At 31.4% G+C, this 121,108-nt stretch overlaps 1 protein-coding gene across 1 annotated transcript; it reads left to right on the top strand.

Annotated features, from left to right (window-relative positions):
* The first annotated feature begins 1,243 nt into the window (after nucleotides 1–1,243).
* On the top strand, nucleotides 1,244–45,673 carry LOC126734331 (aminopeptidase Ey-like). Its single transcript, XM_050437905.1, has 16 exons — nucleotides 1,244–1,458; nucleotides 28,783–29,541; nucleotides 29,984–30,142; nucleotides 30,683–30,832; nucleotides 30,919–31,062; nucleotides 31,119–31,302; nucleotides 31,353–31,509; nucleotides 31,568–31,649; nucleotides 31,712–31,945; nucleotides 32,149–32,292; nucleotides 37,545–37,812; nucleotides 37,866–38,065; nucleotides 41,315–41,482; nucleotides 41,559–41,702; nucleotides 42,236–42,317; nucleotides 45,120–45,673. The coding sequence occupies exons 2-16, from the start codon at nucleotides 28,802–28,804 to the stop codon at nucleotides 45,267–45,269; spliced, it is 3,006 nt and encodes a 1,001-aa protein (XP_050293862.1). The 5' UTR covers nucleotides 1,244–1,458; nucleotides 28,783–28,801; the 3' UTR covers nucleotides 45,270–45,673.
* The last annotated feature ends 75,435 nt before the right edge of the window (nucleotides 45,674–121,108 follow it).

The following is a 121,108-nucleotide window of genomic DNA, read 5'->3' on the forward strand; positions in this document are numbered from 1 at the left end:
TGTAATGCCTTTTTAAATTTTTTAGAAGCGGTTTTAGAAATCATAATATTAATATTTTTTTGCTTAGAATAACATATATCTATTTCTAATTTTTATTTTTAATCCAAAATCTTACATCAATAATTTAAATTAACATTATTATATGTGTTGATATATGGATGAAAATTTCCTCTTTTAAAAATGAATGTAACCTTGACAACAGAGAATCAATGAACACATTTGTAAACAAAACACCCCCTTGCGTATCATAAAAGATTTTCTGGAAATTTAAACGATTTTGTGCAACACTAAACGAGATTTACATTAAAGAGCAGAATAAATGGACAACAGTGTAGCGTCATAGCTAAGCTTATCCCATCCGTATCAACGACTTCAAGTATATTCATCTCCGAAGATATTTTTTAAGGAGCTTTAATGACTTTACCAATAAAATATTTAGGAAAAAACTGCGTAAAAAGTTATGGCTTTTGTTGGGTTGCCGTTTGAAAATACTTAATTAAACGACAAAAATATATGTTTGTCTCTTTTATACTAATACAGAGTACATAAAACACACATAAAATGACCAAAGTTATTTTTCCATAAATAATTGAAGCAAATTTAAAATTTTGGAATTAAGATTTTTTAATAATTTTTTAACATTTTTTTGACGTTATATGTCAAAAGTGGCAAGTGGGTAATCATTGTTTTTAGAATATTTATAGAGATTTTAGAGTTTCATACTAATTTTTTTTTATTAAGCCGGAAGTAACACAAAAAAACAATTGAATAAATCCAATAATATATCTTTTTTTTTTGACTCTAGACGCAAAGAAATTATAGTGTTTTCCTTAGGTAATTAAAAAAAAACGTAGAATTTTACAGCTTCTTTAAGATTTATCAAATTTATTTCTTTTTTATGGTTAATAATTAATAGTATAGTAGTTCACATAGACCAATATATTTTAAAGCTGCGTTTGATTTTAAATTTTAAATATACTATATTTCTTTTCTTAAGAAATTATTTTCTCTGTTACAAGATTTTTAAAATTTAACAAAAGAAACGTCTAAGAACTAGTAAATCATATTTTGTTATAAAATTTGATAATGAGTCTATCTTGCCATCTTATCACACCAGTCACCGATATTAATAAATCCTATCTCTATAAAGATATCAATTAAAGCTCTTCGTACAGGCTAAAGTTTCCCATCCCATCCAAAAACTCTCCTTTTGAGCGACTCGAGGCACACAGAAAGCTGACAAAAATTCAGTTGAAATTTAACCGTTCGTCGTGTTGTTGGCGCGAAGTAGGTAGCGTATCAAGCGCCCGATAGTTGGGCGCCAATTTGCAATTTATCGAAAAATAAAAATGTTTTGATAAAGAGAAACTTCAACAAAAATAAGTTTTCGTAAATTATAAGTTTCTTTAACATTGGGTGTTAAGTAGATGTTACTAGCAATGTTAAATATAAGTTAAGGTAAGTCATTTTAGCAAAAGTTTTTATATATTTATAATTAGAACTTAAATATCTATTTTTTTACAAAATATTGCTTTTTCAACACAATTTTTTTACTTTAATAAATATTTATTTTTATATGAGCTTATAAATAAAACATTATTATTATAGTCTGTGTATTACTAAAAATTTTAAAAAAATAAAAGCTTTACGACGTAATAGGATAAACTACGTCAGAAAAACGCAATAATACTAGAAGTATTGAAGAACTGAGAGGGATCAGTAATAGTAAATTATAAACCAAGAACCGGCTAAAAACCTAAAAATTAGTTTTCTCCTAAAAGGAATATATCTGGGACTCAGTTTCAATATATCGCAAAGAATATAAAATGATTGTTTTTGGACGTAATTCGATAATCTACGTCAGAAAAACACAATTTAAAAATAATCCTGGAAATATTAAAGCATAATACTGAGATAATAAGGGACTGATGATATCATTTAAATATATACCTGAATTATCAAAAATGTATTTACATTATGTAATATTCTAAATTGATAAGATAATAAAAAAATTCCAAATACAATTTTTATTGTTAAAAAAATAAAAATATTTATATGGTTTTTAGGTTTTTTCAACCCCGTTATAATTATAATCTAATTATGACTCATATACTATTTTTAGTATTCCTAAAGAATAAGAAAAATATTGATGATTTATTTTATAAAAAATATTAATATTTATAGTACAATGCATTACTTTTTCATGAGCTTATAAAAAATAGCTTAAAGGACTTATTTTAATACAAGCAGCAATTAAAACAAAAGAAAACAAATAAATCTAATATAAGTTAAACACAAAAATAATAAAAGCAAGTACCTATAAATCAAATTGCAAAAATAAACAGGAAATGTAAACTATTCAATATAAAGTAAAAATCGGAGTTAAAGTTTAATTTAAGTGCCGCAGTATAATTTGATTTTCGCTTGTATATTTTTAGAGAATTTTACAATTGGTAGGTAGACGTTTATTTTGCTGGATAGGCATCAGTTCTTCTTCTATATCTTTTATAAGACTACAACTCGATTTTCAGAAGTTTCTTGATTTATCAAACTACTTAAGTCAAACAAGTTAAGAATGAAATGGATATGATATAGTAATTATATTCTCGGCAGCAGCAACAAGAAGTAGATAGAATTTACCTGCAAAGCAATATGTATAAAACTTAAGAAACAGTAGTTATTATCATAGAAAATTCATAGTTTTGTTTTGAAATAACTTCGGTTTGAAAAAACATCATGAATAGGATCTCACTTTTATTAATTATATTGTAAGTATTTTTGGATGGACATATTTAGTTAACCAAAAGAGTAGTTATGATAAATTTAACCACGAATTTGATAGATAGCTAATTAAATCATCTATGTTAACTTTTTTATCATTTGTCAATATTCATTCTCTAGAAATAATCATAATAAAATATGTAAAATATACAGATATATTAAGATTATAGGCGTTTAAGTTTATAAATTTATATATATATATTTTTTTTTTTGATTTGCTGAAAAGCACACAAGTATAAATTAATAGCGTACAGAAAATATAAAATCTAGTGGTTTATTAACCTCAATTAATTTCTTTTTATATTAGTTAATTTAATATAGTGTTTCTTATGAAGTCTTAAAGAAATTTTTATTTGTTTGATACTAGGTCTGTTCTAAATACTAGTATGTTTATTTATATTTCAGAATAAAATGAGGACTTACCTCATAATAAGCTATAACGTGAATATTCTTAAATATCTTGTAAATATAATATGTTTAGATGATATTACTAGCATTAAACTACTAGAAATATTATGTTGCTATTTTGAGAATTCATTTTCTGCTTATGTTTGTAATCTAAATTTTCTTAATTATACGTTATGAATAATCCTTTTTTTAAACTTTATCTCTTGAGATTTAATGGAGAAAAGTTTAGGACAAATGTAAAATCTATATACAAATCAGTTTTATAGGCTTTTTATTACAATATGATATCTCACTTTATAATTCGGTTATTTGCATTTTATCCTACGATTTGCTTAAAAAGCTTTGACAAATAACTTGCAGCCACTTGATAAATAAAAAATATTATAGCATATAACTGGTTTTTATTTTAATCATTCAATGAATACAAAATGAACGTTAAGATTCCGACATCTTTAACAGAATGCATTTAATATTCAGTCTGATTTAAAAAAAATTGGCAATGTTTGAAACTTGTGGTTCTACGACTATAAACTAATTAAAATTTGACGAATCATGAACTAAGTAACTACACAGTTCTTCAAAAAAAATTTCCTCTTTCCAATTAAGATTTTAGGAATAACTCTTATTCTGGCTAGAGAGTATACTTTACAATAGGAACAAGAATATGGAAATATTATATAAATCTTTAATATTTTACACACCATGATAATTCCTTATATTAAATAAAATTTTTATATTAGGCTACGAAAAGTAAAATGTCATATAATAACTACTATTCATTCAATATTTTTTTTATTGTTTAGTTGACCACCCATTGGCCTTAATTACTGCTTCCCATTGAGTCTATTAACAAGTCACAAAATTCGACTTTAATTCTACGCCATTCTTTCTGCAAAACTAGCCATAGATCTTCTGTGCCTTTTATATTTTTTTTCTTATTTCTATGTGTTGCCTAAGAATATCTTAGGGGTTAAAATCGGGTAATTCGAATGGCCAATCCAATATTAAATTACTTAAAACTTAATTCTTAGATAGTCGAAAGGTTTGTTTAGTCTCATTCTCACATACATTGAAGTTCCTTTCATCGCGAAAAGTACTAAATCATTTTGTGTTCAGTCTTTGTGATCTCTAGTAAACTTTAATCTGGCCACTCTATGCCATTTCGTCAACAATGGCTTTTTAATGGATTTTATTAAAATTGCAAGTTTTTCGCCGTATTCCACGTGCAGGTTCGATAGTTATTCTTTATAAATAACGCCTTATAGTTTTATTTACAGTATCTCCCTTATGTCAAGACATTTAGAAATGTCAATTTGCTTCACACCTTTTTCGTGTAATGCAACTGCCTTAATGTTGTTATACTTTGGCAGACTACACTTTGGCATTGTACTTGGTAATACTTTAATAAAGCAAGTTATTAAGGCCGAGCAATAACTAAAATACATTTTTAGAACAGTACTGTCTATTTATAAGATGTTTCCATACTTTTGTGAGGAAAAAAAATACCAAAACACTATTATAATCTGCAAAAACAAGCTGAACATTTTTTATGTCTTATAATTAAAATTCCTGAGATTTAACAAACGTATACCTAATACATTTTTGGCCATAGATAAAGTACAGATAATAAAGACTAGTAAAAAAAATGTTTCCGTAGTTGCGTTTGAGACTGTAAGTTGAGTATACAAATAAATTTTTATTTTATAATATTTTGTATTTAAAAATAGTACAAGGGAATATAAATCATCTACGTATATAACATATCTCAACTCATTTATACAACTTATGTAAGAGAAAATATTAAAAATAGTAATCATCTATAATAGAAATTATATAATATATAGTAAACAAAAATACCTTATAACTTAATTTTATTCTAAATCCATTAGAATTTTAAAACCGACTGAACGCATCACATACTTTATAAATCCCTGCATTAAGTGACAAAACATTTTAAATAAAAATCTTGTATAAATTAAGATTCTAGATCTTTATTACATATTTTTTCCGGAAATATTACGTAATGTTTATCAGATTTACAATAGTGATATTAATTAAATTGTAAAAAAACTTCACGGTTATCCGCAGATTTACCGACATACAAGGAATTTCCGCAAATGTAGGTTAATTTTATGTAAATATTATTAAATTAGACTCTATTTGGTAGTAGCTGTTTTAAAATATTTTGAATTAAATATGAAGAAATTCATTTTAATTATTTTATATTTATAAATATTAATCATTTTATTACTAAAATTTTATTACGTATTTTTAATAAACAAACTTCTGTAATTTTTACATTAAATTATTATATTATATTACAAAACGTACTAAATACATATTTTGTAATAAAATGGAACGTAATTCTAGTATTTTTAAATAGCAAATTGTATTAAATTTTGTTTTATAAACTGGTAGCGGTACATAGAAATCGATCAAGGTTAATTTTTTGAACTCCTTATTAATGATTTTTTGACTAGTTTTTTTATAAAAAAATTTTTACAATATTTTTTACAACCACACGTGCAGAGAGTAGTGAGTGCCCAAAAATTCGTTTTTCCTTTTTTCGACAAAAATTGCCATTGTTTTATTTTACATTTTTTATTTATAGACATATTATAGATTTTGAAAGTATAACAAAGGGCATAACTATACGACCATGTTCTTCGAGTGCATTTTCTACAGCACAACATATAATTCAAAAAAGATCAAAACTTCAACAGTATGTCGAATACAAAATAGAATAAAATAGTAAAAAATATTTACTCCAAAAAACTATTTCATCAAATAGGCTCAAAAAATAAAGAAAAAAAAATGTTCAATAATCTTATGACTACAAGATCTACCCTCTACTAAATATCAAAAATATTTTTTTATGTTCTGAAATTTTATCCAAGAATTAAGACAGAAATATTTTTTTGTCAACAGACTCTTCCGTTTATAACTTTTGTAACAAAACAGCACTCGCTCAATTTTAAATACCAATTTAAAATTACTTACAATGGAAATTAGAAATTCGAGGCAAAATATTTCAAAAATAGTGCGTGTTAAGATAATTTTGATGCTAAATCAAGTTCAAGTTTACCTTGAACTATTTTTTTCTAACTTGTCTCAAAAAATATTTTCTGATGAAATGATAGCGACGAAGTTCCACACGTATATATACGTCCACAAGTCCATATACGGCCTTTGCTATTTCTTATTTATACCTCAGATATTTGAAAATCATTAAAATATTCCACGGTTTAAGCTCACATGGATAATACTCAGATCACATATAATTTTTATATTAAAAATAAACCTTTGACTGTATATTTATTTATCCAAAATACTCACTAAACAAGTCAGACTTTCAAGTTAAATTAATTTAAATCCAATTTAAAGTTATTTTGAAATAAAATTAACAATTTTGTTATAATTATATTGACAATTATTCAAAAAATTATATAGGATTTATATTTTCCAAGCTAGTTTAAAATGTGAGTAATCGTGGGGATATTTTGGACAGCGACCTGCAATTCTGAAATTATTTATCTTTCAAATCAAATCTAAGAGACATTAAATAAAAAATAAAAGTCGTAGCTTTTCTAACTTTAATTGAATCGTGAATTTTGAAAAGGGCTTATCTCGCAAAAACGTAATTTTCCAGGAAAAGCTAAAAACTGAATTGCTTCTGACAGATTTGAACTACGAAAATATGAATTTTCTTAATATTCACAACCTTTGTTTGACATCTTAACCTTGCCAATTTTTTTTCTTTTCAAATAAGTATACATGGACAAAATAGACTTTAGAATTTTCCGAGATGAGCCGTTTTCAAAATTTAAGCACCACTTGAGAGGTTATATAATCACAAGAACATTAATAAAAAAACTGCAACTTTATTTTTTAAAGAAAGATACAAAAAACGAAAAAAAATCCTTAAAGATCAAAAATTTTTTTTGTTAATTTATTTGGGAAATAATAACAAATAAAAAGTAAATCTGCCAGAAGTCTTGTTCGATGTCAGCTCCTGCTTCTCTGTCAGTAGTCGGCCAGCTTAAAATACTATCGTAAACGTCTTCATATTCTGCAGTTATATACTGCCTCAACTTTTTCAAGTCAGTCATTTTTAAGTTATTTATTGGCAGTTTTGAGGAGTAGCATGGAAAGTCTTCAACAGTAGAAAGATTACCACAAATACTTTTAGTTTTTGAAAGGCTAAAAGTTTCAGTATTAATTTCGCTGTCAATGAAGGGGCAGCATAAAACTTCTCCAGGCTTTTCTGGATTAAAGTCAAATTCATAAAAAGTTGAAACTTAAGACCTACTTTGTTTTCTTTAGAAACTTTTTTTCCATAGCATCTTTCTGCTAATGGTTTTGCTTTAAAGTGTACTTTGCACCATGCCTTGAAATCAATGATATCGGTATAAGTTATCGTTTTTACACAAAATTTGTCTGTTTTAGTGCTACTGAGTATTAAATTCGTATACTGCTCATGAGTAAATAAACGATCTTCTCTTCTAATCTTACGCTTTATGGTTGCAAAATCTCTATCACAGTCATTAAAGGAATGACCTCTTTGGGGAAAATAAAGAAAAACTTTCAAATTTCGAGTAAGTGACAAAGCGATAAGATATTTTATTATGGAATTATTTTTATTTTGCCCAGGCCATCCGTCGCAGAATAAATGTAATTCTGTAATATTTTCAGAAACATTTTTACATATAAAGTCATTTAAAAACGAAGCTACTTCGTTTGGTCCCTTCAACGCTTGGCCCTCGTGATAGGAAGTTGCCTTCCCCGTTTTCATATTATGTACGCAGAATTCGTAAACCCAAAGTTGGAGGTAATAGAACACTTTTTAGACTGGAAGTACTGGCAGTGGTAGATTCTGCATATAATCGAAAGACAATCCGAAAATGGTACTGCCGTTCTCGTTATATTTTTCTGTAATAGCTTTGGCTTTATTAAAAAACTTCGATGCCCGACGCTTATGTATGATTAGCTCCGCACTGGCGACCCTCTTGGCATTATCGTTTAAATGGGGATTCTTCAGCTTAACGCTAATTTCTTCAAATTTTGAGCACACATCAATTTGTGGCCTACCAAATGCTAAGTCAAAATTTACATTGAAATAATTTCAAAAAAACTGATAATTTACTTTGCTTTCTGGATATTTTGCCAAAAATCTCTCATGCAATATTATCGCATTCAAAACAGATGATAAGTATTTTTTTACAATGTTACTAGAATAGTGAATTTCTTTAACAGGGATTGACTCGATAAAGTTGTTGCGAGCATTACATTGCTTCTAGGCAGATTTTCTTCGCATATCGTGGGGGCTTTTATTTGCAATTTTTAGTAGTAGAATTCTCTTTATTCTCTTGTCGGTAACACCATGCAAGTTTAGGAGGGCTACTTTACATACTTCTTTTCTATTTCCATCTGCTTCGATAAAATACTTGTAACTCTTTGGCTTACTAATTTTATCTTCTTGACGTTTAGCAGTATCCTTCACAGGGAACGCCTCCATCAATCCTTGAATATACAGGGTGTTACTTAAAGGTATGTCATAATTTAAAAGGGACATTCCTGGACCAATTTTAAGTCAAAAAGTTCATATAAACGTGGGTCCTAAAATGGTTAGTTTTTAAGATACAGGGTGTTAAAGTTTTATTTTTTTTTTCGTTTTTAATAAATTTTTCAAATACGGTTTAAAATATTGAACTGAATTTTGGCACAGGATATTATGGCATAAAAACACATTTTTTAGATGTTCACCTATTTTTTTTTAGCAACCAGTAGCGTAGCTATGATGAATTTTTAATACAATTTAACAAAAAAAATACTACGCCATTGACTTACGAAAAAAATTTATGATTTTATCTTAAAATTCCTCTATGACTTTTGCCGTAAATCTTACCGTTTGGGTGTACTCGTTAATTAAAAAAACGTCTTTTATGCATAAAATGCATCTTTAAAAATTATGGAAATAAATCAAGTTAACTTTGCTCGTTGCCAGCAACTGTTTTTTTGTTGTTATAAACATTATGACACTGATATTAATGGTTATTTTTGATTGTGTTAAGTTTGATTTTATTTTCAGTTTTTATTAGGTACATTTTTCAAATATTTGTTTGCAAGCTATTTTTTACAAACTGGTGAATAAAAAGCAACAACAATTAAATACAATGCATACATACATAATTTACAAGAAATGTTGGAAATGACCACCTCTTGCCTCTATGCAGGCTTCTGCTCTTCTTCTCATAGAATTACGAACTCTTTCGAAAATTCCAGGCGTGTTTCGTATAGTTTCACATCCGTCAATAATTCTATTTCTTAGTTCTTCTAATGTCACAATTGGTGTCTGATAAACCAATGTATTTAGGTATCCCCACAAAAAAAAAATCTAGGCTATTTAAGTCAGGTGATCTAGGTGGCCAAAACTGTGGTCCTTCACGGCCTATCCATTTATTTCGGTAGACTCTATTTAAATGCTCACGAGCCAATATGCTAAAGTGGGCTGGAGCACCATCATGCATAAACCAAAGTTGTTGCCGTAACTGAAGAGGAACATCTTCGAGATACAAAGGCAAATCATTTTGGAGAAAATTACAATAATTCTGTCCGTTAAGGTGTCCTGGTAAAAAAGATGGTCCAATTAAATGATCGGATACGATACCGATCCAAAGGTTTATTGAAAATTGTTCCTGAAAATGTCTCTGTAATCGCATAAGGGTTTTCTTGAGCCCAGTAATGATTGTTATGGAAATTGATTATTGCATTTCTGGAGAAATTAGCTGCGTCTGTGAACAAGATGTTCGCACCAAATTGAGGATTTTGTGTTACTTTTTGGAGATACCATCTACAAAATTGCGTACGCGGTTTTAATCTCTAAGAAGCAATGCCTGAACCCTTTGTATGTGAAAAGGATATAAAAAAGAATCCCTTAAAATTTCCCATACCGTCTTGTAGCAGATATTCAATACCATACCAATTTTTCGTGTACTTGTGGTCGGATCCTCTTCGACTGCATGTAGGACAGCCTCTTTAACTGCCGGTGTCCTAACTGTACGGGGCCTTCCCTTGACAGAATTAGCCTTAAAACTCCCAAATTCAGCCAGACGATGATGAATATTTATAAATATTCTTCTATCTGGGACAGCGCGATTAGGATACCTTTCTTGATACAAACACCGCGCCTCCATAGCATTACCATTGGCAAGTCCATAAAGGAAATGCATTTGCGTCATTTCCAAATTAGAATAATCTACCATTTTTTAACTAGTACAATTCACGTTTTAAGATCCAAAGGGTACTAAAAACAAACTATCAAGAATAATCACTAACGCAAGTGTCATAATGTTTAAAACAACAAAAAACAATTTCTGGCATTTTAGCATTAGATGCATTTTATACATAAAAGCCTTTTTTTTTAATAACGATTAAACCCAAACGGTACGATTTACGGCAAAAGTCATGGAGGAATTTTTTGTTTATAATTAATTGATAATTAAGATAAAATCATAATTTTTTTCGTAAGTCAATGGCGTAGTATTTTTTTTGTAAAATTGTATTAAAAATTTATCATAGCTACGCCACTGGTTGCTAAAAAAAAGTAGGTGAACATCTAAACAATGTGTTTTTATGCCATAATATCCTGTGCCAAAATTCAGTTCAATATTTTAAACCGTATTTGAAAAATTTATTAAAAACGAAAAAATAAATAAAATTTTAACACCCTGTATCTTAAAAACTAAGCATTTTAGGACCCATATTTATATGAACTTTTCGATTTAAAATCAGTCCAGGAATGTCCCTTTTAAATTATGACATACCTTTAAGTAACACCCTGTATATGTCCTGTTCATCTTTGGTATTAAAACCATTTATGCGATTCAATATTGCTTTTTTGGCATCATCGGAAAGATCGAAACATTTTTGAATGCACCTACAAAGATAAAACTATTTTTTCACAAAACCATTTTTGTATATATTATATATTGAATATAATATCTACCTACTAAATAAATAACATTATTTATCTACCTCTATCCACATCTCCTATTATTTTTAAATTATGTAATAGAACATAGGTATACACTTACCTACAACTAGGCCCAGATTTTCTACAAGGAATATTTTTACCCACGTGGTTTGTGTGTGCAAGTCCTTTAACTTTGGCTTTTTTGATAATTACATTTTTATACATTTCACTATTTCTTACTCCTCGCTTCTTTTTCTCTACTCCTGTATTTGTCTCGTCCGAACTACTAGACTCACTCATTGTTTAGAAAAAAACTAGTAACGTTGAACAAAACAGTACCCAAAATATGTGATTGTTTACTAATTCAAATGACAAACTTGACGTACACCAAGCAACTGTCGTAAAGCGACTGAAACAAGCAAACTTTTCGATGCCTATACTCCAATAAAATTCACGTTTTATAAAAATAAGAAATCCTCTTTTTGGTTCGCTTCATTTACTAAACGCATCGCAAGGATCCATCTCAGCGAGATGAGTCCTTTTCGAAATTTTGTTTTAAAACCACGAATTCGTATTTGTAAGAACAAAATCAGATATGAGCCCTTTTCCTTCATAAAATGTTGGCCTACTATTGAACCTGAAAAGTTTGCGGAAAAGTCAAATTTGATCAAAATCCGAGTTGAGTCCTTTTCGAAATTCACGATTTAATTATATCAATGTATTTTTTTAGTATAAGCCTAATCGCATCTTAGAATATGAAGTAATATGTACGATTTAATCATTCATGAGGAAACAATTTTTCTTGATATAAGTTTTAACTCGTAGTCGTAACTAAATGATAACTCAATCATTCTGTCAGCTTTTTTAGAGCACAGTCTAAAATGATCTGTTAATATTAGATTTGGAAATATGTTAATAATTCCTCACTATCACTCAGCTCTCTATTTACAATTAGCGCTAATCGATTCTAAAGATCATTGCCAAATAGATTTCTTACAAGCAAGTTTTTTTATATTCGAAATAGCGAAACAGGAGCCCAGTAAGTTAGACTAATTAGAAAGATATTCTACCATATCTACTTGACGTATTTGCTGCACCATAGCCCTTTCCACACTATTAGTGGTATTCACTTTCAGTATCTTTTACAACTTCAGGTTTTAGTTACGAGGTAATTATTTGATTCCTTTATAGGTAGCTGAAGTCGTTAATACTGTGGCTTCAATAAAAATTATGATTGTCACTTGCGTATTTCACATTCTTTGGATGTTAATTTAAATGAAGTTAAATAAAGAAATACTTTTTCCTGTGTGACTTTATAATATCAGGTAACTGGTACATCAATACGGAGGTATGTTTTATCATCTTTATTTATAACGGTGGTTGATTTTTCGGTTTATTCGAACTTGTTTCTACCAAATAAACCTAAAGTCGATAGTTTCTACCACAGGATCTGTACGTCTCCATTGTTATTCTCGATTTGTTGTATTATTGTTTATAGACATTCCAAAAGAACATAGAATCAACTTTGTTTTTGCGTTTTAACGTGGCCTCTTTTATTAGGATAGCACAAGTTTCTAAACCATGCGGTATGTGAGTCATCAAAGTTTGCGGTTCCTGGAAAGCTATTATAAGAGTCACCGTTTCCAGAATTCAGGTTTGTAGTAAGTTATTTTAACATTGGTTCTTTATTCAGTTTTTTCTTGTATCTCCTTGGTCATATATTAATGCACTGCTGCTTTGCCCATCCAGTCCTTGTTCTTTTATATTTATCTCTATTTATGCCATTTACATTATTGTATAAGAAAAACTATGTCACGTCAAAAAATAAAAATTATCTTAGGCTATTTCCTCTAATTATAGAATCCTAATCTAGTATATAATTTTGTAAATATTATTATTCTATATATTTTTTACTTATAAACAATTTCTAAGCCGTACTGTTCTTGGAGAAGATCCAATTCAAAAACATTTTCATGCATCGCTTTCAACTTAAGAAATTAATTTTGTATCTCATGAAAAATCTACGTCTTATTTCACGTTGACTATATTAATGGTAACCGTAAATCTCTTGAGATATTTTTGCAATAACATTCCGTATGGTTTCATTAAATAGTTTATTTTTAAATTTCTTTACTAATCTCGTAAAAATACCAAAGTTGCTAGAAACAATACAATAGATACATAAATTCTCGTTCTCATAACAAACTAGTTTATGGAACATCTTTACGCATACTTGCACCAATTAAACTCCTTAAAACCATATGGGCGATAATCGTTTATAATTAGATGTTTAAATAACCGTTTATTAACGTTTCTCACAAAACAACTTAATGGATATCAGGTCAAGCGGGAATTTTAAGTTCAATCACTTTGCACTTCTATAACCCGAAACAAATCTAGTGAAAACAAGTAATATGAAACAGGTTATATAGATTAAAACTTAAAAATAAAAAAAATGTTAGATTACAAGGCATTCGCCTTTTCCTTAATTTAATACCCTTTGAATCATAAGGACCAATTTGCGGTGAACGCTTTGTTTGCGTGGGTTTTATTATCTGTTATTTGCCAATTCGTTTGCTTCTCCTTAGCGATTACCACTCGGTCGTTTATATTAATTGGTTTAATAAAGAAGCTGAAAAGACAGCATATTTTTAGAAGGCATTACTGTAAATGACTAATAAAACCTTTAAAATTAAATAAGTATTTTTGAGAAAAACCAGAATATAAAAACACATTAATTAAATAGTCAACATTTTCATAGTATACTTATTGGTATGAAATCTTAATAGTAATCAGGAATTTACAATTTCTATAGTTTAAAATATGGATATACATTATTTGTATATATTTATTCTATATTCATATATATTATACATTTGTTCTGGTTGATGAAGATTTTATAATTTTGGGTTAAAAAAATTCTAAACGCCAAATTAAATAAGAGTAGAACAATGACTGTTTTAGTTTTTTTAGGTCGTCAACATATATGTAATATTTGATGTAATAATTGCAAGGAAATGTCCTCTATACATACAATATTTGGAACAAATTGATTTTTGAGTTGTATTTCTCTATTATCAAATATCAAGTCCAATACTCTGTTCTGGCTTTCCTACCTAGTTTTATCTAGAAAGTCTAAAATGCTCTTTAGTCCATTTTGCTGATTCTATTCTCGTTTCTAGACAGAAAATTGCAATATTTTTAAGACCTTTAACTTAACCTTTATTAGGAAAAAAATATGATTTTATTGCTTTTACGTTCATGGACGAAAATCAATAATTTTCATTTTCAATGTTTAACCATTGTGAAATTCATCTGTGCTACCTTTTTCTAGTTTGCTAACTTTAATTTTTTAAGTGCAAGAAAAAAATTATTAATACATGCCTGCATATTTTTTCCAATAATTTAAAAAAGAAAAACTAGTTTTGATCTTGTAGAACAAGTATTATAATAATAGGAGACTTTGATGCCAAAGTGGGTAGGAGCAGAGTAGGAACTGTGATTGAAGATGTAGCCCAGGAGGCAGAAACGAAAGAGGAGAAGGTTTAATCTCGTAATGTGAGTAACACAATTTGTTTATGAATAATTCATGGTATAAATTACCTCACCGTCGCCTCTATACTGGGAAGTCACCTCAAGAAAAAGACCAACGCATTGTACGCAACCAAATAAATTATTATATCATGATTAATCATAGATTCAAGAATCTGATAACCAGTGTTGCTACAATAACAGATGCTGATACCAAATTAGATTACAACGTAGTTAGGGCTTACATCTCGCTACGTCTGTCTAAAGCTAAATCGAAAAATAAGAAGAAAAGATTCAACAAAAACTTCTTAAAAATACGGACATTGTACACATAATACTTAAATAATTAAGAATCGAAAATAAGATTAGAGGAGCAAAGGAGAAACCTGAACATCTCAGTCAGAATATGCAATTAAGCTTTTCAGTGATAACGGACTAAACAACTCAACGATTCAATTAGGAAAGCTGATAAAACTAAGTATATTAGTGGAGAAATTAGGCAAGCGCTGAACCTTATGAAGAATAACAATACCCTAGGTCCTAATATTATGTTTTCTCACACGTTTCAATTTATCCATATATATTTTTTTTTAATAGAATGTAAAGATAATTTCCAAACTCTTTAACAGATAGACAGAAGAATGGCTTCGATATACTTTACTAAAATCACGTAAAGCAAAAAAATGCAAAGATTACCGCGCTATAAGTCTATGAGCCATTTCCGAAAGCTCTTTCTGCGAATTTTGCATACAAGGCTCTGTAAAAAATTCGAAGAAGCAGTAGCCAGTTTGGGTTTAAAAATGGTTTCGGAACAAGAGAAGCAATATCTAGGATAGAAAACTTAGTACAAAATTGTCAGAACCAAAGAAAGGATGTTCTTATGTTTTTCATCGATTACAAAAAGGCCTTCAACAAAAATATGAATATCCTCGAATATCGAAACTCCGAATATCGCACCTTGAAGACCTAGGTCCAAATGATAGCGACATTCGACATTCATAAGTCGGTTTTAGATATCCCTATATGTATTAATGTCAACGGGATACATATAAACAATATCAAATATGTAGATGATTTTGTAATAATCGCGGATTATGCCAATGATCTTCAGGAATTATTAAATCCTGTAAATGAAACAAGCACATAATTAGGCCTAAAAATTAATATAAAAAATAAGGAAGCTTTGAGTCGTGACAAAGAATGAAATTCCACAAATCAAACTTTAGGTAAATTACTAGAATATAGAACAAGTGACGCAATTTAAGTATCTGGTTTGTATGTTGAACCAAAATTGGGACCCAGAACGAGAGATAAGATGTAGAATATGCGACATCGTAAGTACATAAACATGCCTGGAAGAATCGAGAACTACCATCCCGGCCATTCTTCCATATCTGAGAAAGAGGCAAAGCAGTTAAAATAGCAAAGAAAATTCTTTTCGTTTCTTCATCATAATTTGTATGAGAGGTGGCCCTTTAAGAAAAAAAAGCAAAAAGTAAGTTAGAAGAAGTACAAAAATAATAGGAATAATAAATAGGAAAAACGAGACAGCTCACAAACTTTAAGCAAAAGATTAATAAAAGTGAAAAAAAGGCTCGTCAAATGACAATTCTGCTAATTTTGTGTTTTCATCTTATAGTGAACATATTTTAAATTATCACCCTTGCATACAAAAACATTTTAAGCTAAATATATGTCCTATAAAAAAACTATAATATTTGGAATATTAAAAACAATTTTTTTTTTATTTTAGTGGTAAGATGAAGTAATGAATATTTTCGACGGCGTGCGACATCTCTTATTATGTTTCTAGTCCCACCTTCCTTAAACTCAAAAAAATCCTCACTAATGAAAATCTAAATTTTAAACATTTTCACCATAATAATTTTTGACAAACAGGACGCGTTGTTCCACCATATAATGCTCCATGTTTACTTACTCCCGCAAAACATAAATATAGAGAAATGCGGATTGCCTTGTTAACGGAAAGAAATGCTCTGGCCCTCTACTGAAGGTGCAATAATTCGAACTAATTTTGACATTTATACGCCTAAACGCTATTGGCAACTCGATTAACCAATCAGATTTAAAAGAAAGCGTGATCGAATCCGGCGCCACATGTGAATTCAGTTAAGCGCGGAAAATTCGAATTCTAAGACGAGCCCAACTTGAGAAAACTACTAAATGTCACAGCCTACGAGTACTCCACTCGATTAAAACAGATAGTCATCAATACTTGTTCTTTCCAACACATTTCGTTTTTATATTTTTTAGTTATAAAACAATTTGACACAAGACAATTGTACACCAAAAAAAGAATTTTCTTTATACAAATCTATTTTAACCAACCAGAGCATTGACTCCAAAAGCTTACCCCAGCCCTAGTTTCCTAAATTATTAAAATATTAAATTGATAAATATATAGTTAAATATTAAAAAAGTGTGAAAATAGTAAACTTGTTAGAAAAATAGAGTAATAAAAACCCAAAATTATATTTAAATTTGCAAATATAACATCCTACATATTAATATTATAATAATTGCAATTTGAAAGGTAATAGTATCATATTTAAATTTTTTCTTCTTAAGTTGAACATAGAAAAAATATTAAGTAAAATATAGTTTAATATTCTAAAATAACCCTTAAATATGTAAAATTATGTAAAAGTAACAAAAAATATTATTATTACACTAATGCACAAAAACAAAATATAAACGCTAAAAATGAAACAAAAAACATACTTCAATATCTCTACAATCACTTTCAATACAAATATATATAAAAACTATAGTATTTATATAACTGACATAAAGTCTGCATAAAAAAAATATATACTCGAAAAATCAACAACAAATAATATGAAAATATAATTTTCTATAGAGGACATGGTCTGCATTGGTAAAATCTGACAAGTTGTACATGGAATAATAAAAGATGGAACAGTAAAAGACATTTTACATAAAAATACGTAACGTTCAACTAGATTAAATAGATTGCCGATTAACAAAAAAGTGATATGGAATTGGCGTGTTGTCACTGTACTCAAAAGTTAACTGTTTTATAGCGGCTATATTAGTAGGTACTACCTGGATAAAAAATAGTTGCACAGACCTTCATCCCAATTGACTGATAGTCTTTAATGCAGTTATTTATTAGGATTTTTAAAACCTCTATCTTATGGTGTATTTAAAAATAGAACACTAGCATTTTATATGATTTTCTAAGGCCTTGAATTATGAATACAAGACCATGATTTGCTTGGTTGGAGCATTTACCCGGAAAATATCAAATTCACCCTGAAGTTTTTTGGCTGCATTTTTCATATAAATGTCTAGAACTATCATTTTAGAACTAGAGATATTTCATCAAACATCAAGGCACAACAATGATCTAGTTCACTCATAGACTCTGCTTGTAATTTAAGGTGTTGCAAGCTTAGGATTTTTCAGTAACTAAAAAGTTTATTGGGGAATATATGGTAACTGCAAAAAGTGCCTTAAATACTCATAAAGCCGTGGACTGCGAAGTATTGGGAGGGCTTTGTCTTGCACCAAGCACCTGCGATCAGAAGGTACTATAAGCTGAAACCTTTCATCATTATAAAGAAACTTGAAAGAATCAATATGTGCTCTCTCATTTTTCAGAAATAACCCGAATTTAGATAATTCCAGCTTATGGTGGAATTATGGAATTTCTTGCTCACGAGTTAAGCTATCTTTTGCAAAACCAGCGTTAGCAAAAATGCCTTTTCTACTCTCTAAGAGAAAAGATTAACAATAAAATTTGTGAAAGTACAAGAGCTCAATCAAGATCAACAATATTTATCTCCCTTAGGCTATTGGTGGACAATTTGACTGGACATTACCTGATGAGATAGTTGAAGTGGACATACCACTAGTGTCTACAGTCGAACTTGCAACTTAAATTTCATTACCAATAAATTGGTAATTTGAAATTAATTTTCTTGGTTTTGGGAAAAATGACGACCGGTTAACGTGCAAGTAAATAATAATTTATAAATACCTACATATTCTTACCAACTTATGTTCTTTCATACAGTTAGCCCATGTTATCTCCACCAAGAAACCCTATATGTAGAAAACTTACCCTATTCCAAATTGTATAGCTTTTTTATACTCTAATTTCACAAAAAAAATAACTTGACACTAAAAATTACGGTAAATTAAAAGCTATTAATTTCAGCAATTTTTTCTTGACCCACGAGGGGAAGCCGTTCAAACACCAAAAATAAAAAGGAGAAAATAAAAGGAGGTGTCACTAATATCACTACTATGAAATTTTCCTAATATCAAGACATTCTAATTCGACCGCCCTCCGAAATTCCGCTTTGGTGAATCAAGTTTCATGGGGCTGCTAACTCCCATCTGTCAACTTTCGATCTGTCACGTCATAATCATGTGACATTATGACTGCAGTTTAAATCTAACGTTCTTATTGAGACACCCTTTATTATATTTTGAGCACTCGAGGAATATTAGTTTTACCCTTGAAAGATATTTTAACCCAAAATTTCATTGAGAAATTTGGATTCGTCAGTAATTTCACGTTTCTTTATTGTTCTCTGGTTCAACTAATATTTTCTTTTACGAGCAAGTATATGGCTCTACGATATGCAGATATTAAAGAGGTTATGTTGACGACATTGTCATATTTAATTTACATTGTAAAAGCTGATTACAAATTTAAGTAATTACTTTTCGACTCAGAGCTTTTACCAAGATATATTATCTAATCTACGCCTTAAAAAAATAATTATTAATATTTCTGCATGATCTTTTTTGGATCAGGAAGTGACTACCCTAGGATTTTAAATCGCTACGCCTCTGCGGCTTTAAGTATATTAAAATTAATTAATTTTTTCCTATTTTCATATCCAAATATACTGTTTTTTTATGTTTTATTTATTAAGTGCTTCATGATATATTTTTTGAAGACATACAACATCAACTGGAACAAAATAAGATAATTTAAATATCAGTGAGGTGCCCCTTTTTGTTTGCCTTAGTGCATGAAAAATAGCGATAATATAAATATTAGCTAAAACTAAAAAAGAGACAAAAAAAATAAATAAATCTTCATATAAACTTAAATTTGTCAGATGTATTTATCGTTGACCCAATAATAAAATCCTATTGCAAAAACTTTATTGAATATATTTGACCTAATAACATAATACCCAAACCTATTTTTAGTATGCCTGATTATCTGAATTTTTAATGATACACAGATATTTTATGATGCCGTTTCTTAAGTTAAGTCATTTTATTTTTATATTTTTATAGCGGCACGAAAGAAAACTTTATTAAAAACATTTCGTTTTACGAAGAGTAGTGTTTTAAATGTAGAAATTATCCTAATGGGCATTAAAACTGGTTATTTATGTAGGTCAAAGTTACTATTTCGCATCCAACCAATATCATTTTCATAATAAATCAGTCTACCCAACCTTGCTGCCGAACAAGTTTTTCCTTAAACGAGCTTAACTTTTTACGTTTTTGGCAAAATAATAAAACATAATATAAAACTTGTGTAACAATATTTATTATCAAGGCAAAGCCCCTATGAGGAAGTTTTAACATCTTGTAAGCCTTAACACGGATGATATTGATTATACCTCACTTGTACTTGTATATGCACTTGGAAACCTTATAGCATGATGATGGCGTTTCCTTCCTTATACTGATTTTATTTCATATTAGATTTCAAAGTGTAAATTACAACGAGCTGTACAAATTTATACGGGTTTTTAACTTTTTTATGTAGTAAACAAGCAAAAAAATAAGATTATAAATTAAAGAAAATATTTAAGGTTATTAATATTATTTTCCGTGATTTAAATTGGAATATTTGGATTTTTTGTTAAAAAAAGCATTAGGGCTAAAATTCACATTAGTCTGTATCATGGAAAATTAATTTCTATTTCGCAGCGACTCTAAAAATATATTATTTCGTTAAGTGTAAATTTAACACTTTTGAATCTTAAATATTTTAGTTCTAATATAATGAAATAAATGATTCAGTGTTGCCACCCAATCTATACTCTATAATATATTGCTATAGCAAACAATTTTTTATTAATATTTTCGCGTTACAAAGGTAAAATCGGTTGAAAATGTTTTGAAATTTAATAAATTTTCATTTCAAACATAACATGTGCAAAGTATTCAAAAGTAAATCAAAATATTTGTTGTGTTTATTTTGTAAATTTTATGAGAAAAATAACATAATAGCTTAACATAAGATAAGAAATAAATAAATAAGAAAATTTGAGTTATTATGTGTTTGGAACTCTACATTTGTAAACGTGCGACAAAATTTTGCTCATTTGCAAAATTCCTACCAAAATTATCATTAAGAATGGCAACAAACAAGAGAGGATTTAGTCGAGATACCAACATTTTTTGATTAATTTGATGGCATTTTGGCGGACAAATATAAAATTATTCCACCATTTATTATTGACTCAGAACAAATTGGAAAAAGACCTAAAAAAGGATATGGAAAAAAAGGTCACACAAGCTGGTAGTAGCCTATTGAACCAAAATACGGGAAGGAAATATAGTTTTGAAAATATTAAAGCCTCAATATGACCATCAAAAAGTTGAGTGGCTGATATGCGTCAATAAAATTTAATACATCATTGAAGTTATAAGGGATAAAAACAAATAACTCAATACCGAGAAAATAGCGCAGTAATAGAAGCTCACGATAAAAAAGAACGGGTTGTAATTATTAATGATTAAGTTTTTTTTTGAAGAAAGGATATGTACGTACCAAAGAATTTACATTAGTTTACTTTATGACTTTGTTGTATACTTGTATTCCCACCGTAGATACCTACCGAAATACCTATAAGTTACTCCCTTTCTAATTATAATTTAGTTCTAATAAAGTTAATAATGTTGAATATTTTTCCTATTTAATCGTAATCTGTAATTTCAAAAGTTATAATAACTCATAAACGATTCTACCCTTTTTATTAATGATAAAAATATTTTTATTGGGGTCATAATACTCTTCATCTACATATACATACATCTCCATTGCATTTTTTGTCATTCACGTAGCAAAAATTATGCAAGACACAATAAACCATAATTATTTTGACTTCCTTTTTCACCGAGTCTCTATTATAAAATAATTCAATAACCTATATCTACATTTTAATATTGCAAATGAATGTCCAATGACAGTTCTTATTTTGCTCAATAAAAAAAAGGATTTTCTTTCCCAGTCTTTTAAAATATTTTGGTAAATATGAAAAATGTTTATATTATTTTATACCTAAATCTGGTTAAAGTGAACTCCAGCAATGATGTTGATGCAGAATCTGCTACTAAATGTTGTTATGTTGTGAGAAATAATTTTACTCTTTGTATATTATTTACCAAATTATGGAAAATTTATAGATTTGGAAAAGTCTAAAATAATCAGCTTTTATTCAAAAAATATTTATGCCACATAAAGAGACTAGGATAGTTTCATCTACATAAGGGTTATAATATAAATGTTTGTACTACTAATTGTTAAATTATAGGGGGTTAAAAAAGGTTTTAAAACACACCTCTGTACAATGATGCATAATGAGTCTTATATTATTAGAATTGAACTTTGCGCCTGTCTTATATTAAACATCAGCTTAGGAATTCCTAAACAATTATTAAGAGCCTCATCATTCATTTCTAATATTCTCTTACATTGTGCAAACAGCATTGAAAGACTCTAACACTTTCCTCACCTCACTACCATGGACACAGCCCGGCCAACCCATTAATATATTTGTAAACATTTTATTAGCTGTACATATAGCTTGCATATACATATAGTTTTACTGTCTATCGATATAGCTGTGGTGTTTTTAAGCAGGCGGCTTAAATTTATTCTTGAAAACATCAATTGTACCAACTATCGTTTTATCTTCATCAGCCTGTATTAATTTATTTTTGGACATAGGCCTCTTTCATTTCCTTCCATCTTGACCTCTTTTATGCTGGGAGTATCTAAACCTTTTCCACTCTTCTCTATTTGTTATATCGCAATCTAAGCATGGCTTTATCTCTGCTTTTCTTAGTCATCATTTCGCGCAATATGTCTTACCCAAAGCTCCTTGATTTTTGCAGTTTATTCTATGACGTTACTCATTTGGTTCTTGTCCTAATATTCTTGTTTGCTTGTCTACTTCTGAAGGTAATTTCCGTCGTTGCAGCATTGTAATTTTCCTTCTTACGTCGGCTATCTAGTCGTTTTTGCCAAGCCTGATGCTGTTTCTCAGATGTACATATTTTTCCACTAGTTAAAGCGTCTGGTTATCAATAATTACAATGTTGTTTGTGCTCATGATCTTCGTCATATTTTGAACGCTCCTAAAAAACATTCATATTTATTTGACAATTTTTTACAATTGTTTTTAGTTACAACGAGCTACCTGGCATATAAGCCCTGACAAAAAACCAGTAACTATACAGCTGTAATTATTTAGTGAGAATTCGCTGAAGAGTGCCTGTTAAAATGCCCAATTCTTGTGCCCGATGGCGAGTTGACGTCTCTGCCCTTTCTGTCACACTATCGAGAACTGCTGTTTTATTATGTTCTGAACGACCTCTACGAGCTCGTATTATGTGTTTCATATCACTAGCTAAACCAGTATTGAATGCACAGTAGATGAATTAATAATGTTATTTCGACCGAATATTGGACGCACTTTACGAATAGTAGCATTTAAATTTTCACCATTTTAACAATAATTTTTGACAATCAGGTTGCATTATTCTACCGTATAAAAGGAGCATTACACTAACTCCCTTACTGCTTACTAACTCCCATCTGTCAACTTTTGATCTATCACGTCTTAATCCTGTGACATTATGACTGTGAAATATGGTGCGCTATTCAAATCTTGCACTTTTATTAAAACACACTTTAAAACAATTATTTATTAATTTTACGTCATCTATAGCTCCACAGTCACAGAAGGGATTATCTTTTACTTCAATTCTGTAGATATCAAAGTTAGTTAGACAATGACCAGTTAGACAATATTCTCTTAATGTTTGTGATGTACCTTCTACGTTTATAATTCAAATTAGAAAACCATTTCTTGTTAGGAAAGCTTATTTGTATTTTAGCGTAGCTATGCTTTTTCTGAGTGACTAGCAACCTCCAAGCTTCTTTAGTCTAGTTGAAGTCTAGCTAGAGGATTATCTACACGTATGCCTGTAAACATAATTAACTTTGGTTTCTGTTGTGAATCTTTCTTTTCTCATTATATCTCCTTTCTTCTAGATTAATTTTTACGGCTTTAGGAGAATCTATTAAAGAGAAATCTATTAATAATTAAAGAGAGATCTATTAAAGAGAAATTCATAGTACGGGAGTAAGGCTCTATAGCACGACTCAATATGATGGCGAAATATTTATATATATTATAACCCCGGTAAAGTAAAAATGTAAAAAAAAATAACTAAACCAAACATACATAGTCATTATTCTTCTTCTTCTTCTTCTTCTTCTCTAGCCTCTATCTATCCACTCCTGAATGTGCTTTCCATGTTTGTCTATCTAGGGCAGTTTGGAGCCAGTTTCTCCCTGCTATTCGTTGGATGTCGTCCCGCCACCGCGTTGGTGGTCTTCCCGCATTTCTTTTTGTGGCTCTTGGGCTCCATTGCATGATTTTGTTAGTCCATCTAGATGGGTCTTGCTTTGCAGCGTGACCTGCCCATCTCCATTTTAGTTCTGCTACTCTTCTCATAACATCCGTTACCTTTGTCCTTCTTCGGATCTCATCATTTCTAATGTGGTCTCTTAAGCTAGTTCCCAGCATGGCGCGCTCCATGGCTCTCTGGGTTGTTCTGAGTCTTTCTGCGCTCCTCTTTGTCAGTGTCATCGTCTCGAGTCCATACGTTGTAACGGGTAATATGCAGGCCTCGTAGACTTTCCGCTTAAGATTAATTGGAATGCTTTGGGATTTTAAAATGTATCCTAGTCTTCCGAATGCTGCACAGCTAAGTCTTGTTCTCCGGGATATTTCGGCTATTTGGTTTTGTTTTCCCAGTCTGACAGTGTGGCCCAGGTATATGTATTCCTTGACGGTTTTCGAGAGCGTGGCCTTCTATAGTTATTACTGTTTGGTCAATGGTCATTATTTTGGTTTTGTTTAGATTCATCTTGAGTCCGATTTGTTTTGATGTTTCTTGCAGTTCTTCCAACATATCTTTTAGCTCGTTGATGTCATCACTAATGTCATCAATATCAACAATATCATCAGCAAATCGAAGGTGACTTAGTCGAGCTCTATCTACGTTGATACCTTTATTTTCCCATGGCAGCTTTTTAAACGAACTTTCCAGTGCCATCGTGAAGAGCTTATGGGATATGGTATCTCCTTGGAGGACCCCCTTTTCTATCTTGATCTTATTTGTTGATGCTTCTTCGTTGATGGTCAATTGGAGTGTTGCGTTGTCGTAGATGTATTTTATAAGTTTGGAGTATCTTGTGTCAATTCTTGCCTCGTCCATTGCGTTCAGGACAGCCCAGGTCTCGACAGAATCGAACGCCTTCTCGTAATCGACGAACGCCATGTGCAGAGTTATGTTATACTCGGAGCATTTCTCTATTAGAGTACGGACGGTTTGTAGATAGTCATTTGTACTAAATTCCTTCCTGAATCCTGCTTGCTCGACTGGTTGATAGAAGTCAAGTTTATTTGTCAGCCGGTTGGTCAAAACTTTTGTAAGAAGCTTGTACAAGTGTGAAAGAATGATCGGTCGATCGTTTGCAATATTGGTGTTGTCCCCTTTTTTGAAGATTAAAGCAACCTCGGCATTTTGCCATGATTTCGGTATTTTCTCTTCGCTAATACATTCGTTTAAAAGGAGACAAAGGGCATGCTCAAGCGCTGCTCCTCCCATTTTTAGCATCTCAGCGGTAACGCGGTCTTCTCCCGGTGCCTTCCTATTTTTCATTTGTTTCAGGGCCTTTTTTAGTTCGCTTCTATTTACTTCTGGTATATCTTCGGATCCAACGTTCCGAATTTCTTGCCAGGAGATGTTTGGTTTAGGCAGTGTTGATGTATACAAGTCCTTGTAGAAGTCTTGAATGACATTTATTACACTCTGTTTATCTGTAACCGTTCTCCCCATTTTTATTTTTTATTTTAAAAAGTGTTTTCCTTCCTCCAGACATATTTGACCTGAGTACTTTCATGTTTGAGTTTTTTTCAATAGCTCTTTCTATTAGCTGATTATTATGAGATCTTAGGTCTTTTCGACATTCTTTGTTTATTGTTTTACATATCTTCCTGTATTCATTTGAGTCTCTGGCAGTTCTTTTCCTTTGGTCTATTAGCTTCAGTGTGTTTGGGCTTAGTTTGGATGGTTTTTTTACTTTGTACTTACAGCAAATTTTCTTTGTTGCTACCTGGATACTGCTCGTTATGTTTGTTGATAGCTCGTCCAGTTCCATTTTCTTCAGGTAATTTAAGTTGTGCAGTTTGGCTTCTAGAATAGTTTGGTATTTGTCTACCTTTGACATCAATGTTTCAGTGGTTGGATAGTTTCCCTTTTGAACCATCTTTTTCCTTTCAGCTTTAGTGTTGATTAGCAATCTTGTTCGGACCAATCGGTGGTCGCTGCCTGTATCGAAAGAGTTTAAGACAGACACATCTTGGCATATGTCTCGTCTGTTGGAAATTATATAGTCTATTTCGTTTTTTATTTGTCCGTCCGGGCTTCTCCAAGTCCACTTTCTTTGGGGGGGTTTTTTTGTAAAACGTGTTCAAACAGTATAGATTTTGATGTTGGAGGTATTCTAGTAGGATTTCTCCTCTGTCGTTTCGGTTTCCTATACTATATGATCCTATATTTGGTGGATCATTTTCGTTTTTCCGGCCGATTTTCGCGTTAAAATCTCCCATAATGATTTGAAACTTGGCGTTTTCCGACCTTTGAGCTATTTCGATGTCTTCACAAAATTGTTCGACTTTTGGTCTGGAGAGGAGCTTGTAGGGGCGTATACTTGGATTACTTGCATGGAGCATCTTTTATTGATCTTTAATATAATGTATATTACTCTGTTTGAAGCAGCCTCCGTTTTAGTGACTAGGTGTTTTAGTTTTTTGCTTATCATGATCGCCACTCCACCAATATGTGAGTTTGTGTCAGCGTTCTTCTGATATAATAGGTGTCCAGACGTAAGGGTGGTCACACTCTCTCCTTGGCGTCTAGTTTCACTTAGGCCAATTATATCCCATTTGATATGCTCTAGTTCGTTTTCCAGGATCTCAAGGTGTTCCCTTGATCTCATAGTGCGGGTGTTATACGTAGCAATTTTGATTTCGATATTTGAAGCGGGGTTGATGTTTGGGTTTATTGAGTTTTTGCCTCCCCCAGAATCCATGAGGCGGCCTGACTTATCAGTGCGAGATTCTGAGTTTTTCACTCTACTCGCCTGGGGTATATCTGTTTTAGAACTCAACATTGGAAGGGTTTTGGCATTAAAAGGCCACGCTTGCCTAGCGGGTTGGCCAGTTTTGGTTTCAGCTGCCCACTTTGGGTCAGACGCTGTTTTGGGTCGCTCCTCTGGAGTCAGACACCCACACCTGTTTGGTCCGTGGGAGGTATTTGATTTCCCTCCTACCACCCATATCTGGAAGGCATTCCCCTATCCGCCACCTGGGGACGCGCCCTCTAGGGGTTACAGGTTTCCCCGAGGGGATAATTATTACATATGCCAATTGTGTCTATTCGGACACCTTTTAAATAACTTCTCTATTTAAGAAACTCTTAGTGAGAGCTACATTTACCATTTTTCTACTTATAGATATAATGCTTTAAATAACATTCAGTCGGTTAATAAATTAAACTTGTAGAACATAGTAAAATCTGAGAAAGCCACCACATGCATAGCCAGGCTAGTATGAAACGGTAGCCAGTATGGAGCAACTTGCTATACACAAAAGCTAGTAGGTAACTAAACTCCACAATTAGAATATCAGGATATATTGGACCTTAGGGGTATAAAGTGATGAGCCTATTAAAATAAAGTGTCAAGAATAACCTTATAAGCCCTGCATCAGCTTTAGTCCAAAATAAATGAAAACGATATCAGGATAGATTACTAAATTAGAATTTCCTGGATACTTTTTTTATGGCATCATCTGCATTAGCCTGACATACAATGCCGAGCTAGAACTGGCTTTGAAACTACTTCAAAAACTAAACGTTAACTTCCATGCAAAAACATTGAATTTCTCCAAATTAGCTCAGTAAATTCTGGAATCTTCGTTTAGCGATAAATTGATTAAAAAGGGAAAAATAAATAGACTATTAAGATACAACAGAAGACTTTATGATCAAAGCACTTTCTGCTAAGTGATTGACTTGTCCCTCAATTAGCAGGAGAATTAAAAATGATTGCTTTAATCAACTCATTGAGCTCCTAAAGGCTCTTTTATTGATGAACATACTAGAGGAATAGTATATTTCCAGAAAAAATCGAAAATTAAGAATGTCGTATCTGCCAAGGGAATTTTAAATAAAATGTTGTTATAATTAACCTATATAAATATAATTTTCTTTTAAATCTATCTTTGCCTTAGTTAACTTCTTGATAAACGTAGAATATAAAAAAACTTGACTAAAATTATCTCATATTATTATTGCAACTAAATTTTCTGAAACTCATCTGATACTGGTAGTGATCATCAAAATTATATTTTTATAAAAGCAGGATGGTTAATTTTAAATATTTAAACATAGATCAATTATACGCCATAATTATAAGAAGAAACAGTATGCGGGTGGCCGAAGATATTTAAACCAGTTAACAAAAACCCATTAATCTGGACCCCTATTATTAATCTGGGCAAACCTTGTCAAGGAATAATATTTTATTATTTAGTGTGACACAACACAACTTCATAATATCAAATTACGTATTGTTGATGCACAATCAGGGCAATTTTATATTGAAATTATGAAAGATGAATAGAAGTCAATGATTAGTGATGAATTATTTTTAATAGATCGTTATTATTAATATATTTTAATCTAATATAAAACTATTTTTTTAGATAGTATCGAGCAACCAAGATGACACACAATCACGAAAACATCACCATGATGGATCCAACTACCACAAAATACGGCAAAACTACATTTGTAACAGTGACAAAGACGTTAGCGATAATATTAGTGGTCATATTCTTTATATGTCTCATCGCCACTGGATTATTAGTTTATAGTTTTACAGCTTGTTCTCATAATGAGACATTTTTCGCCAATAATAGTAATTTAAGTAGCATAGGGGAGCCTACTGCTCAAAGCAGAGTACAGGTTATTTGTGATAAAAATAGCATTAGTACAAATGATTTAAGTAATAAAGTAATAATTGAAGTGGCGTCAAGTACTGCAGCTACCACTTTAAAGACTGCAAGACCAGCAAATGTAAATACTGCTAAAGATATAAGACTAACAACTGATATAGTTCCAGATACATACTGGATAAGTCTTATTCCATTTATACAGGAGGGAAATTTTACATTTATTGGTGAAGAAACCATCTTAATTAATGTTACTACAGATAGTACTAGTATAACGATGCATGCAGACACTTTAACTATAGATGCTACTCGAGTATCTAATTTAAACAATGAAAGTATATCTGTAAGAGATGTTAGATTTAATACGGAAAAAGAATTTCTGATTATTGATCTTGATGGCATACTTCAAGCCGGACAACAGTATTATGTTTATCTTAAGTTTAAAGGTATTTTAAATAACATGCTTAAGGGATTTTACAGGAGCAGTTATGTGGAAAATAATGTGACACGGTAAGTTTGTAAGTTTCATATTTCACAATTGCTATTAATATAGAGATGCTCTGATTAGTCTTAGTGTTTTGACCAGCTACCAATTAACGGAATAATATGATAAAATTTGAAATACGACTAGAGCATCTACACTGATTCAGTTGGGTTAAATTTGTATCATACAGGTGTTTATGATTTCTCGGTGATGCCTAATTTTTTTGCCAAAGCCGAAAGTACTAGAGTCGAATACGTAAAAATCGCTTATCTGTTTATATTCTTCTTGCACTAAAGAAACAAATGAGTAAAATATATTGAAAGCGTCAAAATTTCGATTATATTTTACTTTTTTAAATCACAAAAAAAAACTAAGCTAAATTACTCTATATCGTTAAATCCGTTCTGCGACAATGCATTTGCATCTAAATCGAATTTCGTACACGTCGGAAGTAATTTTTGTTTTCAGATGGATTGCTGCGACGCAATTTCAGGCCACGGATGCAAGAAAAGCGTTTCCGTGTTTCGACGAGCCTTCGTTCAAGGCAAAGTTCCAAATCAACTTAGCCCGAATGAGAAATATGACTGCCATATCCAATATGCCTAAGGTGAATACCTCGGAAAATGTGTAAGTGTCTATGAGATTATGCAAATAATCAGGAATACATTTTTAAAGTACCAAATAAATGCTCTAAGAAATAGGAATACTTAATTCAACAAGTTACTAAGAAACGTCGAAAATTTTCATCCATTTCGTTATTTTATTAGTTCAATCATGCTTGCTTAGATATATATTTCTATAATTTTGGTCTTGCAAGGCCCATGAGCCCATCAAAGCAGTCGACAATCTTGAAATTTTCTGCCATAACTTGCAGTCACCAGTCAATATTCGATGAGTAGCTCAACATATTATCTATCCTGGAAGCTATGTTGCTTTAAATCATTGTTCTGCTCCACTCTGCATAAAAACCCATATCACTAGTTTCTGCTTTTCTTGAGATGGTTATTCTACAATAAATAATGTACAACTTACTTTATACTCACCATGATTACTCTATAAATCGAGAGCACCAACCACCTTTGGCTTCATTTCATTCTTAAAATTACATATATCTGCAAAAAACATTAACATGATATATACTTACTTAAATAAATTACTTTTTTCTAGAGAAGGCCTGCCAGAATATGTTTTTGATCACTTTGAAGAGAGTTTGCCAATGTCCACGTATCTGGTGGCATTTGTCGTGTCAGATTTTAAAAACATAAGTAGAGACAGAGTCAGCGTTTGGGCCAGACCAAGTGCCCTATCACAGGCAAGGTAATAAGTACTTTATGGTTATTCTAAGAATAATTTTTTCACCTTAAGGCCAACAATATCCTTATAATTTTATTTTCACTTTTAAGGTTTGCTTTGGAAGTTGCCCCGTTAATCCTAAAACATTACGAAGAATTCTTTCAAATCCCGTATCCGCTTCCAAAAATTGATATGGTAGCAATACCGGACTTTTCTGCTGGAGCTATGGAAAACTGGGGTCTTATAACATACAGGTACTAAGTCAGCTTAAAAAAAACAAATTTATTATACTAGTGATGTATTTATATAGTGAATCTGTTCTCCTATACCAAAAAGGAGTATCAAGCACAGTAAGCAAGCAAAGAATAGCTCACGTTATTGCTCATGAATTAGCGCATCAGTGGTTTGGCAATTTAGTAACTCCAGTATGGTGGGAAGATCTTTGGCTTAATGAAGGATTTGCTACTTATGTTGAATTTTTGGGATCGAATTCGGTAAGTCATAGCATTAAGTCAATCAATATGTTTTATATAAAATAATACAGGTCAATCCAAAATGGAAAGATTTGGAGCTTTTTGTGGTAAACGAGCTTCAAGTATCTTTGGACTTGGATGCTCTAAAAACGTCCCACCCTATTTCTGTTAAAGTTGGACATCCTAATGAAATAAATGATATATTTGATAGCATTTCTTACTCTAAAGGTACAAAAGGCTATATTCATATATCAGAATGAGTTTTAAGTAATAAATATTTTTGCAGGAGCAGCAATTATAAGAATGATGCAAGATTATCTTGGTGAAAGTGTATTTAGTTCTGGTCTCAAGCAGTATCTCCACAAACGGTCAGTTATACTCTAATATTTTATTATTAGGTTTGTTTAAAATTTTTAAAATTTACATTTAGGATGTATAAAAATGCTGAACAAGATGACCTCTGGCAAAGCATGACGGAACAAAGTCAAAATAAAAGTGTTTTGCCTGAAAATGTGACAGTTAAAGAAATTATGGATACCTGGACCCTTCAGACTGGTTATCCAGTGATAATTGCTGAAAGACAAGCGAATAAGGTTGATTTGAACTTGAGGCAAGAACGATATTTTCTTAATAATGAAAATTCGCAAAATGATGAAACTTTGTGGTAAGTTAGTTCATTCAAAAGCATAATGTGTAGAATGTTACAACTTCCTATAGTGAGTCTGTCAATCATAAAAACTTTGTATAATAAAGTAACTTTTAATTTGATAAAATCTGGATAAATTTAATGTCAGACTATATTAAAAAATTTTATTAAATAAATTTAGGCAACATGCCTCCAAATAATATAATTTTTTCTTTATATAGGTGGGTACCTATTACAATCATGGATTCCATGAAAAATAAAAATCGACTTTGGTTAAAAAAGGAAAGATCAATTATAGTTCAAGATGCAGTTAGAGAAGATTTACCTTGGTATTTGGTGAATTTTCGTCAAAGTGGATATTACAGGTAAAATTTATTCAAAAAAATCTAAAACTATAAAAAATCTTTTTTTGATGCAATTTTTATGAAAACACTTTGGAAAAAATCGTGGAATGTATTTTTGCATTTTTGTCTTTCGTCATTAACGGAATTTTTACATATCAGTTTGCAGTCATAACATATGTTCAGATTTCTTTAACATTATTGTAAAAGGATACCATCCGATAACCTTGAAGGTAAATCTTGATTTTAGGCTAACAATTTGGGTGATCTTAGATCTTATTGTTCATTATTATAAGTTTAACCGAAATAGCTTTGTCAGTAATTTGCCAAATTTAATAAATATCTGTTGATCCCAGAGCTTCAAAATGAACAGGCAACAGTGGCAAAACATGTGACATTTGGCATTTAGTGAAAGTTCCAATAATAATTAAATTGAGTATTATATATTACAGAAATAATTAATTGCTAACACAGATCATTTCGTATAAATAGTCTAGGAATGGTTACATATATTTAAGAATGTTTAAATAGCTATTTAAATATTCTTATAGTTTATTAAATATTCTATAGTTTGAGACATTTACTATTCCTAGTGCTTGGAAATTTTTAATAATTAATCTACAATTAATTCAATAACGATTATCCAATCTAATACTAATATATACTAATTCAATTGCCATTGTTTGGAAATTTGAAAAAATGATAAGCTTAAATACCTACTCGGGCACAGAATAAGTATAACTTTATAAGTTATATTTAATCTGTGACTCAGGTATTAATATTCAATACCTGAAATTGGACTGTATTACTTAATGATTACTCTATTTAATATTAATAACTATTGTGGCAAGATCAGGGCTTTAAATTCTTAAATATATGACGATAATAATATTGTCTGGTTTTGTTCAATTGATGGCTCTGCTACGAGGCAATTTGCCAGTGCGATTTGAGATTCGGAAAAAACCGTCGGGTATGTACCCTGTTCCCCAAATCGACATTTTCACTATATGAAATTATCAACACCCACAATCGAAACTTTTCAATTCACGATGTCGCCTCCCCCACGATGCAACCTTCTGCAACGGGTAGGGTCTGGGAAAGGGATTTAAAGGATAGGAAGGACGAAATACTACGTATTGATGAGATGAAGGATAACGTGGAAGTAGGATAGAAACTTTCACAAAATTTAATTCTGAAATGCACATTGTATTAACGGCAAGGGGTAGGAAGGGGTGAAGGAAAGGAATCCGTAGGATAGGAAAGGACGAGCACAACCACGTGTTGACTAGGTGAAGGATGACGCGGAAGTGTAATATTGTCTTGTTGACTAATAACCATAAAACACAAAACTATAGAGAAGTAATAATTGCATACAAACTGACAGGAATTCATCTGACAAATCTGCTAGCGCCCTCACTTCACAACGTTAATCGTTGTAACTAACTTGACGGTTAAACATGTCAAGTGGACCAATCAAAATGGTAGAAAGGCGTGGCGAAATAAAGCAAGAAAATTAAATTTCTTTGAATAACAAATCTCAAAATTATTAATCGCAATATCTAAAACAAACATGTAATTAGAAAATTAACGAAAACGATATATTTTTGTTTCTAATTAGAAAGACTACTGATAGAAAATAGGGCCTTTTTGATTACGTGCATCACATGTTAATTAGAATAAAATAAAACTCATCAACTTTATTTTACATCTAAATGAGTTAATGTGCTGCAACAATCAGTTAAAAATATTGTACTTCTTATCATCATTTTTATAATGGAAATAAACCAATATTTTTTCTAATACATTTATTATTCAAATTTTCTAAAAAATAATTACTTAAAATTATATACATTAGATACAATTATTTATTATAACATACATTATAAAAATTAGAACGAATCTAAAAATTTTATGATAGAGTTTTATCTAAAAGAACAATATATCAATCTGCATTACAAAATAAAAAACTTAAAAATAAAAATAAAATCAACTTATTATAGTATAACAAATATCACATACATAGTATATTTTTGTTGGTCTCTCATGATACTAACAACATAACTTAGAACTAGAAAATTAAAAAAAACTTAAATGAAAGACAAATTTATACATAAATTAAAAATAAATATATATAAAATAAAACTCTTAAAAAATAAAGTTATCACAAAATCATTTATTCTGATCAATTTTGGGAGTTCAGCTCTCTTAGTCTCTATACCTCTGTCTTGATTCAGTGAATACAAGAAGCATATAATAAAAAAATAAGCAGTGCAAACCTTATAAATAAATTCGCAAAATGATTCATGTAACAAATAATGACAAAACAAATGTTTAAATAGTAGTGTAAAGTCAGCAGTATCAGTGGCATTAGCATTTTAAAACGTTGTTGGAGAGAAGTGATCAGAACAAATTTTATAGCTCTAAGTCTTAAGAAAATTTGCCAAATGTCAAATGCTATGACAAATGATGTTCCATCAGTCAATGTCAACAGCGTCATTCCCATCAGCTTCCTGTTAATTTTGCCAAGCAAAATGACCGACGTACCAACATTTAAGTAATACTGTTTTAAAAATTATACTTAAATCGAAATTAAAACTATTATACCTTTTTATACCTCACGTACTAGCCAAACATTTAAATATGTAATTTCTTATTTCCCACTTTTAATCAACAAGATTAAATAATAATTACTATATGCCTAACTTATAGATTTGAATTTTTTTCTGCTATTTTTTAAGGGAGTTCACTAACACAAAAGGGAAAACTTTATGGTATTCAAGTATCATGGGTAGCGCCAGTACTACAAAGGGGTTTGTGAATATTTTTCATAAAGTTCTGCAAGATGTAATATTCAGGAAAAACGATCTTTGGGAGGTGATTCTACAGACTTGCACTTCTCCATAAAAAGAAGTCCGGATATAGCGACGTTCAAGACGTCTGCAAATGCACTTGATATTTATGAGGCGCATCTAATAATAATAATAATAATCTGCTTTTCTGTGAAATTATTATTATTACCATTATTAGATGACGCTTAATAAGCTTAATAACTTATAGTCTTAACTGCATTCCCAAATGATGTAAATGTCGGCATTAATAGTTGTTACCTGGTGACGTTTATGTCACTGAGGGTCGGCTAAAGTCATCTGGTTGGGTGAATTAAACGAAGGCACCAATGTACAGATATCTGCAAAGTTGTTAAATGTATTAGAAGTCTAGTCGAGAAAGTCTCTGATATATAATAGGAAGAGGGTAGGGGAGGTCACCAGACCTGTTTTCGAAAATAATACCGACGGTCGCTAATGATGTTGATGGATTTACGGTATTTCAAAATTTGCTGGTTAAAAAGATTCTCAATTGCCTTAGCAATTGCCGGAACTAACGCAATCAAACGGTAATTGATGGGTCACCGTCATTTAATTTTTTGGGTATCGTTTGAATCCGCGCAAGCATCCAACCTCTAGAAAAGAGACTTCTTCTGTATGAAATAGAAAACAGTTTGCACAACGGTGGTTAGCACGACCGCGCACTTTTTTATTACTATTGGCGGTATTCCTTCAGGCCTAGTGACCCTGGTAATACTCAAGTCTTTGAAAGCTTTTCAAGATCTTTGTGATAGAAGACTATCTCTAGCATTGAAAAAGCCTTTCTTGGCAAAGTCGGTGGTGTTTTGCCTTGTGGGTCGACGGAGTTTGATCCGAACTTCTGATTTCAGCAAGTCTGCCTTTTTCATTGCGATCATTGTAATGGAACCATCTTTGCTAATTAATGGTGAAATTATTGACCTATAAAAATCTTGACCAACTGCTTTTTCTGCAGACCAGAACGATCTTGATCCATTTGGGTAATTGAGAAGTTTGTTCTTTACTCTCTCATTTTATTTTTCTTTGCAGGTATCGATCGTGTTTTTGCACGCATTTTTTAAGGCAACACAGTTGGTACGACTAACAGGGCTTAGGTCTTAGCGTTATTCGCGATAAGCATTTTTGTCGTTGGCTGCCTTGTTGCAACTTTTTTTTTCGAACCACGATTTGCTGTCTGAAGAGCTTTTTCAAGTATTCGGATTATAGGCCTTCACACCTTGCCTTGACCGGTATGATAATATTGTATGAGTCAGGATCTGTCACGAGAAACAGATTCAAGAGTATCTCCCTGTCTATCAAGGATTCTGGTTGGCTCCCGTATAAGCTGCACTATTTTTAAATAGTGTTCGAAATTATATGCCATATTATTTTTTTTTCGGATTTTTAAATAATGTTGATGGTACTTTTCTTGTCTTTTTTATAATTATCAAATAGTCCTAGCATAAAAAATTGATTTTGCACTTAACTAACCTTACCTAATCCTCCCATAAAACATCGCCATATTCTAAATATTTTTTTAAAATTAATTTTACTTCATATTAATTCAATTCAGCAACTAACTTTTTTTACATATTTTCCATACTTCACTAAAGGCATTTTAGAGTAGAGAGTAATTTTAATTAAGTCAAAAGTAAAAAAAAAGCAATTTCAATTTGTAGCACAAAAGTGGATTACTGGCATTAGAATGTAAGATAGTCAAATGTACTCAGAAATGTTTGCTTTTTATTAAGTTGCGTAATAATAAGAATTATCAATGACATTAATTTTGTATTAAACATATTCAATATTCTTGGATATTACAAGAAGGCTGAATTATCGCTGTATAATATTTCTGAGAACATTAAAAAGTTATAAAATGTAATTTTCAATATTAAATTATTGCCTTTAAAAATGCAATTCTCAATATTACCTAAATATTTTTTTTAATTTTATTATGCTACAAAAAATATAAATTTAAAAAACAAAAAAAAATTATAAGAAGTCATTTAAGAAAACGTATGCGAGTTCCGATTAGGTTTGCTTATTTATTAATTTATACATATTTCTACAAAACAAATAATTTCTAATATAAACCCAAAGGTTTGTATCTTCTATTACCTTCCGTTAGAATCTGGTTAAAAAAATAGAATTTTAATTCTGCGTTCTACTAAATTTTAATATATTTTTTAAGAAAGCAAATATTTCTAAAAATATTATTTCCTATTCTTAACATTTTGTAATATATTATATTATAATGCATATAAATATGACTGTAAATCACTTATTTTTAACAACCCATTATATTTTCATACAGTAGAGTATTTTATTATATAAGTTCACAGAAATTCATATAATTCGCATTCTTACTAATTATTTAAATAAAAAAATATTAGTACTATGTAAGAAGTTCAAGGTCTTTGTATTAATTTACAGAGTAAACTACGACGATCGAAACTGGAACGCCTTGATCAGCCAGCTTCTCGGAAACGGCCACATCCTAATCGAACCGAGAAACAGAGCGCAGATGATAGATGATGCTCTAAACCTCGCTTATGTAGGATACTTGGATTACGGAATCGCTTTAAATGTTACTTTGTATTTAGTAAACGAGAGGGAGTTTGTTCCCTGGAAAGCTGCTATTCAGAATTTCAAGTTTTTGCATAGTATGTTTAGTAGAAGTGCTAGTTTTGATAAGTACAAGGTGTGGCAAAAATATTTTATTTGAAAACTTTTATTTATGGCATCCTTTTTTAGAGGTATCTCCTGTCTCTTTTAAAAGATCACTACCTAGAACTGACTTTTAAAGAAAAACCTGATGATGAACCAACTAGGGTCTTGAGCCGAATGGAGATTGTTGAGTATGCATGCGAACTGGGTCTCAAGGAATGCGTTTTGCAAGCAATTCAACTTTTCCAGAATTGGAGGAATAGTGCAAATCCTGATAAAGAAAATGTGTACGTATGACATAAAATATTTTAGTAGAGTTGAACGTTTTATATTTTTTTTTATTCTTATAAATCATGTTACAAATTAATTATATTAGTATTTTTTTTCCTGAGGTGAAATATGCAAAGTGATATTCTGATTTTGAGCACAGAAAAGATGCGTTACCACCTTTCCATATAATATATGCTCAATAGCATATCATTTTAATGTATGAAAAAATTTAAAATTATTTCGATTAAGTCTAAAAAATATAAAAGAAAATATATTTTTAAGAACATATAAATATAATATTATCAAAACTTACTGGTACGCATTATCTAAGAAGGCTAAACATACTGTAACTAGAGCTAAGCAATAGGATCATTTTCTAGATACCGCAGGTCATGGATTATAAGGCTAATGAGAAAACTAATAAACTTAATAAGCAAATACCAGAATCAAATGCCTTATTAGAAAGGGAGGTTAGAGTATGATACCGACAAAGTTGCGGCCTCATACGAAAAATTGTAGATCGAAAATAATTGACGACTTAGGAAAATTTACAGGGTTAAAATTTGGGCCTGTGATTTTATGAATATGAATCAACGATAGACCGACTTTCTTTTAGATATTTCTACTGGACATTATAGTGTTACACATGTTTAATGCAAAGCTATATTAGTCTGTGCAGGTATGAGAGGAGGGCGTGATCTTAAATCTCGAATTTGTCAAGCAAACAGACGTGTAAAACTTATTAAAGAACATTATAGTATGTTTGACTTTTGCATCCTGTTCACTAATCTTTTCCTTTATTGATAAAAGATCAATAAATAAATATTACCAATACTAAGAATACATGCACCTAAATCAATAAACAAAAAAAAACTCAGCTAGCTATATTTTTATATTTTTTTCATTAGCAATCTGTAAGCAACCCTTTGTGTTTCAATGGTATTTCAATTGAAGTTTTCTCTAACACCTAAGTAGATATTGCCTTTTTTTTGTATCAGATTCTCATTATTGTATATTTTGCTTATCCCTGACAAACCAAATTCTTCAGTTTATTGAATTCTTTAAAAAAATATAATTTTCGTTCACGAGTTTTAAGTTTCGCCAAATGTAAAAAATGTTCTCTTTCACCAAATCAGTATGTTTAACAAATAACTTTGTCATCAATCATTATATTTGATACATATTTTGTATGTATCAAGGACATCTAATTGAATATTCAAGTCTTAGGTTATCTGGTACATATAGTGACTGCAGCTGCGTTTTCTTATTTGGGAAAACTATTTATTATAAAGTTTCTGTCCTTACATCTTTATTCCATATCATATGACTCTGATTGATCTTTGTTCATTTAATTTTTTTCATAACATGCATTTTAAGTGATTTTTCACTAAGCTGTTTTGTATCGAAAACCAACTTATTGAGTATATATTTTTGTTCAACGAAAGAGATATATTGGACTGACCTTTTTTATTCACTGAACTTTCTTTCTTATGTTCTTTTCAAATGGAGTAAAGCACATTTTAAGTAAGTTGGCAAGCATCATCTTTTTATATCCATTTTAAAAAATTTTCCTTAATATAACCTTACAAAATTTCATTTTATGAAAAAGCGCATCTATCATAAAGTTGTTGCTTTAGGATTGGAGGCAATTTATTTAACAACTTTTATTAATTTATGCTTAGCATAATTGCAGAAATTTTTAACTTGACTTCTAATTATAAAAGGTAATCCATAATAAAAAAGCTAATGATCGGACTTTTCCGAGTGGATCTTTATCCACCAAATCCTAAGTTTAATTATTTTATGCATAATTTAAAAGCATATTTTAACCACGTTTTTTAAAAATTATAAAATAGTGAGTATTATCGATGTTTTATTATTTATTAAAATAATCAGGAATTAGACATAATGTTTTAAACTGGTTAAGGTCATATTTGTATAGAAGATTTCAACGTATCTCTAATAAATCTATATAAAAATTGCTTGTCCGAGTTTGTTAGAATAAAATACGGCGTACCATAAGGAACGGTTGTTTTTTCCGATTTCTATGAAATATATGGTAAGAGTGACATAAAACTGTAAAATTATCCTCTTTGCTCTTTATATCATAGGTAAAGACATACAACAAAGGCCAAAATATTTAAATGATGTCTTTTTTTTAATTAATCTTTAAATAATCTATTTAATTGGTTGTGTGTTAACAAACTATGTTTCAATGCAAATAATCCAAACTTTGCATATTTAATAAGTGCACATTACTGTAAATGCGAAAATATTGTTTATGATATAGATATTAAGTACTTGGGCATAATATAACTTTAAAGTATTATCCATCGTCTACCTTAATAATTTGGTTCGGCTTTATTGTAGAATTTACTATAATATAAAATAAATCAAATAGAGAAAATACAGAATAGAGCCATGGGGCAGATTTTAATATATGTATGTATAACTGGTATACGCCTATTAAATGTACGTTAAGTGTTTTAAATATGTTGTCTTTGAATCAAAGGGTGATGATGAATGTGTATCTAATCATTTTAAAACATAAATATAATGTGTTATCTATTTATGTAATGAATATTATGTATAAGAACTTGTACCCTCCTACAGATTTTATTTTGTTAGATCAGTGCAATTCAACTCAAATTCTTAACTCGGTTTTGTACAAATAATTATCTGATATTGACAAGCTATATGTAATAATGAAGGACAACTAAGAAAATGTGTTCTAAATAAGTATAATAGTTATTTTTTTATCTTTTTATAGTAAAACATTTTCACTTTTATTGTAAAACGGCAAAAATTACTTATAGGTATCTCTGACGATAAATAAATGTTTCATTATAAATATTCTATTATATCTAAATGGCATATCGCTTTCATACGTTATAATGATGGAAACAAAATAAAATAGCCTTATTTCTAAAGTTTCAAAAATATATTACACGTTTTATTAAGGACATGTTAACCATATTGTACCACATGATATAGATTTGGGATAAAATAATAAATATATCTCATAGTAATATAAGTATCTTATTTTTTTCGGTAAGATTGGCCTTACATATTGGATTTTGCCTCTAATTTAAATATGCCTAGAAGGTTTACTGGAATATATATACCTTTTTAGTGCCTTTTTCTCTATTTTTAGCTATGCCTTAACTGAAGTTTAGCCGTTTAAACTTCAATTTAAATTCCTTGCGTAAAACAACGGTATTATAACATTATATATTTAACTTTAAATTATATTTTTTCTTCTGTAGAATTAATCCAGATCTGAGAGAAGTTGTCTACTGTACAGCAATTAGAGATGGCGGACAAGATGAATGGGATTTTGCTTGGAATAGATATCTGAATACTAATGTGGCAAGCGATAAAGAAATTCTATTAAACGCCTTGTCTTGCTCTAAAGAAATATGGATCCTAAGCAGGTGTGCTGTTTTATAAAAAAAAACAAGAAATCCTTCTTAAAGTACCTATTTAACAAAAGTAATGTTTTTTTTTTAGATTTTTAGAATGGTCAATAACTGATAACTCTGCTATAAGAAAACATGATACAGCAAGAGTGTTTGCGTCAATCGCCGAAAACCCAGTAGGCCGTGATTTGGCTTATAAATTTTTAAAGGTTAATTGGTCGAGAATACGGGAATAGTAAGTATTTTACACAGCGTATCTAATACATCTCTCAGATAGGGATTATTTAATATTGAGACTATATGTCTTACAGTTTTAGTGACAAAGTAAAAAAAAGTAGTTTATCGTAACCTAGATTCAAACTGCCTAAACAAATTAAAAAAAAAAAATTAATGCCTATCAATATTTAAATAAACTAGTAGTAGTAATTGTGAGGCGACAGTGTCTGGCGGATAGACCTAAAAGTCCCTTTCCGCCAACCCTGAAATCTGCCAACCCGCCATTATCCTAAGAATTAGATACCTATTAGAAAACAAAATTATATTTTCACTAATATCCAACTCTATCAAATTTCGTATATTAATGAATGTTTGTAATACTTTTTAATTGATAATAATTTTAATTAACTTAACATTATTTACTATACTCTATTTAATTTATTTTCGAAAAAAACGGTTTAAATTTTGTTTTGTAGAGTCTTGTCTTTAAACTTAAATATAAAGTAGTGGTACTTAAATTAACTTCGTACTTAAATTTTATGAAAATTTTAGCCTGGGATCAACGTCGATGTTTATGAGCAGTATTATTAGTTATACAACGAATAATTTTAATACAGAAGAGGAAGTAAATGATGTAAGTATTAGCTTATACTATTTTAATTTTAGCTGATATATATCATTGATTACAAAATAATTAACTACGTATTATATTAATAAAATACACTAGAATTAATAATGTTTTAAGAATCTGTATAAAAACATTATACTCATGGTTAATATGACTTCCAAAGATCCAGAGACATAGAGATCGGTACGGTTAATATTTTGTTAAATGTTGATACATTATGGTTGAATTTACGAAAGGAATTTGTTACTTTAGACAACAAAATAGAGTTCTAGTTTCCTTAACTTTAATATAATATTTTGCACTTTGCGAGACAATGATCTAAACAGGACTGTACATGCAAGCCTTTACTAACGACCTGGTATTTCTTGCCTCAAGAAAGAATGCTACCATAATGCAGATCTTCACGATAAGGGCTGTGCGTATAGTATAAAAGTGGTGCACCTCGAAGGAGCTAAGAAACAACCCTAAAAAAGAAGAACTGTTCCTATTTACAAAAAGACGGAACTTTTAAATACCACCCACTGTATTTCTAGAGAACGTGTAGCTGAAATAATTCTAGTACGAGTTCTAGCTGTTAAATGAATTGCAAACTCTCTTAGTATAGTCACCCAGCAAAATCAACTGCTTTTGGCGTGCAGGAGGACTTTTAGAACTTTCGGTAGTACTTGAGATCTGTCCCCAAAGATCCTTCACTAGATCTATTCACCTATAGACCTCTTCTCACACAGTCTCTGGATGGAGCATTAACAAGAGCCTTTAGGACTCTCTTATATCTTCGACCATTGGATCTTGTGATAAAGTTGATCAAGATCGTAACTACCGGCCTTTTTTGGTGACTAGATGGCACTTCCTACAAACGAATATAAGAACTTCGTGACCTATATGGGAAGTCGAGAGGAGTTGGAGAACTCTAATAACGCCTGCATTAGTAAATAAATGGACCTTTTGGCTTACATACTGCTCTAGAAAGAACAATAAGGTTGTTAATGCATTGTTAATGCAGGCATCTATAGTGGGAAAGCCCCAACAAAGCCTATTCACTGGGAGAATTTGCCACTGGCCTCTAAGCCAAAATATTCGCTAGCTTAAAATACATGCAGGAAATTTTAAATTGAAAATACCGCAAGATAGTCGTCTTAGTCTGCTCGGATAGTGGACCCGTAATTTAGGCTATTATGACCAATAAGAAAAGCTTTAAGCTAGTACTCTTTTAAGAAAAGCTTCAAGCTAGTAACTCAATAAGCTTATAAAGAAACTGGTGAAAGAACCTTTTTTTGGCGATGAGCTACCTAAGTAATGCTAGTAACGAGGAAGCAGACTTCCTTACTAGACTGAGGTCTGTAAAACTACTGGTAGGTCCCGAACCAATAATTATCACTGGAAAAATATTGTTCATATGAGAAGTACATATTGGAGGAGAACAGGATTCAGGATAATCAAAACAACATAGAACGTCAACACTATCGATGAGCTGCCCTGTAGACCTTCAATAGTCAGTTTGTAGCGGTTGCAAAAGCAAACGGTTGTCATCCAGGTAAAAGGCAACTTCCTTTATGTTGGTCTTGAGAGGAGACTATACTGTCATCCTGAAAGAATGTGCCCCGAAGAACAAAAAGTCAACGACTACCTATTTAAGACATTTGGAGATGCGTGATACCCATCATACTTGGAATATTTCTACCTCATGCAGTTGGAAAATCGGTACCAAATTCGGGGAAGTTCTTCCTTGGTAAAGTCATTTCTGGATAAACTCCGCGATGTAAAATGAGGCAATATATACTACTAGCATATAAGCTAGTAGATGCATCAACACGGGGCCTTGAATTCGAAGCTGCCAAGAACACGATCAAGGGCCAGGCTCATATTCGGCAAGGGATTTCAAGAGAAGACAAGTTTGAACTTGGTCAAAGGGATGATTAGAGAGGCAATTAGAGGACGTAGCCACCAGAACCTAAAGTTAGAGTATTGAAAATGTAAAAAAGCAGGTCACATAAGAAGAAAGCGCTAGTCCCTCTACAGGGCGCTAGTTTTATTTCTGGCAAACTAAGCATTTCGCTGTTGCTATAGAAAATCTATCGAATTCGATGAAAGATACATGTGATGTTAATCCCAAAGGCTAGAGGTGCAAACAGGGTGACTTGATTTGCTTTACGTACCCTAAGAGGCGAACGAGTCTATATCCAAAACTTCAAACATCCTGGGATGGTATGTACAAAGTTTTGGAAGCCATTAACGATAATCTTTACAGAATACAAAAACCGCCGAGAGGTAAAACTCGAGTCATACATTTCAGTCGACTTACTCTTTATTGTTGATACCACAAAGATGCTGAGCTGCGGCATTATCAACCACAGTCAGATTTAAATGTTTCTTGCTAAGCAGGTTGGATCCGGGGTCAAATAAAACTTAGGTTTTAAATTTTCATACTGCCGACATTTCGGCCTTTATAATGCCATCTTTAGGCATTTTTAAATCAGGGATATTTAGTAGCAAATAAATAGAGTGTAAATATATATTTCTAATAGTCCTTACAGATCATATTTAGTGAGTACGTGTAAATCAATCAGTTGACTATTTTTGTGCGTTTCTTATTTTAATTCACACCTTAACGAATGGAAAAAACGCTGCAATAATTTCGACAAGACATAAAGCTGAAAAATTCATATAGTAATTATAAGAAAACGTATAAATAAACTAAAAGATTTTATTACGAATTTTTTAATATATAGCTCCCTGATATTAAAAAAAACTACTTATAGAGAACTACTGTTATACTATATTTAGTTTTATATCATACATATTTTTTAGTTTAAATCATTTTTCGAGAAACGACGTGATGAGTTTGGAATTGCATTAAGAACTGCCCAACAGTCCATAGAACAAGCAGAGGCCAACATAAAATGGATGAAACAATATTTCCATATAGTAAGAAAATGGCTAGAAGATGTACAAATATAATTTTATTAAATTAATACCTAACCGTTACCATATAATTGATTTAAAAAAAAATATGCCATATAAATTTGTATTAGTAGAAATAGGAAAACATTCCGTTTAAACTTCTATAACTATATTAGTAGGTCTAGTATAATTTACTAATTAAGAGTAATATTACATTACTGTGTAAAAATATAATATTACGTAGGTTGGTATTATTTTCGGTATCTTAAAAATCCATTCATACCTACTAAACATGTTCATTGGCATCATTAGCTTATAAATGAAACTACCTTTATGCGATGGTGGCAATTTGACTTATTTTTATAAAGCATATTTAAAATATTTTGTATGTTTTAATGTATTATAATTAAATGTATATTTTTTTATTAGCTATAAATATTCGTATTCACAAAAATAAGCAAAACCAAATATACTCTAGATAAGAAAGTCCTGTATATATTAATTTGTGTATTGTCTTTAAACGTTTTTGTAGTTAATAGGTTTATATTGTTTGTGTATGATTTTTTTTTCTAATAAAGCTGCTTAAAAGTGTCAAAAAACTTATTTTTTTAAGCTAGAAAATAGAATACAATTTTATATTAAGTCCTAGAAATTTACAAAATAAAAAATATATAGTTGTACTTTTAAAAACGTGTAATCCACATAATCTAAACGTACTCATAATATAACGGGCGACAAAAATAGAAGCAGAATTTTTCAAAGCGATAACCTTTTTGCAATAATAATCATCTGCTTTACCTGGACTAATTAAAGCCTTGGGCTCCAAATCTGCAATAGCTAACGGCATAATTGGAACCGCTCCTATCATTAAGTAATGTTATAACTATGTAACCCTGTAGCTTAATGCAGTATGCCTTTGGTAATCTCAAGAACATTATCGCACAAAAGGCGAAAAAGATAAACCTCTTAGAGCAGCTCTTAGATTAGCAGCTAGCTATTGATGAAAAATATATATATATTTAAGATAGACAGAAACAGTTAATACTGAACATGCACATGAGTAGAACTAACTTTTTTTTGGTTGCAAAAGTTACATATATTAGGAGTTACCAATTTTGTATTAATTTGATAGATGACTCTGCTTTTCATTATGATAAGAAAAAAGGAAACAGGGATATGAAGAACATTAAAGATACCAGTGCATTCAAATTTTTTTTTTGTCATCAAAGAACACTGGTAGTTCTTGAACCCCCGGTCGTGCGAGACTCCCTGCCTGATTAGCCACTAAAACCTTCCTGCTATGTGGTATCAGCTGGTTCCCTGCACTGCATTCTGCTCTGTTGCAGTCCTTTTGTACCCCATATAATTACTCCCACGGGTTCTGTTGCTTCTAGGAAGTCCAGTATTTTGCTCAGTGGCGTAGTTATTATCCTTTCTGGTAAAGGTTTGAGTTCGGCGGTCTGGTTGAATGCTTCGCAAAAGCAGACAATGTCAAAAGTGATTTTTTCCTCTTTCTCACAACCTCTACATAGCAGTGTATCTACTTTACTGAGTTTAGATAGGTAGTTTCCTGCAGGGTGTAAGTCTGTAAGTAGCCCTGCTACTTTTTAAAGTAGTTGCCTGGAGTGACCCAGTATGTTCTCCCTCTTCCTGAAGGGCTACCCAAAAGTTGTTTGAAGAGTTCCAGTTGTGGCGATTGTTCCCAGTAGTTTTTATGCTCAAGTTCCAATCAGTTTTTGATATCCTTTTCCAGATTTAATAGCTGACACAGCATGTTGGTTCTGGTTCTGTGCCTATGTGTCTGTTGCTGGCTCCCTGCATTGCAAGTTGATTTACCCTTCTTGCAGGACCATGCGGTTGCACATATTCTATCATAGGATTATCTTTTGCCTTATTTTTTGCTCTTTGACGAGAGATCCTTTTAGCAATTTGTACAGTCTTTGACCTAGTCTCAAACTGTCCAAGAGTTTGTTGCTGCCTGGAATCCTGTAATGATTGTGAACGTTCGTCCCCTTGGCGCAATTTCTTTCATCAATTGAGCATACCTCTGCATTCAAAGCCCAGGTTCAGCGGGAGTTGTCTGCCCTCTTGTCCATTCTCTAGTACGTCTACTGTTACCCCGATCTTGGCTGCAGTGTATATCATACTGAGTAGCCGCCTTGCCTAGGCCGCATAACTTCTGTTCCCAGTGGTCCCTTTATCTCCTTCACTACAAAAGTCTTATCTGGCTATGTGAACTTGGTTTTGTTCTTTTTTACTGCCATATGCCCAAGGTCCTGTATCTTTTTAAATAGGTCTTCGCTCCTGCTATACACGCTGTTCTTTATGTTTTGTTAAATATCTAAATAACAATCCTCCTTTCTGCCGCAGGCTACGATATTGGTGCTGCGTATGTAATGATGGATCTCACCAATATTGCATATACAGTGTGGCCCAAATTGGATGTACATGTATGGGTATCTTGGAAACCATAAGAGTTAGAAAATTGGTTAAATGAAGAAAGTTGTAGGGCATTTAGTTACCAATTTAGTGCCGCTTTTAGAACGATTTCATCTTTTCCCGATTTTGAAATATTTGGAAAAAATCAAAAAGTTACATTTTTGAAAAAGGCCTGTACTTCAACGTATTTTTAAAATCTGTAAAAACATTATTTGGACAACTTTTTAAGGACAACGCATACCTGAATTCAGTTTTTATTTTCGACGTTTCGGTTCTGCGATTCCATCCTCAACTTCTCTTTTTCCTATGGCGGTTATTTTGTTTTTTTGCTAAATTAAAAAGATTTTTTTCCCTTTAAAATGATGTATAACACGCGGAGTTGGCCATGATTACGGAGGCCATTTGCCGTATAAACAATTATTATTGTTTAATGATTTAGCGTCATTTGCTGACAATTCTGCAAAATATTATTTATTTGATTTCAGTTTTTATCTTGTTTAGTAGTTCTTATCTTGTTAATTTTTTGTTCTTGTTAGTGTTAAATAGTTTTTTCGTATCTAGTTGTTTTCGTTTATATTTAGTGATATTTAGTTTTGTTTAAATTTTTAATACCCGAAAATAGCCATGCGATATACCAGTGAGGAAAAATTTGATATGTTGAAAAGTTATATTACATTTAATAGGAATGCAAATCTTGCAATCGCCAGATATTGGGAACTGTATACTGAGAGACAACAGCCAGGTCCAAGACTATTCGCTAGGCTTGTGAACCTTAATGAACCATAGAACTCATGGAAGTTTTGAAATATCAACGCCAGAAAAAACGCCAAAGAAGGGACAATGAAGCTCGCGATGAAAACATTTTAGACCATTTTAATCAGAACCCGAAAAGCTGCAACTGATATGAATATACCAAGGACTATCATTCAAAGAGTCCTTAAAAAAATAAATATCGTCTATATAAGGCTACTATTTTTCAAGGGTTAAGTGATACAGAGTAACCAAGACGATTAAAACTTTCAAACTGGTTTGTCAATGTTATGTTCTGTTATTTTTATGTTATGTTTGTCAATGTTGAATGTCAAGAAATACCTAATATCAGCAGGAAAATTATTTGGACCAACGAGATGTTTTTTAGCAACTGCGGAGTATTCAACAGGCATAATCGTCATTTTTGGGCTACTGAGAATCCTCATGAAGTGGCTGAACGTAGGCTACAAGTAAGATTTGGATTTAATGTATAGTGTGGTATGCACAGTAAGTTAATTACCCACTCCACAAAATTATTTTCAACTAAGATGCTATAATTGTTTTTAGATAATCACATTATTGGGCCCTTTATTTATAACCAAACACTGACAGGTCAAAGATATTTAAATCTTTTGGAGAAGCAGATATTACCTGCCGTGAGAGCTATAATACCTGAAGAACAAAGACGGAGTGGTGTGTGGTTTCAACAGGTCGGGTGTCCCGCGCATAAAACTCGGGACGTTCAAAACTTAACACAAGCATTTGACCATAAACTTATCGCGAACCGCGGTGCTGTAAATTGGCCAGCTAGGTCTCCAGATATTACACCCCTGGATTTTTATCTTTGGGGATATGTTAAAAATGAAGGTTACGATTTTGAACCTCCTACGACTCTAGAACAACTAGAGGATAGGGTGATAAAATGCCAATAAAAGTCATGGCCAACTCAGCAAAAAATAAACTATTTAATTTTTTGACATATACATAAAATATTTTCATAAAGTGTTATACATCATTTTAAAGGGAAAAAAGATCTTTTTAATTTAGCAAAAAAACAAAATGGCCGCCATAAGAAAAAGAAGTTGAGGATGGAATCTCAAAACCGAAACGTCGAAAATAAAAACTAAATTCAGGTATGCGTTGTTCTTAAAAAGTTGTCTTAATAATGTTTATACAGATTTTAAAAATACGCTGAAATAAAAAAATACAGCTCTTTTTCAAAAATGCAACTTTTTGATTTTTTCCAAATATTTCAAAATCGGAAAAAGATAAAATCGTTCTAAAAGCGGCACGAAATTAGTAACTAAATGCCTTACAGCTTTTCCAATTTAACCAATTTTGTATCTCTTATAGTTCCCAAGATACACATACATGTACACCCAATTTGGGCCACACTGTATATCCAGTGTAATATTCTTGGTGTCACCCTGATGTACTGAATATTTTCTTATATACTACATAAGAGTTTTCGTAGCCCTGTTTGTATTATTTATTACGTGCTACTTGTATCTGAGTTTTTTATTTTTAGTAACCCTCAGATATTTGACCTCATATAAGAATACTAGGTCTCTTATGGACTATAGTTTCCTGCTTTTTGTAAATACAACTATGGTAGTTTTTGGGGTTTACCCTTAGTTATTCTTCCATGTACCAGTGCTCGACAACGTTCAGTTTCGCCTTGTCTATATTGATTTCACTCCCTAGTTTTCTTTACTCTGTTAAAGAGTTTCCTTACTGTCCGCCTCAATAATAGATCTTTACTTAAGAATACCAGAAGCTTTTTCCTGCCTAACATGGTTTACGTAGGAAAATTTCTCGAATGCGTCTCTGATAGCCTCTGTAACTGACTCTGTCAGCACTTCACTCACAGCACTCACGTCTGAGCTCCAGATTGTTTGTAGCTTCTGTTGAACAGTTTTCTAGGTTGCGTCTCAGTTTCTCTTTATAGAGACTAGTTCGTTTTGCTGGGATTCCTGTAAATTCTCAGAATTATTTCCGCAGATGCACTAAAACCTTAAATCCATTTAACTTATTGGGGCAATATCGGCTATGGGTACTCACAAGTTTCTCACATCTGCAATTCTTCAGACCCACCTATGAAAAAAAACATTAAAAAACCTAAAAAAAAGCAGAAACAGCAGCGAACTACATGAGTGCTTAACAGCAGTATTTACTAATCAGAGAGTTGACTTTCAGCATCTTACCAATGACACTCTCATGATAATAATGGAGGGATTTAGCTAGGTAACTTAAGATCAAGTAATATGTACAAGGAACTACGATCTATTTTACATCAAGATACATACATTGATAAACTGATAGAGAATAGGACCTGAAATGAAAACAAGAAGTTATTTAACATTAGTATTAATATTACCAATAAACATAGTGGGGTAGAGGGCACTGATCCGAATATTATTGGAAATGAATTTAAAATAAACCAGTTTATAAGCACAATTAGCTTAAAACTAGAAGAAAAATTTAAGTCTTAAACTTTTTTTCTTTTTGTCTATATCAGAAACTTGATGATATTTTTATTAAAAAATAAAAAAAAACTCATTTTTTCCAATTTCAGGACAATAGTATATACTATGTATTTTAACCCTTTGCACATCTGAATTGGTAATGTAAAAGTTTTGTTGTGACAGGAGTCAACCAAAATTTAAAGTTCTTTACATTAAGAGTAAAATAAGATTTAAGGTTTAAAAAAATAATCCATTTTCCTTTCTCAAAGTTAACAAAGTTTGTGCAATGAAGCAAATTAGAGGTAAAGCAGCGGCCTTTCCGCTAGAGTCGCCGCAGAAATGTTGTGGTTTAGTCCCGCTGCTTTGCAGACTCCACTTGCACACACACTGGAAAATTTATCGCTTTCATGAAACTGAACACATACAGCCACGGCTCGGTGACATTCAGGACCCCGACCTCAAGTTGCAACTTTAACTAGGGGCCGAGCAAGAAAGCGACTTTGTGGGAACTCCTCGGTTTCTGAATTATTTCTTGCACTTGCATATTTATGATCAAGGCCAAAAAATAAGCAGAACATTCATGATCTTTTCACGTAAAATTATATTACTTATATCCGCAGATTTATTCAAATAGTAATATACTTGTTTTTCTTCTTCTTTTTACTACAAATTTTGGTATAATTTTCTGTGCTGCTTGGTAGCACACTTTTGATAATGACGTGAGTTTCCACCACTAAATCCACCAATTATCGTATAAGAACTTCAAAATGATATAAATAAGATACTTTACCTTTAACTGTCTTTGCAGCTGATTCCTTCGCCGGAAATATCTGTAAAAGAAAATCATTGATTGGAAACTCATTTATACAAGAAAATAAATTTCTGTGCTAATAATCAATATCATCCTCTACAAATAAATGGTTATTAAAAAAGTAAAAAAAAAAAAAATTAAATTTGTTATTTTTTTTAAATTATATTGTTATGTGTGGATTTTAATCCTTTAAAAATTTTTAATGTTCCTAAATTTTTTTTCCGTGCCGTTCTGAACTTTTTGTGACCTACAATGATGTCCGGGCTACGTCATTTTAGGAACGTCACTTTGACGTCAGTAAAAGATGTCTTTATGTCATCCTGATTGGTCATTTCAGCCTAGTTTAATCATTCATATTCTTCATGCACAATGTCGTCTACAAATAAGACATTTTAAAAGTGATTTTATTTTTCTTTTTCTTAATGACCTTGTTTTAATTTTCAAATTTAAATGAAAATAACTCCAAAACATTTGGACTTAGGTATAGCACAAACAATATGAAAAGTCTTTTGAATTGTAAGGGCAATCCAAAAACGCAATAAAAAATTGGGTTGCACTTAAAAAACAAATTATTAAAGCTTTTTTGAGACACCCTATATAAATTTATTTTTTCGCAAAATATGCCGCGAAAAAAAACTAAAATCGACGAGTCCGAGCAATTTACAATTTTTTTTACGAGATATTGAATCTATTTCTCACTTTACGACCACCCTGTATATTATTTTTTAAATTGGCAATTCCACGTATGTATCTCAAATTTAGTTTTGTCATCTTGCATATGTGAAGCATTAAATAAAATCCGCAGAGATATGTTAATTACGTGTGTGCTATTGCCAGCAGCAAAATGTTGACAGATGTCGCGACGTGGTCACTATCAGCGGGTTTTAACAGATCTCAGACATGCTTTTACGAATTGAAAATCGCTCTTTTAAATAATTTTTTGAAAAAAAAAAGTTTTATTAGCTTATAATAGCAAACGAAAGGACAAGCTAGTAATAATGAAACAAACAGAGTACTGGCTTTAATTTGCAACGCCTTTGCCTGATTCGTATTTATGAAGATAAATAGTATTTTATAAGCCTTTTACCATTCGAGACTACTAAGTCGTCATCAATTCATCTAATGAATCGTTTGTTTGCTTTATGTGGTATGAATTTTTTAGAGGCAGAAGATCTGATCAAATTGCGTCATGCATTTACATAAATTAGTAAACTTATTAGATACTGTTTAGCACGTTGCAATATATTTGATCACGTTTAGAGTTACCCAACCTAACTCAACTCAATCGAACTATCATGGCGGTTATGTTTCTGTATGATATTCAGAAGAAACTAACTCTTGAGACAACGGATCACAAATTTCTTTCACCAAGTCATACTTGCTTTGATTGTGACAGTGGCAACGCAAGAGTTAAAAGGTATAAAAAACAAATATTGAATGATTATAAAATAATAGTATTACGAGACTGGTTTCAGTATGTATGCTCTCTTAGAGGAAAATCCAAATTAACAGTAGTTGACCTTGGCCAAAAAGATTTTTTGACATTTTCAAAGTTCTTAGGTAGCATACTAGTGAAACGAACCAACGTTAATGGGTAAAAGATTTCTTGGCTAAAAAATAAATGGTTAAGATATATTAAGGAGCTTGGAATCATTTAATGTAAGTTTATACTTAATGACGAAGCGCCATTTAAAACCTTTGACTTAAAAGAGGAAAAAAAGGAGGTCGATAATCACTAGATTTGATACCTTTTCCTTAACCACACGTCTATGCTGGATGACAAAAACAAAACTAATGATTTCTATTAAAATTTACCTACGACTTCTAATGCAAACGATTATGATGAATTATATGATAGTACTTAGATTCGGAATTGGGAAACTAAATAAGTATTCAAATTTCATTCATACTTTTGAATAAAATCAACTAATAATTTATCATAAAGTCCATTATTTTTTCCTTTCCAATTTATTTATTTTTATTTTCTTTAAAAAAAATTAAGTAGAAAAGTTAAATATAAAAAGACAAAGCCATATACAGCATAAAACTTCAGAATATCCTTGAAAATAAAAACTCAATTTTCTTTATAGTTCACACCTTGAAGCCGATTTCAGTTCTACATACAAATTACCAAAAACATTGATAATACCTTTCATTACCAAATTTATACTTAATTTTGAAACTTTAAAGTGAAACTTCGAAAAATTAACATAATATATGGTTTTGCCATCTTTCCATAGATGTAAAACAAGGAAGTTGAAATCGATTTCCGGTATGCGACCACGATCGCACAATGCATCGACATTGTTAAGAAACTTTATTTATACAGATCGTGTTTTCGTTCGTTACTTATAGGAAACCGCATAGAGGCGAAATTTTGCAATGTCGCGCGTGTACGAGTGCCTGAGACAGAGCACCGCCCCGGCCGGCCCGAGGACGGGATTAGTAAACATCTGAGTTTCGTGGGAGCTGCGTCGTTTGGCGACAAAATATCCCAAAATATTACGCGAAAATCCAGGCATTTTTAAAATATTTATTCTAATGCGGGTTTTACAGACATGACAATGTGTAAAACCCGCATAAAATTGTAATCTTAAAATGTTTAATATGCTGTGTTGCATAATGAAAATTAAACCGTTATTCTAATAAAAAATAAAATATCAAGTCTGATAAAAATATAATAAAAAATCAATAATAAAACTCTAATAAACAAACTTAACAACATATCATTTTTGAAATAAAAGGCTCAAATAAACCGCCTTCTTTCGCTAAACAAAAACTTAACCTATCGTAAAAGCTATTTCGCACCTCCAAAAGAGTTTCAGGTAAAATGGAATTGGCACCTTCGACAATTTTATTTCGTAACTCCTCTAAATTTGTTGGCCTACTAAATTCATGCTTGTAAATGGTTTGCTTAAGGTAACCCCACAGATAAAAGTCATTTGGAGACAAGTCTGGAGATCTAGGAGGCCATTTAATATCGTCAGTCCCACTAATAAGGCGGTTAGGAAAAGTATTTGTTAAAAATTCTTTTACCCTAGCCGCGTTCTGAGCAGTACAGCCATCTTGCTGAAAATAAACCGATCCCAGGTCTACATCAGGTAGGATTTGAATGGCAGGAAGAACTTGGTTTGGCTGCAACTCAAGGTACTTTTGGGCGTTTAAAGTGCCATCAATAAAAAATAGCCCTATAACATTGTCGCCCTAAATACCTGCCCAAACATTCAATTTCTGAGGATACTGGGTACGAAACTTCTGTACTCGTTTTCCTGAGACCAATAACGAACAATGGAAGGATTGTGTTTGCCATGTAATGGAAAAGAAGATTCATCAGAAAACAAAATATTTTTTAAAAAATATTCGTTTTCATTTGCCTTTTCCATCATGGTTTCACAAAATTCCATTCTTCGCGACTGGCCTTCAGGAAATATTTCCTGAGTTTTTGAATACTTGAAACATTTGTACCCATATTTTTTCCAGATACGAGCAACAGTTTTATTGCTCATTCCTAGTTCCTCTCCAATACTTCTAGTGGACCGTGTCGAATCAAGGGAACTGCAAACCATTTCTTCCCGCCTTTCTATATCCTGGACCACTTCAACAGGTGGTTCTCGACGTTTTGTGTGGCATTTTTTACAATCTTAAAGACAAAAAAAAATTTCAAAATTTGTAACCACATTTAAAACCGTTTTTGCACAAGGAATCGGTCTATTCTCAAATGTCACTGAAAACAAATCTCTACTGCCCAATTGCCTCCATAAAACCATTTAATTAGTTGAACTCTTTCGGAAGGGGTATAAACAGCCATAGAGAAAAAGACACGAAAATAACGCTCAAAAATTATTAATGCGACGTGCAGTAACACAGCAAAGTGAGGTCTGCTGACTTCCGGTTCAAAAAATAAAAACGAAAAATTCCGCCGCCTGCAAGCCGCAACCAAGCGGTGTTGCCATTATTTTGGGTAATACGTAGCTCACGATAACACGATCTGTATAATGAGTCAATGAGTGCAACTCTTAGAAATCTATAACAAGATTTGTGTCAATATTTCGACGCTTTCGTGCTCACTATCAACACTATCTCCAAATTGGTGCAGAAGCCTAAAGAGGTGAATTTATCTAACCTTGGCAATTTTTGGGCCTTGTTCTAACCATTCGTACTCGGGAAGGTATCAAGAGACTTTATAAAAGTATATTGAAAACCTCTGTCAGAAATCCTCGAGAACAAGATATTCGTTGAATATCATATTTAAAAAATACTAAAAATACTTTATATTATCCGTGTAGTCATATAAATTCAGTTCACCCAAGAAAACCGTCATGAAATTTATCAAGGACCAGTTCATTCCCGTCGAGTCACAGTTTGGTGTAGAGATCGGACTTCACTTTGATCAAGAGGCTGCCAGTAATTCTCTTGCTATCACCAGGATACGCTACTAGTAGGACATAACTTTACTGAAAATAAGCTGGTGAAATTTAATCATTTCAGTTACAAACAGGTGGTTTCAATAGGTCGAATAGGGTCGCATAGATAGGGAAACAATGAATCTATTGCAAATAATATTTCCCAGACATTTGATCTCTCGATTTGGTAATATCCTCTGGCACCCAAGGTCACTGGATTAACGCCTCCTGAGTTCTTTTTATCGGAATATCTGAAAAATTGGATTTTTACCAACAAACCAAATACTGTGGAGAAACAATACACAATAATATGTTTAAGCGTGAAAATAATGTGGAGTAGAATAACTTTTAAAGGTGGTTTCTTTATTGAGAGTGGCAGCGTATGTAAGAAAAATTCAAATACAAATCTTGGTACGCAACACTTCTCCTAATTAATAATAATAATAATAAAGGTCTTTTTATTTAGGAAAAAATACAATAATTACAAGGTTAATAGTTTAAAGGCGAGATTCAGCGCACAAAGATTCAGATATCTAAATGCTATAAAGTTTCAAAATAGGAGTAATATAAACGCTATAAATTATGAATCATATAGAGTATATTATAACCAGCAAAAAAAGAAAATGTGACAGGCATATATGCCTACACAAGGAAAAAGAAACAAATTCAACCCCACAAACAAAACACATCACAAAGCAATAGATACAGTCTGTTATATGTATGTAAATTATGCTTTATTGTTCCTGCAGTAATTTCTTAAAAAAGGTTTTTTTTTAAAGAATATAAGCTAAAAATGTTTTCGGTATTAGTTTGGCAGCTATTTATAATTTTTGAAATTTGATAAGAAAATGATCATTTATAAGTTTCAGTTGAGTGAAGCGGAGGTGTTAGCCTTCCTTTATACCGGGTATTAATATTATGAACATCTTATTGCGAAATTTTATTTTATTATATAAGTAAGGTAGAGATCTTAAATTAATTATTTTAAAAAACATTGAAGATGCGTGAAAAATCATTCTGTTGTGCATACTCAACCACCTGGTTTCCTTAAGCTTGTGTTTTATGAGGTTGCGCTTTCTTATGCCATATATTAATCTAAGGCACGCATTTTGAAGTTTCTGAATTCTACTTTCTTCAGCAGTTCTCAAGCATGGACCATACATTGCATCGCAATAATTAAGCTGTGATAGGACCAGCGAATCACACAGTAGAATTTTTGTTTTTCTATTTAAAACGTAACGATGTGTATAAATATTTTTAAGGTTTAAAAATCCTTTTTGAATACATGAATTTACGTGCTGCGTGAATCGCAGGTCACTATCCAGAATCAAACCCAAGCTCTTGCAGTGCTCGACGTGTTTTATAGGCTCGTTATTGATATGAATTAGGTCCCTATAATACTGTAAAAAACTCTTACGGCTACCCTTGCCCCCAAACAGCATAAATGCTGATTTCATAGAATTTAATTGTAAGCAATGATTTTTAGAAAACTCGTAAATGCTGGCAAGGTCATAATTAATGGCAGCCACTGCTTGGGAACTTTCACCTGGTTCAAATGAGAGATATATTTGAGTATCATCAGCATAATAGTGCTGCTTAGATGATATGAATATTTTTGCCATGTTTGATACATAGATTGAAAAAAGGATTGGCTCAAGGATGGAGATAAACCAACAAATGACAAAATATTTATTAAAAGATCATGGTTGAGAGTATCAAAGGCCTTGCTATAGTCAAGCATTACCAGTAAAGTTAGTTTATTGGAATCAAGTGCTGATAAAATATCATCAGTTATAGAGGCCAATGCCGTACAACAGCTGTGGTTTGATCTAAACCCTGATTGCGTCACTGGTAAAATTGAGTTGTCTTTAACATATTTCTGAAGCTGCATCTCCATTACTTTTTCTAATTTTTTTGATAGCGTTGAAATAATGCTTATTGGCCTCAGATCGCTTAATGTAAGAGGACTTAACATCTTGGGTAAAGGGCTAACTTTCGCTTTTTTCTACATTGAAGGAAAAACAGAATGTTCGAGACAGAAGTTTATGACATGGACAATATAAGGTAGTAGAAAAGGCAGGCATAGTCAATAGGATGGTAAGTATATTAATTTCATCAATGCCCGTGGTAGTAGTTTTAATGTTATTAATAACCTTTACAATATCATACTCCGACACGCCTAAAAACCTAAAACTCGTTTGAAATAAGTTATTTTTAACACGTTTATAATAATTTAGAGTATTTTTATTTAAATTAATTTTTGGAACAGAGTTCATAAAAAACTGATTAATTTTTTCAACATTTTCAAGATTTTTAGGAATATTATTTCTATTTTGTTAATTTTTTAGGTTAAGTAATTTGATTGAAGACCAAACATCTTTTGTAGCAGTTAATTGTAAGTTAAAATATGATTTTTTTTCATTACGTATTGCAAGAGTGGTCAAATTTCTTAGGAGTTTATAACTATTCCAGTTATCAATACTTTTATTCTTTTTGTACTTTGCTAGCATTTTATCTCTATCCTGCATTATAGCCCTTACAGCGTCAGTCAACCATGGAGCGTACGGCTTGGTAATGCGAAATTTTATAGGTGGTGCATGTAAATTAAGCAACGCAACTATGTTATCGGTTGTAAAAGAAATTTTTTGATCAACATCTGTTAAATGATATATATTGTTCCAGGGTATAGACCGAAGATTCGAGTCAAACTGTCACAGATTTATACTTTTGAAACAGCGTGTTGTCTTAAAAATAGGCGTATTTTTAGTTGAATAAAACACAGTCCTTATATAAATAAGTTCATGATCACTTCCATCACAGGACGTTGTTTCACTAGCTATTACATAATCTTTGTTTGTTGTCAAGGTATAGTCAATTAATGTAGCAGAGGAAGATGTTATGCGCGTTGGTCCCTCAATTACCTGAGTCAAACCCAATGCATCAAATAACTCATTAATTTTAATTACATCCGAATTTTGATAGTTAAGTAGATTTATATTAAAATCCCCAACACAATAAATATTATCATGTACTGGAGTAAGATTTATCAGAGTATTTTCAAAATTATTTAAAAACTCTATGCATGGAAAAGTTGGTGGCAATTCTTAAAGTTTTATCAGTACAAGGTGTATGAAAAGTACTCTACCGACTTCAATGCCATTATTTTAAGGAACACTAAAAATAGATAATTTGTAAGGATGATATCATAAATTTTTAGACTCGTAGGTTCTGAGAAAAAGTATTGGCCTTTAGTGAAATACTCATCATATACAATACATAAAATATATTTAACCTATTGAGCAATAATTTACCATAAAATAATCTGAAACTAACAGAAAGATCAAATTAAGTAGCCTCTAAGAACTCTAGTCTTTTTTTAACAAACCTTTAAATTTTAAAACCAGTTTTAATTAAAAAAATAATAAAGTTGTTTCACACAAACAACTAGTTCTAACATTGTATGCTCTTTAAAGGTCAATAACGTATATAAAGATATAGGCTGATATACAGATAAATATATACAAAATGAACAAGATCATAACCAACTATTTTCGTTCACACATTACAAAATATTAAATCGATTTTATAACTTCAATTTAAACTATAATTTACCCTTACAAATCACCTCATCTAAACAACTCTCGTTATGATCGAACTTTCACCATTTTCCTAATTATCCGACCGGATGATCCCGATATGATAATATTGATTAACTTTCTCTAGACCGTAAAATAAACTTGATGGTTCCGTGCCCTGGAAATCTGCTTTTGGAAATAAGCCCGGGCATTCCAGGATTCATCGTGAAGTGATAAGCAATTTACAGAGGTTTGGAGTAATTGGAATTCTGTCTGAACCTGATATCCTGATCAATTAACATCGATTGGCAGCCATTAGTAACATTAATACGAAAATGCTTAGGTTCCATCTATTTTGTCAGATTGAGCTTTTAGTTTGGGACTTTTTAAAACAGGTTTAACAGTTGTACCATTATATTTAAAAATATATATAAAAATAAAATTAATAGATTCTGAAAAGGTAGAACTATTTTTGCTTCATTATTTAGTAGTTTCTTTCTTTTAAGTTTTGAATCTGCAGTGCATAATTTTCATATTTATTTTGGCACATAGTTCAAAACATTACATTTGGAATAACCGGTTGGCGTACAATATTTTAAAAACTTAAATTTCTTATGACTAATAGATACTTTACCAAATTAGTATTTAACATAGGGACTTTTTAGCCTTGGTTTCGGTATAATATAGACGAAATTGCAAAGCCTATTAATTTATGAACAGTTTTTGTAAAGCCTTAGGAGGGCTTTAATATCCTATGAAATTGGTCAGCATTTTATCTTTTTATATTTATCTTAAAATTTAAAAAAAAATCATCACAACGGGTGGGTTAGTAACCTATTTTAGTTAAAAAAATACAGTAAACATACATTTAAAGGCTCGACGCTAGACAGACACTCGTAGCAATAATTACTGTAGCAAATTATCACCCATTCTGAACTATGTGCATATTATATCAAAACTAACATTAACATTGAATTAGTATACAGGGTGTCCCAGCGAAAACGAAACAGAGGTATTTTTGGTATAAAAAAAAACTTTTTTTACAAAAATCTCGAACACGTCGATTTTATTTTCGAGGGGGACAACTTTTCCTTACCAAGGCACCCTCATACCAGTAACCCTCTTCGAGGGGGTGGGATCACCCCTAAAATCTTAAATAGAAAGAGGGGTCTTGTGATACCTTATTTTAAAGGTCTTTTAATTCTGAATATAACTGCCAAATTTGAAGTGGCTAACATTTTTTATCCGGATATGACAGCTTGTCAGAATTGTAGAAACAGCGAAAATAAAAAAGGTATTTTGAACTCTGTTTTGGATAATATTTTTAAAAGAATAAGGAAGTCCTAATTTCAAAGGGGTCACTTATTAATTAAGAGGCCACCCTAATACTTGGAACCCTTTATGAGGGGTTGAAAGCACCCTTTAAATCTTAAATAGAAAAAGGGGTCGTGTCATTCCTTATTTTGAAGGCCTTTTTACTCTGAATTTAAATGGTGACTTCTGAGTGACTGATGGATATCTTGTGGATATAAAAATAGCAAGAAATACAATCTTTACTGCCAGTAAAAGTAGAGAGATAAGAAATACCTACCCTTTTCCTTTTGTGTCTTTTAAATAAAACAAGTTTATTTAAATTACGTCAATTTATTAAATGTTCAAATTGTGCCTCGCCTACTTCCATGCAGGAATACAGGTTTTGCTCAAAACGATGCCTGACGTTGTGTAGAACTTCAGGTGTTATCATCTGACACTCATTTATAATTCTCTGGCGTAAGTCTTCTACGGTGTCTGGTTGGGTAGCGTAAACTTTTGTTTTTAAATGCCCCCATAAAAAAAATCTAATGGGGTTAAATCGGGTGACCTAGCTGGCCATTCCATAAAAGGTTCTCTCCTTCCAATCCAACGATTAGGAAATATCTCATCAAGATATTGCCTCACACCAGCAGCATAATGTGGAGGCGTTCCGTCTTGTTGGAAAACGACTTGATCATCATCAGAATGATTTCCGCCTTCCATTATGTCTACTATTCTTGGATATACGGCATTTTCCAAGAGATCTCGGTACATTTCTCCATTCAAATTTCCGGGCAGAAAAAACGGACCAACAATGGAGCCGCCCAAGATTCCCGCCCAAACATTTAACTTCTCAGGGAACTGGGTATGAACTTCACGAAACTGGCCCGGATTTGCATTTGACCAGTAGCGGCAGTTATGACGATTTACGTTGCCATTAAGAAAAAAAGTACATTCATCTGAAAAGCAAATGTTGTAAATAAGACGGGGATTAACAGTTATCATATCACTAAACGATTCACAAAATTGCACTCGTCTGTCAAAATCGTCCTCATTCAGTTCTTGCACCAGATGAATTTTGTAAGCATGGAATTTATTATGCTTAAGTATCCTATGAACACTACTTTTGCTTACTCCTGTACTCGTCGCCAATTTTCTGACACTTATTCCTGGCTCAGCATGAAGTTGACCTAGGACAGTTATTTGCATTGCTTCATTGACAACAACAGCATTTTGAACCTTACGCTTTTTATTTAAGACACTGCCAGATTCCCTAAATTTAGCAACTATTTCTAGAACGTATTTTTTGTTGACTCGTTTTTCTGGATGAAGGTCATTAAATTCTTGTACCGTTCTATTGGCACAATTGTTATGCCGAAAGAAAAACTCTATCATCTCAACCCTCTCTGCAGTAGAATAAACCATTGCTAACAGTGTTTCAACACGTAAAAGTCTGGGTAATAATTTAAAACTATTTAAATAAATGCTGCTTTATGAAAAAAGTACCAATGATATTTAGCAAGCTAAATAAATTCTTCAGATACTTGTGTTTGCATTTTATTTGGTATTTTGTTTTTATTTATGATATGCTGATAAGGTGTAATAACAATAATATTAACAATACTAATAAATTTTTAATCATGTTTTAATGATTCAATAAAAAAAATTGTAAGAAAGGGTTTCAGGTATAAAGGTTTATTTAAAGCATTTTTATTTGGCTTTTATATCCAGAAGAAATCCATCAGTCACTCAGAAGTCACCATTTAAATTTAAACACGATTCCTCTTTCTGTTTAAGATTTAAGGGGTGCTTTCAACCCCTCGTAAAGGATTCCAGGTATTAGGTGGCCTCTTAATTAATAAGTGACCCCTTCGAAAATAGGATTTCCTTGTTCTTTTAAAAATATTATCCAAAAAAGAGTCCATAATACCTTTTTTATTTTCGCTGTTTCCGCAATTTTGACAAGCTGTTTTATCCAGAGAAATAATTTTAGCCACTTCAAATTTGGCAGTTATATTCAGAATTAAAAGACCTTTAAAATAAGGTATCATACGACCCCTCTTTCCATTTAGGATTTTAGGGGTGATTCCACCCCTTCGAAGGGGGTTGCTGGTATGAGGGTGCCTTGGTAAGGAAAAGTTATCCCTCTCAAAAATAAAATCGACGTGTCCGAGATTTTTGAAAAAAAAATTTTTTTTCATATCGAAAATAGCTCTGTTTCGTTTTCGCTGGGACACCCTGTATATTTCTTCATAAGATTGGAGAAAGACGTAAAAATGCATTTTAAAAATAAATATAATGAAGTATTAAGCTATAAAATTTAATTGCAAGTTCTAACGCTGCAAATTATTTTAAAAACTTAAATTTCTTATGACTAATGGATAATTTACCGAATTAGTATTTAATATAGGGACTTTCTAGCCTTGGTTTTGGTATAACATAGACGAAATTGCAAAGCTAATTAATTTATGAACAGTTTTTGTAAAGCCTTAGGAGGGCCTTAATATCCACTAAAATTGGTCAGCATTTTATCTTTTTATATTTATCTCAAAATTAAAAAAAAAATCATCAAAACGGGTGGTTTGAATTGAATTGAATTAATGCACAATATTCTAATGATAATGAGACGAATAAATGGGCTATTATAGATTTTACAACTTACTACGTCTAATTTGCTATATTATATAGTATGTTTGATCTACTATTATCGCTAAAATTGCTAACATAATCTAAATGACTGGAACATACGTTACAAGATTCACATAGTATAAAAATAAAACGAAAACTGTAAGAATACTATAAAATCTTCATTAAATATAATCATAGAGGCCGTCAAAAAACCAAGTACAATAGATGTGAGTATAACTTAAAAGCCTATTATACACAAAAAAGAGAAAAAAATATTTAAAGAAAAATCTAACTTATAAAACTAAAATAAGAAATGAAAGTTAAACTGAAAAATGCATTTTTTCGAAAATAGGTTTTAAATTGAAAAATATGTATTAAAATAACATAACGCTTTGTAAATAAATAAATAAATAATATATTTATTTAGCAAGAAGCTACATTCAATAAAAACATAAATAAAAAATAAACTAAAAGTGTAAGTTGGCTATAACTGTATCAGGACACTTTGGTTTGTCCATGGATGGTCTCGGTAATCCAGAAACAGCATCCCGGTTCCAGAAATATCCTGTCAGAGGTAGACCATAAATTAAAACTAGACTTAACCTAAACATTATTTCCTTGCCCCACTTATTAAAAGCACAGTTAATTGTTGTTTGCCTTATAATAATAAAAATAATGTCGACTCAGGTTGATCGAGTTGGTTCGGTTGCAAGCAGCCGATGACACACATTTGGAACTTGGTTGACCTTGCTGACCAGATACATTGGTCCCCCCCCGTGTAACACTTAGAAATGCTTCGGTAGTTCCAAGAAGCTGTAACCAGTATCCCGGTTGGCCCAAAAATACCCAGTCCACAGATAAGCCCACAATCAAGATGATGATTGGAGCGGAAACAATGCATACTATAGTAAAACTTAATAAACTACATAATTAAAGTAACATAATAAAATAACAAACACAATTTGACTTATTCATAATAAATTTTCTCAAGAGCCCTCTGAATTGATTCAAAGTAATACAATTTTTGATGTTAGCAGGCAAGTTGTTAAATAGAATTAAACCTTTGTATAGAACTGAGTTATGCATTTGAGTTGTCTTACATCTGTCGACTAGTATGAAGTCTATACGATTTCTCGTATTATAGTTATGTATATCTCCAAAAACTCTTAATTTATTACAAATATAATCGGAGAGCATCTGATGTTTTAATTTAAAAATAAACAAATAAACGTTATACAAAATTCTTTGATGTACAGACAACATATCTAGGACACCCAACATAGAGACAACAGGCGTGTAACGAATACAATTTAGAATCAGTCTCATAGCCCTATTTTGAATTCTTTCTAGTTGGTCAATTCTATACTCTAGCAAGTTAAACAATAATGTTGAACAGAACTGTAAATGAGGAAGAGCAATGGCGTTGTAAAGTTTTAATTTGATGTATATTGACAAATTTTTTCCAATTCTTGTGATAAATCGAACTTTTTTTGAAAATTTTCTCATTACATAATCTGCATGAGCATGGAAATTCAGATTGTCCTCGAAAATTGTTCCCAAATATTTAATTTCTTTGGCATACAAAATACTTTCCCCATTCACAGAAATCTGTTTGTCAAGAATAATCATATTCACAGATTATCATAGTATTAAAATTATCCTTTTCTTTTTGACCTTTACAGGCAAACCTGCTACTTTTTATTGATTTAATAAATCGAATAGTAGAGGCACTAAAAAAAAAATTATACGAATTTACAATAATTTATCTATTTAATTGTAACTTTTTAATTTATAGGTTATCTTTTTCAGTCATTTATTGAAAATAAAAAGTAGAATAAACCATATTTATTTTTCTCAAGAAATGCTTAAAATATCTTTTGAAATTTTTTTTTAGGAGTATTGAAAAGAAAAACAATATTAACGGTAATTCTCGAAGGAGGCTCAAAGTGAAAAAATTAGGATGGAAGTCAGGAGTATTACCTTGTCAAGAGGTATAATACTTTTAAGCTATTTGTGTTGTCACTTTCTGGGAAAAAACGAAGGTGTTTTTATACGGTTCGCTCCTACTCAAAATTGGCTTATTTTTGTTCCACCTTTCGTTAGCCTTAATGCATTATGAAAGAGCTTGAAGCAATATTGGGGGAAAGAATATATGTTTGATAATTGACAGGTCGGTCTACGTAGTCAACATGTAGGTCAGAGTATTAAACAGTACTAACTTTTAAAATAACTGCTCTTTTTATATTATTATTATTTTATATTTTTATAATTTAAATATGAAACAATTTAATAATACTACAAATAATTATATTATATTTAACATTTTTATTAAGTAGGATCTTCATTCAAATCTTAAATCTCTATCTATATGTATATGGCACTGATGATACAGTAGATAGATATATACAGGGTATCCGAGGCAAAACAGTTCATCCTGAAATTCTTGAAAAATAAATTGTCGAAAATACAAATAGACTGCCAAACACGTCAAATTTAATATTGAGCGGGACATTTATTGACAGAAGTTACGTTTATCTGACATCATCATTCCACCCACATATCAATATTTTTTAATGGGTTTAGGGGTCAGTAATACTTTAAATTAAAGATAATTTTATTCTCCACATAGCCCTTTTTATATTTTTTATTATATCAATTCGTTCTCAAAAAATATAAATAAACTGGCTAACATTTTTCAAAAGTTTCAATTTTTTAACTTCACTTATTTTGAAAAAACTTCAAAATATGCAGGAAATACCTGAATAAATTGGCTACGCTTTTGTTTGGCTATTTTTAATTTATTACTGGTGTTTTGTTGAAGTGAGCAATAACAGCAGTAGGAAGCATTTGTTTAGTCTAGTCCTAGTGATGTTATAGTATTTACAACAATGGTTTATACGCTGCAAGAAAGAATTGAGTTGGTGGGTCTTTACTATCAACAAAATAAGTCTGCTAGAGCAGCAGAACGTGCTTTTAATGATAATCATCCGGATAAAAGAGTAAATCATTGTTATGTAATGTACTTGATAATGAAGTTTCAAGAAACAGAATTAATACGAAACAGAAAGCTTCAAAGTTTAGCATTCAGTGAGAAATGAAGTGGTAGAAATTGCAGTGTTGGGTCAAGTTAAGATGGAACCTAATACATTTGCTTAAAAACTTGCCATCGCATCTGGCGTATCTAAAAGTAATGTTCGCAAAATTTAAAAATTACACAAATATCACGCTTACAAAATCAAACTAGCACATGAGTTAAAGAAAGATGATTTTGATGGTCATGTACAATTTTGTGAGTACCTTAGTGATAGGTTAAATCGTAAGAAAAATTTGCTGTACACTGTCTGTTTTTCAGACGAATGCTCCTTTTATTTACATGGTAAAGTCAATAAACACAATTGTTGATACTGGAGCGACACTAATCCTCATTTATTTTGAGAAATATATACGCAGCGACATCAAAAACTTAATGTATGAGCTGGTATCGAAGGAGATCATATTGTTAGACATTTTTTTATTAATACAAATCTTAATGCTGAAAATTACTGAGAACTTTTACAGGACGTCATCAATTCCAGAATATTTGAGTTACTTGAACAAGATGATCACTTTCTAAAAAATGAACTGCTGTTTGAGCAAGATATATCACCATGCTGCTGCTGTTATTGGTCATTTTTTGAACGATGTATTTCCAATATAATGAATTGGCTGGAGAAGTACCGTAGAGTGGCCTTAATATTTCTTATTAAGGTCAAGCATTATTTTACCAAATAGCAAAAAATATAATGATCCCTCGTACGTTAGTATAATTTTCTTTGTTAATAGCCACAGTGATTAAAGCAAAGGAAACGGAGCTTTTGAAAGATTATAGATAGCAGTGACTGACTAAATCTTGATTTTCCACTAAAAGAAAATGCATAGATGCTTTGTTAATAGTACTAGGTCAAGCTATAACCAAAAAGCTATAATATGTTATATATATATTGTTGCTAAATATATTCTCCACAAATGTGAACAAAAAATTCTATATTGTAAAAACCGCAACACATTCGTCCATCTGCTCAGATAGCAGAGCTGGCATTAAGGCTATTACGGCTGAAAAGGTGACCGCCAACCTTGTAGTGTTGCTTGGAATGTATGAAGAGTACCACAATTCGTGAAACAGCTGGTTGGCACCGAAACTATAATGTGAACCCTGTTCTGGTTTCACTTAGATAATTATTGCGCCTACAGAGACACAACATTCAGCTAGTAACGGGTCTTTTAACTGTACCCTAGAACTTATCCCTAGGACCCTAGGACGACATTTACCCTAGGTATTACGGATAGACCAAAGTCCCGTTGGTGTAGAGAGAAGGAAAGAACTTAACCGAACTTAAAGAAATTAACCAACCATTGGTGTTGATGACGAATCTATCAAGAGACCTAGTTTTTTAATTCATTCATAAGTAGTAATTTTTTCGAATATTCAAGAGAGCTATAGGCTTTCGTGAGAAAAGTTCTGCCTCCGCCAATGTTCTGCGTTTATTTGGGTATTTTTTACTTTACCCAACCAAATTCCATAAACAGCCAATAAATCACTTGGAGCATTTAACGGCAGTAGCTACTCCTCTTCGACTACAATTTTGAGCCGCATCTATTGTCCATTATATAGTTTTCGATTGAATATTCTAAATTTATTGGAAAAATAATATATATATATATATATATATATATATATATATATATAGATTACGGTGAAGAAATGATTATTTAAAAAAAAATTCAGACTAGTGGAATGTTGTGCTAGTGAGTGTAGTGAAGTAACTTGTTATTTTAAATATTTATAACATCTGTGCATAAGCTAAAGTAAGCTGTAAAACTATAAATTTAAAAATTACTATATACAAATTCATCATTAACCTAATACCAGTTCCAATTTTTTAGCATCTAAGGAAAACTAATTTCTTATATCACCATCTGCATAATACAATTAAAAGTTTCTACAGTGCATTTTTTTTATCTCGGGTCATAGGGTTTTACGTGTAATATTTTCAAAAATAATGGGATTTTTTAAAGTCTGTTAACTTAAAATTAATCGATTAAATAGAACAGGTTCTAACATGGGGTTGAAAGTATTACACGTAAAATCCTATGACCCGAGATAAAAAAAATGCACTGTATATATAAATGACTTATTTTGCTAAAAAGATTTTAGTATTTTAGGAGAAAATTCAAATGAATTATCTTATTCTGGCTACAAAAACATATAATGCAAATATCACATTAAAGTTGTATCTTACTTATTATCGATTTTTGCTAGGATTAACAAAATGTGATTATAACTAGTTTTACACTTTATTTTTAGGATATCTGCAGATTATAATATTTTAATTATTATTTTGATAATATTTTATTGAAAGCATCAATTTGAGTCTATACAGGAGATCCCATGCCATTGGTCAACTCACTAGCATTGAGTTGTTAATATCTAGTTCTAGAAATTTTCTAACGCCCTTTTTGAAAATATTTAGCTCACTTTTTTTTAAATATCTTTTACAGCTTAGGATATTTTCATAATATTAAAGTAAAAAATGTATTTGCTTAACCCTTTCGGTCCCAATGGGACAAATAAATCCCAGCATACATTTCATAACATCTGCTGGGCGCTATCTGTCCCGTTTTTAATGGAAATTGTCATTAGCGGGTATTTTAAGGTTTTAACAATTTTTCTACAGGCAGCGACGCGCTTTTTGGAGGTCATTCTGATTGTAAACGCCGAAAAGCGAGCACGTTGTTGGTTTTTGACACTATTTTTTTACAAATTTGATAGTTTTTGTATGGTTTTTGAAACAATCTGTTTAGGTAAGTTTAGCATATATAATAGCAAAGTATTTTGATGGTTTTTTTGTTTTGGTTCTTACATTTTGGGTGTACTATTTGGCTATGGGATATATGTGTCCCAGTGGGTTTTCTGATAGGGTGATTTATATTCCAATGGTATTTTACAGTATGTCAAGAAAGAAGTTGACTAGGGCAGAGCTTCAAGATCTTGCGGACAATTTAGAAGAGTTGTCATCCGGAGAAGAGGTGCAATCCCTATATGAAGACTCTTCCTCAGAAGAAGACTCATTCCATAATAGTGAAGAGTCCGACGAGTTGTATCAGCCCTCGGATACTTCGGACGAAGATAGTGGAGACATTGAAAGTGATGCAAACGAGAACCTAACCCAACCCAACGACGGCGTTATTTCTGCTGAAAATTCAGATCAAGAGGCTGAAACTCCTTACAACTGGTAATATAATTTGGTCATTACCTACAAATACCTATGTCCCAAGACTTAGTATTCCAAATGAAAGTCAATGTATCATACGTCCTTCAATTGCTGCAAATGCCTCACCGCTGGACATATTCACTAAAATTTGTCCTCGAAGTTTATTTACTTTTTTTAAAGCAGACGACTTTCACTGATGCAGGGGAGATTATGATTACTATTGGCTGCACATAAGTTATGTGTTTCAATAAGGTGCCAAAACTTCGCCATTACTGCTCATCGCATCCATCTTTGGGAAACAAGGCCATCAAATCGGCCATATGCAAAAACAGGTGTTTGTTTTTACTATCCAAGCTTTATTTCAATAATCCAGTCAAGCCAGAAGAGGCCAGTAAGATTTACTATGTACAAGAGCTTCTATCTTCCTTCAAATATACGTTTCAGAAATATCGATCCGACAATACAAGTCAAAGTATTGACGAGGAGCATGGTGGGCTTCAAAGGAAGATCTTCACTGAAACAATATATGCCACAAAAACCTGTGAAAAGAGGCATAAAATTATGGTCTAGATGTGATGCCAAAACAGGATATACATACGATGCAAATGTTTATTGCGGCAAGGACGACATTAAAAGGAACGGAACTTTGGGCAAAACTGTTGTAAAAAAATTATGTGAAACTATACAAAATCCAAACGTAGTTCCGGCCTTTGATCGATTTTTTACATCAGTCCGTTTGATGGATTCCCTCTAATACCCAGCTGTGGGAACAGCCATTATTACAAGAAAAGACATGCCAAAAAAATTCATCGAAAAACGAAAAATGTCTAGGGGTGAATGCGCGTTTTTATCAAATCAAACAAACTCTATTGCGATCGAATGGCAAGATACAAAGCAGGTTATTCTTTTGAGTAACTGCTATACCCCTGATATGACCTGTGTGAAGAGAAAAGACAAGACTGGGCAGAGAGTTGACGTACCATGTCCCACTGCTATTGCATACTACAATGAAATCATGGGTGCTGTGGACCTGGCTGATCAGATGAGTGGTGTGTATGACTTTGGCAGAAAATCATGCAAATGGTGGAAAAAAGTATTTTATCGACTTTTGATAATTGCTGTTGTTAACAGCTGGGTAATATATTATAATGACTTACGTCGTACCCAAAAAAAGATTCCCTTACTGGAATTTTTATTTACCTTATCAAAGGACCTAATCGAAGAAGGACAACAGCAAACTTCAGTGAAACTTCGAAGAAACATCAAAGAAATCAAAAGTAATGAAAAATGTGGGTGATCACCTTCCAATAGAAACATCGAAACGGCGAAGATGTGCTCGTTGCGCTCTTCAGAAAAAAGAACGTAGAACCACTACTATTTGTGCAATGTGCGATGTAGGGTTGTGCAAGCATTATTTTGCGCTTTATCATTCGTCCTAAAATGCTTACCTTTGCGGGTTGTCTTTTTGTGAATAAAAATAATAAAAATTTTAAAATACAAAAATGTGTTTTTTTAGCCCCTAGGGATATTTATAACCCACCTAAAAATCCCGCTGGGATATATTTGTCCCACAATTTTTTGCTCTCCCTGTATATATTTTTTTATTTTAACTAGCATATATTGTTAAATGATCTCTTAAAATACCATAACTCGCAAAAACATCCTTAAAATCATTAAAAATAAAATTGGGTCCCAAAGGGTTAAAACTTGAACGACATAGGCCAAATAGAACTTTTCGGTAAAATACTTCGCGCATATTAAATCTAATAAGTCTAGATTTTCGTTAAATAGAAAAAAAATTACTGTTGATTTAAAAGTTAAGCACAGATCTAAATCTAATTAAACATTCATGAAGCGGTACATTTAATTTGGGAGTTTCATTTTCATGTCTAGAGATCCCCCATGCAGTAACCAGCGGTGGCATCATGTTTAATTTTCCAAGAAGAGTGTAAAAACTAAATATAGCTTTAATTAATATTAAAGAGTCCACAAACGCGGCGAAGGATAAGTAAAAAAATAATTAGTTGGATCTTGCTGGGAACAGGGAGCATCTATATATAATGAGGCTACGCCGAAACCGGGATGAAATTAATGAAAAAGATTATATATCATGTTATAAATAAAAGGCGTTGTGGCGAATTTGCTTAAGTAGCTTTACTTAGAAATGATGCCCTGGATTAGAGATAGTATTATAATAATTAATGGTTAATACTATTATTGCGTTATAAATTTTATAATGGATCTTATAATTATTTATATCAAGGAAGATACACATTTGCTCATTCGTTAAAAGCTGCCTTTAAATCTTTTCTGATTTAATGTCTGGATAGAAGTAATATTTTTGTGAATATCATTAATCGTACATCAAAGTTCTTTCGTATGCTTCCATGCTATGATAATGAAATGTTTCCCATGTCAATCTGATGAAGCTTCGGCATGTATTCTTATTTTTAGAGTATCGGTTACTTCCATATCAATAATAAGACACATAATAAGTCGAAAGAACTCTTTAGTTAAGATTCTTTTAGTCTTATGCTTAAGTTTTTCATGACTTAGATTGTCATAAATAGTATGATAGTCTCTGGCAAGAGATTTTTTCAAAATCATAAAATATTCAAATTTTGTAATATAATAAGGGAAGAGAGTCAATTGATACCTAATATATATTTGATTTTAATCCCATAGGCATATTTTGAAATTCCTCAGATTGTTTAACCTTAAACTCAATTTTACTATATTGATTCAAATCAGAGATCTAAGATTGTTGACAGTTGAATCACTAAGTATAAATTCAGATCTAATCGATTTTATTAAATAAAGTTTTCCGAAGTCTTTGGAAAAGGTGTATTCTAAATAGCTCATCTCATAGGGTATAGAATTTTTTCGTACCAATTTACATAGAGAATCATAATCAGCAGCCACATGAATGGCTCTATCTCTTAATTGCTTTTCTCTGAAAAAATGCATCGAATCACATTTCGTTAGGATGTGGCACTTCTTCTAAATATTTCTGGATAATATAAGCATGTTTTTCAAGTGAAGATTTCATAAGAGCTTGCTTAAAGTATAATTACGATTTTAAGCACTACAACCGTTACTATAAAATATTATTTGTTGCATTGGCTCAAGCTAGAGAATTATATTGTTAGTCAAAAACTAATTAGTGATTAAAAACTGTTGGCATTAAACTTTCCCTGACCTTCTTGCAAGAGAAAACAATAACCATTTTTGGAATGCCAATCAAACACTGTAAAATTATGCACAATAAACTTCGTGCGATAGTACAGAGCTGATAGATTCGATTTTTAGCACAATAGTACTGACTGGAGATCCATTGTAAAGCCTCTATTTTTTGAGCTTTTGTCTTATGCTTTTACTTCTCTGCTTCTTTTTTCTTGATAAGGTGTTCTCTGTAAACACAGTCCTCAAGAGTTTTTGTCCCTGTAGCCTACGCAGGCATAGCATTCGTCTTTTTTTAGCATAAACAAGGCTAAATTCAGATCTTCAAACATGTTTGAGAATGTGGCAATGAATAATGGAGCTATTTATTTAATTATAAATGACGGGATACCCCATTATATGTTAACAATAGAATATAGTATTCAACAAGCTAACTTAAGTTATCCAAGATAAGCATGATAAGTAGTAATCCGAAAACCTAAAACTAATCCTCTGTACTATAACAAAAATAAATCAAATTACAAAAATATGTAATATATACACCGAGATATAAACTTAAAAGATTCAAACATTAAAACTAAATAACAGAATTGACTAATTGCTTCTTAAATAAATTCACTGATAGGCCAAATACTTCAATGTTGCAACTATTTATGACTTTATAGGAAAGATCTATGGGAAAATTTTGACCATATTTAGTACAGTGAATTCGGAAAGATTGAAAGACACCCCTTCTAATTTTAGCTGGTAAATCTAAGTTTATGCACTTCAACAAGCTGCTACAATCTATGTAACCATTAATTTAGCTTATGTACGAACATCATACCAACGAACCAGCGAGCCATAGACACCCTTTATAGTATACAATGAAAAATTTTTACAATGCCTGAGAACAAATCCAAGCATTTTTAATGATTCAACTATAATTTTGTTCAGATGTTCATTGAAAGATAGATTCTCTTGAAAAATAACCCCTAAATCTCTTACTTTGGTTACATATTTTAACTGTTCCCCATCAATAAGATAGAAAGTGGTGACAGCTAATAAAACAGCACATTCAACATGTGTCATTATGTAGTCTGAATGTGACAAAAATTAAACTTACTATGCCTACATCAATCATCAAGTCTATCCAAGTCTTCCTGCAAAAGTGTCTGATGCTCTTAATAGTGAATCATTTTAAAGTCATCAGCGGAAGCCAAAGCAAAACTGTTCTGAAAGCAATTAGAGATAGTATTTGCAAATAAATTAAAGAAAATTGGGAAACAATGTCCCCCTTGAGGTACCTCTGAGGTAACAAAAGTTGCTTCAGACAAAAAAGAACCTATTTTTACCCTTTGCTGATGACACACAATAAAACTAGCGATACAATCGAATCCAAGGCTTTGATTAGTCAATTTTAATATAACAACAAATTTGTGACTGTCGATGGACCAGAAAGAAAGCCATATTGACTAAATTTTGGCACATTCACCTCAAATGATCACTTACCAAAGTGTTTGGGAATAGAGGACTGAATGCAGGCACCTCTGTAGTTTCTGACCTCACTTCTTTCCCCATTCTTTATTCCAAAATTATTATATACTTTTTATATTATATCATACACACCAATTATCCTTCTATAGTAAAAAAAAGCTTCAATTTGGTTTTAAACGTTGGCTCTACATATAATTTTGTTGACGATACCCGGAAATAGTGTGATTCAAGTGTAGGCAAGTGTTTAAAGAATTTTTCTAATTTACATATTACAAAAAGTAAGCTTACAAATCCTAATTTGTTCGCTTTGTTGTCATCTGGCTTACTTGTGGATCTTTTCTATGCCTTGATATTTTCGTTTTAATTTTTAAAACTTTTGTACAAATCTAGTTCTTCTTGTCAGGCCACGAGAGGGACCAAAACTTCGCGAAAATTAATTTTCGGTCTTTATCCGTCAATTAGTAACACTGAACTACTGTTCTTTAGCTGATTTCAATGGCTTGTTTGAACACAGATATTTGTTTTTGTTATTTTCTTGGTTTTCTTTCACTCAAACTTCTTATTTTTTCTATTCATATACTCAACCAGTTTCTCTGCGCAGGAGAAGAAGATCTTCTCTTCTTCCTTATTCGTAAAACTTTTTTACTAAAATTATTATTTTCTCCATCAGAATGTTCCTTATCATTGCCGATTTTATATGTAAGGTCATTATTTACTTCTTTTACGTAGGCTTTTTTTCGAAATTCATCACCCTGAAACAAAATACTTGTTTATACCAACCTATAGCCTTAAAGTGTAAAGCCACTGGTAAAATCGTTTCGGTAAAAAAGGCCCCAGTAAAGAAATTTCTTGCAAGAAAAGCAACCGAAAAAAACACGGTTAATAAACATTAGGCTTTTTAAGTTAAGCATCCAAACAAAAAATAATATACCTAAGTAAAATCTTTTTTAACTAAAACGGTTTAACAGTGTACTAAAATGCCATAATAGATATTGCCTTAATAGATATTTAAGCTCAGCTCAGTCTGATAAAATAACGGCCAATTTAAACTAAAACTAAAAAGCACAACACCGAACAGCCATATACCTATTATTCCGGAATAATAGGTATATGCGAACAGCACCATCAACATACACTCATAGATTAATACTTTTAAGATAGGAAACTCCCATAGGAGCTAATAGAACACTGAATGTCAATTGACTATTGCGCCCTCTGTATGTCGAGGAGTAGTACTAACCGTAAATTTGTAACGGCATAATAGCCGGTAATTTAAAATTTGATTATGGTGCTAAATTTGAATTTCTCTCTACTATACTGTGCATTTAAAATTAGTATGAAACGTGTAGTTCCTTCAGAAATTATAGTAGACAGATTAAAAAAGTATTAAATTTGGACTTTTTTGTCAACATATTAAATAAAGTCCTCGATTTGTCTTATTTTTATTTTTATTCTTATTTATTTATATCTTATTTTTATTATTTGTATAATTTCTGAAAGACCCATATATTTCCTACTAGATACATATCTATGAATTAGTTTGTCTTGTAGATAAATAATCAGTTATTGTTTTTGGAACGAAACGTCAAAGCTAAAATTAAGACATTGTGGCACGGTAACCAAAGCAGGACGCAAATTGTCAGAATAATTATTTGAAATTTTTCTTATTGATAGGTCGTCATTTTGATCTAATACAAACTATTTACATAAAGTAGAATAAATTTGGTCATGGCTATTATAGAATCAATGTAAAACATATACGTAATGTGTATGATCTAGATGGAAATCAGTATTTTTTTGATTAATGATCATAGGTACGCCAACACTTGTCTTTGTCAAATAAAAACCTCAGAGCGACGCAACTGCTGTATGTCCATTCGTTTGCACTAACTTTCCAGCTATCAGAACTTCATAGCCAATTCCTTTAACTTTCTGACAAGCCTTAATATAATTAGTCTTCCTTTGGGAAGATAGTGAAAGGCTATCATCTTCTATTAAACTTGAGACTTTGTGGCTTATTGTTGGAATATAAGATCACAAAGTTAATTAAGGCTTATTATTGATTTCCACAGCCAGGATCTTAATTGGTTAGGCGTGTATCCTCCCTTGCCGTAAAGTGCTGTAAAAAAATTCCTAGTATTCCCAAATAACATTTATACGTGTATTGTTTATTCCTAGTTTACTAAAAGAAACGGCCCATTTAAATTGCTGTTAAAATTTATAGAAGCTTTATACTAAAGTACAAAAACGCCATAAACCTTCAGGTCCAATTAAAACACGGGTTAAAAAATTGCTGCCAGTGAAAACCTATTCGCTATAAAAATAACACGTCAACCACGGGGCGCGAAAAAAAAAACAAAGCGTGGACGAAAAACTACCCCAACACGACAAAAAAGGCGATAAATGGACACTAGATGAGTCGCGTGTGTTTCTGGCAAAGATTTATTATTTAAGTGTGTCGTAGGAGCTACAAAAAATGACAATCTGGTCTTGGGGAGAATCCATCAGTATGGAAACATATGCAGAGTAAATCTGACCTAAATATCTTGATAATGTTTTTAAGGCTGCTATGTTTGAACAGAGAAAATTTTTAGTAAATTTACTTAGGATATAATATTGAAATATAAAATAATGATAAAATATGAAAGTAACGTTGCAAACAAAGTTTCATCAATATTAATTGCAACATTATCAACGTAGAGTTAGGAAGTATAAAAAATTTGAAATAAAGCAGGTAAAAAAACGTTTTCTAATTTAAACTCTTTAGTTGGAAGTTCTAGTCCCGGAAAAAGTTTTATTTTAAAAATTTCATTCAGATTGGAATGTTCACTAATTTGTCGACGCAGGTGCCAAAATTTGAAAATTGGCGGTTTTTTTAAATTATTAATTAAATTTTCTTGATATAAAATTTAAATAAAAATTGTCAATATAAAACTATTCTGAATGTACGCTTCATGCTAATTTTATTACATCTGGTATCAGAAATACATAATAAGATAAAGTTAGGCAATTGATGGTAAACACTATTTTCTGTGAAAGTTGCTTATAGCAGTTTATAGTATAGGACAATTACCGAGAATAACGAGATAAGATTAAAAGAACAAAAATCGTTAAGTACCTATTTTGAAAAAAAGGAAGCAAGATAAAAAATACAGAATAAAAAACATAAGAAGAGCAAATAAGAAAGCAAAAGATTAGCAAAATTTCAAAGCCGAGGTGAGAGCAGACCAATTCATTATAATACTATTAAGCATTTAAAAAGAATCAGAAGAAGAATCAAAAAGGACGTCACAAAAAAAGCAAACAATAGCTATTATGAATAGTCAATAAAAAACAACTTTGAAAAATAATAAATAGTGGCCAAAAATTCCTTATAAGATATATGAAAGATAATCCAATAAGAAATGAGCAGATACAGGCAAAAATTTTAAAAACAAAAGAAAAGCTTAGAAGCCAATTTAAAAAATAAATTTAAACATTTATAAAAAATTCTCTAGAAGAGATAGAATGCTCTTAAGATCTGTCTGTTAATTTAGTTTTAAATAATAATATGAATTAAATAAAATGAACAAACTAAAGCCTTTAAAAAAAGTTAACACGTTGAGTACTAACAATGCTTTAACCAGTTCTATATTGCGGTACCGCAGTTGATAACTTCGCAAAGGATTGACATATTCGCATGAAACTTAGACAGAAATGACTAATAGGAATTAGTAATGTGACCTTGTCACCTATGACCTTGAGCCACTATAGTGGCCACTGATCTATTTAAAAAAAATGTAAGTCTGAGGTAACAATGGCCACTATATTGGCCATAAATAAACTAAGACTTTTTATATATTTAATAACACAAAAATATATTTTTAAGCAGTTTTTTTTTAATATAGGAATACAAAAACTAAGCAAATACAAATTCTGTTAGATATTTTAAAACTATTTTGTGTGCCATATCTTGAAACAAGGATGAATGCATAAGCCTAAACTTGTATCACACTTAGGGCAGTGATATCTAGTCCTTTTTCTCATGTTATTTTTAGAACATTGTTGACAACGTTTAGAGGGCGTTGAATTTTGGTTTTCTTTCGGTATAGGTTATAAATAATCGAACGAATTTGTATCAGAATTCACTTCAGCTGTGGCACGTTTTTCTGCTTTTTCAATCACTTTAACACCAATTAGGCTTTTAATAATTAGTTCCTTGAAGGGCAAAAATTTATATTTGGAATGAATCAACTTCTTGTATAGATAATAGGCATTCCATACAGAAACATCTAATAAATGAAAAAAAATCTTACGGTACCATCTAATGGTTTTTCTTGGAGTTGAATAAAAGCTCATCATTTGGTCTGAGCGATCAATTCCGCTCATATGCTTATTATAACTTAGTACACACGCTGGTTTTTTCTTTGCTACTCCGTACTTTGTTAGAATCTCCTCCATTGCATGTTTCTGCACACTGCTAATCATACGCACATCACATCTATCTTTCTATTTTGTCACAACTACTTTCCCTTTTCTTCTCCATACAGCTTCGCCCTTTTTTAGCTTACTCTTAAGAAGATTCCTTGGATTTCCTGTACGCTATTCCCTTAAAGTTCCGACAACATATGTTTTACGACGTTTAATTTTAAACAGTTTTTCAGCTAACGGAACACTATTATAAAAATTGTCTAGATAAACAATGTAACCTTTATCAAGATAGTCCTTCAACAGTTCGAATACTACAGCTTCAGTGGGTTGCTTCTTCTGCTATGATAGTTCCTTTTCCCGTGTACACTATTATATTTAGAACAAATCCATCATGAGTTGTAAGTTCATACAGTTTAATACCATATTTGTGTCGTTTGTTGGAAATATATTGACGGAATGCCAAACGCCCTCGCCATAATATCATTGATTCATCTATGGATAAATGCTGATCAGGGCATACAACATTTTTAATGTTTTCTAAAACTTTTTTAGTTTTTTTTTAAGTTTATCATTGGTGTCAACAGTGTCGTGATTCACAAATCTAAGCATTCTTAAAATTTGTTGAAAGCGAGATCTACCCATCGTTTTTTCAAAGATTGGGTGATAATATATCGAATCTTGACTCCATTGCTTGAATAGGGCGGGAAATTTTACTGTGCCACCTAACAGACACAAACCAAGGAATTTTTTAATTCGACTATCGTCAAGTTCTTCCAGGTCTCGCGACGCTCTTTCGTTGTTCGAGGCTTATCAAAAAAAAAAAAAATTGCTCGGCGATTAGTCTCTGTGACAACCGTTTCCATGATATCATCATTAAAAAAAATTTCAAAATATTTTATAGGCGCTGAATCTTTCGGTAAATTTATATTGAAAGCAGGTTGTCCGTCAAAATCAACTTTATTCTCAGCAACTTCAGCCTCACTTTCGCTGGCATCTGGTGTCATGCCGCTGTTAGAAGAATAATCGTCTTCGTCATCAGAATCAACTTGATCTTCTTCTGGAGAGTAATTTTTATCTGCCACTGAATCATCACTTGAAAAGAGGACTTCGATGCTCACACTATCATCAGAACGGTTTGCTAATTCTTCAAGTTCATCCTGTCTAAGAGGCCATTTTCTGTCACGTTTTTCAACATATATACCGGTGGGGCTGTAATAAATATTACCGTGTAAAAAAATAGCAAGATTACATACCCGTTTTATACATTGATTACACACTTACATAAATACAAACTTAATATTACAATAATTAAGTTATTTTGTTAAAATCATTGTGAATCGTACTCCCCCTGGTTCGTTTTTATCACCCATAATAATTTCTTAAGAGAGAGAGAGAGAGAGAGAGAGAATTTAGGTTTGTAAAGGCGCATCAGCATCTGAGGCCATTTAGTGCCCTGTACGTTTTTTTTTTATATTTTATTATATAGATTTACTTCCTTTAAGAATTCTATTATATTCTTTATATTTTCTTTGTTTGGTTCAAGTATATGTTTTAAGTTAGTAGTGATTGGTAAATTGTGTTTTATTTTAAATGTATGCAGTCTATTGCAATGTGCAAAAATATATTTTATGGTGAGATTATAATCGTTGCAAAAGGGGCATATTGGTTGATTTTCCTTCTTTAAGATATATTCATGAGTGGTTTTAGTGTGGCCTATCAGAGTTCTAAAAATAATTGATTGGTCTTTTCTGTTTAAATTTACATCTAGGTAAGGTGAAGGTTGTATTTTTATTATCTCAAGGAGCTTATTGTCGGTTTCGTCTAAATATAGTTTGAGTTGAGTTAAATTTTGTATTTTGTTATTTATTTGCAGGAATAGATCTCTGTAGTAAAGGTATTTGATAGTCTAGAACAAATACCAGTTGGATTTTTTGCCATGTTATCAGCTGTTGCATTCCCGTCTATACCTATGTGACTGGGAATCCAGATAAAACTAATATTTTTACCATTTCTATTGCATTTGATTATTTCATTTTGAATATTTATGAATTATGGGTGTTCACCACTATACCTTTTAAGAGTATGTAATGAGCTGAGAGAGTCTGTAGCAATAATTTCTTAAGAGTTTGTCAGTCAAAAACAACTTAAACCAAACAAAATACCTATTCAGCACGTGGTAAACAAACGACTAATTTACATAATACCTCTACGTACTACAGGGCCCATATATAGTGGCCATAGTGGTGGGGATATTTTCCCACTCCTTTCTGTGTACCACCCAACTAAACGCAACCTTCTATTTTGTACTGCTGAAATTTACTATTCATCTAAAATGCTTTAAATTGCCAGCCACTATAGTGGCTGCGGTACACATTTACAAAATCTGGTGGCCACTATAGTGGCCGATCGTATTCAACGTGTCAAATATATAGTTACTGTTTATTAGATGTTTTCTTTACGTCTTACACACTATATCCAGGAAATAAAAACTTTATTCTGCCGTCCTTTGTATTCTGGATGCAATAATGAGGGTTAAAAAAACAAATAGTGTCTCTTCGACTAGGTTCTCTTAGACAGAAAATTTAGTGGATTTACTTACTAACACAATTTTAAGAGAAAGGCTTATACTAATAGAACTATAAAAATCTTGTGTATCGAGTGCATTTGATGTACTAATACTAGAGTGTGATCTATAGGATTTTTCATGACTTTGTCTATTGACATTAATAATAATCAACCATGTTTTCTTAACAATTTTTTGCACCAGGCAGCCTTTAAGCCTATTATATTATTTTTGTCATTCTAATGACATTATCGCAACATATAATACGAGAAATAACTAATTATCATTATCAAATAACTAAAAGATGAATGATCTCGAAGAAGAGCTACAGCAAATTCTTTGGAATAAAGTTGACCTAATTACACAGAAGAGGAGAAAAAATTAGCTTGAAGTCAGGAAACACGTTATATTACAGAGGAAATGAAGAAAGTTTAAATGGCGAAGTGGACTTTATAATACATAAAAAATGTGTCAGATGTCAATTTTGATTTAATTATTTTGGTTGCTAATTATTTTAATTCTTGATAATAGATAAGTATTGGGTCATTTAACTTCATTATTTCGTTGGTTTATATTTCTTACAGTGTAGGTGTTGGTTGACTGTAACTTAATTTACTTTATTTCATTTACCGCAGTGTTATATTCCGTTTTATGGAAATCTTAAAGAGGTCGGACATGATTGGGGAAGTATAAACACCTAGGAGTGAACCACATAGGACTTAAAGTCGCAGTGGAGGGACACAGGGTACCCTACTCACAACAAACTTGACCTAACCTAACCTATATTCCGTTAGTTTAGCAACAGCTTATCTCGAGTCATTGTGAATGCGGCTTTATTTTGATATTTATTTATAGTAAGACATGACAGGCAGCGTTGACAGTGTTTGACATTGGCAGTTCTTCGACCGCATGGCAGGAGTCACTTTTCTTCTGGTTGCCGGTGGTTGAGTGCCTCAACATTTTCGTAACCCGACTCACGTCTCACCACATTTCTACAGGACTCTTATTTTGTTGCTTCGTGTATACCTTTATAGTCCTAACTATACCAGATAAGGTGTAAGGAGCCCCTTGAGAAGGTTCCACTAAAGCCACTGCTACCAAACATCGGTGCAGACCACTAGAAAAAAAATCTTGTAACCAACAAGGTTCTTCTTCTTTTCCTTTTTTTTGTCTACGCTTTTTATTTGTAGCCTCGTATTTTATCCAACGCCCAACAGGACCTCTGCAGCCAACTGTGGTAACTGTAGTAACTAGTGTTAATTTTCTTTAATAAATTGTAACATTAACAATTGTGTGTGTTTGACCCTACCGACCTCAGTGACCTACGGTTAACGCTGTTTTATTATTATTAAATTGTGTTATTGTTGGTAAGTGAGTTCTGGGTCCATCCAGGGAACTCTGGCTCATTCCGCCTTAAGCCAGTGGCACTCTTTACCGACCCTATCCTCCTTCTGGGCTGGGGCATAAATTTGTCACTACTGGGACAACTTACCTAGCAACAAGGAACTTATTTTTTATGTATTTTTTTATTATATTTTAATTTCATTTATTAATTACTTTTTTTAAATAACGTGACAATTGGGTGAAATATATCAAACTTCTAGAGCAGAAGCCCTAAATTTTGTTTTGTAGAACGGAATTCAATCAAAGGCACAACATCAAATTTATGGAGCTCTATGTTTTAACGTCAATGATAAAATGGCATTATCCAAACATATTTTTCTTTTATAGCGGGGAACTTTAATGTAAAAGCTAGAAAGAAACAGGAGGAAAGCGATTTCTACTTGGGACAATATGGAACAGGGGAGAGAAATGAAAGAGGAAATACTCTACTACAGATCCTTTTGGAACCCTTTGTCTGTACGCTATGAATGCTTTATATATGAAAGCCGAACACAGAAAATGGATGATGGAAAATTCATCACCCACAAAAAGCGACTAGTACAAGATATTACTAAATGGACTGTAAGTAGGTAATGACTATAGAATAGTCAGTGCAATAATAAGAATCAACACAAGAAGAGAGGGGGCATCACTTAATATGACGAAAAGCAATAAGTGGACCACAATCAAAAATAGTAGTGAATACCAACGAACCATAAGCGAGCACCTAAGAAATATAAATAAAATGGATATAGAAACACCGCATTTTTCTATAAGAGATTCAAAAGAAGTAATCAAGCAAGAATACTGTTTAAGAGTCAATAACAACAATGAAAAACTCTCAACAGAGTATGAAACAGAGGCTAGAAATGTTACAGAAACACCTAAAAAACCAAAATCAGTTGAGATAATAAAATAGAGACATATCACAAGTAGTTTCGAAAGATATAAGGGATTATAACAACAAATGGATTACAAGGACTGAAGAGAGGATGAAGAGAGTAAAAACCAAAAAGTACCTAAGAAAAACTCTTAAAAGAAAAAGCGGAGAATAATAAACTGGAGAATAAAGGTAGACAATCAACGACAAGAAATTCTTGTAAAGCGAAAGATCAGGAGAAGGGCTTTCGAGACAATCTTTGGTATTTTTAATTAGGGAAATGCTACCAAAAATAACTATATGGGAAGTTAAGAAATCACTATCAGAGGTGAACTATGATAAAGCTCTTGGTGAAGATGGTATTGTGATCGAGGCAGTCAAGGAAGGAGGAGAGATATTACTTAAAGCAATAACACTCCTATTTAAAAAATGACTTATAGAAGCAACAGCATGTATAGAATGGAGTAATGCCATAATGATTGTCATGCCCAAAAAATGGAAATATTACCAACCTAAACAACTATAGGCCATTTATCACCTCTACAAATTATGTATAAAAATTATTGCTAGATGCCTTAAATCTAAACATGACTCCTATCAGCCTCTAGAACAGGCTAATTTTCGGATCTGATATAAAACTAATGACAATTTGCAGATTATTAAAACCTTAATAGAAAAATTTATCGAATATGACAAACCGCTCGTACTAGTGTTTGTGAACTATAAAAAAGCCTTTGACTCTATCAGATACAAAAATATTCAATGTAGTTACCGACTGCCAAGTTGAAAGTACATACTCTACAATATCTACCTCTAACATATCTACAGCCACGCAAAAGCAAGTGTAAGAATATATGAGAAGACCATAAATTTAAGATATAACGTAGAGTTTGACAGGGAGACACAATCTCGTCTTACTGCTTACTCAAGCTACTTACCATGCTTCTGGAATACATATTTATAAATATTGAGCTAGAGCGTCTAGAAGTCTAAATATTGATGGAAAAAATCTTAATCAATTTCCGATTGGCCAATGACATTGTATTGATATCAGATTCCTTAGATAAAACGGAAAAACTGCTGTCAAACTGAATTAATGATGAACCTGGTCCCTAGCCAAAACCTTCTGATACAGGAAAAAGGGATCTTCCAAGTGATATCGTATAAATATCTAGGATATGAAATCAGAATCGCCAGAGATAATTAAACAAGCAAAATCTGGTGGAGAATTGAGCTAACATCGGTAGCTTATGGTAAACTTAAACCTATATTTAAGTCAGAAATTCAGTTGTGCCTTAAGCACAAGGTTTTTGACCAATGCTTACTGTCTATCATGACGTATGGTTCAGAGGCTTCAAAGTTTACGAAGAAATCAAGAAATCAAGTGAGAGTTACACAAAGCGCCATGAAACGTTCTCTATTAGGAATTATATTAAGAGATAGAGTTCCTAATAAAACAATAGAACAAAGAGTCCGATTCGCTGATGCAATGGAGCGCATGGCTTGCTTAAAGTAAAGTTGGGCTGGACATGTAGGAAGAATGCCACATGAAAAATAGCCCAAAATTCTATAGAATGGCCACCCAGAGAACAACCCTTCAGAAACCAGGGATGACCACCAACCAGATGTTTGAAATCCACCAAACAGATGATATAAAACGCATTTCGACAAACATGGTTTTATGCCGAAAAAATTGCAGATTATTGAGAGAGGCCTATGTTCAGCACTGCATGAGATAGGATAGACAGACGGAGTTGATCTCTGTATGCCTTTTATTATCTAATACTTCTTCGATTTTTTCAGTTTAGCAATGGAAAACCTACAATAATGCTATGATTCAAAAACCTGATCCTACAAACTTTAAGCCGACAAGAAATAGATTTTCTATTATATATAAATCAAAATATTAACCTAAAACCATCAATTTGCCTAAGGCTAAACGTAGCAGATATTAAGAAGTAATATCATCTCAAAAATGGCTAATATTAAGACCATATTTTAAAGAGATAAAATTAAATTGCTCTTTACAGCATCGAAACTCGGCAGTGGCATCCGCCATCAATCATTTTATCGGAATCAAAAGATGTCACTTGATCTTTTTGCTTTTATACGTAAGAAGCAAGACTTTTTCATTACGATATTATACTTTAAGTTAAAAATATATATTTTCAATGTATTTTGGATTCTTGTTGTATAATAATGGCTGTTGTTGGATGTTGAAAAAAACCGTATTTAATAATGTTAAAGCATATTTTGGATTATATAATTTATTAAAATATTTAATATACAGTCGACGCATTAATATGTAATAAAATTTATATTTTTCTATCATGTTTAAATAAGCGTTTTTTTTATATTAACTCCATTTAGTTTTTTTGCTAGTTTCTAAACTAATATTACGAAATTTATCTAAAAGTGAAATTAGCTCTCTAAGTCAGACAATTTTTAATATAGTTTTATTCATTTAAAAATAAATCAAGAAAATAAATTCTATTACTAAGACTTAAGATTGTATCTTAATAAAAAGAAATGGTACCGTCAATGCGGGTGACTTAATAATAATTTTGACATGTTTATCCCTCTACGAGACACAGAATAAAAAATTGGTTTGAAAAAAATATGGAAAATTTGCACGTAAGTTTGGGGAATATATACATCGGAAAAAAAAACTTTTAAATTTCTTTTAGTTTTCAAAAAAAAAAAATAAACAGAAAATTTCACCGCAATACGGGTCTCTTGAAAAATGGGATTTAAAGTCGTTTAAAATGAAAGTCACCAACTACACTCTAAAGGGTGTATCGAAACAAAATTAGTTAATTAAAACTAATTTCTTTGGTTGTACCAATTATGAAACATTATTTTATATAAAAAATATACTAACTAAATATAGCTTAAACACTATTTTAATTTAACATTGTTTTAAAAAAATAAATTTTAGTGCTCCTCTCCTTAACTCTTGAGGACGCTCAAACTTCCTGAACACCTGCTCCATAGTAATATCACTAATATCTGGCTTAAGGGGAAAAATAAAGGCATCTATGATTTTTTCAGAAGGCCTAAGAAATGAGCAATGTATAAATCTTTGGTCTACTTCCATTACTTTTGCCAAATATCTTTGTTGGTTTTTCTTTAGTGTAGTAAACTCTACCAAGATGAAGTCCCCTTCTACCAAGTTGTCTAGAGCGATTTGCGCTTTCTGGACTTTTTGTAAGTTTTCCGAGTTATTATTTTTCTTTCTTGCACTGGGTTTGCAAAGCAGGGCAGCTCAATATCTTCAAGTTCCTCTGATCCTTTATTTGACAATATATTTTCTTCTGGCTCGATTATAGTTTCTTTTTCCCATTCCGAAGAGCTTGAAATCTTTTGATCTGTAACGCTTTCTCCGGGCGCCACTACCAATTTCTTACGGTTGATTTGTTTGGCTCGCGGTTCTTTAAATTTGGATTCCTTAAAAAGAGATATTACTGACTCTGCAACTAATGATGTAACACTATTATTGGAGTCAGTCTCATTGTCGTCTGGGATTTTAACAAGGACCTTTTCTCGGTTAAGCGGATATAAACCTGTAGCCTCAAATCCACATTTGATATTTTTACCAACTGTAAGAGCAATCGATTTGATTGTCCTGTTCAGAACTCGGGGAAAATGATCTTTTTGTAGCACACCTGGATTTGACATTTTCCATTTTTTTAGCTGCTGTCGCCAGGCAATCTTGATTGGTCTGAAGCAGGACACATCAAGGGGTTGTGTCAAATGGGTATTGTTTGCTGGTAAGAAAATGAATCTAATATTTTCTTCCTTGCATTTTTTTATTACAGCCTCTAACAAATGACTTGCTAGATTGTCCCCAATGATAGCTTTTGGGCCATCTAGACCTCTATAATAAGGAACAATGATCTTGAAGAACCAATCCTCAAACAAACTTTGATTGAACCATCCAGACTTGCTGCGGTTGTAAGTACAACCTTCAGGGCCACTTTGAGTCCAAGTGGACCACAAATTTTCAGATTTGTAGACAACGTATTGAGGTAACAAAGGTCCAGCCGCTGTTACAGAGAACATGACTGAGTGGGCAGACTTGGTGGAATCACAAACTTTCTCTGCGTGCTTCATACTTCTTCGTATAACAACTTTAGGCCTTCCGGGATCATCAACAAAATTTGTTTCGTCATAGTTTATTAAATTCTCTGGTGGTACGTCTTTGAGAGAAACTTCCAATTTATCAAAATATTCATATAAAACTTTTCTTGATACACCTGCCCTAGATCTTTTTATATTTTCAGCCAAATGAACCTTTAATACATCTTTATGCCTTGTAAGAAAGCCCGTGCACCAATCTTTTCCAGGCATGTTATTAGAAAACTTGGTCACCTGTTTGCCGGCTCGATCCTAGAGTTTTTAACTAATAATTTTATATCCTCCTTCTCATATGGATAGCCCCATTCTGCCGCCGTAACAACAGCTGCTAACAATGGCATTTTCTTCTCTTTTACTTAAAACAGGTTGTCCCCCAAAGTTTTTCGGGTGTTTATTCTTAATCTTCCTCCATAGGGTCACCAAAGGAATGTTATATGTTTGAGAAGCCTCGGAATAGGATATCCCATCTCTAATTGCGGCTAGAGCACTTTCTAGGTTGTCATTTGTATAATTCACATATCGCCGTCCGCCAATTTTCTTCTTATATTTCTGTGGCATGATTTTTCAAGTTACCCTAAAAATATAACGAAAAGTTAAAAAAAAAATTAAAAAACTGTGAAACAATTTTTTAAAGCAAAACTGTGATGACATCTTCAAAAAAACTATTTTTTTCCATCTATACTCTATTTCAGAAGTGTATAGAGCAATAAACTGGGGAATTCCGTTCTGTTTGGCTACATTTCGTGGTAGTTCATGGGCGCAGGTACTTATAATATTTATGAATTTAATTTTCACGGATTAAATGCCTTTATTTTGAAAGAGATTAAATACTAAATAAATACTTTTAATCCTTTTGTATAGGTAGCTATCTTTTAACGCTTTGTAACATGCAAAAATGGGGTCAGGTAATATATACAGACTATAAATACTTTTAAATCATATTTTAAACGTTAGTAGTCACTGCTACGCTGTAGTGTAATCACAATATTATTATCTCAATATTTAAAAAATTGAGGTATTCAGTCCAACGAAAAGATGTACTAAAAATTCTCCACTATCGCTGAGTGAAAAAGTTATTATTTTAAATGTACATGATTGTATAAAACACGATTACCCTAGTTTTACTGTGCAAGAAATTGTTGAAAAATGTTCTCGAATGAGTGGAATTGGAAAGTCCACCATTTTCAAATTGTTGCGGGAAAGAAAAGTAGCAGGTCAAGTGGAATCTCCCAAGCAAAAGCCAGGACGACCTACAAAAGTCCTTGATGAAAATGCTAAATGTATAATTCGAAGAAAAGTTCACTCTTTTTATTTTAAAAAGGAAATACCCACCCTAGACAAAATTTTAATGGAGCTTGGCCGAGATGACAGTATTCCGTTGATAAGTAGAAAACTTTTATGGAAAACTTTAAAAAATATGGATTTTGCCTGGGAAAAGCATAACCGCAAAGCACTTTTACTGGAGAGCGACAAAATTGTTTGTTGGAGACGACAATACTTGAGAAGTATCAAGCAGTACCGCAGGGAGTAAAAGAAAGTTTTTTATCTTGATGAGACGTGGCAAGACAAAAATATAACCAGTGCTCGCCAAGCTTTCATAGAAGGCCTGTCTACGGGTATTAAAGTACCTTCGGGAAAAGGAAAACGACTTATAATCACACATATTGGAAGCGAAGAGGGATTTTTAAAAGAAGGTCTGCTAACCTTTGAGTCGACTCGCACAGGAGATTACCATGAAGACATGAACTGAGACGTTTTCGAGGACTATTTTGGTGAAATGATAAAATTTCTTCCGGCTAATTCGGTGGTGGTTATGGATAACGCAAGCTATCATTCACGGCGAATAGAGAAGACGCCAACTTCAAGTTGGAGAAAGCAAGAAATTATCGATTGGCTGACTGCAAAAGGTATTGCGTTTGAAGCAAATTTGATAAAAAAAGAACTGCTGGCAATAGCAAACTTACACAAAACTCGTTTCATGAAATACGCCGTGGAAGATATAGCCGAAAAATATAATATAACTGTACTGCGCTTACCGCCATATCATTGCGAACTAAATCCTATAGAACTGATATGGGCGCAGGTAAAAGGATTTGTAGCAAGACAAAACACGACTCTTAAAATGAAAGATGTTAAGCTACTGTTTGATCAAGCCATTACGGAAGCGACACCAGAGAATTGGCGAAAAGCAGTCCAGCATGTAATTAAGCAAGAGGACAAAATGTGGGATCTTGACAACCTCATCGATCAGACAGTCGATCCTTTAATTATAATGTCAAGAGGTGATGACAGTTCGTCAGATGACGAAGAAGACTACAATCTATTATAATTTAAAATTTGTTATACACTGTTCAAAAAGTGCCAGATCCAAAAGTGACATTTTCAACTGTTTTACTCTACATATTATGTTCAATAAATTTGTGAAAAAAATATATTATTCCATTTAAACAAAAGTAACTTTCTAAAATAAAATAGCATTTAAGTACATTAATTATAAGGTAAAAAACAAGTCCCAGTTGCACGCCTTTGACGAACCGTTTTCAATGTTTATCAGTGGGTAACAATGGGCAAAACTCATAAATTGACCCAAAACCGGGTGGCACTACCTGCAATCAACGAAAAGAAAGAATTTTACATTGAAACTAATACCCAACTAAGGTAGTGGCATAAAATATTGGTGGATCACCAGGTACCACTTTTGCATACCTAATGAGGTTTTATTGCTCTACACACTTCTGAAATAGAGTATAATATTAAGAATTCATACTTTTGACTGAATTCCAATTATGGCTCAGAAGTAAAAGTTCTAGAGTTCACAAAATCAACAATTTTTATTAGATACTTTGACCTACGGCTATGGCACACTAATTCAGAATGGCGCGACAAGTTTTAGCATAAAAGGTGTTCTGTGCCTAAAAGTAAACATGTACCAAGGTCAAATGCGTGGCAGTGCCTATGCAGCGTACTCCCGTGCATTTAGGTGATAACTTAGATATCCATCCGACCGCGTAAATTTTTTCACTTCACCCTCTGATTTCAAGTCACCCACTTTGACGGTATTAGAAATGTGTGCTAAGGAAACCTATTCTTGGACATTGTACCCCATAGCGGCTCAATTTGAGCATATTTTTAAACTACAAATAGAGAGTTATTCGCTTAAACTAATAAGTAATAATTCTTTAAAAAAATTATATTTTATATTTTGCTATGTTTTCCAATAATTTTTTACGTATTTATCTTTATATAGGAATTCTCTATAATAGGTATTTACTTACTTAGATACTTTACTTTACTTATTAGTACCACATATGTTTATTAGTAGCTTTTTACCTAAGTGACTAAAAAATTTTAAGTTTTAGAATGTAGATATTACTAATGAAATTAAATAAAAAAAGTAAATTGTATTTTATAGATAACTTGGAAAGTATAGAAACCTAAATCTTACAGAATTTAAATTTAGAAACAAAATCTAAAAAAAATGAATCTCAGCAAAATGGACAAAAATCAAACCAAAACCAAAAAATAAAACTTTTTCCTGGAACTCCATTTCCAGATAGAAATACTGATAAGACCTTTAAATCAGAATAGTAAAACGATTTTCTCTAGGTTGTTTTCTATAAATCCGAGTAGGTCGTTTTAAGTTGTTACAAATAGATTTAGTAGAAATGTTGTAGCATTTTATTTTCCCATTTAATTTAGTTTCTGTTAAAATGAGGCAAATGCTTTATTTATTGTTCAAATAAATCATAATATAGATTATTTTATTTAGAATAACCAAGTAAATAAATTAACAATTTTTAATGATACGAGTATATATAATTAAAATACTTTTTATTACTCATCATAAATTTATAAGTTGATCTGGTATTTTTTATACTGGTGGTGGATTTCTTGATTTATTAGAGTCTGTTCTACTTTATTTTCCATGCATGGCTAACTTCACGTTTGTCTGCTTTGAGTGTGGAAGGGAAATTTTTCACTTGTTAAGATCAGTATCTATTTTTCATTACCACTATCTTGAATGTGTAATAATTTGCAATTCTGAGATGTACCACTGTTGACACAAGAACAGTCTGGTTTCCCAATTACTGACTGATTCTAACTCCACTATCAGCGATTCTTTTAAAATAATGACTTTTTTATTTTTAAATAATTGATAATAATTATTAGATAAGTTTGCTGTCATTGTTGATTGGGACTATTTGGTAAGATATGGTTACATAGCGGAAGCCCATATAACCTTGAAATGTGTTTCTGTGTTCTTCACCACGCTTAATAATACTAGTACTATTAAGCAAGAACTAAAATATATCTACATCTATAATAATAATTTTTTTATTTTAAATCACATAACAATTGCAAATACTATACATGAAATTAAATATTGTCAACAAAAATATTCATTAGGATTAAGTACAATATTCTCTTAAAGAGTAAGGTTTCATCTTTACTAACATATCGTTAATTGCTTCCTTAAAACTTCCAACTAAAACAGTTCTTTTTGTATTCTTCATTATTTTTACCCATGCATAATGTGAAGATTCTTCTGTTAGTAAAAGTGTATGAAGTGTATATTTAAACTGTTTTGATGGGTAAATTGATATATGTATATTGGATATCATCCTGATTTTCTGCAAGTATTACTTGATCATCGGCAAAATGCAATCTGTGCAGTTTATCATCTCCAAATGGAATAAACATAGGTTCACATTTTCTTTCCAGGGTTCCAAAACCCCTTCGTAAAAAATTTTAAAGAGTATAGGTGCAATGTAGCATCTTTGGCACAACCTTTGATCACCTTTATCCCCTCTGTTAATCTTTGTTCAATCTTTATTAAACTATTAATCTTCATATAACTCCCTCAAGGCATTAATTTACATCGATAGAATTATTTTATCTTTTAGCACTTGCCGCAACTTGGTTAATGGGATGATATTATAGGCTTTTTAAAGCTCAAACGCTTTTCTATTGTTTGTTTTAGACAGAACATTTTCTATACAAGAACGGCCAGTAGGGAAGTCACTCTGATCTTCAGCGTCTTGCTATCAATCTTCAATTACCTTTCAGTATAACCTATAAATTGAGTTAGTTACGCTAAGTTCGGTAATTCATACAATTCTGTCGCCTTTGTTGTTATATAAATTGCTGATATATCCAGTTTTTCATTCTATGGATAGTTTCGTCTCTCAAGAATAAATTAAAGTTATAATCCAATAGCTAAATAGTTTGTCAGGGCCATTTTTGAGGCCTCTTCCCGACCTAGAGCCTCCATTTTTCATACCATTGACAAGTTTTTTGAATTCTTTTGGTGTTATTTCAGTTACTTCGCAGGAGAAAATAACATAGTTTTCATTGCCAATATCTTGAAATTGTGCTTGATCTTCAGTTTTCCATAGTATTCTACCTATTTTTCTAGGGAAATCAGATTTAACCTACTGCGTTTTTTATACCTCCTCGATTGTCTTGCATTTCCATTGAACTTTAATAATGAACAACTTCAGTCATTTCGTCATTGATCTTTAAATGTAAATAGTAGTGATGCTTTAGGTAAATAAACATTAGATCTACACTCTGGTCCTCGATAGGCTCTAATGTTATTAACCCTCATTTTGGAGTTTTCCCTGCATATCCAGTAATCGATTATTGATTTTAACTTTCAATTATAGTTGGATCCATGTGAACTTATGGATATCCTTGTGTTAATAGTATCCACTTATTTTCTTTAAAATCATATAATCGCAAAAACTACTTAATCTTTCACCGTTTTTATTTACTTTTTCTTCTCCAAATGGACCAGTATACTTATTTTATATATTTATTATAATAGAATATTCCTGTTTGAAATTTCCTATTATTAAAATATTTTGATGGCCTTATCTTATAATGGCTCCATTCTTGAATGAAAAAGATGTTTTTTTAAAGAAAAATATTAAACATTCATATATATATTAGGCATACATTACCCAAATCTCTAAAGACAGATCTCCAAATTTGAAGAAAACCAATTTTTTTATAATTCTTATCAACCTTTTTTGAACAATAAAAACATTTTAGAAGATACTATTTTTTCCTCAAAAAATTAGACTATATTTATTAACAAAAGATTCAAAGTTAGCGAAGTACAGAATTCTTAAGGATTTTTTATTTATGTATTTTCCAACTACTCTAATACCATAACAAATAGAAATTAACTTTTTTATCAAGGTGTGCATTCATATGTAAACCTAACATCTTGACATTTCCGCTTATATTTAAGTAATTATTGCCCAATTCTATTTGCTAGTACTTTGTTATAATGATTTTTCTCTTCTTAAAATTAACATATTTGTATCAAATCATGCTAAAGAATTCTTCTGTTTTAGCTAATAATTATTTTAATAATTTACCCACAATAATGATATTAGTATAGTATAGACCAGCTTATTTAATAATATTCTGCATAGGTTAATTTATAAGGAGATCAAGATCACTAATAAATATTAAGAGCAATACCGGACCAAGTATGCTGCCTTGGGCAATTACTATATCACTAAATAAATATTATGAATAACCTGTTTTCCCATCCTTTGGCACATTTACTGTACGTATGATCTGATCCACTTTAAAATATTACTCCTTATGTAATTAAGAGGTCCTTATTCAGACAATCGTACGCTTTGGTTAGATTTAGTAGTATTCCAAGAGAAACTTTACCATTTACCAAGTGTTCTACAATGTTTGTAATGATTGAAAATATAGCAGTTTGTGTGGTTTTACCTTTTAAGAAACCGTGATGGTTTTCACTAAACAGGTTATTGGAAGTAAAGAAATTAATCAGTCTTGCGCTCATAGCTGCTTCAAAAATTGATGAAAAATCAGGTAATAGCCTAATGAGCCTATAATTATTAAAATTATCAGAATCCCCTTTAAGCACGGATTTATTTGGGGAGTTTTTCAGATTTGCCGAAAATATTTCAAATTTAAAGAAATTCTTAATGAACACAGGACATTATCGACTTCAGGAGTTGCTATTTTAATAATACTTACAGGGATTTCATCTATTCTACTGTTATTTTTATTTTTTAACCTATATCACTTATTTTCTCTGGTGTAACGGGACTTAAAAACATTGACCTACAATTTTCATCAATTAAAGAGTTTAATGAAATTTTATACATGTAGATATATCTACATAAATATAAATGTAGAATACAATTTTTTATACAATTAATTTTGGTAATTTATAAAACTGTTTGGATATAATTTAAGTCTTTGATAATTTTGTAATAATTTTTTATTATTGCAAAATTTATGAAATTTTCCTGTGGTATACATTTTAATATTTATGTTTAAATATAATTGGAGTAAAACATTTAATACGCATAAGCCATAATTTAAAGTGCAACTCTAATTTTACTAATTTTGCCTCTATACAATAGTGCTTTAGTTTTTAAACTGCAATAATTGTGAGCTACCATCTGCAATTCTTGTTTACAATTTAAAATTGTGTACAATATATAAATTGTAAAGATTTTCAATTTATATAAATTTTTAAATTTTAATTAGAATAGTCCACTAAAGCTTTGCAATAGGTTGAGTAATTACTTCTTTATTTTTTATTACTACTAAGTTTTAGCAAGAACGTGCAAGTCATTATGAAATATATGTTTTGTCTTTGATAATAAACTCTAGTAATATTGAAGAGGAATGTATAAAAAAATATAAAAGAGTAATTATTTAATTTACCAAGCTTTGAGTTGGACATATTAAAAAAAAAAACAAATTTTTATCATATTAATCGTAAATAAGTTAAAAATATTACCATAGTATATTTTTTAGAGCTTTTTATTGTTTCGCTAATTGTTAATTGTTATGCTGCCGTGTAAAAGTAATAATGAAAGCTTATCAAAAAACATTATCCTCACAAAAATAATGATTATAAGAATTTTGGGGGATTTGAGCTGACCTGAAAATTTAAGTCGTTAAAGTTTTTCGGTATTTTTTTAACGAAAAAAACTATTTTTTTTTAATTTTAGATTTCTGCAATTATAAGAGATACGATTTGGCAGATAAATTTTATTAGATTTTAAAGATTAAGATTAATGATGAGCATTGACCATAAAAGTTTAAATGAAGGAAAACACGTTTTTTAGCGAATTTTATTTATAACCGACAACAACGCGTACAAGTAATTTGAGATTTACTAAAATACACGGAGTTTTGTTTAAATGCTCTTTCACTAAAAATATACATGATTTTATTTATGTTTATGTATTTTTATTAATCGCATGGAAATTAAAAAAGTTTCTAATATACAATTATATTCTTATTCCTCAATGAGCTTAGTCGGTCTTTTGCAATATTTTTTAATGCCTCGCTGTTTGTGTATCTTTTTCTATCTTAAAAACAATAATGATAATGATAATAATAATAATAATGATAATAATAATAATATTATATTTACCTACTAGGCTAACAAAAGAATTTGAATATTCAATGCCGTACGTTCGTTAGTTTGCAATAAGACCTATAAAATGCAAAATTACGTATTTCTATAATTACACATCGGACGTGTATTTTGTGAAATCATTTATTGAAATGTAATTTTAAAAATCCTAAAAGAAATAAAATTATTTCTATTTTCTAATGAACATTATTGTATTTACTAGATTCAAGATATACGAAGTATATCGGTTTCATTTATTGGTGAGACATTAACTTCACATCTCTTTCTTTGGTTTTTTTGTTTTTTGAGTGTTCGTATCTCCCTCGCTACGCTTCTAGTTGTATGTTATTGTAGTAATATTTCAATTTATATCATCTAATATTTTCTAATAAATATTAGGCAAGTTCGTTTCAGCAATTCTTTAATCCTTTAAGAATAATTTCAAAAACTAAGTGTGTCTATTGATCATACCTTTTACTTCAATTATTGGAATTACTGATTTTAATTATGATTTGTCTTGAGGCCTAATAATAAATTTCTCATAATTTACTTTCCTTCATCTGCCTGTATATTATTTACTTAATTTTATTTGATTTTATATTGGAGGACACCTAGCAGCTTCTAAGTACTCTTTAACAAATATTTATATATTTCTACTCTAGATTTAAAAATATTGTAAAAAAATCACATCAAAATAAATTGCAATCTACCTGCAAATTTACTTCAAGCAGAGAGCTGCTATCAATCAAAGTCTAGAAGTCTGTTAAATAAAGAAGTATTAAATATTTTTTCTTTGGCTCAAATCCAAATCATTAGCTATAATTCTACTATAGTGGTACAAAACCACTAATCACCTCATAACAATATTCAGAAAGTCTATATATAAGTTCCTGAATTCACACTGCTCTATCGATCTAACTTTATCCACGTTTTTTGCCTTCTAAACTTTTTAGTTTACCGAGATGTTCCAAGTTAGTTAACCAAAACTTTCATGTCTGACTTTATAACTTGGCTTGTTTACATCAGCATGACTTCTTTCTTCCTTCAAGTGTTTTTATTTTTGTTTGCCAAATAAAATTGACGTTATTTTTGGTAACGAAAATGTTTTCATAAGAAATTTAATCATTAAGACTGTAATAGGATTTCTAAAATTAATTAAGACTGAGATATTGATTTACAGTCCTGAAGCTCTATAGAATATTCCAGGAATGCAGGCTGTTCGTAAGAGAATCTTTATTAGCCGTATCAGACCCTTGAATTCGATATAGAAAGGACTTTGTTTTAATTTATTGGGCATCTTAAACAAAACCTTTTGCGTTGCTGCAAGAATCTTATTTGAAATAAACTGTGGTTAACTGTTTTATTGCTTAGGCTACGAAGTTCGTTAAATCACAGGGTTAAAATAAAATTAGCTTTCTAGAAAGTCTGTATTAATGTAATGCTAATACGGTAAACTGTATTAGTTGTGTTTTATCAAAATAAACGTATGAAATTAATCTGCATGCTTGTCACATTACATGAAACTTAAATAAGTATGAATGAGCGAATTAAGGAAGTTCAAAAAAAGGGTATCTCTCTGTCCCTTATCCTTAAAACTCTTGAGCGAGTAATGAAATTATGTCTCAATTGCTCAGATCGTAGTTCCTCATCCTTCTCTCTCTTGAGCTGCAAGAGAAGCTTCTTGCAGCACTTTTGTAGACCCACATAAAGGCATCTTTGCCGATTCTCTGTTGTCAAGTCGACGCAAATTTCCAACGGAGGAAATTTTTAGCTATATATTAACAACCATTATAACGTTAATTTAACCTATTTGTGTTGTATTTTATAGGAAAATTTAAAATAAAAAGTATAAATACTACAATTAACCTATTTTAAGAATAAATATAATATCCTTAAGCAAAAAAAAAAACAAAATTATTAACATTCTTATCTCTAAAACTGCTTCTAAAAAATTTGAAGCGACAACACCGGAGCTAAGCGCCTGAGCCATACGCGTAGCGTAGTGTCATCTGTCAAACGGCTTTTTGTTTATATTAGGGATTCGTGTATTTTCATTCATTTTTGTTTTTAAAAAGGAAAAAGGTCACGTTTCAGTGCTTTTTCAATTGCTAGGATGGCAAAAACTTGTGTCGTTTATGCCGCATCATGATAAAAAGGTGATTCAAGCCGTTTTTCTCACAAGTATTTACCGATACTTTTATAACATCACATCAGCGATTACCATCATCATAGACGTAGAATAGGGACTCTTATAGATATAAATCTAATAAAAACTTGAATGCGAAAGTGTGCGTTAAATACCAAAATATTTATATTTTTAAACCTAAATATTTTTTTGAACATATTAATCTATTAATAGGCTATAAAAAATATAAAACTAGAATTTTGTCCATCGTTTTATTACAGGATTTTATGCTTTTTTTGTTGTTTTGGCAGAAAAATGGTATAATACCGACTATGTAGCTATCTATATATAGTTATGTTTTTTTAATATAGACATTAGGTAGATAGATGAAATTACTAATTTCTTATTGCCTTTAAAGAATTTTGAAAATTATTTAGATATTGATATCTATGTATAAAGTTAAGTAAAGTTAATTTTGTCTTTCCCTAAAATTTGGTCGATTATTTTTGTTTGTTTTACCTTAATGCAATAAGGTACACTTAATATAATGCAATACTTACAATAATATATATAGTAAAAGCTGCAAGGGTAGCTTTCCTGAAAAGTGCAAAAACTTCTTTAGCTTCCAAAATTGTATATAGTACATGTTAAAAGTTAATTTTAACAATTTATTTTATTTTATGATTTTATGGAATCGAAGTTTATGGTTGTCAAACGAATAATACCTTTTTTCTCAAGTAAATAATTTTTGCCTGAACTTTCTCCCAAATCCCAACATGTGTTTTTACCTACTTTTTAAGAAATGCCTTTGTTACCAGTTTAGCTTAAGTGCACTTAAAAATCCATTTTTCTCCTCAAGTTCACTTAAGTGTTGGCCCCATGACACATGTGCATCCCACATTTTTACCCAACATTTCACCCCGAGTCCCATGAGAAAAAATCAGTATTCACTCAGTCACCGCAAAAAGAAGTACCTACTCTCGCGCCCCCGAAACACAAGGTTTCTTTCACCAGTGAAGGAATTCACAAAGCTTAAAGTACCGAGAAAATAAGTTAGTCAAGAGCAAGTTGGCGCAAGCAATTCCTCTCTCTCTCACTCTCTTCCGTTTAAGTATTTGTCTAAAGTTCATATATGTATACCTAATTGTTACGATAAAGTAGTTTAAGTTATGTAAAAAAGTCTATAGTGAATAAGTGTGCGTAAAGGTGGAAAACTGAACTGAAAGTGAGTGCAACGTTGTGAGTGCAACAGTGGTTGTCAATAGCTGCACAAACCAAGGTGACGTTAGTGCTAATGCCGTTCCTGGTTCCTGCTAAGTTCCTGCTATTGGTCTTGTGATTCTGGAAGGCTGGTAACGTCAACTAATATTGTAAACCCTGGTAAATAACTAACTTCAACATTGTAAATCGTTCATTAGTCTATACCTGTTAATTATTACTAACCAAAAGGTACAATAAACCCTTATGTAATCGTAAATCACAACTGTGTAATTTATTGAACTGGACCTATGTCATCGAAGGGCTCGTCAATGCAGTAGCCGTTGCTCGAGCAGGTATAGGTAGGTTTTTTAAGAAACCCTAATCTATATTCATGGTCCTTCGAGCCGGATCTTCCCAAGTTGTGATTTTACGATTCATCTAAGCAAAAACAAAACATACTTCTTGTGTAAAAAGTATATAATTGGTTCCAACATATGTGTCGGTGGTCCTTCGAGTAAACAGTATTTTAGTTAATTACTTACTAACAAACCTTTTAGTTATTTGTCCCTTGTTATTTTGTTATTTTTACCTGTTATAATTGTTATTTGGAAATAAGTAGCAACTCACTTTTTACTTTTTCTTTTAAATTGTTTCTTGGTAATTAGTTTATTTTCTCTTAACAATTATTGTTTAAATTTAAAGAAAATCTATTCCCAAAAAATAAGCATCTGGTTGTCTCGTCATTTTTTGTGTTTATTCTGTAAGCCTAAAACAAAAAAATTAAATGGCTGAAGGAATAGAAATATCAGTAGAAGCGTTGGTTAAAAATCGCGGATATTTAAAGGCTAAAGTAACACGAATTGTTAATTGGTTTTTAGAAAATAATGATAGTATACATGACTTTTTAGAAATTCAGGTACGTGAAAGTATGTTAACCCACGCTTTTAAAGATTTTGAAGAGGTAGAAAAACAAATTGTAGTTTTAGATATAAGTAAAGTAGACAAGGATGATGTAGAAGACAAATACTTAACGTGTGTTGCTAAAATGCAACGTAAAATTTTAGAACTTTCCCCGCAAGCGCCAACTCAAGTAAGACATATAGTTCCCCAACACTCTCATTCCCCAAATGTTAGTTTGCCCCAAATTAGCATACCTCCATTTAACGGAGACATCACTAAATGGAATGCCTTTTTTCAACTTTTCTCTACCCTTATTCTAGATAATCAATCTCTCTCTGATATTCAAAGATTAATTTATTTAAAATCTTATTTAAGAGATGAACCCCTAAATTTGGTCGATAATTTACAATTGACCACTGACAACCTCCAAATTGCCCTAAATACCCTTAGACAAAGATATGATAATCAATTATCAATTATTTTTGCCCATATTAAAAATTTAGTTGACATTCCTATCCTAAATAAGGTATCCTCACACACACTTAGGGAATTTATAGTTTGCATAAAACAGAACTTTGATTCACTGAAAAATCAAAACATTCCAGTAGACCACTGGGATTTAATTTTAATTTATATTTTTTCTCAAAAATTAGACTTTGGCACAAGAAAGGCATATATATCCGAGAGAGGTTCTCAAATGCGCTCTTCCTCACATGTGGTCCCTAAGCTTGAAGAATTTCTAAGCTTTTTAGAAAAGCGTTGTTCGGTGTTAGAAGATCTCTCTGAAAGCCCTTCAACTAGAAATTATTCCCATGGACGTTCTTCTCAACACAACACTCCCTTTGTTAAAAAAATTTCACACTATGCTCATGGTGGGCAACGCCAAGGCAACCAAGTCATACCTCAAAACTCTCCTCAAAACTCTCGCTCACATTTTGTTGCAGGACAAAAGTGTCCCTTTTGTGAGCACCCTGATCACAAAATTTATACTTGTTTTAAATTTAAAGATCTTAGTTTAAAACAGAAACAGGATTTTGTTAATCATAATAATCTATGTTTTAATTGTCTCGGTTCAAGGCATCAAGTAAAAAACTGTACATCTCAGAGGTGCCAGATTTGTCATATGAAACACCATTCTCTTTTGCATCCAATGGATGATGCAGCACAGCCCTTGCAAAGCAGAAATTCACATTGGAGGCCAAATCCTCAAACCCAAAATGAACGATCTCAAAATTTTAACAGAAATTCGCTTCTCATAATCCAGCTGATCATCTTTCTCGCGGATTTACCGCATACCAAATTCTCACCTCTACGCTTTGGTGGAATGAAAATTTCAAAATGTATGAAAAGGGACCTTGCTCCACTGAAGAAGAAGCAAGAAAAGCAAAAACGGTCTTGCTTGTTAACTCCGAAGATTTCTGGATAACACTTTTTAATCGGTTCTCTAACTTCTCGCGATTGCAACGAACTATTGCATTTATACATAGATTTGTAAATAATTGTAAAGGTAATGGTAAAAAATTTTATGGTGCTTTAGCTGTAACTGAATTAAAGGCTGCAGAAATTTTTATAGTAAAGCAAGTTCAACACCAAACGTTTTCAAAGGAAATCAGTGAACTAAAGTCAGAAGAAAGAAAAATTTCAAACAAGCAAGTCCTTAGGTTAAACCCCTTTATCGATACCTCCAATCTCATAAGGGTTGGAGGCAGATTATCCCAAGCACCCATATCATTTGATCAAAAATTTCCAATTTTATTGCCCTCAAAAAACCATGTTGTTGGACTCTTGCTAAAAAAAGAACACATTAGGTTAGGACATGCTGGTCCTCAAACGATATTGTCAAATATTCGTCTTAAATACTGGCCGCTAAATGGATTAAGAGAAATAAAAAAGATCTCTATAAACTGTTTACAATGCTATAAATTTAAGCTTAAAACAGGAGAACAAATTATGGCAGATCTCCCTAAATCCAGAGTTGTCCCTTCTAGACCGTTTTTAACAACAGGTGTCGATTTTGGAGGACCATTTATTATTAAATCGTCATCTCTTCGACGCGCCAAAATTGAAAAGGCGTATATCGCTTTATTTGTATGCATGGTCACTAAAGCTGTTCATTTGGAGCTAGTATCAAGTCTCTCTTCACAAGCATTTTTAGCATGCTTTAAACGTTTTATTTCAAGACGTGGATGCCCGGCAACAATTTTTAGTGACAATGGTACAAATTTCTCCGGTGCCAGCAATCAAATTAAAGAAGTTTATGACACGCTTAAGTCACAACAGACACAAGAGCAATTGACTGCATTTTTCTCATGCCATGAAATACAGTGGCAATTTATACCTCCTTTCTCTCCTCACTGGGGTGGTCTTTGGGAGGCAGCTATAAAAAGTACTAAACATCACTTACGAAGATTAATTGGAAACCAGAATTTAACCTTTGAAGATTTTTCCACTATTTTAGCACAAATTGAGGCTATTTTAAACTCCAGGCCACTTCTTCCCCTATCAGCTGATCCACTGGACTTAACTTGTCTTACCCCTGGACATTTTTTAGTTGGAAGTCCTCTCGTTTCGTACCCTGAGCCCAATGTCTCGTCAATTCCTGAAAACCGCTTAGATCGTTGGCAAAGGTTAAGTCAGATTCAACAATTCTTTTGGACTAGATGGACCAAAGAGTATCTCAACAATCTTCAGAATAGGCCTAAATGGATGTCCCCAGTCCCCAATATTGAAACAAATGACCTTGTTCTTCTTAAAGATGAGAACACCAAACCTCTTGATTGGCCGTTGGCCAGAGTAGTAGACACTTTACCTAATAGAGATGGTAAAATACGCTTGGTAAAAATTAGGACTAAAAATGGAATATTTACTAGAAATATAACCAAATTATGCCCGTTGCCCAAATCTGATAGTAAGTTAGTTTAACCATAGTATTTCTTGATAAGTTTCGTCTATAAGTTATAATGTATAATGTTTGTTGAAGGCAAAGCCTTCAAAAGGGGGGAGTATGTTAAAAGTTAATTTTAACAATTTATTTTATTTTATGATTTTATGGAATCGAAGTTTATGGTTGTCAAACGAATAATACCTTTTTTCTCAAGTAAATAATTTTTGCCTGAACTTTCTCCCAAATCCCAACATGTGTTTTTACCTACTTTTTAAGAAATGCCTTTGTTACCAGTTTAGCTTAAGTGCACTTAAAAATCCATTTTTCTCCTCAAGTTCACTTAAGTGTTGGCCCCATGACACACGTGCATCCCACATTTTTACCCAACATTTCACCCCGAGTCCCATGAGAAAAAATCAGTATTCACTCAGTCACCGCAAAAAGAAGTACCTACTCTCGCGCCCCCGAAACACAAGGTTTCTTTCACCAGTGAAGGAATTCACAAAGCTTAAAGTACCGAGAAAATAAGTTAGTCAAGAGCAAGTTGGCGCAAGCAATTCCTCTCTCTCTCACTCTCTTCCGTTTAAGTATTTGTCTAAAGTTCATATATGTATACCTAATTGTTACGATAAAGTAGTTTAAGTTATGTAAAAAAGTCTATAGTGAATAAGTGTGCGTAAAGGTGGAAAACTGAACTGAAAGTGAGTGCAACGTTGTGAGTGCAACAGTGGTTGTCAATAGCTGCACAAACCAAGGTGACGTTAGTGCTAATGCCGTTCCTGGTTCCTGCTAAGTTCCTGCTATTGGTCTTGTGATTCTGGAAGGCTGGTAACGTCAACTAATATTGTAAACCCTGGTAAATAACTAACTTCAACATTGTAAATCGTTCATTAGTCTATACCTGTTAATTATTACTAACCAAAAGGTACAATAAACCCTTATGTAATCGTAAATCACAACTGTGTAATTTATTGAACTGGACCTATGTCATCGAAGGGCTCGTCAATGCAGTAGCCGTTGCTCGAGCAGGTATAGGTAGGTTTTTTAAGAAACCCTAATCTATATTCAGTACAAACAGTGAAGCTAATATAGATAATTATGGGTAATTAAAATAGATTAATATTCTTGATACACCAAGTTTTGTATAATTACAGATCACTCATCCAAGCCGATTTAGTTTAATTGCTACACATTCCCTGACTCTGCCAAGGAAAAGGTAAAAATACACTCAAAATAGACATCAATATAACACATTTAAAAATTATTGTTTAATTCTTTCTCTAAGTACAAATAAGAGTTTTATGCCATGTATCATCTTATTCTATATATCTTATAGTGACATAGTATTTTATTGTGTTATATTTGATTAATTAAATGCAATTAATCAAATGTATGATATTATAAAGATTCTTTATAATAACATACATTTTATTGATCAATTCGAATATCATAATACACTTTTTTATTTTTTCTTTTTAATTTTAGTAATACTATATTTTTATGTACATTATTCTAGGGTAAAATTAAAATGGTATCCTGGGGACCTAAGCACTGATGATTCCACTGTTTCAAAAGCTAAAGTTAGTTGCCAAATTATGAAAAAAAAAATAAAGAACAAAAAATTAAAATTCGAAGATTGCAACAAATTCGTGCCAAAGAAATCGAATTAGTTGTTTTTTAGATGTGATTCGAAAAAAAATCATTATTAAAATATTAAAATATCAAAAGTCATCATTAAAATACTTAGGAAATAATAACATCATTTTTGAAAAAGCCCAACATACTACATATTTTATTTAACTTGTAAAAGTACTTGTTTGTATATTACTAGTAATAAACTATCTTATCTTATCTATTGTACATAGTCTTTATTCTTAGGTAAGCTTTGTTTTTTAGTATAAATTAATATGATATAATTGGTATTAGGTATTATATAGGTCAGTGTTAAATGTCTCAGAACTATTGTACAGCTAAAATACCCATAATAAAAATCTTATACCCTATAAAAAACCTGCAACTCCTTCACAATTTGAACATTCTTGTAGTTTTTACTCTTTTCTCTGAAGCAATACTATCCCTTTGAAAAAGTCAGCACCATTGAAGTATATATTATGTGACATAAAGTAAGTGATCTAAAACTGAGTTTTGTCCAATACAACAATAACAATAAATTTTTGCAAAATGTTAAAAATTTGTGTCTTAAACCGTGATTTATTAAGAAATCTATAATATTATATTAATGAAATATTTAATTTCCATAAAAATGCTTTGAAAAAAATGCCTTTTATTAGGACCCTCCTCTAATGAAGTCCGTTAAAAAAACACATAAATAGCTCATAAATGGTAATATTAATTATACTTAAACTCTATAATAATTAATAAATATTTATCATGTAAATTTTATTAAAGAGGAGCAGTAGTATTGTTTTGTTCCTTCGGAAACAACTAAAATTTTTTATAATATTATAAAGTGATTTTTGCCATTTTTATATAAGCATTTGGCATCATTGCATCAGAGATGTTGCAAGCAAACAAACCTGCCCAATGCCCATAGTTCCACGGCATGCTACTTCTAGCTTTTCAATGTTCTAAGCTCCTATGCAACTTTTATTTACGTAGGTAAAAATCGTATTTGTTAGACAACTTTATCTACAAAAATATTTTACATTAGTTTTTTTAGCTATGCGGTTTTATACGTGGTATTGCTTATTGAATCACATGTTGATAAATGCTATTTGCCCAAGAATATAATAAAAATAAAATGCAACAGATTTTGTAAATATCGAACTTGATCGGAAAAGTAAATTTTATATCCTATGGTGCTATCAGGATAATAATGTAGTTCTCTTAGATTATTGACAGTGGGATCATCGGTACATTGCCCTGGTCTTATGCTTCTGTACCGCATGAGATTTTTATTAGAGTAGTTTTTAAATATTTCATGTGTCAACATTTCTGCAATTAATGGAGTCGGCTTTTTTCTTGCTTCGCGAATTTTGGTAATGTAATCATATGGTAATGAAATTTCTTGATTTTTTAGTCATCAGGCTATGGAAAGCATCGCATTCCATTTGGGTGTGCCCGGGTTCCAGATATTTTTGCGCCACAGGTTTTTTGTTTTTAACAGAATATTGCAGTAGTTTATTTGAAAGTACCACATTCCGATTCTCGTAGTCGCACCCATCACTCCAAAATATCACTAGCAAATCGTCTTAACAATACTTTTCCAAATGATTAATAATAATTGTAGTAAATATGGAAGAACATAAATCCCCCTCAACTTCACTCAAGTAACTCGGAAAAGCACCAATAACTTAAAACCTTTTGTTTATCTTCCTGAAAGTTTTCTTGGTATATTTTATATAAGTTTGCCTTTGACTGAAAATCATATTCAATTGAAGGTACTGCTTTGTGGAATCTTTTCTGCAATAGCGTGCAGGCATTTTGGAAAGTTCTTTAAAAAATATCTTTAACTAATTTGATCGTTCCTTCAGTCCAATTTCCCTTTCTGTTTTAGGTCGGGGAGCATCCTTTTAGGCTTTTCTAGTTTTTTTTGGAAACATCGGCGGCAGGAATAATACCATTTTGATTTTTTTTTGCACCAGTTCGAAACCATCGCTTCGTTCACTCCTAGTGTAGAAAACGTTTTTATGCAAACTTTTTTTTTGTGTACCAACTTGTAAGAAATAGTCGTATATTAAACTGCGTCTGGAATTTTCAACATACTTTCTTTTAATAGATTTAATATTTATAGGCGCAATGACATATATCTTTCTTTGGTCCCAGTTCATTCTTTTCCAAAAGCTGGAAAAAATTTGGTTTCGTTCTTCTTCGGATATTGAGCCCCAAAATCTAGTTTTGTATTTTAAACACTTGGACGATGTACATCTCGCGCTGCTCTTTGTTATGAAAAATTTGACTTTTGTTATTTCTAGTCTTTCTTCTCTATACCATCCATACCATACCATACCATTTTCCAGCCATCTTCTTCATTTTGTTTTTTTTCTTTTGACCATTCGTCCTGATTAGATTTTCTTCGCCGCTTTTTTTCTTATTTATTTTCATATATGACAGTATCGCTTTCATCGTTATGCCGTCCATTTAAACCTGGTTCTTGTTCTTATGTGCCTGAACTAAGGTTTTCTTCATTAATAATACACTCAAAATTGCCCGGAACATCTTCTTCTTCATAAGAAACAAAATCTGCATCATCTCCTTTATTTGTTCGATTGTAATTTTTAGGTAATTCTTCATTTATTATAGCTTCTTTTATTTCATTAGACTTTTCAAAAATGATTTCTACAGAATAAGACTGAACATTCTCTAAAACCTGTAGCTTCTGATAACTCAGTTCACCAATATTTTACGGCAAAATATCATCAATATTTTGCTTAGTTTCAGAGAGAAAACTGCTTTGCAGTGCCTGTTGAAGTATGTCATTATCTCCAATTGTATTTGTTTCCTCCGTAATGCATTCTGTTAATCTGATAAAGATTCTTAGTTATTAAAATTGCCTGTATCATCTTTGAGAGGTTGCGTGTTTTTGCGTGCTAGCAAAACCAAACGTTTACCCCTAGATGTCATGGTGGAAAACTAAAAAAAAAAATCTACAAGAAGTTTTTTAACCCCAAGGCCTTGGCCTTGGTCCGATAAAGTCAGATCAGCTATATTGTCGCATATATAATGCAAAATTACTTTAAATAATTTACAATTGCCATTTGAAATACAACGTAACAAAAATTTATATAAAATTGTAATACCATGTATTAACAAAAGCAACCTTAAACCTAATTTTAACTGGCTTTGATTTTGATATTGTACAAAATTATTATAAAAACAAATAAAAGAAACAAACCTAATACGTTTTACAGATAAACTAAACCTAAACTTACGTGTGTTTTTCACAAGAAAACCAAAAAATCACTAGAGCAAAAACCACTTATCCTACTGGCCATGTAAAAACTGTTAATATGAGCTATTTCCACTGGATTACCGACTCGCGTTGATACCTGTTATTGCGGACACCGATTTCCCGCGTTCATTTTGCACGTAGTGCGTTAAGCTTTTGATAGATAGCGCACAATGTTCCACCTAATATCAGGAACATAATAACTCGATTTAGCCAAAGTTGATGATACGAGGGATTGCGCCTAGGCCATCGATATGTGGCAATAAAAAGGTTGCAATAAACAATTTGAGGAGTTTAATAATTTTAGTTTTTATTGTTAAGTTACGTGCCAAGACCAGTCTACAATCGATTTCTTCGTCATAGCCACCTTTGTTTGTGATAACTGATCCTAAATATCTCTAGCTGAATCTCCTTCGCCAACCTTGCAGAATTTTTCTCATTCTATACTCTCCGTTTATATTGAAGATTATTGGTAACACAATACATTTATAAGCAAAATAATTATATGTTTTGGTACTGAAATCAATTATTTAAAGATGGTTAGTAAAGATCGTTCGATGATATATCTACAAACGAAAAAATCATTTGGCAATAAATCGGAAGATCTAGGAGACCACCTAGGATTTCGAGCTCTTTGTGTATATAATAAGGCAATTAATAAAGGTAGCTTATAGAAAGTTGGCAATCATGCTTATAACAAAAATCATAAACATAGGTGCACTTAAATTTGTAAAACTTGAAATTAAAATCGAAAATAACAACTATATAGAAATTATAGCAGTTTATGAATGTCATATTGTAAATAATATTTTATTTGTAAATTAACTTAAGATTATCTAAAAAATAATGCCATGTCACAAAAAGAAATATTGATGGCAGATATTAACATTAATATACTGGATAATTCTATAGAAAGTAACGAATATCTTAACATAACATAAATTACGAACAGGGATTTAAATCTACCCTCAATAAATTCACAAGTTTAAAAAAAAATATACGATATTGTCTGGATCATATATTCATCATATGCATTCTAAGATTTCAGATCATTATCCTATTATATTATCATGGAGCTTAACAAACCAGATCGACTAAATGGAAATAAAAAAAAACAATATCATAAAGGGAAGAATTGAAAAATATTTAATAATAAATAAATATTTTTTATTTCAAACTCATCATAACTAGATAAAAAAAATACACATTTATTATTTTATGTAAATAAGAGGCCAACAATATTTTAAAAGATACATTTCTTGAGCCTTTATACAATTTGACTGACGTACAAGGAGATATTAATATACTGATTAACAAAATTACTGCTGCAATTAAAAAAGGCCACTATAAAACATTTACTACATTTAATAATAAAATAACCATGAATAACCAAAGGACTTTTAACTTCAATGAGTACAAGGGATGGTTTATGTAAAATTTATAAGAACAATAATAAGAGTGATAACTACAGTAGGTATACAATTTATAGCAACAAAATTATTACTCTCGTTAAGGAAGCAAAAGAAAACTAATACAGAGAAAAGGTTACAAAAAATATAAATAACAGCTATAAAAAACTCTAAATTCTTTTACATCTAATTATAAAAACGAAAACAATAGCTCAAAAATAATTAAATTAAAAGACGAATTAAATAATATACAGACACAGAAGATATACATGATCTTTTTATTATGTATTACATAAGTTTGGGTGAAAAAATGACAAATATTGTTAAAAAAAAACTACACTGTTAAAGAATCCATTAATTTTGTAAGCAATAAAAGTAACAAATCATTCTTTTTAAAACCTGTCTCTAAATCAGACGTTTATAACATTATTAACTCATTAAAAATACCGCATAATTTGAAAGTACCATAGTTAAACCTATATATAAAAAAGGAAATCCGACACTGGCAGAAAATTATAGGCCAATCAGCTTGTTGTCTAACCGAAAAAAGGTTTTCGAAAAGGCTTTTAAACAAAGTTTAAAGACTAGTTGACCTTATAGATTCAGAAAAGCCATTATCCAACAATCAATACATTTTTCAAAAGAATAAATCTACAAATAATGACATTGCATTAAATCACAAAATCTATAAAAGTGTCGATTCAAGTAGACTGTGGTAGACATTTAATACTGTGGATCATAACCTGCTTTTGACAAAACTGGAAGGAATGGGTATTCGCGGTCCGGCACTACGTCTCTTGGAGAGATATCTTTATCGAATAAATCAAAGAAACAAAACAACACAATGATAAGAAAACCAGTTCATACAGCAAAATTAAATTGAAAATACCCCAGGGAAAAGTGCTTGGCCCTATACTGTTTATTTTTTATCTAAACTTTCCATTACAGCAAGAATACTAGGGTAACATTATCTCGTTCAATGATGATACTTTTGTTGAGGTGGTTCGTGGAGTAAAGTAGAACAAAAAATTAATTCTAGTCTCAGAAAAATTGTATACTGGTTTAATCCAAATCTACTTGCAGTAAATTAAATAGAAAACCGCAATCAATTATTCTGTTCTCAAATAACGTTTCCAGTTTACCTGAAAATACAACAGTTAATATAAACCATCCTTTTAGACAAGAATCAAATTGGTCTATAAAGAGCTCTAAAAGGGAAGCCTAACCAGAAATCATTGTAGATAGACACCTATGTAGAGACATACACATACAAACCTTAACAAAAAAAAATTATTCACTTTTCTATCCTCTTAAAATATTGTCTAAAATTACAGATCTACATATTTTAAGATTAGTGTACTTTGCTCTCGTACAGTCACAGCCTTTATACGGGAAAACTGTAAGAGGAGGCGCTTATCACAACTCCACAAAGTATATTATTATTGCGCAAAAAAGAATAATTAAATTAATCTATTATCTTGATATTCGTTTTCCAACCAATATGTTATATGAACACTCAAGATATGTTTTACAAAGGCCTTACTCTTACAACTTATAAAGTAAAAGAGTTCTTAAATAATATAACAAATACAAGAGCGAATAGTAATAACCAAATTATAATTCACCATACATACAAAAAAGAGTGGATTTTAAGAATAATATTAACCAGGGCAGTTTTAGCAATTTAATTTCGAAGTGATTAAGTGCTAATAAATTGGATGTACTGCACTTTTTATGTGTTGCTTATCGTAAAAGTTTTAGCGAATTGCTTCGATGGGTAATTTAGTATATATCAATTTAAAGGTCTTTTTTATATACTTTTTTATTTATAATTTCATTTAAGTGGATGGATTGCGTTATTTTCTAGTCATATTATGAATGTGTATTACTTTTATCATTCACAATAAGTTAAAATTAGAATAAATCATGGTATGTATATAATGTCTAAATAAATATATAGACATTATATATATAATAGTTATTATACAGATCGTGTTATCGTGAGCTACGTATTACCCAAAATAATGGCAACACCGCTTGGTTGCGGCTTGCAGGCGGCGGAATTTTTCGTTTTTATTTTTTAAACCGGGAGTCAGCAGACCTCACTTTGCTGTATTACTGCACGTTGTATTAATAATTTTTGAGCGTTATTTTCGTGTTTTTTTCACTATGGCTATTTATACCCCTTCCGAAAAAGTTCAACTAATTAAATGGTTTTATGAAGGCAATTCGGCAGTAAAATGTAGAGATTTGTTTTCAGTGACATTTGAGAATAGACCGATTCCTTGTGCAAAAACGGTTTTAAATGTGGTTACAAATTTTGAGACATCTTTTTGTCTTCAAGATTGCAAAAAATGCCACACAAAACGTCAAGAACCACCTGTTGAAGTGGTCCAGGATATAGAACGGCGGGAAGAAATGGTTTGCAGTACCCTAGAACTTGATTCGACACGGTCCACTAGAAGTGTTAAAGAGGAACTGGGAATGAGCAATAAAACTGTTGCTCGTATCTGGAAAAAATATGGCTACAAATGTTTTAAGTGTTCAAAAACTCAGGAAATATTTGCTGAAGACCAGTGGCGAAGAATGGAATTTTGTAAAACCATGATGGAAAAGGCAAATGAAAACGAATACTTTTTTAAAAATTTTTGTTTTCTGATGAATTTTCTTTTTCATTACATGACAAACACAATCCTTCCATTGTTCGTTATTGGTCTCAGGAAAACGAGCACAGAAGTTTTCAGTTTCGTACCCAGTATCCTCAGAAATTGAATGTTTGGGCAGGTATTTCGGGCGACAATGTTATAGGGCAATTTTTTATTGATGGCACTTTAAACGCCCAAAAGTACCTTGAGTTGATGCAAAACCAAAAATCTTCCTGCCATTCAAATCCTTCCTGATGTAGACCTGGGATCGGTTTATTTTCAGCAAAATGGCTGTACTGCTCATAACGCGGTTAGGTTAAAAGAATTTTTAACAAATACTTTTCCTAACCGCCTTATTAGTGGGACTGGCGATAAGTGGCCTCCTAAATCTCCAGATTTGTCTCCAAATGAATTTTATCTGTGGGGTTACCTTAAGCAGACCATTTACAAGCATGAATTTAGTAGGCCAACAAATTTAGAGGAGTTGCGAAATAAAATTGTCGAAGGTGCCAATTCCATTTTACCTGAAACTCTTTTGGAGGTGCGAAATAGCTTTTACGATAGGTTAAGTTTTTGTTTAGCGAAAGAAGGCGGTTTATTTGAGCCTTTTATTTAAAAAATGATATGTTGTTAAGTTTGTTTATTAGAGTTTTATTTCTGATTTTTTATTATATTTTTATCAGAGTTGATATTTTATTTTTTATTAGAATAACGCTTTAATTTTCATTATGCAAAACACTGCATATTAAACATTTTAAGATTACAATTCTATGCGGGTTTTACACATTGTCATGTCTGTAAAACCCGCATAAGAATAAATATTTTAAAAATGCCTGGAGTTTCGCGTAATATTTTGGGACATTTTGTCGCCAAACGACGCAACTCCCACGAAAGTCAGATGATTACTAATCTTGTGCTCGGGCCGGCCGTAGTGATGGGCTGAATCGAATACTTTAGGGAATCGAATATTACGGAATCGAGTACAACTTAAAATCGAATACTTAAATGAGTACTGAGTACTGATCCGGATAACTGTTTTATTTTTATTGAATAAATCAGTTTACATGATTTAAAAAAAACTAAATCCGACATTTTTTTTTATAACATATAACATATTGTGGTACATAAAATATCACACATTTTTAAAACTTAAACTAATAAAAACAAAAAACTTATTATATTATATTTATAAGTTGTGTCATTGAATAAAATATCTTATACAATTTAAAAAATACACAAACGAAAATTTATTTAAAAAAAAAACACATTATTTCTAAAATTTAAAGTAAAAACAAAAATGAAAAGCAAAGAAATTAATGCAAATAAAAACTATTCAAAAAAATAATCTGATTTAAATTTTTAGGTAGTAAGCGATTTCGTCGAACATTAGTTACTTGTCCTGCCTTAGAAAATAATCTTTCTGATGGAACAGACGTTCCAGGAATACTTAAATATTTTTAGGCTAATTCGTACAGTTCTGGAAACATAGTTTTATTTTGGCTCCAAAACTGAAATGGGTACTTTGTTCTATTCAAATTTGGGAGTTGCAAATATTATCTTATACTTAACATTGCTGTTGTTGTCGGTGTTACAATTGATTTTTTTTCAATAATTTGTCATAAAAAAATGCCCAAAGATCTTTAGATGGATCTGATGTCGGTGGCAAAGAGTTCGGTTCAAGTTCCGGCATAGAATCAGTGCTATTTTTTAAAACGATGTGTTTCACTTCTTCTAATACCCAAGACTCAGCGTTTTTAGCGTTTTCTTCCAGTCCATAGCCTATACCTTTGAACCTCGGATCTAAAAATGTCGCTTTTGCTACAATTTTGTCCCTTTCGAGCGGAGCAAGCCTTCTTCCTATCACCTCTAATAATGACTGTTTTAATTTTATGCCAACCTCCGTTGTTGGATTTATATGTTGTAAAGTGTGTTGTAGTCCTCTAATTAATGGTATGATTATAGATATCGTTGAATATTTTTCAGCCGATAATACTGACGTCATAATTTCGATAGGCTTGAGAAATGGCACACAATCTCCAACAATACTCCATTCCATAGCGTTTAAACTAAGTGGAGGTTGAGGCAAACTGGATAATATTACGGACAATGCAACTTTAACCTCTAAAAGGCGTTCTAATATAAATAATGTCGAATTGCACCTTGCTTAATTTTAAGAACTGGAAACCCTATTTGAACCTGTGTCGTTTTCAATTTTTCGGTCGCTAGTACACTGTGTTTAAAATACGAAACTAGTGTTCGAGATTTGCTGCAAATTAATGAAAAATCCTCGTTTTTTTTATGCTGTCAATAACGCATAAATTTAAGGTGTGTGTAAAGTGCCACATAAGGGTGATTGTGTTTTTTCAAGTGTACATTTACTGCATTTTTTATGTTACTTCCGTTATCGGATACAATTGTAACGACTTTGTCTATAATTCCCCATTCATTTAATATTTTTTTTTATGTGTGACCAATATTTTCATCAGTATGGGACCCAGAAATCTCATCGGTAGACAAAACTTGAGAATTCAACTTATCTTTATAACTAAAATGGCATGTTACTGAAACATAGTTCACCTCACACAATATTGCTTTAATGTTTGATTTTACCATAACAAATTTGTCTTTTAAGAGAGTGTTTGTCAAATATATCCTACTAGGGATTTTATAAAGCGCGTTAAGGCTGTTAGCAAAGTCCTTAAAACCTTTATTTTCAACAAAAGATAGTGGCTGAAAATCTAGGACCATCATTTTTAACAGCTTTTCTTTGGGTTGAGGCTGCGATGGCTCAGAATTTTTACCAAACGCTCTCTTTTTTTCTCTCACTTTAATTTCTTTGGTTTCTTGTTCACTTGCATTAATGTTAATATTTGTGCTATCTTCTCCATTTTCTTCCCTATTTTCTGCAAAGTGTTCAGTGAGTACACGCGCGACGTTACAAAATTTCGCCTCTATGCGGTTTCCTATAAGTAACGAACGAAAACACGATCTGTATATACTAGCATTAGTCAAATTGAAAGTTTTATTCAGTAACTAATATTTAAGTCAAACATGGGAGACTAAGATAGATACGGCTCCTTACCAGTCAAGCGATGCTTTGGTCCATATTCTATCTATTCACTTATATTATAATATTCTTGCGCAAAATTATGTTAAAATTAATGAACCTTATGTTGAGTTGAAACAGTTGTTTCATGTTTATTCTAGCATTATCAGGGCATCCGTCTCATTGCTACAATATTTCATTCAAATTAATATTTAGCCGCCGAAACGTAGGAATAAATTGTTCCTTTAAAAGATTAAGATATTTCTTTAATTTAGATTGCCAATAATTAAAAAAAGGATCAATAATTGAGTTTCTTAAAATGAGGGCTCATACATTAATCTTTTGAGGCTAGTGCATTTAAATACAATTAGAATGCACTAACCTATAATTTCTGTTGAGTAACCTCTCAATCTCAACAAATTATGATGAATGAATTCTCTATGAACGTTTCATTCCTGTTCGTACGTTAGATCACTTCTTTAAACAATACTCAATTCGCTTTAGTTCGTCTTCTAAAAGAATTTTTTGGGTTGTTTGCAACTTAAAATATAAAATTTATTTACCTTTATTTATTCTTTATAACTTTATATTTATAAGACTTTAAGATATTCTTAACGCTATTTTAAATTATTCTTAATGCTAAATATTATGTTTTTAAGAAATTTCTATACAAATAGAAGAAAAGTTAAGTTGAAAAAGAAATTGCAAACAGAAATTCTGCGAGTTTCTCTTTCTTTCTTTGATTGTCGAAGAGGTATATTTTATAGTATCTATATTTCCACATGAGGATATTTACGACAATCTTGTAAACAACTATTTTTAAAACTGCCAATTTTGTTTCAAAACTGGCATGAGTACCATTTAATATATATTGTTTTTTTTATCGATCATGTAAATATAAAAAATACATAAATTTCCTACAGTCTGAAACAAACTGCCTATAGTTCCATGGCAATGCTAATTCTAGCCATTCAATGTTCTAAGATACTTTATCTTACAATTTTATAGTGGTAATAAAACTATGAGCATAATAAACTCTTAGAGAGCTATAGTAGCGAGAAATTATAACAAGGTCCTATATAAACATCACAAAACAAAATGGATTGCACCTCAAATTAAAAGTATGATGCGTGAAAGAGCTATGTTAGATAAGGTCGATTTCACTTGAAACGAGTAAAGAAAGAAATTGTGGCTTGGATCAAATTAGAAAAAGAATTGATTTTTAGAGGAAATTTTTTGAAGACGAATGTTTAAGACTAATATTTAAATAGCGCTTTTAAATTTATGTGATGTTTCATTTTTTAATGACAATCTTTAATTTTCTTATAGAAGCCGTATTGGATTTTACTTAATTTAAGTAGTCCTAATAGATCCGGAGATATTATTTTTATGATAAATGTTTTCAGTAAAATTGGTTATTTAAATTTGGAGATTACGGATTTTAATCAACTTGCAGTTTTTATTGTAGAATGACAATAATTCAATCAATTAAGTTTTAACCAATCAGATTTTACTACAAGTCGATTAAAATGCTTTCTCTCCATGTTACAATAAATCAAATTTCTTATTTGTCTCTGTTTTACATTTAAATGATCTTATTCTTCTTCCTCAATTCCAACGGACTCACCATATGTAAATGCTAAATTTTCCATCCTCAAGCGTCAACTAAAGAAAGATTAAAATGTCCGTATATGTTAAATATTTAAATACTTTTAGAAATTAACCATAGAAGTAAGTTTAATTAATATTAATTCTATTAGAACCATTTATATTTAGTATAATAGAAGAAAAAAAATGCTTTTTTATTATATAAACTATAATAGATATGTTTTTTCAATTACTCTAAAAGAAAAACTAAATATATACGACAATCGCAATGTTTATCTCATGTTCTCCTTGATGGTTCATACATTTTCAAACAAAAGCAACAAAGGCCTTTGTTCATCCCAAATACAAAAAGGAAAAACTTTTCTCTTATTTTCTTAAAAAAATTAAACAATCAATATATAAAGGGAGAGCAAACAGTAAAAACTACAAAATGGAGCGAGCATTCATCCGACCTGGAAACTTTTAACCGTACAATATAATGGAAAAACACGATACCATCAAACATACGAATTCCCTGTTCACTGATTGATATAAAAGGCAGCTCTGGAATCGGTAATATTTCAAATATCTCGCTGACGGGTCAGCCTTGTAAAGTGATCACATATATTCCTCGTTAATCCCTGGGGATGCGGTTAACTAGATTACTTCGTTATATTTCCTTTGTCTGTTGATTTTTGTGCCAATAAAAGAAGATATAAAAAACAAACGAACCGATAATCTAGACCCTATCAACAAGTTATTGTAAAATGAATAATTGTATTTTTTTGTTCTTGTGGTTTATACAGAGTGTCAGTTCAAAAACGTATTACCCTATATGTTTCAGCACCTATAAAAAATTAAAGATGCAAAAATACATTAAATTTATTTTTAAAGGGGACATTTTCTGAGTCGGTTTTCAATTAATTTATATCAACCCTTCAGCCGTAGCGGACACAATCTCTTAGATGTTAAATGGAATAGGGGTCCAGTTTACCTCAAGAAAAAAGGGAAATATTCAACGTGCTTTGCAAAAAATAGCACTTAGAGATGTTTTAGGCATCATTATAGAACTCATCTATTTTCTAAAATACCTTGTTTTATTGTTTTTAAGGAGGTTGCTATGCGAAAGTAGTTAATTATATAAAAAACTAGTTAATTATATAAAATGGAAACAAATAGTTTATTTGTCTTAAAATAGTAAAAAACAAATGACATTAAAATGTAAAATTTAGAAAAATACTATAATATTGTTATACACTAAGGAGCAATGCAAATTTTTTTTATTTATTAACATTTACAAAAAATATATTAAATTTAAAGCTATAATATTAAATTTAATGTAGAACAACTATAGTAGTACGACCAGATTTTTAAAATGTTTTCAAGTTATTGCAAAAGCAAATAAAATCTTCTGCATAATTATTTATTGTTGCCAAAATTCCATCGACCAGATTATTCAATAAAAAAGTTATTCAAGCTCCTTATAGTATCATTAAGGACTTCAAGGAAACGACTACAAGGAAAATACATGATAATTTATGATCTTCTGCATGATAATGTGTTAAAGGAAATTGAACAGTTCATATTTAATGAATTCGGCAAATTTATGTTCAATATTCTCTGGATTATACTAGAAAAATCAAGATGAGAAAGAAAATTTAAGATCAGAGAAAACCAAGGAAACCTAATTATGAAAATTTTAAAGCAGAAACATCTGTAGAGTTCCCACAAAGCAAACAGATTTCTCGTCTCCTCATAAATACTAAAACTTTTTTTGCTTTTGAGATATTAAAGTCTACAGGCCTTCCTCTCTTCGACTATTTATCGAAAAACAATTAGTTATTGTACCACAGACACAATAAGAGATAATCGTTTAGAGAAATGTCCGGTACAAACTAAGAAGGAATAAAATCAGTAAAGGGGAAGCTATAAGTATTATCGAAATGACACCAGCATACTCGTACAATGGAAAGATAATAAAGTTGTTTCTATTGCATCCAATTTTGAAACCACTGAAGTAACTAACACAATTTATTGTTAGTTATGTTGGGACCATTCGTCAGCCGAAAATAATAGCCAACTATAATGAATATATGGGTGGTGTGGACAAATTAGATGGTCTTGTTGCGGCTTATAGATCAAGATTTCGACAAAGGAAATGGTATTGGCCACTAGTCTTATATTTATTAGATGTATCTGTTCTGAATGCTTGGTTACTTATGCGAAAATTGAAAACAAATCATCCTTACTCTGTTAGTTTATTGGCGTTTCGACGATACATTCGCTAAGTTTTTTGAAAAGTTTTGGTACTAAACCCCTGAAAGGAAAAACCAGAGTGCCTCGACCATTACATGACGTACGATTTGATAATATTGGGCATCTGATAGTCAATGAAACCGACCGCCGATGTGCCCTATGTGAAAAAAAAAGGCAATTCATTCAAAGTGTAACATTGCATTGCATCCTAAAATTTGTTTCCAACTTTACCATGATAACTAAAATATAATGTAATTATATATAAAACATAATAAACATGTTATCGTACTTTAATTATTTTTTTTCTTTTGCCCAGCGTCCCTCTAAAGGGACGCCCTAAAACAAAGGCTTTAGTGAATTAAAACTTAAAAAACATTTTTTTTCTTTATTAGACCCATAATAAGGTATTTTTTCTAATTATAATTTAAAAATAAAACAAAAACTAACTTTGGGCACTAATGGGTTAATAAATCTCTGTTGCTCATCGCCATATGGTAGGGCCCAACCCTTAAGACATTTAATCTATAATAATATTGACATTTAATCATGAGAGTATTGATTCAATATTGACAAGACTTGTTTTCAGATTAGATACCAAGTTGAATTTCTATGAAAAGTCATGATCAGAAAATATCCAAATAATTTTTTTAACAAGGCAGTAACATATTGTAACGATATTGGCAACGCTGCAAATACCAGCCGTTCTTCAGCATTCCGAAATGACACACACGCACGACATCTCTGGAGACGCGTGGAAGGTTAGCGAATATTCCGGAACTATCACCCGCCGAGTATATAAGGAGTCGCGTTGCCGCTGGGAGCCTAGTTCAAGTTCCATTTTATTATTAATATATATTGAATATTTTAATGAATATTGACGCGATATTTAAATCGGACATAAATAATAGATATTAAATATATAGTGTAAAACTTCTAGTAATCGTAAGTGATCATGTTTAGTAGTGTAAGTATGTAAATAAATCAGTTGATTTTTTTTTATGTATCGATTTGGATTCATACCTAACGAAATCAGAACGGTGTCAGGTGTGGGGTGCGAATTGGATTTTGGTCAACTGGACATTGATAAAAAATAAATAATAGTAAACTAAAACAAATCGGACTAAAGTGTGTAAAAATGCCAAAGTTGGTGGATTTAAAAGTGGCTGAGCTGAAAAAGGCAACTAAAGAAAACTAACTAGGATACGACGGGAAAAAAAGCGAATTTGCAAGAGCGGCTTTATAATGCATTTTTTGAGGAAGGCGATGAGCCGGACAAGTTTTTTTTTTGCTAGTGCAAGATTTAAAAAAAAAATACTTAAAAATTCCGTCAACCTGGAAGTGAAATTGCAAGGAAATTCTGGAAAGATTTTGCAATTCTGCAAAGATTCTGCAAGAAAATTGTACCTTATCAAAAGAAAATTATGCCAAGTTCAAAGAAAAGATTTTGGAAAACAAAAAGGAATCAAAGAAAAAAATTCTGGAAAAATCTCTCTCGCTGGAAGGGCGGATTCTTTTATTGGTGGAGGATAGGGATCATGAAGTTCAAAACAGAATCGCAACATTTTACGTCAACACTTGTTAGGTTAATGCGCCTCAAACCGCCTCAGTTTGATGGTACTATATCATTAAATATTTATCAGCGTCAATTTGAGGCGGCTGCAAAAGTAAATTATTGATCATCCAGGGAGAAGGCGACTGCTCTTACATTGCCCTTAAGAGGAGATGATACTGCCATCCTGCAAAGAATATCTCCCGAAAAATAATAAGTATACTATCACCTAGTAAGGCATTTTAAGATGCATCATGGCCAATCACATATGGAATATGTCTATCACCCGCAGTAAAAAATGTGTGTCAGAAGTCAAA

Source organism: Anthonomus grandis, chromosome 3 (genome assembly GCF_022605725.1).
Source record: "Anthonomus grandis grandis chromosome 3, icAntGran1.3, whole genome shotgun sequence".
NCBI classification, from domain to species: Eukaryota; Metazoa; Arthropoda; class Insecta; order Coleoptera; family Curculionidae; genus Anthonomus; species Anthonomus grandis.

Coding starts and splice junctions, on each gene's coding strand:
- LOC126734331 (XM_050437905.1), top strand. CDS start 28,802: ATGACACACAATCACGAAAACATCACCATGATGGATCCAACTACCACA. Junction 32,293..37,544: donor CGTCAAAGTGGATATTACAG/GTAAAATTTATT, acceptor ATTAATTTACAG/AGTAAACTACGACGATCGAA. Junction 41,483..41,558: donor GAAATATGGATCCTAAGCAG/GTGTGCTGTTTT, acceptor TTTTTTTTTTAG/ATTTTTAGAATGGTCAATAA.